The following is a 115,679-nucleotide window of genomic DNA, read 5'->3' as shown; positions in this document are numbered from 1 at the left end:
TTGCGGTCAGAGGCTGATCGTGGACGGTGGACCATGTCCCGGTCGCTCCTGGGCCCGCCAACATCAAAATTCAGCGTAATGAGTTAAAACAGTTTTCTGATTGGTATGAGTTTGTAAACTATGCATTGTGTTTGTGGGTTTAAGACTGATAATCATCACAGATAAGGAGGGTGATGAAATGTGTGAAAGTCACTCAGCCATTTCTGCAAGTTTATTGCTTAGATTCCCAGAGTGGGAAGAAACTCAGCAATAGTTAACAAGCCTGGCATTTCAGCAGCTGGTGCATAAATCTGTTTCTCTGAATAATTTTGTGATTTTGAAATACATAATGAGATTAGCAACTACAACGTCAGATAGCTGAATTTAATCTTTGAAATTCGCCACTGGATCTTGAAGCATGTACTAAACACCTGTTCTGGGTGCATGATGTGCAACACTCTCACAGCTGCAGTCAAGTGGAAGACAAAGGAGGTGGCAGCAGGAACGTTGTAGGAAGCCATTCTTCTTTCCTGAAGCCTCCTTTGATATCTACATGCATTGACGTTCTTAAGGTTCATGCATGCTTGACTGGCCAATGATTGTATGGATAATTAGTAATCTGCCAACTCAGACCAGGAACCATATGAACTCTGAAAGGAGGGGACTTAAGTGATAATTATAGCTTACACATGAAATGGCTGATGGTATCATCTTCTTAATGTGCAAAACTGGAGCATAATTCTATGAAAGTACTTAAGCATGAATATAATTAATACACATTTTATTTACTATGATAGGGTATTAAAGGAACACCATCTCTGCAAAAAGTGTTTGGAAGACATTAGGGAGGATTTTGAGTTCATCGGGAGGGCGCAGTGGGCGGGCTTGGGAGTGGCCGGGAAATAGTCCGCAACCATGATTTCGCACTGGTGGACCAACTAAGTCCAGCCCAGCATGCAACGTGGTTCCACACTGGCCGGGAAAAGGTAGGCAAGGGAGGGGGCCTGTTGGGCCGTTGGTTCGCTGTTTAAAAATGGTCCAGGCAGCCTCTGAAGGGCTGCCACAGAAGGACCTGTGTTCAGCGTTCCCAGTGGAGTCAAGTGCAGCTAGACATGGCAGGCAGGAGGACATGTCAGGTGGGCACTCGTCCCTTCACTTTTCTGATGAGTGCCTCGCCGTCCTCCTAGAGGAGGTGGCTGCCAGGAGGGACACCCTTGTCCCCAGAGTTTGGAGGAGGAGGCCACCGCATCTCAATAAGAGGGCATGGGAGGAGGTGGCAGAAATGGTGAGCAGCCGTGACATGGTGTGGCACAGATGGGTGCAGTGCTGGAAGCGCTTCAATGACCTGCTGCGTTCAGGAAGGGTGAGTGCAGTGTTGGTATGGGTCAGTGTGCAGAAGTGTTAAGGTCTAGCTGTCCCCCCACTGTGGACCTCAGGGGTGCTAAAGCCTGAGTGCCAATTGTCAATGATTCCATAGCTGGCCAAGGGGGTGAGCCCTGACCATTTGGACTAAGTGCCTTGGGGCTCAAAGGCCACAACTCCGCTGTGCTCTGGGAGGTGTTCCTCAGGTGGGGTTGGCCAGGCTGCAATGGTGCAGCAGGTAGAGAGTGGACTAATCCATGCTCCTCTGTCCTTTCAGGAAAGGACAAGCCATAACCAGAGAGAGAGGGCATGAATAGGTGGAGGGCAGCCCAACCTCCTGCTGCTCAGCAGGTTTGAGCAAGGCGCCCTGGAGCTTGAGAGCTGCACGCTTCATGTGCAGCCGGGCGTGGAGAAGCAGGGGTGCCAGACGAAGGTAAGAGCACAGTGCACAGAGGTGAGACTTTTGGCTCGTGCAACCATTCTGGTGTAGTCTCTTCATTGATGGGAGACTTGAACCTGGAGCCCCCATTGATCATTGAAAGACGGTGGCACCATGATGCAGATCTCCGTTGTTTCACCAGGGTCCCTGGCATGCACAGTGACAGTGTGGTGACTTTAACTAATGACATGTCCTTGTTCTCCCTTTTAGGTTTGACAGCAGGCCCCCAGCACCCCCCCCCACCCCGGACACCCCCCAACACCCCAGACTCCCGGGTCTTCGATCCCTCCCCACAGACCTCCAATCCCCCCACCACCCACCCTCCTAGACATCTGGCCACCGCCCCCCCACCCCTCCAATCAACACGTCCCACCGCCAACTCCCCTGCCCCCCCCACCCCACCCCCAGCTCCTGGAACACCCCACCCACCTTAGGCGCCCGATCCCCCACCCCCAAATCCTATCCACTTGCCTTAGGCACTTACCTTCCCCCTGGCCTGTCAATTTTACTGGCCCTTTAAACTTACCTGCTTTACAGCATCAAGTGCCGTAAAAAAGGGGGTGTCACCTCCTTGAATCGGCCAGAGCTACAGTTCACTGGGGCCTGTGAGAAGTCTTTCAATGCAGGCCCAAGGCAGCTTCAGTAAACAAAAGGGTCAGCCTAATTTTCAAGACCAAGTAAGTGTGCATTTATTTCTTCTAATTCCTGAAGGCCAGCACTTTCTGATGCCAAAAATAATAATAATAAAAACAAAAAAACTGTGGATGCTGGAAATCCAAAACAAAAACAAAAACAGAATTACCTGGAAAAACTCAGCAGGTCTGGCAGCATCAGCGGAGAAGAAAAGAGTTGACGTTTCGAGTCCTCATGACCCTTCGACAGAACTGGCCAGTTGGAAGTTATGGCCCAATATGACAATTGTAATAAACTGAATGAAAGAGATCATAAGGGTTACATGCATTTTTGCTAGGTCCAAGTTTTTTATTCAGTTGTCACTTTTATGTATCTTGGTCTATAATGCTTTGTTGATAGTATACATGGAATGTAGTGACCAAAAGGAAAACAAATGATGTAACAGTGTCTGAATCACTGCCTAGTGGCACTCATTCAGGAATTGTGAATATGGTGTTGCAATAACAACCTGATTTTACATTATTGCAACTGTGTCTATATGTAATCTGTTGCTTAAGATAACAAGACAAATTTGGGCAAGAAAATAGTGCAATATGCTACGCCAGTATCTCGCTGATAGGTTCAGCATTAAAATACATGTAAGGCCATTAATTTGTGGTACTTGCCCATTAGATACCCACAAAACACACCAGGTAATTTTAAGATTTGTCCATTCAAGTATAAGTGCATTGTTAATGTTGTGTTTAGTCCTAATTATAGCTAAACAACCTCTCTGGCCCTGAAAATTAACTTTTACAAGTGTGAAGACTCACTCTTTCAGATTTTAATTATTGTTAAAAATTTAAGACACCCTTTCTTATGTGTTTTCTTACTGTACCTTTTCTCTCTCTCCCCCCACCTCCCCCCAATCCCATCTTTATTTCCCTCTCTTTATTTTATTTTCTGGACACAATTTAGCTTGAATTAGTATTTATACTTCCTGGTTTGGACTTCACATCCCTCAGTAAAAACACTTCAATCTGATTATTGTTGCTTGCCCTATTCACATATGCCTCTAGGCAGGTCTAGGTCTAAATGTAATGAAATGTGAGCGCCATTCAGTCAACGTTGATCACAAAATCTGGGCCAATATATTCAAGCTATGTTTAAACTTATGTGAAAAATACAGAAATGTTGTATTGTTCTTGGGCGGTTTAAATAAGAAAATGCTTTAAAATCCCAACTTCAACATCTTGAGTCAGGCCAACTTAATTCCCTCTTGGCAGATGATACTGCAACAATCTTAAATAATTAAAGGCTAGCTTTTAGCACACATTCTTGATGTTACATCTTTCAGTGATGTTACCCTTGAAAGTGTGGCCTCAGAAGTATCACACCTCCAAAGTGAAAACATCCAAAGGACAAAAAATTGTGATTGGTTTAAATAACCATTTAACCATTAAGTCCTCAGGCAGCCATCCAATGTGAACAAAACTACATACCGAATGAGAAATGAATACCCATTGATATAAAAACCACAGGCCTGAATTTTATGGTTCAGGGGCAGGTGCACAATACTCCCGACACACTGTCAAATAGATTGTGATGATGTTGGAATGGATCCTGACGCCATGATGCAGCATCGCAATATTTTGGAAGGCAGGTGTGCCCAAAGGTTGGCAGCTCACCCGACACCAATTGAAAAGGCAATTGAAGTAATTAAAGAGGCAATGCACTGCAATTTTAAACAGTCTGTGCTGTTTTAAGGACGTTGCATGGGCTGCTCAATGAGCACTTTCTCAATCCAAGGCGGGATATAAAGCTGCAGAAGGAACAAGAAGTGTGGAGGTAGGAGTTAATATTTGTTGCTTATGTTTCTGGATTGTTTTCTGAACCATTATGTTCAATACTTTGGGAGGTAAAGAGGCTTCAGTCTTTAAAGAGCCACTAACAGACTGGCATAATATCAGTCAGTCTGCACATCAGCAATCCAATTGCTTTACTGTAAGAATTGTTCTATCAGCTGGAGGCTCTTCCTCAGGTGAGGAGGAGAGGAGAAGAAGGGGGAGGAGGCCAGGAGACAGCATCAACGTGTCTGCCCAAGAGCAAATTGGCACACCCTGAAAGACTTGAGGGCCAGCAAAGCTTGCAAAGGAGAAGGGACCAGTGGAGGCCCCGTTGGCAGAATCAACCAAGTAAGATCCAAATACCTGGACATGACCAAGGTGCAGTGCAGAAGAAAGATCCGCCTCCCAAGTGAGTCAGTACCATAGATCTGTGAATTGATAGGACCTGAAATAGCATCAATTGCAGTTGGGTGGGCAGCCTATGACTGTGGCACTCAAAATAACTGTTGCCTTATATTTTTGTGCATCAGGTTAATTCTTGGGTGCTGTAGGAACTCTCTACAGTGTGTCACGTCCTCTGCACACCACTGCACAAAACTTGTCATGGAAACACTTATCAAGAGAGTGAATACCTTTATAACTTTCAAAACAGATGAGGATAGTCAGGCAGAGCTTGCAAGAGTATTTGGGACTATTGCAGGCTTCCTAAGATTCAGGGTGACACTGATTACGCTCATGTGATGATCAAAGCATCTATAAGAGAGCTGGAGGCCTTTGTGAGTCATAAAAGGTTTCACTCATTCAGCATCCAGCAAGTGTGCAATCATCAGCAGCTGACCCTTCAGGTTTGTACAAGGTATCCTGGGAGTTGCCATGAATCTTGTATTCTCTGGCACTCACAGGTTCAAGGCTTTTCATCCACCCAAAACAACTGGATGACTGGTTGGTGGGGGAATAAAAGATACCCTCTGAAAAGATGGCTAGTAATTGTAAGTTAAACCTTTCAAACTGTTATGGGGATCATGTGACCATACAGACGAATCAGTCCTAAGCACGGGTAATTTTAGGGATGGAGTTTTCTAGCCTTGGTCTTGGTACAAGCATGTAGTTTCATTAGGAGCCCTGTAAATAAAGTTTACTGTTCCTAACAAGAAGCCTGTCTGATACCCCAAGCTTACTACAATTGGCAACAAGGACAAATAGCACTGACGCTGCACCTCCACTTGCGAATGTGAGTATTTTGATTTTTAAGGGAAGAAAGGAAAATATACTCACCAGTCATGCCACTGCATGGCAGAATTGACCCATATGACCCGTCCATTGAAGACTGGAGTCAATACATAGGTTTCTACTTCGTGGCAAACAAAATACTATGGAGGAGAAACAGAAGGCAATTCTTCTAAGTGTCTGTGGGAGCAAAATGTATAACTAATCTGTAGTCCAAAAGCCCTGAACGCGCCAAACTCCAGATCCTTCAAAGAGCTAGTAAACCTCATGAAGGCACATTTTCAGCCTAAACCATCGGTGATCATACAAAGATTCAAATGCAACTCTAGAGTAAGAGCCACCGGTGAGTCAATCTCAATGTACATAGTGAAGTTAAAACAGTTAACAGAGCACTGGGACTTCGGAGATACTCTAAATGACATGTTGCGAGATTGTTTGGTTTGCAGCATACTCGATGACGCCATTCAGCACTGTTTACATTCAGAAATTAATATAGACCTGAGGTGCGCCATGGAGTTAGTACTAGCAATGGAGAGAGCAGGCTTTGCAGAATGTGCAACATGGCACCGTTCTTCAGTGGGAATCTGCCACTGGGCATGGTGTGAAAGTCAGGGAGCTAACCGCAAAGTAGGACATGGTCCCTACCGCTTGAAAAACATAAAGGAATCCTGGAAGAAGCTCACCAGTAATTCAGAAATTAAAGTGTTACCGATGTGGGGGTAATCATGTACTGCAAGCCTGCAGATTTAAAGAGGCAAAATGCCACTGCTGTCACAAAAGGCGCATGTTATTAAACAATGCAGGGTGAAACCAGGACAGCCATTCAAGCAGCAGGTTGAAAGAAGTGCACAATATAAATGAACCAGAAGCTGCTGATACTGATATTTATTCCCTACACAATATCAAGGCCAGGAAAACTGAACCAATCACCATTAGCCTTCAAGTAAATGGGAAGCCTTTAATCATGGAGGTTGACATAGGAGCATCGGCCACAGTGGTATCTTTAAATACCTTAGCGAAGGTACCCAGCCAATTTGGAGCAAATCACAGCTCAGCTGAAAACCTACGCAGGAGAAGCAATACAGGAGAAAGGCATCACCTCAGTACCTGTATCCTACAGGCAACAAACAAGCCAGCAGCCAGTAACTATTGTAACAGGTGAAGGACCTGGCGGTCTGGACTGTATTGGTTGAAAGAAATTAAACTGAACTGGCCAGACATCTTTCAAGTCAGGACAGGAGGAATTCCTGAGTTGTTTAAAAAGTGTGACAGAGTATTCTGAGATGAGTTGAGAACAATATAAGGCCTACAAGCTAAAATATATGTGGATTCTAAAGCAATACCCTTGTTTTTTTAAAGGCAAGGCCTGTGCCTTATGCTCTAAAGGAGAAGGTGGATGCAGAATTGTGCCACTTGGATATGTTAGGAATAATCCAGCTGGTCCAATTTTCAGCACTCATAGTCCCTCTGATGAAACCAGATCAAATTACATCTGCGGACATTACAAGTTGACTGGGAGCAAGGCTGCGAAATTAGACAAATATCTACTCCCAAGGATTGAAAATCTGTATGCTAAACTTGCAAAAGGAAGATTCTACACTAAACTGGACATGAACCATGCATACCAACAGCTAAAGCTGGACAACACATCTAGAGGGTATGTTACCATAAACACACACAAGGGCCTGGACCAATATATACACCTACCCTTTGGCGTGTCATCTGCCTATGCGATTTTCCAAAGAATCATGGAAAGCCTAATACAAGGGCTTCCCAAAATTATTGTGTACCTGGATGATGTCCTAATCACAGGATCAATGGAAACCAAACATTTGGCTAACCTGGGAGAGGTTCTGAAAATATTTTTGGAGGCTGTTGTACGTTTGAAAAAAGAAAAGTGTACTTTCCAAGCAACTCAAGTCATGTATTTGGGTCATCAAGTGGTTGCCCAAGGGTTGCATCCAGTAGAGGAGAAAGTCAGGGGCAATCAAGGAAGTGCCCTTTCCTACTAGTGTCACAGTGTCAAGTCTTTTTTGGGCATGATAAATTAATATGGCCACTTCTTGCCTAATTTATCTAGAGTATTAGCCCCTTTACACTTATTATTGAAGAAGAACCACAGATGGTCCTGGAAGGCAAAACAAGAGGAAGCCTTCATAAAAGTCAAGACGCTTTTACACTCGTCATGTCTGCTAGTACACTATGACTTGTCAAAGGAATTAATGCTAACTTGTGATGTATCTCCCTACAGAGTGGGAATGGTATTGTCACTCAAGATGGAGGATGGATCTGAAAGGCCAATAGGTTATGTCTCCAGAACCCCCTCTGCAACCAAGAAAGGTTACTCACAAATTGAAAAAGAAGGTTTATTCATCATATTTGGAGTCAAGAAATTCCATCAATATTTGCATGGTCGACACTTCACCGTAGTGTCAGGTCACAAGCCACTGTTAGGTTTGTTTAGTGAAGATAAGGCAATCTCACTGATAGCCTCTGCTAGAATTCAAAGGTGGGCTTTAATTTTGTCGGCATATGTGTACACTTATATGCACCATCCGGATGTGCATATAGCAAATGCATATGCCTTCAGTTCTCTTGCTTTGCCAGTTAGCATTACACATGCTCCAGTACCTCAAGAAGTTGTACTTGTGTTGAATTTCCTGGACTCCTCGCTGGTCTGTGCAAAGCAGATAAGAATTGGACAAACCAGGATCCAATTTTATCAAGAGTCCGAGAACAGGAATTACAAGGATGGTCAAATGCACAAGTCTCTGAAGAATTAAAACCATTCCATGCCCATAAATCTGAATTAAGTTATCAAGGTGGTATCTTGTTGTGTCTTACGCAAGAAAAAGAACCACTATTGACAGAGCTTTATAGTGTGCATCCAGACATTTCAAAAATGAAGATGATCGCATTAAGATATATCTGGTGGCCAGGTATAGACAGTGATATAGGAAAAATAGTTAAACACTGTCTCTAGTGTCAGCAACAGCAGAGGTTGCCCATTTCAGCTCCATTGCAGCTGTGGGAGTGGCCTGGTCAACTCTGGGTTAGACTACATATAGATTACATAGGTCCATTTTTAGGTACCATGTTTTTAATGATCATCAACGCGCATTCAAAGTGGATGGATGTATATGAATAAGATCACCTACATCGTGTGCAACTATTGAAAAGCTGCATCAATGTTTTAGTGTACATGGCCTACCAGAAATCTTTGTTTCGGATAATGGCATTGCTTTCACTGGTACAGAATTCCAGAGATTCATGAACCTAAATGGGATTCAACATGTCAGTACAGCACCATATCATCCCTCATCCAATATGTTAGCAGAAAGAACAGTGCAAACTTATAAAACAGGCATGAAGGAACTATCTGAAGGAGCATTAGAATTATGAATTTCAAGATTTATTTTCACACGACTCCTCATATATCTATGGGCTCAACAGCGTCTGAATTGCTTATGAAGTGCTGCCTTCATACAAGATTGAGCCTAGTATTCCCTATCTTAGAGGGGATGTGGAAAAAAAACCAGAGTAGTGAACCATGGGGGAGAATTTTCGGCTCGGCGAGCGGGGGCAGGGCCCGCTTGCCGAGGTGTAAAATGACGCAGGGTGACGTCGGGTGTGCGTCCCAATGTCACTGTGCATCATTTAGATTTCCAGTTCGGCGGGTGAGCAGCCGAGTTGGCTGCACGCCTGTCGAGCTGTCAAAGGCCTGTTAGGGCCATTAATGAAGTAATTAAGGTTATTGAGAAAGCTGCCTGTCCAACTTTAAGGTTGGCCAGCGGACGAAGAGCCCAGGCGACCTTCACATTTTTCATGGAGCCTCATCCATGGGCAGGATGAGGTTTCATGAAGGATTTATAAATTAAGTAAATTTTTTTATTAAAGTTCATTGACATGTCTCTTATTAAAATTTTTAAGACTTAAAACTTATCTCCCTGAGGCAGCTCTGTGCCTCAGGGAGATTTCTGCACTCTTTCATGCACATGCGACTCAGGGAATCCACCCCAACCACCAACCCCAGGCTCGCACAGGGAGCACTGAGCACTTCCAGGCGTGCGTCACGCTGGGTGGGCATTAATTGGCCAGCCCACGTAAAATGGCGTTGTGGACCCAATCAGAGGTGCCAATTGGGTCCATGTTTGCCTGTGCCCACCCCCGCACAACCCCCCCAACGGGGGGAGAATTCTCTCCATTATGTTGACAGTAATGATCGAGAATTTACTCTGGGAGGAACAGTTTTTGTGTAAAATTTTGCACCTGGACCGGGATGGGTCCCTGGTACAACCATCTCCAAAACAGGCCCTTTATCTTATCAAGTGGAAGTGGAAAACATGATTGTTAGGAATCACGTGGATCATCTCAGTAGTCGAGACACACTCCAACAACCAGTTAATCCACCTGAAATAGAAGTCAAATCTTTGATCCCTGAGATGCCAGATCGACAACAAATAGACATACCTGATAACTCTGTTGAAGCGAATAATTTTGAACTGCCAGTGTCTAAGGATGTGCCTGATGCAGCAGTTCCTAGTCAAATCGAAATGGAAGAGTCTAAAGTCAAAGAGTTGCTGTCGCTCCACCCAAATCAGAAAACCACCTCGAAGATGAAATCTATAATTGCATAAACTATATATATTTGTATATGATATACAATATATTTTTTAAATAAGAGGGATAAAGCAAAATTAAAGAGGAGGAATGCAGTAATTGTAACTAAAACCTTTCATACTGTTGTGGGGATCATATGACTACAGATGAATCAGGCCTAAGTGCAAGTAATATTAGGGGTGGAGTTTCTAGCCTTGGTCTTGGTACAAGCATGTAGCTTCATCAGGAGCCCTGTAAATAAAGTTTGCTGCTTCTAACAAGAAACCTGTCTGGTACCCCAAGCTTATTACAATGGCTAATAACACCAATAAGACATCCTTGCATTTCTGCTGAAGAGAGGTACAACATAAACCATGCCTCCATGAGGGTCATAATTGAGAGGATGATTGGACTGCTCAAGAAAAGGTACCATTGCCTGGAGCGATCTGGAGGGTCTCTTCAATATGCTCCAGATCATGTGTCTCTCAATGTTGTGTGCTGTGCCCCTGTACAATCTGGCTCTTTCTCAGGAAGATCAGATGGAGGAAATAGATTGGGATGGACAGCCACAGATATGTGAGAACTATTCAAACACAGACTCCAAGGATGAACCTGGACAGCCACAGGGCCATTTTGAGGAGCCAGCAGGGCAGCAACCTTTGAGAGCCCAGAAGACCAGGGAAGCTTTCATTCAAAGGAGCTTCCAGAAGGCTGCCAAAGTCCTCAGGCCATGAAGGCCTCCTGACTCCCTCCTTTGGTCTATGGCTCCTCTATAAAATAACAATCATGCTCAGTTACTTTTTGGGATTGAGTTGCAGGCCTCCAAACTTCACGACACTCGTAGCACAAGATGAACATGTGATATGAAATATCAATTTAATAAGTTGATGTGGAACAACAACAAATAAGTCACACAACTAAATATATCGCCTGTGATTGCCTTTCTGTTATTACTGTGATTTCTTAAACAGTTTATGAGGGTTTTGTCTTGATGCTCCCCCGTTGCTGGCAGCTGCATTAAAGGCGGGCTGCTGATGCAGATGCCCCATTGGCCTGGATGACGTTGGCAGGCATTCTCTGGCTGCCGGAGGCTGCGAGGGCCCCAACTGGATAGGAGAGTCCTGCCCAGTGGTGGGACACTCCTCGGTCATTGCAGACTCTCCAGACAATACTGTCCCTGGCAGAGGGACAGAGGAGCTGCTGTCATCATCAGAAACACCCTGAGAGGAGCCCTCAGATGCAGAGGGCCGCCAGTCATCCACCAACATGAGAGTTGCTTGGACCTCCGGGCTCACCGTAGACGGACAAGAAGGTAGCAGAGACACCAGCTGCCTCATCCATCCCTCACACTGGCAATGCTCTGCGGTGGTCACTGTCAGTGTGTGGGCTTGCAGGCCTGAACATAACCTCAGAAACCCTTGATTGAGCTGCTGGAGCTGGCTGTCCATGAGAATCACCTGTCTCTCGATGGAGGATGCCATGCATTCAGACGAGAGGGTGACCACAGCACCCATGCCCTGCATTATACGGGCCAGGGCTCACATATCATCTGGAAGCTCCGCCAGGTCTCCAAATACCTTCCACTGGACATCCAGCATTTGGCGCCTGATGGACGACTCCAAAGGCTCGTCGTCTGCCTGGGACTTAGGCATCTTCCTGGTCTCCAACACTCCTCTGACTATCATAGTCCTTGGAACTCTCCGTTTCTAACAGCTGCTCAGGAAGTTGTGATGTGCTGTGCCCACTTTGTACTATTGGCTGTATGTGGATGTCCTCAACTCCACCAACGTGCCAGTATCTGAGGTGATGTGCATTGTGGAGCGAGGATGTGACACTACAGTATCTGAGGGTTCCTCCTCCTTAAATGTCAATGGCTGACCATCTAGGTCCTTCGTTGGTTGGGATAATGATCCACCTGTTGGATGAAAAACAACAGCGAGTATACATGATCATTAAAGAAGCAGAGTAAGGAGCTATTACAGCATCCTACACATGGGCATTGTGCTCTCACAAATATAACAGTGCAGAGGAACAAAAGACCTGTCACCTTGCATTCCCTACTGCTGAGCCCTTCATATCTCATGCGCCATCCAAGTTGAAAGTGAAACCCCTTCACTCCCACCCTCCTCATAAACCCCTGCCTCTCCATAACCATCAGATCTCACACACTGCTCGCATGCTAACTATAGAAGTCTTCCTCCACTGGCACCAGCATTGCAGATTTGGGACTCCACCACCTTTACTGTTACATTCCAGCACATTGTGTTTCCTCTTCTCCTGTGAAGACAAGAGCACATTACTGAGCCCCTATTCTATATGACTGAGGTGTACATGCTCCTCCCCAAATTCACTGGTGCATGTGCCCAATGCATTACAGGACCTTTCCCTATAGGTATGCTTGCCATCATACCTAGGCCTAAACAGCTTTGTTGGGCACAGGTCTCCTTTGGCACTAGAGCCGCTTATGTATCATCTTCTGGCCCCGTCAAATGCATGCTCACCCATATACATTCATTTAAAATGCAAAGTGCCTTTCTTGCTCACCCTTGCAGAGCGGAGAAGGTCATTCACCATCTTCCGACACTGTACCTAGTGCACTGCTCACTATCGCCGCCATCTCTGTCCAGGTTTTCTTGGTTAGGTGTGGAGGCTTCCACTCACCATCACCTGGCAGCAGGGTCTCCTGTCGATCACTGACTGGCTGCAGGAGGACCTGCAAGCAGTCATCAGAGAAACGAGGGGCTGTTTGCGTGTGGACATTTCCATTGCAACCAGCCTGGTTTTGTCCTCTGGTCATCATATCTCAAATCTCTCAACAATTTGGTTCTGCTTGTGCAGGATAGCAGAAATTGGCTGTCACCGAAGAAGCTCCTGCAACTGCACTCAATTCCACAATCATTGCTTCAATCACCCAGAGTCTTCACACACTACTAACGGTCCTTTTAAATGCCCCACAGCAATCTTGATGAAGAACCTGAATTGCTCCCACCCACCACCGCATCCCCACAACAGCTCCGGCCCTCTCAGTGAACGTTAAATGACTAGCCAGTGTGTAATTGCTGGCGGCAGCCAGTGTTAGACAGGAGCGGACAGTATGCCTGCTTCTGGTCCCACGAATCTGATACACACGCTGAGTGTAATCTTCAGGCCGTAAATTTATTTTCCAAGCTATCATTGTGAACCAGAAATGCCATGAAGTGGATCAGTTAAATTATTTGAATAATTTGCTCATGTTGATTTCAGATGCCATTTTTCTGTTTCCCAAAACCTCTAATTTAAATTTCTCACTTCTAGTTGGAATAATTTCACAGACTCACCCCTCTCCATTTTTGTAACCTCTTCCTGTCCTACAATACACATCCTCCTCCCCCAAATTTACTTCATCTCTTAATCTGGTTACACCTGCATCCCTCCTCCCTTTTTCCTTCTACTGGCAGACATGCCTTCAGCTGAAATTCTCTCCATAGACACGTCAGCCATTCCACCTCCCCTACTTCCTTTTAGACCTTCTTCAAACCTACCTCTTTAACCAAGCTTCACTAATATCCTCTCTTTGATTACATATCTACAAAGCCCTTCAGTATATTTTTCCACCTTAAAAGCAGCATATAAATGCAAGTTGTTGCTGTTTCACTCAAATAATTGTATCTTTTTTATTCATTCATGGGATGTGGCCTTCGCTGGCTAGGCAGCATTTATTGCCCATCCCTAATTGTCCTTGAGAAGGTGGTGATGAGCTGCCTTCTTGAACCGTTGCAGTCCATGTAGTGTAGGTGCACCCACAGTGCTATTAGGGAAGGAATTCCACGATTTTGACCCAGTGACAGTGAAGGAACTGTGATATAGTTTCAAGTCAGAATGGTGAGTGACTTGGAGGGGAACCTGCAGGTTGTGGTGCTGCCCTTGTCCTTCCAGGTGGTAGACATTGTGTGTTTGGAAGGTGCTTGGTGAGCTGCTACAGATTATTTTACTCTCTCTGAAAAGCACTCACAGAAAAGAAGATAACAGAGCAAAAGGCAAATGAAGGAAAAAGGTGTCATAACTTTACTGCTGAAGACCTCAACACAATCCTCAATGAAATGGAGACAAAGGGTTATTGGCTTATTAGTAACAATAAGTACATGACATCTGGAAAAGTTAGCATGCTTGCTTGGAGGTTTGGCTGCTCTCAGCAATGTTCCAATGACCATAGGGCAATGTCACAAGAAACTGAATGATTTAACACGATCTGCCAGTGTTTGTTCAGTTCTTTGAAAACTTTCTAATTAGGATTCCTTAAAATGTTACTGAAGCATGAATCTTGTTTGTGGGTGAGATGTTCAGGGTTAAATGAAATCAAGCGGTTGTAAATTCAATTGCTTTGGAGACAGGGCTCACTAAGTGCTTGCAGCAATCTATCTGTACCCCATAGAGCTGAGATGTGAAGTTGCTTTCAGTGAATCATATCCAGCCTCCAAACCACCCAATAAGCCTTACTCAAACCAACAAGGAAGCGCAAAGTAAAATTTATTTTGCATGCCTCTTTAGAGCAAGATGGCTCATAATGCCCAGGGGCTTTTGTTGACTGGGGTGGTGTGGCCTTTGTAAAAAAACTTAATAAGTATGAAGAGAAGGCCAGATAGCTGGTGAGTATCACTAATATTTCAGTGTGTGGTGCCCAATCAGACATTGAAGTGAGAAAAGATGTCACCAGCTGAATTTTTAAATCATGAATGAACATACGAGCTTCTGTGATATGCCAAATGAACACTCCTCATTGCGAAGTGCTTCTTCTGAGAGCTATACTATGGTCTCTGGACACACCAGGTAAAGCTGTTGCTGAGTGAACACAGGCAGAACATGTTGAAATGGGGCATGGAGAAGGAAAGAGAGACATTAATTGAACTGGATGAAGAGGATTGGCATCCAGATGAGCAATAAGGTGCACAGCCTGAGTGGGAGGGCAGGGGAATTGGCGTTGTCACCTCAGTCCTCACATATTGCACCACCTGTAACTAGTGTAGTGCCATGGGTATCCGTGCTGGGGCCTCAATTATTTACAATTTATATTAATGACTTATATGAGGGAAGTGAATGTACTATTGCCAAGTTTGCAGATGACACAAAGATAGGTGGAAAGGCAAGTGGTCAGGATGATACAAGGGGAAGTTGGGGGGGAAGTTGATTAGTTGGGCACATACGGGTGCCCTTCTGATTGGTGCCCCCCGATTGGAGACATGGTGCCTTTTTACGTGGGCCAGCCAATTAAGGCCCGCCCAGTGTGACATCCGCAGGGAATTGCTATGCACTCCCTGTGTGGGTGGGGGGGAATTCCCAAAATCGAGAGTGCACTCTTTCGCACATGCGCACAAAAGAGTGCACTCATCCCCCTGAGGCTAAGTGCAGCCTCAGGGACATCGCCTCTACTTGCAAAAATATTAAAACTAGAAAAATAAAATTTCCCTAACATGTCCCCTCATGTGACACTGTCACATGAGTTGGGACATGTTCATAATTTCCAAAAAAACTTTATTAAAATTTTTAAAACCCTACATGAAAACTCATCCCGCCCGCTTTTTCTAGTTTGCGCTGGAGCTCCTGGCCTGCCCGCCATCCTTAAGGTTGGACAGGTAGGTCCACTAATTACTTTAATTACTCTGTCAATGGCCTCAATTGGCCATTGACAGGTCAGCAAGCTCGCAGCTGATTTTGCTGCGCCCCCGCCTTCCTGAAAATTTAAATGGAGCGGGGTGACTTCGGGAGTTCCACCCGACATCACTGCACGTCGTTTTACATGTCAGCGAGCAGGCGCCACCCCCACTCACCGATGGTAAAATCCAGCCTAAGGAGTCTACAGAGGGATATGGACAGGTTAAGTGAGTGGGCAAAAACTTGACAGGTGGAATATAATATGGGAAAATGTACAGTTATGCACTTTGGCAGGAAGAATAGGGGAGCTGTATATTATTTACATGGTGAAAGACTGCAGAAGGCTACAGCACAGAGGGATTTGGGAGTCCTTGTGCATGAATCACAAAAAGCTAACATACAAGTTCCACAGGTAATAGAGAAGGCAAATGTAATATTGGCCTTTATTTCAAAGGGGATGGAATATAAAAATAGGGAAATCTTGCTAAAACTATACAAGGCACTAGTTAGACCACAGCTAGAGTACTGTGAACAATTTTGGTCCCCTTATCTAAGGAAAGATATAATGGCCTTGGAGGCAGTCTAGAGAAGGTTCACTAAGGTATGGAAGGATTTTCTTATGAGGAAAGGTTGAGTAGGTTTAGCTTAGAAGATTGGGAGGTGACCTTATTGAAACATATAAGTTTCTTAAGCGACTTGACAGGATAGATGCTGAGAGGTTGTTTCCCCTTGTGAGAGAGATAGGACCAGAGGGCATAGTCTCAGATTAAGGGGTTGCCCATTTAAGACAGAGATGAGGAGGAATTTCTTCTCTCAGAGGGTAATGAATCTGTGGAATTCTTTACCACAGAGGGCTGTAGAGGTGCTCACATCAAAAGTGAGCAGAACCTCATGCTGGATGGGCACAGGTGGTGCAATGAAGTTGGGTCAGTGAGTGGGCAGGGATGCATCTGAGCTGGAGAACTGAAAGGGAACCACAGCAGGCAGTATTGGATATGCTAGGGACCAGTGGGATGAGTGTGATGGACGAAGGCTCAATGTGCCTGGGAGAGCATTTGCACAAGGCTCTGAAAGGACCTGCCACAGACCCTTCTCCCTGCAGATTCAGTCATGGGGTCAACTGCATACAGGAGAACTGCCTGGGGTGGGGGCAGGGGGCACCTTGCAAAGTTGTTAGAAGGATGCTGAAAGCAAACAGTGGACATTATGCAGTGAAAGTGAAATATTTGCAGACGTTTAACTTGTGACAGTTATTATGTTCACCCATGTACCATGTTGTGATCAAAATTTCTTGATTTTTCTAGGCCTACCACTTCTTCTAGGTGCTGCATCCACAGCAGGGGTGGAGGCAGCCTGCTGACCGGTATGCCCTGTTGCCTTTGTTGACTTTAGAGGCCGTCTTTTGGAGACCCAAGGCCTGGAGGGCCCTGGCTTCCTTTGGCTGTTCCCCTGTGGGCCAGCTGCTCCCTCTGCAGTGACAAAGGACATTGAATGGGTCACAGGCAAAGAAGGTTCAGAGGTTGCGGACAACATCTGAGAATCATGAGTGGATGACCCGGGGGTGTCCAGCTGCAACTCCTCCTCCCTTTGGGTGTCCGAATGCCCTGGCCTGACTCCTTGAGGGAAAAGAGCACTTCAAGGTAGTCGAGGTGCCCCGTCCCCCTCTCGTGATGCCACTGCAGGAACTCACCCATGGCTGCCATGGTGGAGTGCAGGTCTGCAGCATCTCTGGCAGGAACTGGGCGTTCTGCTGAACCAGGATCTCCATGGCATCCGCCATCCTCCTCATGGAGACCTAAATGCTAGCACATGTGAGTAGCACTTCATCAGAGAGCAGGCGGACAGACTCCTCCAACTCGTGTTCCACTCTGTTGAGGGCTTCTAATGCCTGAAGTTGCTCATTCTCTTGCTGACTCTCTATGATGAGTTGGAAGGTCAATTCCTGAGGCTCATCATTTGACTTGGACCTCGGAGGTGCCTCTTCCCTAGCAGTCCTCCAAGTGTCGGGGAGCTCAGCTGAACCTGCCACCTCCTGCTGCGGACACATGTCCATGTGGTGACCTCCAGATTGTGATACCCTTCCTGACCTAGCACTAATACCCACTGAGTTGTGTTCCTGAGCTGGTGGAGGGTGCTAGTGTCTGCTGAGATGCCTCTATAGTTGTACAGCTCTCTTCTTCTGCTCTCTCCTGGCTCCTCTCTGGGCTATTGCTGGGGCTGGTGCTGAGGCCGGACACTGCAGATGGAGCAGCTGGCCCACAGGGGCCCAGGTCTTGGCCTCTTCCTGGAGGTACCTGTAAGTGTTAGAGGAGAGTGCAAGTAACAGTATCAGCTGCCTCCAACATGGAGGCACATTTGACCCTCAGGTTTCCATAGATGGATGAGTCCTTATTAGATGGACGCCCAAGTCTCATCTCCCCATCACCAATGGCACAGTGATTATGGAGTTGGTGTGGTGGGTATGACAAGGCATGGAGGTTAAATGGAGGTATGAGGGAGTATGGGGGAGTGAAAGGTGAAGGCAAGCGAGCCTAACAGCCATTTATAAAACTGGATTGAAAATCCAAGGCAGGCCTTCTACCCAGCCCACCTCAGCACTCGCCAGCCTCCAAACTTTCTCTGGAGGCAGCAGCCCTGGCTTGATCACATCTCCGTGCTCCCACTCCCCGATAATCATGTTTGCAGGGCCATGGAGACAGGAAATTGTGTTTGTTTCCATGGAGACAGGTCTGCCAAGTCAGGAGATTATATAACTCAAGTTTCCACCCCAAAACAAAAATTTGGCCCTTCATCTCCACCTCACTGAGAAATGTTCTGAGATCTTATTCATTAATGTTATGAGACCCATTCCTTTTATATGCCTTGTGCACTGCCATCTTCTTTTCTGAGGTAAATAAGTGCTTTTCATAAAACTGCTTTACTTAGCTCCTCTTTTTAAAAGGCTGTCAAATGCACATTCCCATTTATTTATTTTTAAAGTTTAAATGTTTTAAACGTTTATTAAATGTCAAAGTATTTTAGAATTTTTAAAAATTTGTAAAAGCTTTTGAAATTTATAGAAGTTTTTAAAGTGTTCACATATGATTTTTTAAAATTCTATAAATGTTTTCAGAAGTGTTTAAAAGTTTTTTAAATCATTATAAAACAGCCACTATCCTGTCAGCTGAAGACTGACTTTAATAGGAGTGTCTTCAGCTCATGACATCATCAGTGAGTGTGGCTTTTCCCGGAATGAGCTTCTCTACAGGGCCGCACTGTTCCTCCCGTTGGCAAACCATGCTACAGCCAGAAGTTAAAAAATTTCACGATAGCCAATGAACTATGTGAGAGCAAATTTTTCAGTGTGGTTAGCGGTGAATTCCACTGCTTTGCTGTTGACCACAAAGCCTAGGTCATATTGACATTCAGGCTCTGCAATTGGGTATGACAAACAATCGTTACATTCAATGAATGAAACCCCTTCTTGCTAATGTATATATCAAGTATATTATCCTGTATCTTCAATGAGATATATGTTCCATTGATGACTCTAAGCACTTTGGAAAAGCCAGCAACCCTATAAAATGCAATTGGACTTCTCCCTCACCTGTTCTGGGGACATGTCAAGCCCAATGAGGTCAGAAACCCTACTGAAAATGGCATCCATGACCTGGTGAATGCAGTCCCTCGCAATGCTCTGGGTGATGCTGTACGTATCACCAGTGCGTGAATGAAATGATCCACCTGTATAAAAACTCGATGCTTTGGTTACCTTCACTGCCACTGACAAGGCTATGCTGGATGTAAAATGTGGCTGGAGGTCTTCCTGTAAGATAGCACAGGAGTGGCCGATTAACCCCTTTCTAAAGCATGGAGCGGAATTTTCAATTGATGACCCCTGCCAAGCAGGGGGACCTGTAGTGGGTGAAAGGAAGGATTCCTAATTAAATAGATCCTAGTATGGGTTACAATAGCTTAATAAGACATGGATTTTTGAAGCTGTAGCAACCACAGGGATAAAGAAGATGATGTTGGGATCCTGACCTGATGTGATCTTTAGGTGATTTAACTCCCTGCATGCACCTAAATCCATCCTCCTTGTCTGTCAAAATTCCCCCCATAGTCTATTCAGATTCAATTCCTCAACTTTCAAAATACAGCCTCTCCTTAAGCACTCTCTGAGATGAGCAAAAGTATTTCCTGATCAGCCTACAGGCATGGTTCACCTTTTATTATTATTATTATTATTATTATTATGCAGAAACTATACTAAGCTAGGACCATGAGTGAAAAAAGAATATTTCTCCCACACAAGCTTAATATTTAAGATGTTGCTGTACTGTTAAAACATGGTTTATATATTTTAATACCATTTATACAATGTCATGTGCATGAAAACAAGATTTTAAAATGTCATATGAATTTAATAATTTAAAAATTCAGATAAAACTTGTTAGAAAGTCATAAATGTTTTAAAAAAAGTCTGATCATTTTTGTTAAAAAGTCAATTACATTAAAGCATTTAGAAAGTCAGATAAAACTTGTTAAAACATCATACATATTTAAACTTCTTAAAATCGAATAAATCTTGCCAAAATGTCATATATGTTTAAAGATTTTTTTAAAAGTCAGATCAATCTTGATAAAAGCATTTACATTAAAACATTTAAAATATTGGATAAATCTTGTTAAAATACATATATATTAAAACGTTTAAAATATCAGATTTACCTTGCTAAAAAGCAATTTCATTTGAAGATTTGTTTTTGAAGTCAGTTCAATCTTGTTAACAAGTCATTTACATTAATATTTAAACAGCCAGATAAACTTGTTAAATCCATTTGAACATTTAAAATCTCTGATGATAAACTATGTTAAAAAGTTATAAACAATTACCATTCAAAAATAGGTGCAATTATTTGTTTATTTACACCCAAACACAGAACAATTTATGACCCCAAAATTTCCAAAACTGTATTTCTGGATTTTACTCAGTCAGGCACAGAATTCGGATGGTTGATTTATCCTCAATTAAGCAACTTATGATTTTAATAGCTAAAAATCAGGAATGCTCAGTTTGGGGCACTTCGAGAGCTGGACTCTGCCCTAGGGATACTGCAGTTTCCTGATTTCAGGTCTTTGCTATACTGTTTCAAAACAGATGCAAAAAAGCATACCAGACATTCAAATCAGCCTTAATGTGCTTAGAGTCTCTTAAAAAATTAAGGAGCGTTGTGAATTTCACATCCCTCAGCTAATTCGAATATGATTTGGCAGAGCAATGGATATATCTACTTCTCCTAAACTATCATTATAAAGTCTCAGATAAGTTAACTCTCTTACATGATGCAGAGTAAATTTCTAGAGGAAACTTCCCTACATGGATGCTAAACATAGTTTAGATCTTGGCAACATCTTGCTGACAGTGGTAACACTGGAACAAAGGTAATGAAAAAGGAAAAACAATTAACAGAATTTCAAAATAAATTTTTACGTTAGTTTGCACATATATCCATGCTTTGAAAGTGATATTTTATCACATCTGCTAGCTCATGGTGGCTGGTGTTCAGCAGAATATGGTAAAATAGATACATTTTCCTGGACAGTAAATTACTTCCTGCATTTTCTAGTGGATTGACGTGGTAATGACTGTCTAATTTTGAATTTTAGTAATGGTTTTCCTTCTTGTACAATGCATAAATTTTGAAATTCAACATTACATATTTTTGAACATATGGTTTTCCAGTGAACATTAAATGGAAATGTTCGATTCATGCTTTATTGATAATAAAATGTGTTAATGCAGACACAGTCTCTGTCATAATTGATTTCCCTTATGATGGCAACAATAAAGGTGGTCACCATGAAGTTTCTGATCACTTCTCTCAATGACACCTATGTATCCTGTGCACCTAAATGTCTAGCCCCCTTTGTGAATACTGAGATGATGATAGAAACTTGACCAAGTATTTCTACAGAGATTTTCTTGGTCTCTTGCTGTGATTTGGCAGAAGTCCCAGAAAAATGGCATAATTAGGTCTTTAAACCCATTTTGTCAGGATTCCTGCCAATGTTCAACTAAAGTTACAGTGGAAAATCGTGGAATCCCCTGAAAGCTCTATCCCTTGAAGTCCAACCTACATCAAACTCTTTTTCCCAGTAAGAACTTGCTGTTAATCTACGTAATGAATGCATTTGCAGAGATTTTGTTTCAGTTTGGTCACATAAGTTTGTAGTCCAGACTATTTCCTTTTATTCATATTCATTCATACAGGTAGAAGAAGCAATTAAGAAGGATAGAGCATCAGAGTAAGGAAGTCTTGCTACAGTTGTATCAGGCATTGGTAAGTCCACACGTGAAATATTGGGCAGAATCTTGTGGAGGCAACGATCTCAGCTGCCTACTGAAGAGTCAGTGAAACCCCCACCTTTCCTCTTTTCAGTAAGGCCTGCCACATCTTGTGCTGCACAAGCACTCAACAGGCCACCAGCAGGCCTAACCCAGGGAACAAGGACCCCAGGGGCAGAAGTCGCACCCGCCAAGAGCTCTTGGCCAATCAGAGGCTGGCAGCACTTCTGTACTCAGCAGCAGCACCATAAAGGTGGTGGGTGCTGCCAGTACGAGACACACCAGTGGACTCATAGAGAAGAGATCCCAGCACAAGTGAATGACAGTGGTAAGGGGGTTATGGGGTGAGGTGGTCACAGGATTGATAGTGAGGAGGAGGGTTGGCAGAAAGGGCAGTGTGGTGGCTCAAGTCCCATCCCCTCCTTTTCAAAAGGATGAGCCCTTCGATCAGGCACAGAGGGCACTTGAATGAAGGACCCCTCCCTGGAGCCTGCAAGCAATCACGGCTAGGTTTACTTATCACGCTTCCCGCATGATGAGCTCCCCGCCTGCCATTGGGTTAAGACCAGCAGTGGGGGGTGAGTCCTTTAAATGACCATTACCCTCTTAAGGACTTCACTTGGAGGTGGGACAGGAAGACTGACCATGGGCCTTCCCACCATGGACTTCATTGGGGTGAAGGCAAGAAGGTGGCAGGTGCCACAGCCACCGCCATCCCGTCAAAGTAAATGCCACCCCCCCCAACCCCCCACCGGCATCAAACCCATCACAGAGGAGGGCATAAGATTCCCCACACTGTGTATTGTTTTGCTCTCCTTCCCTAAGGAAGGACATACTTGCCTTAGAGGAGAGGCAATCAAGGTTCACAAGATTGCGCTCTGGGATGAGAGGGTTGGCCTGTGAAAAGATATTGAGTAGAATTGGCCAGTTATTTTCCAGAATTTTGAAAAATAAAAGGTGATATATTGGAACATAAACAATTCTTAAAGGGCTTGACAAGGTAAATGTGGAGAAGCTGTTTCCCCTGTCTGGGGAGTCTAGAACGCTGGACATGGTTTCAGGATAATAGGCCAATCATTTAGGGCTCAGATGAAAAATATTCTTGATTCAGAGGGCTGTGAAACTTTGGAATCATCTACCCCAGAGTGCTGGGGATATTCAGCCACTGACCATATTCAATTGTTATGATATGGCAGTGGTATTTGCCAGGCTGACCAAATCCACAAGGGAAACTTGGCCACCCTATCACAACAATTTGCAATTTGTATTTATTATGAGAAGGCTTGTGCACTGAAGTCAGAAGTAATGGGCAGAATTTAGCCCTCGATGGGCAGACGGGCCTCACCGGTTTGGCAGCTGAATGGGCCCTGCCGCCATTTTGACTGGGCAGGCCAATTAAGGCCCACCCAGCGGGCCACCTGACGGGAAGCTATGCACTTCCTGTGTGGGGAAGGAGGGATTCCCCAACTTTCAAAGAGCGCACAGCTCCCTGAGACTAAGTGCTGTCTCAGGGAGAGCCCTGAAAGTTTAATAAACCTAAAAAATAGCAAAATAAAAAAATTATTAACATGTCCTCCTCATGTGACAATGTCACAAGAGATGGGACATGTTAATAAATATTACAAAAAGTTTATTAAAGTTTTTAAAAACAGACATGAATCCTTATCCTGCCAGTGGGTGAGGTTTGATGTATTATCAGAAGCCCACTGGGGCTCCTGGCCTGCCTGCCAGCCTTAAGGTTGGACGGGCAGGGCCTTTAATTGGTTTAACTACCCTGTCAATGGCCTCAGTTGGCCATTGACAGGTTGGCGGGGGGACAGCTGATCATGCTGTCCGTCTGCTTTCCTGAATATTTAAATGGGGTGGGATGATGTCGGAAGTTCCTCCTGACGTCATCCTGCATCGTTTTCACGTCGGCAAGTGGGCCCCGCCCCCAACACGCCGACGGAAAAATTCTGGCCAATGAGTCCATTACCACCATTAGAAATTTTAAAGATTAAGTTAAAGCATTTATTAACAAAAGAAGAACAAACTTAAACACACACACAAGATTACAGTAACACAGGGTAGAATTTTCGGGTCAGCGGGCGGCCATGATCGGTTGGTCCGGGAGCGTCTGGGGAATGGATCACCGACTGAGATTTCACGCTGGTTGGCCATTTAATGGCCAGCCAGCATGAAAGGTGCGATGAAAGGCTCAGTGCTGCGGGTGTGGGGGCAGGTGGAGGGTGAGCGCTGAAGCCAGTGCAGGCGTTGGGGAATGTGGAAGGAAAGATCCCTGAAGAAAGAAAGCTGCCTTGGGGATCTGACAAATTTAAAATCAATAAAGACATAATTTAAATCTAGAAAACGTGACCAGCCATCAGAATAATTCACCTCAACATATAGATGCTGAAAATTCTGTCGAAACATTTTAACCTTTTTTAAAATTAATCTCAGAAACCTCATCCCACCTTGGATGAGTTTTCTTCAAAAACGCAAAGGCCACCTGGCTGATTCGCCTGCCCACCAACTGTAACATTGGACGGGCAGCGAAAAATCGCTGTCAATTGCTACTTTAATGGCCTCTTAGTTGTCAGCAGGCACACTGACAACTCTCGCGCACACCTATTGACCAAAATATTGCATCAGTGCGCGGTGACATGGGACACTCACCCAACATCATCGCTATTTCACACTCAAGCGTGTCAGGCGCGCATCAGCACACCAAGTGAAAAATTCTGCCCGCAGTTATAACAGTTCCCAAAATGTCTACTCAATTAGACTCCCAACTACACACCCCCTTTAAGGCAACAATCCAAATAGATTCCAAATTTATAAAGTCATCCAGCAATTTTACCACAAGTACCCACTGATCAATGGACTTCTAAAGGCTTTGGTTACTGGGACAGCAAACTTCTGCAGGGTAGCTAGAGGCTTTTTCTCCAAGTCTGTTTCACACAGTGACCTTTCAAGGTCTACACAGCCACACCTAACACAGCCTCCAACCTTTTAAATGCATTTTATCCCTTTTGATTTGTAAATCCCATTGTTTCCACTTGTCTTTAGAAGTTACTTTCCCCAGAATATAAAAATCTTTCATGTTCTCATTATGGCCAACACTTTTGGGGAAAAAAATCAACCTTTCCTTAATTATCTTGCCCATTGTAAAAACCTTCCATGTGTCTTTGAAAGTCAAACATTCTCTACTTACCAAAAAATGCAAATTCCATTCACACTGTCTCTGCTGAGATTTCATCTTAGCATGACTCATCTCCATTTCAAATCCTTGTTTTACACCCCACTTCTTTAATAATTTAAACCTTGCAGACTAACCATCTCTAGATTACTTAAATTAACCACCCACGCAGAACCACACACACACAGAACCACACACACACACACACACACACCTGCTTTAAAATATCCTACAATAATATTAGGAAAATGTGATAATTCCTTGACACAACATTCAGGTTTTGGGACACTAAGGGAATCAATGGATTTAGGGGTAGCTTGGAAAAGTGGAGTTGATGAGTTAGATCAGTTCTGATCTTACCGAATACCAGAGAAGGTTTAAGGAAATGTATGGCCCAATCCTGCTCCTATTTCTTATGTTCTACATAAACATTCCAACTGATTTGCACAAACCACAACTTGCATTCATTGATGCTACATCATTAATTATGTTTCTAACAGGGAGATAAAAAAGAAATAAAGGATTTATATATTATCAACTATCAATAGCCTGGGGGGGTTACCATTGACCAGAAACTGAACTAGACAAGCCGCATAAATACTGTGACTACAAGAGCAGGTCAGAGGCTAGGAATCCTATAGTGAATAACTCACCTCCTGACTCCCAAACTTTATCCACCATCTACAAGGCACAAGTCAGGAGAATGATGGAATAGTCCCCACTTGCCTGGATGAGTGCAGCTTCAACAACACTCAAGAAGCTTGACACCATCCAGGACAAAGCAGCCTGCTTGATTGGCAGCCCATCCACAAACACTCACCCCCTGCACCACCGATGCACAGTGGCAGCAGTGTGTACCATCTACAAGGTGTACTGTAGGAACGCACCAAGCATCATTTGACAGCGCCTTCCAAACCCACAAACACGAGCATTTAGAAGGACAAGGGCAGCAGACACATGGGAACACCACCACCTGGAAGTTCCCCTCCGAGACACTTACCATTCTCACTTGGAAATATATTGTCGTTCTTTCAATATCGCTGGGTCAAAATCCTGGAACTCCCTCCCTAACAGCACTGTGGGTGTACCTACACAACATGGACAGCAATGGTTCATCAAGGAGGCAGCTCACACCACCTCTTCAAGGGCACTTGGGGATGGGCAATAAATGTTGGCCTAGCCAGCAATGCCCACATCCCATGAATGAATAAAACAAACGTTACCCTTTTTGTTAAGAAAAATCTCAAAGCCTTTAGAATGATCTACCTTAACACGTATCATCAGTTATTGTTGTATGGGTAAAGTGCCAATGTTTAGTTGCCTCTTGCATTGGCTACAAACAGCTAGATGCATAAGCTTTACTAAACCTCAGTTTCCTGTTGACTTGGGGACAGGAATGGTGTTATTTTTAAATAGTGAACTACATGTAAAATTGTCACACTTTAACTTTTTTTTTGACCGTCTAACTCAAAAATGTTTCAAAAGAAAGCTGCCCTCAACTGTGCAAGTCTTTTGCTGCATTCCTACCATAACTATGCAGAAATGCAAAGGGTTCCCTGGGAAATATGCTAGGAGCTAGAGAAGCTGGGTCCTGTTTAGTTTGCCATTTCTGGGAAACCTCATCTGGTATGGAACTTCAATATAACTTAAATATGGATCCCCCACATCAAAAGGACTAGGTTGAAGTCAAGTCAAATGGATATTTCTTATGCTGCAATGCAGATCTTATGGTGATATAATAGGAATGTTTAAAATTATGGAAGGTTGGAACAAAGTAGATAAAAGCAGACTGTTTCCAGTAGAATGAGAGACTAAGATGAAATGTAAGGCCTGAATCTTCTGGTTGGTGTGTGGGGGCAGGCCCCACCTGCCGATGCATAAAATGATGCACGGTGACGTCAGGCGTGCGTCCCAATGTCACTGTGCTTCATTCCGATCTTCAGTTCGGTGGGCGCGCACCAGAGTCGGCTGCACGCCCACTGAGCTGTCAAAGGACTGTTAAGGCCATTGAAAAACGAACTGAAACATTAGCATGGCTGCCCGTCAAACCTTAAGGTTGGTGGGCAGACAAAGAGCCCAGGCAGCCTTCGCGCTTCAAATGAAACCTCATCCACAGGCAAGATGAAGCTTCATGAAGGCTTTATAAATGAAATTTAAAAATTTATTGAAATACATAAACATATCTCAGCTCATGTGACACTGTCACATGAGGGGAAATTTGTAAATAAATTTTTTCTCTCTTTATTTCAACGTTTAAATATGGAATTAATCCGTGCCTCAGGGAGATTTCTGCGCTCTTTTGCATGCATGCGCGTGAAAGAGCACAGGTCCCGACCTTCCCTCTTCCCCCCGCCCGCACAGGGAGGCACACAGCGCTTCTGGGTGCGCGTCATGCTGGGCAGGCCATAATTGGCCTGCCCACATAAAATGGCGGCGCACAGCCGAATGCAGGTGGTGATCGGCTGCACACACGCTCATGCCCACTCTCACCCAGCCCGCACAACGGGGAGAAAATTCTCCCCTAAGTGTTTTAGAGTAGTGTGGAAGATAAACATCTTCACACAGAGTTGTGAAGCAGTGAAATTCTCACGCAGGGTCTAGTGGCTAAAGCACAAGCAGGATTTTCCCCTCAGCGATTTGGGGGTGGGGCCCACTTGCCGAGAGGAAAATGACACGGGATGACATCCCCAACGTCATCCTGGTCCCTTTAAATTTTTAGGAAGGCGGACAATGGCCAATTGAGGTCATTGACAGGCTCATTAAGATAATTAAAGACCTGCCCGTCCATGCTTAAGGCTGGTGGGTAGGCCAGGAGCCCCAGTGGGCTCCAAATTATTCATGAAACTTCATCCACTGGAGGGATGAATTTTCATGTCCATTTTTTAAATATTTAATAAATGTTATGTGTTTATTATTAACATGTTCCATCTCGTGTGACATTGTCACATGAGAGGGACATGTTTATAACTTGAATATTTATCTATTTTTAAACTTTACTTACCTGTCACTTATCTCCCTGAGACAGGACTTTGCCTCAGGGAGCAGTGTGCTCTTTCACGTGCATGCGCAAAAGAGCGCACTTTGACAGATGGGGAATCCCTCCCCCCACTGCACAGGAAGCGCATAGCACTTCCTGTCGGGCAGGCCGCTGGATGGGCCTTAATTGGCCCACCCACTAGAAATGGCAGCGGGCCCCATTTCGGTGACGGGGGTCGGCTGTCCGCCCGCCACCAAACCGGTGGGGCCCGCGCACCATCTGAGGAAGTCAATGTTCAAGATTAGATTGAATAGGTAGAATAAAAGCAAGGTGGATTTAAGAGTAATGAGAACAGGGTGGATAAAAGTCGTTGGAATGATTTTGGCACATAAAGAGTAGCCACTGACACAAACTAGTTGGGATGAATATCCTGTATTTGTGTTGTAATTTCTGAGTATTTCTATATTTTTATTTCTATTATAACATTATGAATCAACTGTTCATAGAGTTGTTACATGCCATATGGTGAATTGTAGCCTCCTAAACCAATATAACTTTCTGAACCACTGTACAGATGTGGTCAGACTTCCCTCCATAGTCATTGGCTGGGATTTAATGGGGAGGCTTTGGCCCCATCCACTGACTGGATGTTAGGGGAGAGCTACCCTCCTCCAGCCCTGGAAGCCACAATTCTATATTATGTGCTTCAGCCAATTAGTTGCGTGAAGCCATGGTCAACATCCCTCTGAAGCAAGATGTCTCAGTTCCATGAGCTTCTGGCCAATCAGAGGGCAGACAGCTCTTCATTCCCAGGCAGTGACCACTGCCAGAACTGCAGCATGGCCTGAATCAGTGACCCAGAGGAGTAGACACAAAGGAGAGGTGAGTAGGGTCAGGGTTGCCAGAGCCAATCAGGCAGGCCCATCAAGGAGGAAGGGTCTTCTCACAGGCGTGGCCTATGCTGCAGCAGAAGCCCTTCTTGGGGCACAGGGTACCTAAACAAGAGGGAACCCACTCCCCCTTCCGCCCCCCAATAAGCAGGTCACATGGTGCCCAAACAGGAGGGACTCCAACGAGCCCACAGGCATGTTGGCAGTGGAAAGGTGATGGGCACCTCACCCCCTCCATTCCACCTGATTATATGCCTTCTGCTGCTGGACAGTCTGCTCCTGGGTAAGGGTGGGAGGGGCGTTTGGGGGACCCAGGACCAAAAAAACTATAAAAACTGGAAAATACGAATATTGGTTCAAACTTTTTTTTGATTGAGGAGTGAAAAATTCTGGCCATTTATTTCACTTTACAGGGCACTTTGGACATCCTCCAATGATCTCACGAGGTTCTTGTACTCAGGGTGCTCTCAGATGTGTGGACTTTGAAAAACGCGAGGCCATGGAAGGACACAGATCATTGGAGGAAGAGGAGAAGCAGAATGTGGAAGAGGAAGTGGAGGCCTGCAGGACACCAAGGAGCTGCGACTCCACAAGGAGGTGGTCCTGACTGGTGTAGGACTAGAGGGTTTCATCAGGATACCATCAACATCAGGGATCATCTGATTTAGACTCAGATTGCAGCTGAGCCCTTCCACACCAAGAGGAATGGCATGATCAGGAATTCACTCTGAGCTGCCAGTGAGAACACCCCCGTTGAAGGCACAGCCTGGAACATGTAAATTCTTACTACCAATGAAGGCTGCGCATCTGCCCAGAGGTTTCACCATCACTGTAGACAGGTCCTTGCTCTCCTTCACTGTTTCACACCTCTTTTCTTGTCCCACTATTATTAAAAGGACACTCATTCATCTGATTTCATGTGTTAATATTTACATGGTGCTCATAAAGGAAGACATTGCACAGTTAAATGTAGAAGACATCCAATTAGTGCTCTGCCCAATGCAGTGTCCTTTGCTCTCAATTGCTTCCATGTGGTGTTCCTCTTGTGGCCTCAGATGAGGTGGAGGCAGCCTGTTCACTTGTCTCAGCCTACAGCTGAGATGCACGTGGCAGTTATCCTCATCATGGAAGTCCCCTTGGAGGCATCTTCAGATACTGTTGCACTTGAATCATTACAGGGGCAGCCGCTGTCATTGAGCCCTGCTGCACTAAGGTTTCCTCAATCAGAGGGACCAAAAAGGTCAATTATGTTGATAGTGTCCCATGAGGGGTAGCACCATCTTCCTCAGTGACTGCCAGTCCTTGGTTAGTACTCCAGATGGCTGGAGGGGTGTTCCAGCTGGTTGCAACTGGCATCCCTTCCAGACATCTCTTAACCATCAGAGCCACTGCACACACATTGCTTCACAGGTCTCAAATCTAAATTCACAGATGTACTACAACAGCAACAGGCTCCACTTACTCAGTGTCCAACCAGTGTGTGATCATTCTCATTGATGCATTGGTTTTAATTTTCCAAAATTCCCTAGATTCTGGAATGGTCCCATCAGATTGGAAAATGGCAAATATGACTCCTCTATCCAAGAAAGGAAGGAAGCTGAAAGCAAGGAACTACAGGCCAGTTAAATTAACATCTGTTGGAGGGAAATTGATGGAATCTATTATTGAGGAGTATAAAGCAGGGCACTTTGAAAATCTCAATGCAAGCGATCAATCAGAGTCAACATGGTTTTGTGAAAAGGAAATCATGTTTGACTAATTTATTACAGTCCTTTGAGGAAATAACAAGCAATGTGGATAAAGACCAGTGGGTGTGCTGTACTTAGATTTTCAGAAGGCATTTGACAAAGTGTCACATCAAAGGTTACTATGCAAAATAAGAGCCCATGGTGTAGGGGGTAACATATTAGCATGGATATAGGATTGTTTAGCTAACAGGAAGTAGAGAGTAGGGATAAATGGGTCTTTTTTGGGTTGGCAAAGTGGAGTGCCACAAGGATAATGCAGTGCTGGGGCCTCAACTATTTACAATTTATAACAATGATTGCACAGGGCATGGGTGAGATCATATCCAGAGTACTGTGTACAATTGTGGTCTCCTTATTGAAGAAAAATATAAATGTGTTAGAAACAGTTCAGAAAAGGTTCACTCAACTGTTAGCTGGGATGTGGGGTGGGGGGGCTGTGGGGGGCGGTGGGGGGGAGAGATGGTGGGGGGGGTGGGGGGGGGAGTGGTGGCGTTATCTTACAAGGAAATGTTAGACAAGCTCAGCCTGTATCCATTGGAGTTTAGAAGGCTTAGATCTTACAAACTAAGGGGGTTTGACAGAATGGATGGTAAAAGGATATTTCCCCTTATGGAGTCTAGATCTAGGAGATACAATTTAAAGATAAGTGGGTCTCCCAATTAAGACGGAGATGAGAAAAAAAATTTTCTCCCGGGGAGTCGTGAATCTCCAGAGAGCGATGGAGGCAGGATCAATTAATATTTTTAAGGCAGAGGTAGATAAATTTTTGACTAACAAGGAGGTCAAAGCTTATTGAGGCTAAGCAGAATATGGAGTTGAGTCCACAATCAGATCAGTCATTATTTCAGTGTATGGTGGAGCAAGCTGGGATGGCTGAATGTCCTATGACTGCTCCTAATTCGTAAGTTTGCATACTCAACACATGAGGCAAGTCAATGCCCAGTATCCTAGGCAGTATTAATATGCCAAGAGGCATGCTACCATGTCATTGACCAAGCCATCGGGGTGCTTAAGCAACATCTTTGCTACCTGAACCACTCTGGAGAACATGATTTGTGGTGTGCTGCATCTTGCACAACTTCACCATCAGAAGGGTCCAGCACTTGCTTAAGGGTGCACCAAGCGAGCAGCTGAAGAAGAAGTAAGAGACAGAGAAGAAGGAAAGGTGGAAGCTGCCAACACAACCCCTTTCTGGCTGGGTTTTCTGAAATAGGTTTATCCAACGATAGCACCAGTGAATGCAACCCCAATTCCCCATTCAATAACAGTCCTACACTTTACCATGCTCTATAATGGACCATCACAGCATCCTCTGAGTCATAATGATTTTTTAAAAATTTCTTTCATGTGATATGGGCGTCACTATCTATGCCAGCATTTGTTTCCCATCCCTAATTGCCCTTGAGAAGGTAGTGGTGAGCTGCCTTCTTGAACTGCAGCAGTCCCTGTGGTGTAGGTACACCCACAGTGCTGTTAGGAAAGGAGTTCCTGGAGCTTGACCCAGTAAAAACGAAGGAACGGCGATATATTTCCAAGTCAAGATGGTGAGTGGTTTGCAGTGGAACACCTAGATGTGTTCCCATCTATATGCTGCCTTTGTCCTTCTAGATGGTAGTGGTTGTGAGTTTGGAAGGTGCTGTCTAAAGAAGCCTTGGTGAGCTCCTGCAGTGCACCTTGTAGATGGTACACAGTGCTGCCAGTGTGCATTGGTGATAGAGGGAGTGAATGTTTGTGGATGGGATGCCAGTCGAGTGGGCTTCTAGGTCTTGGATAGTGTCAAGCTTCTTGAATGTTGTTGGAGCTGCACTCATCCAGGCAAGTGGAGAGTATTCCATCACATTCCTGACTTGTGGTTCACGGAGACAGTTGGTAGGTGAGTTACAGATGATGTGGCATGTTAAGCAGAGCTTGAGATTAGGGCTTCAGTTGTAAGAGTATGGTATTTGAAGATGCATTCACTGATCTTGACCACTTGTGGGAGGTCATTAAATTTCTTCTAACGCTGCATCCAGATTCTCAAAGCTACATTGTTGACATTGACTGTGGCAGCTATCTGTTCCCTTTACCTGCTCAGAGTTAGTCTTGAGGGTCTCCTAGTCTCCTGTGGAAGATCCCCTCACTCCTCTTGTCCAACTCCTGTGCCAAGACCTCCAGTGCTGACTCTGAGAAACTTGGAACGTGTTCTCTGCCCTGCTACAACATTCATCAGTAGGGTGGTCACTCACCCAATTTTTTACTAGACAATCCAGCTTTCAATGGTTCTGCCTCTGTTCAAGTAGTGGATGCTCTTATGTCCAGTATTTTGAACTTGGGAACGTCCAGTCAGAGACAGGTCCAACAGGGTCTTTATTTTTGGGCATTCACTGAGCAACATAAATAATTTTAAATGACATTGATCTTTATATTCCAAATGGCCAATCTATCAGCCAGCTGCCTGTTCACTTTGAGAACAACAAAAGCAGATTTCATTTTTCTGTCAGGGCAATGACCTAACAAGATTTTTCTGAACAGGGCTGTTTTCAGGTTTGTGTGGGTGTTTTTTCAGTGACAGTTAAGTTGCTGGCCAAGCCTTGGGGGTCCACCTGAACCTGTAAACCCCCCTCCCGGTGTGATACAACAGCCATTTGCTCAACTGCACCAGCCACAGTGCAGCTTTTACCAACACTGGCTGCTTCATATCCCCTGATGGTGAAAACCTCACCAATGAGTCTTCACTCCTCCTCTTTGTGCTCCAATCATTCAAAACACGAGCTGCACGTGCAAATCAAATGTTTGTTTGTGCATTGACAGGGGAGGCAGTAAAGTAGTGGTGTTGTCACTGGAATGGTAACCCAGAGACCCAGGGCAATGCTGTGGAGCCCTGAATTAAAATCCCACCATGGCAGATGGCGGAATTTGAATTCAATAAAATAGTCTGGACTTAGAAGCCTAAAGATGACTGTGGAAAGGGAAAAAAAACACTGTTGGAAAAACTCATCCGGTTCACTAATGTCCTTTATGGAAGGAAAATTGCTGCCTTTACCTGGTCTGACCTACATATGACTCCAGTCCCACAGCACTGTGATTGACTCTTAGATGGCCTAATAAGACACTCCTTTCAAAGGAAACTAGGGATGGCCAGCAATGTCCACATCCCATAAATGAATTAAAAAAAACAAGATGCTTTTCCCTCTTTAGAATAAATGTCTAATAGTGTAACGATTAAACAGAAACTGGCTTAAGCCCGGACCTTAAGCTCATAATCATTATTGGTTGTGCGCATACACCAGGCTTTGGGGGTGGAGGGGGTGCTGGTGGAGTAGAGTATCCTGTATTCTTGAGCTCTGTCAGTGACCATCCCATTAGTCAGTCTTCCCAAGCCATTTCTAGTGCTTATTCTAACCTGAGGACACTTTCCTTTTAAGTAGTGAAGGCTGGCTTTTTAAATGGTGCTAGCTTCACAGGAGGCTGGTTCCTCTGCTGAGGCATGCAGCCACTCAATAGCATGTTTATTGCTGGTCTGCATGCTACTGTCATTTAAATGAGCTGCCAGCATCACAAAGAAATGGTTGTGAATTAATTGCACATCATGATCCCCAAGTACATTTTTGAACCTTATTCAACTTTGCCCCAAAGAGGAACAGGCAAACCTCAAATTCTTGAAGCAGCATCACAATTAATGCATTGATAAAACTTGGAGTGCTGAACTTATGATGGTCAACTGGAACTTAGAGATAAGGCAAAACAATGTCACCACCATGTTTGCCTGTAAAAATGATTTTTTTTTAATGGTTTCCGGAACAATTGATGCTGAGAAAGCACATGTCATGTGCCAAACCAGTGAGCTGCCCACACCCACCTTAAATGTGTATATGTGCTGATGCCCTTGCCGTTGCCTGCCAGCCAGTCAGCCAGCAACTGCCCATGCCGAGTTAGTCAATCCCAAGCCAGGCCTTCTAGGCCCAGAGCTGCATTCGGGTATCCTTGAGGACCACCTGTCGTCTTTCCCAGTGAAAGTCAGTAACCTTCCATAAGCCTCACTGCAGTCTCTGGGGTAGCATTATGTGGGCAACTTTTGAGCCAACAAAGAGCTTCCAGCTCTACTGGCTGACAACCAATGTCCTTGCTGTGGGAGAGCCTATGAGGCAAAAAAAGCACCCAGAAGATAGGCACTAAAGGAATGCACAAAGGTGATTAGTCCACTCACATATGGAATATTGGATGGCTTGTTTGATAAGATTAGTTTGGAAAGGTTCTTTGTTGTATTCCTGATTGCAAGGTCATTACTTTCTTGATGACCATGCTGTGCAGGATATAGCAGGCCATGATGACTATGAAACACTCTCTGGAAAGCAATACTTTACAACCTGCCTCCCAGAAGCCAGTAAAATCCTAATCATTAATCCTGCCCAGAAGGAAAAAAACAGTAAAAACTGGGAAATAAGAATATTGGTCCGAGTTGTTTTTTTTCCTTCTGGGTGGTTTGTTTCTACACAAATGCTGCCTGACCTGCTGAGTATTTCCAGCATTTTCTGTTTTACAACCTTTAAGTTTCCTGTCATGAAGAAGTTCATGGCCACGATCACAATGCTGTCTTTGTCCTGGGAGATTTCAGAGACCTTGGCCGGGATTTCCCGGTCCAGCCCGCGGCAGGACCCATTGTCGGCGGCAACGAAAAATCTCGGCCCTTGTTTGTAAAGTAGGGATGTCGTATACATTGCTGCTTAGTGAAATTGAAGTAAGAAAAATGCTCCCAGAAGACTGCAGGTGGACAAGGCCTCCTGGAGAAAGCCCTTCTCTCTTTCCTCCTCCCTCTGTGACAGCTTGTCACTCTTCCTTTGTGTCACCTCTGCTAATTTTCCCTGTCATTCTGCAAGCTAAGGGAGGATAGAGACAATAGCAAAATAACTAGGAGCAACAGAACACTTGAAGTCAGAACCAAGGTATTCACCATGTGCAAAACTACTTTATGTCAACTTCACCAACTTTAAATAGCAATAGAAAATGCTTCAACAAGCTCAGGCAAAGCCAGAAGAAATCAATTAGCAACTAAACTGAAAGCAGATGATGATACCTTTAAATAGCGATGGTGTGGGCCCTCCCGAATGCATGTTCAGCTGTGCAGGCTTAAGAAAGGATGTTAGCTGAATTGGTGAGGTCAAGATTGGTCTGTTGATGTCAAATCAGTGTTATACACTGGCTGACATCACATTCTGCCTGCTTTGCATACCTTCAGAGTGTGCACCTTGTGCCTTCACCAAAATGGCATCCAAGTCAGCCCACTCCAGATGTGTGCACAAACCCTATGGTCACCATTTGGGCCTGAAACAATACCCATAGAGCTGAAAATTGGGTGCTGCTTATCTGTATTTAGCAGCTTTGATGTTTCATGCACCAGGAAATCATGACAAATTGCTAATTTCCTTTGCAGAACTTTCACCATGCATTCTCTTTTAATTCAGGCCTCTTGAGTATTACCAATTTCAATTGCCCCACCATTGGCAGCTGTGCCTTAAGCTGCCAAGGCTCTCAGCTCTGGAATTCCCTGCCTAAACCGCTCCAGCTCTCTACCTCGCTTTCGTCCTTTAAGGTTCACCTTAAAAACTAGCACTTTGACTAAATTTTTGGTCATCTGCCACAATATCTCTTTATGTGTTCTATGTCAAATTTTGTTTGATAATGTTTCTGTGAAACACCTTGGGAATTTTCACATTGTTATAGATGTGGTTGTGCATGCTGTTGTTGACACTGTTGACATCATCATCATCTGAGTTTATGGTCCAGAATTGGTCCAGATAATCATGAGCACCAAATGAACTGACCTGTGCCCATGTTGATCCCTCAGCCTTGACCAGCACAAAGCACCATTGATCATCAGAGAACATACAATTAATCACCATAACGAGATTATGAACAACTGAAACAGCCACTCTCATCATGACTTGTAGGTGTAGAAGTTTTAAGTGAGGTTATCGATATAATCCTTCCACAATTTCTTGTGTTCATTATCACCAAAATATCTATTCTTTTGATCAGAAACATTTCATGTCATTTTTGAACCTGAAGCACTAATCTCTCATCCACATGGACAGACTTGAACACATCTGGCACACAAATTACTTCATCATCCAGCATCAGATATTGCTGAACCACACCAAGCACTATAGGCCCCACACTTCTCTGCCATAATTGTTCAGTACTCAAACTTCGCCCTGCAAAGATAGCTGCTGGCTTCTTTTCTCCAGGACCTACTGTACCCTTAACCCCTCTCGCTGATTTCTCCACCAACAACTCAGCCCTCCCGATCCGTCCCTATATAGACTTACAAACATGCCACAATCACTCCCTTTCTCTGCACATTCCCATCTACTCCCAATAACCTTTGACTCCCTTGCCTAACAAGAATCTATCTATCTCTGCCTTAAAAATGTTCAATGACCCCACCATCTTCTGAGGCAGAGAGTTCCAAAGTCATACAACTGCGTGAGAGAAAAAAAATTATCCTCATCCCTGTCCTAATTTTATAACAGAGGCCCCTAGTTCTTGACTTGCCCACAAGAGCGGACATTCTTTCCACGTCCACCTTGTCAAGGCCATTCAGTATCTTGTATACTTCAATCAAATCGCCCCTCAGTCTTCTAAACTCCAGTAGAAACAAGCCAAGTCTGTCCAACCTTTCCTCATAAGGCAACCCACTCATTCCAGGTATCAATCTAGTAAACCTCCTCTGAACCATCTCCAATACATTTACATCCTTCCTTAAATATAGAGACGAAAACTGCAGACAGTATTCGAGTCCTCACCAATGCCCTTACTTTTATACTTAATTTCTCTCATAACAAAGGATAGTATTCCATTAGCCTTCTTAATTATTTACTGTACTAGCCTTTTGTGACTCATGTATTAAAACACCTAGATCCCACTGCACCTCAGAATTCTGCAGCCGTTCTCCATTTAAGTAATGCTCTGCTTTTTTGTTCTTCCTGCCAAAGTGAACATTTTCCCAGATTATACTCCATCTGCCAGAGTTTTGACCACTCACTCAATTTATCTATATCTGTCTGCAACCTCCTTGTGTCCTTTTCACAAAACACTTTCCTACCTACCTTTGTGTCATCTGCAAATTTAGCTACTATGCCTACACTCCCCTCACCTAAGTCATTGATGTAAATTGGAAGAAGTTGAGTCATCAATACAGATCCCTGTGGGACTCCACTCGTCACATCCTGCCAACCTGAAAAAACCCATTTATGCATACTCTCTGCTTTCTGCCAGCCAGCCAATCTTCTGTTCATGCTAATATGTTGCCCACTACACTATGCACTTTTATTTTACATAATAATTTTTGATGTGGCACTTTATCAAATGCCTTCTGGAAATCCAAGTATAGCAAGTCACAGCACGTTACTCTTTCAAAAAACTCCAATAAATGGGTTAAACTTGATTTTCCTTTCACAAAACCATGCTGACTTTTCCCAATTGCTTGAATTCTTCTAAATGCCCAGCTATAACCTCCTTAATGATCAATTCTAAAAACTTCTCCACAACAGGTGTCAAGCTAACTAGCCTATAGTTTCCTGTTTTCTGTCTCTCTCCCTTCTTGAATAGAGGGGTTATATTTGCTACTTTCCAGTCTGATGGGACCTTTCCAGAATCTAGCGAATTTTGGAAAATTAACACCAGCTCATTGACTACCTCCTTAGCCACCTCTTTTAAGGCCCTGGGATGTAGTCCATCAGGACCTGGAGACTTGCCAGCCTGCAGCTCCATTAATTTGTTCTGTATCATTTCTCTAGTGATTTCAATTTCACCAAGTTCCTCTCTCCCTTTCACCTCCTGATTTACAGCTATTACAGGAATGTTTTTTGTATCCTCTGTGGAGAATTCTGAAGCAAAATATTTGTTAATTTCTTCTGCCATTTCCTTATTATCTACTATTAGCTCTCCATTGTTACTCTCTAACAGACCAACACTCTATTTACTCCTTCCCTTTTTAAATACCTGTAGAAGCTCTTGCTATCTGTTTTTACATTTCTAGCTAGCTTCCTCTCATACTCTAATTTCTTTCTCCTGGTTAACCTTTTAGCCATTCTTAGCCATTCCTTATATTCTGACAATCATCTGTCCTGCCACTCAACTGTGCAGAGTTGTATGCTTTTCCTTAAGTTTGATGTTTTCCTTAACTTCTTTAGTTACCCACGGATGGTGGGTCCTCCCATTAGAATTTTTCTTTATAATAGGAATGTACTTATTCTGAATACTCTGAAATATCTCCTTAAATGTCTGCCACTGCTTCTCTATTGATCTAACCTTTAGCCTAGTTTCCCAGTTCACTTCTGCTAGCTGGCTAGTCTGCTAGCTAACTCTCTCTCTCTTTTTAAGATCTCCTTTAAACCCATCTCTTGGACTGAGCTTTTGGTCATCCCTCTTAATTTCCATCTATAGATTGGTGTCTTTTTATTTCTAAATATAGCTTTGTGGACTAATTTGAGATATTTTTCTACCTATTTGTATATGCACAGGGCCTAACACCTGTTTGAGGCATGGACCCTGCAAAGCTTTGTTGGCTACACCAATATGTTGGACAGTGCATTTCTGGCTCATAATGAACACAAGCTTCCTAACTGCCTTATTGGAGGCTTAGGCACTCATCAGCAACTGAAAAGCACGAGTGGCTGCAATGATTTTTTTCCAATGTATGTGACCACATGGCCCTTTAAATATGAAAGACTGTTGACCTGAAATTTCCCTGCTTTCTATTTGGTGAACTTCTAGCATCTGGCCCCAATCTTGCTAGTTCATTTGTATACAAATTGGGTCTGACCCAAGAACAAGAAGGATCAGATATGAGTCCAGCATGTGTGACCAAGACTGGCTCTGCATTGCCTGCAACCTCAGCAGTTAACCTCAATGCTTTACTTACTCTGCTACACAGTTTCCCTAAACAGTTAAGCTTTGCCCGTGAAGGTTGTGGTTTGTCTCTATGTCATACTGTGGATACGGTAACTTCCTGGTTCTGTCATTGCTAAGCTGTTGGATAGCTGTTGAAATAAATTTTTGCTAAAAGTAGTTTTTGCTATGGTGTTTCGGTTAATAGCTGTGATGAAGATGTTGAATGCCTTTGCCATTTACATGCTGTTTGTGTCTGGTAAGTGTTTAGAGCAAATAGTTTTCCTTAACTTCTTTAGTTACCCATGGATGGTGGGTCCTCCCATTAGAATTTTTCTTTATAATAGGAATGTACTTATTCTGATTACTCTGAAATATCTCCTTAAATGTCTGCCACTGCTTCTGTATTGATCTAACCTTTAGCCTAGTTTCCCAGTTCACTTCTGCTAGCTAGCTAGTCTGCTAGCTAACCCTCTCTCTCTTTTTAAGATCCCCTTTAAACCCACCTCTTGGACTGTGGAGTATGCTCCACTTGCTGTAGCATTATTCAGTATGAAGAAAAGAAATGCATTGCTAGATTAATTGCTTATTTGACATTTTAAATGCAGAAATAAATATTTTGTAACTATGCATAGTTTATAATAAGTATAATTGTTTAAATAATTGTTTCAAGCCCTCATTTAAATAATATGTACTGTGAAGTTTTTAAAGTTTGTTAGCAAAAGATCCATTGTTCAATAAGAAAACTAAACACTTTGTACCTGAAGTAAAAAAAGAATCGCTTTAACATTATACATTACATAGTATAATGTATTACTTCTTCAGTTTCTACAAATTAGTTCACAAAATTCTGTGTGTTCATCCACCTTCTGATCTTAAATTTGATTATAATTTTCTTAATTTGCATGTTCTATGTCTTATTTTCTGGAGTTTGTCGTTCTGATTAATCACTCCTTGTGTCTCTTTTCATTTCTTGTTTCCTAGTGTAGAATAGTACAAATGCTCAAATAAATGAGATAAAAATACTTGTTTTTGCAGAGGAATAAAGTGTAAGTGGAACATAAGAATAGCTTTTTAAGCCTGTCCCACTTTTCAATGAGAACATGGTTGACCTGCATCCTAACTCTGTCCACCTGATTGGCTGTATATTTTTTAATACCCTTGGCTAACAAAAATCTCTGACTTAAAATTTAAATTTGAAAATGTATCAATTGCTGTTTATGGGAGAGAGTTCCACACTTCTACCACCATCTGTGTGAAGAAATATTTCCTAACTTCTCTCATGAATGGCCTGCCTCTTGTTCTAGACTCCCCAGCCAGTGAGAAAAGTTTCTCTCAATCCACTGTTATGACCAGGATAGGAGGAATGTGTGAATTATTAAGCCCCAATACTCCACAGGCTGTATCATTATTGTTAATGTTTAATTTTATCTCAAAGCGGCCAATTGGATACCTATATCCTCGAAGAAAAGAGACTATGACCAGACTTCTTTCAAGAATGCAGAATGATTAATTTATTCATTAAACAAAACTTCTTTTAACAAGTTGCAAGTACTAGTTAATAAACAATTGCAATCAGGGAGTATAGCTATTGATAAAAACAAAAAACTGCGGATGCTGGAAATCCAAAACAAAAACAGAATTACCTGGACAAACTCAGCAGGTCTGGCAGCATCAGCGGAGAAGAAAAGAGTTGACATTTCGAGTCCTCATGACCCTTCAACAGAACTGATCCTCCTTTACAAGGAGAGGGAAATATAAGCTGGTTTAAGGTGGGGGGGGGGGGTGTTAGGTTAGGAGCAGATCATCAAAAGATGTCACAGACAAAAGAACAAAAGCACACAGAGGTGTTGAAGTTGGTGATATTATCTAAACGAATGTGCTAATTAAGAATGGATGCTAGGGCACTCCAGGTATTGCTCTAGTGGGGGTGGGGGGAACATAAGAGATTTAAAAATAATGGAAATAGGTGGGAAAAGAAAAATCTATATAAATTATTGGAGAAAAAAAAAAACAAAAGGAAGGGGGAAGAAACAGAAAGGGGGTGGGGATGGAGGAGGGAGCTATTACAACATGCTACCTTTACAAGTAATTAATATTAGCAGAAACAACAAGATCAAAGTTTCATAATTAAACTTGTAATTCTAAATTTGACTAATCATAATGTAACATGACAGGATCAAACTGCTGTAGTCACAGTGGTAAGGCATTAAGTTGATAAAATATCCATGTATAGAAACAGCTCAAGCGTGCTTCTGTCCTTTTCTCCGTTGATGAAACAATCGATTCAGTCAGTTGTTCAGTGCGCAGACAAATGTCTCAAGTGTCTTTGCAGCTACCATTGCACAGCTAAAATTGCTTCCATTTTACGTTGCTATCGCATGTATCAATACAAGATATTCAGTGAAAGGAACCGGATAGAAACCATGTTCTAAATTCTGTTGTCCAAGATGTCCTAAGCAGTTCAAAAATATAAAATCAGTAGGTGAGTGCATCCCAGTGTTAAGTGCCAGAATATACCCAACCAGCAGTTCAGCTGCTCACTGCACTAAATTCTTTGGGGTTATGTAAAAGTTCTTTAATTAAATTGCCACTGGTGGGCATTTGCAATACTAAGGGTGCACCTAGGAAACCCATCAGTCAAAGAAGTGTCAAGAAGATATAAGAATGTCAATAATGTTAATGGAAATTATTCTAAAATCGAGTTCCAGTGGTGTCTGTTTCTATGTGTGTGTGTGTTGTGTCTTAACTGGATTCAAGCCAGCTGGTCCAGACGCTTTGATGTATAGATGAGAAGTAGGTTTGAAATGTTAATTAGGTAAATTATAAGGTGAAGTGTAAAGGGGGCAATTTGCATTTTAAGTAAACCATTCAAAATAATGGGTGAAATATTGCACCTAGCCAGAAGAAGCCAAACTATGTATTGACTTTTTCCAAAGTTTACTAATAAACTTGGTGTTATGAAAGGATTTTATAGTTAGAAAAGGTAAAGTTCAAAAAACCTAGAGATACAATGAGAATTTCCATTCAAAGAGGAAATATGTATAAAGGAAGATAAGGCTGTATTAAGTAGAGGGATTCTAAGATCTAAAGCCTCCAGCTTGTCAGCCTCAAGCCACTGTCTGCAAGACCCAGAGCTGAATGAAACTCATTTTGAATATGACTGATCAGTGTGTGCTTTGCCAGGGATCTATTTAAATTTATGTGTTTTACTGTTGCCTTAACGGAGGTGGAACTGAGGGTCAAATTAATTAGGGGATTTTTGTAGTTATTATAGTAGTAATTTTGTAGACATATGTATGTGCCTACAATTTTTCTTGAAATAATAAATGTTTAATTTAGTTTTATAAAAAAAACCTCTTGAGACTCAGCATTCTTATTACTGCTGAATTCAAAGCTTATATCTCAAAACGTACAAATTGCAAAAAATGGGTTATGTCAGATGTTTAAAATTTCCCTCTTGGATTTGAATAACTCAACATTTACCATTGGTTGTGTCATAACAGAAGCTTCATCTGTGCCTGGTCCATAGCGTTATCGGGATCACTCCATAGAAAGATTAAGAAACTACCCTTTGTAAACGTGCCACTTTAAAGATAAAAAAAAACCCTTGTGACAAATTTTAAAGGCCCAGGCCATAGTACTTAGTCTGAAGTTCCAGATGGGGTCCACCTCTGTATTTTTGCAGGTTTGTGATGATAAGTTAAGTAAGTGTGAAACATTGAAAGCATTTGTCATGCCTGTTTTACGTGGTAATGTTCTTGTAAGGTTAGACAGAATCTTCACCCTTTACAAGGCCAGGAGCCAAATTTTCAGCCTCTCAGTTGCACCTGAGCTACAGTGCGAGGATGCCAAAAAGGCTAAAAATTCCAATCCCATTGCTTCCTTGTTTTGCATTATTCAACTGCCCAATTACCAATCATTACAGTAAGGATATCTGGTCACTATAATAAAATGCTTTAGCCTTTAGCTTTCAGAGCTGTCAAATTAATCAGAGAGGGCACTGGGAACCCACTGTGGGAGGATGGAAGTGTGTACTCGGAAGTATCCTCACATGGCTGCAGATCCTAAAGACATGAGCAAAATGCCCACAGAGATGGGTAGTGGGCCCTAACTGGACCCTTAAGTGGTTCTGTTGGCCACTTGGTGGGTGGCTGAGCCATTGAGGTGCCAGCCACTGTCCATATGCCATGGCAGTGGGAAATCTTCCAGCTGTCCTCCCAATGCCTTAACTCCTACCATATTGCCAGCTCTCCCACATATCAGCCTGACACCAATGAACCTGGAAAATTCATCCCAATATTATAAGAGTGGTGTGATAGCCAATCTAGAGTGTTCCTGCTGAATATATTCAAAAGCTTTAGGATACTTAGACACAATTTACACCATTTTCTTAGGGTTTTGATGCTCAGCCTCATAGACCAGCAGGAGAACCCTTGTAGAAAATCATTATATTATGGGTAATAACAAGCCAAAGCCAAGTTGTACAACTCCCCTCCAGGAGAACACCTGTGATTCTGTTGTTAAATAAAGCAGTCCATCAACATTGAGTTACAGGGAATCAATTGGATAAAAAGCTGATCAACACCAATGCATGTTATACACATTGAATCCTGGGCTATTTTTTCTCAGGGCTGAGGGTTGAGCGGGGCACAGAGGAAAGTGGAGTTCAGGTCAAAATCAGGTCAAAATCAATCAGCCATGATATACTGAATGACACAGCAGGTTTAGTGGGGTGAATGGAATTGGAAGGCAGGAGTAAAGAAGTCGTGCTACAATTGTACAGGGTTTTAGTGAAACCACATCTAGATAATGTGTGCAGCTTTGGTCTCCACATTTAAGAAAGGATACACTTACATTGGAGGCAGTACAGCAAGGTTCACTAAATTGGTCCCTGAGATGAAGGAGTCATACTATGATGAGAGGTTGAGTAAATTGGGCCTATATTCTCTGGAGTTTGGATGAATGAGAGGCGATCTCATTGAAACATACAAGATTCTGAAGGGGCTTGATAGGGTGGATGCTGACAAATTGTTTCCGCTGGTCAGGGGATATGAAACATGGGGCCACAGTCTCAGGATAAGCAGCCAATCATTTAGAACTGAGATGAAGAGAAATTACTTTCCACAAAGGCTGGTGAACCTTTGGAATTCTCTACCCTGAGGGTTGTAGATGCTCCATTGTTAAATACATTTAAGCCTGGGATAGACATTTTTAGTCTCTCAAGGAATGAAGGGACATTGTGAGCCAGCAGGAAAATGAAACTGAAACCCAAGATCAGCCATGATCGCATTGAATGGTGGAGCAGGCTCGAAGGGCCATGTTTGTCTACTCTTGCTTTTATTTCTTGTGAATGGCTTACTCCTGTTCCTATTATGATATGATCTTATTCTGTTAAAGAGGCAGCTACTGTAAGAGTTATATTTTCATAAGTCTCAGAACATCAGGTAAGCTTAAAAGTGGAGAAATCAGTTATAAAGTGATAAGCATTTCAAAGATTTAAATAAATTAAGGTCAAAGGGAGATAATGGAGAAAAACTACATCAAAATGAAGTATCTGTGATAATTATGTTAAAGAAGACTACCTGAGTTCAAAGGGAACTAAGATTGAAGGAAATTTATTAAAAGAGCTTTTAAATTAAGTTAATCTCTAAGAGGGCTAACAAAAAGAGCATAAGAAACAAATGGCCCTGTGAGAACTTAAAACAAAATGAATCAACCATAAGAAAGAAATTGTAAAAGGTAACAAAAGACATGTAACAATCTGATGGCAGGCATGAGGTGTGTTTGCTATAGGATGTTTAAGGTAAAAGTAAGGAGATTTTTAAGGGTAAAAAAATGGCCTTGAACTCAGCAAATGAGTCTGTAAGAGGTCAGTGAGATTTTCAAATTAACATCAAATCCCAAGAGCAAGCCATCAGCGATCAAATGTTGGAACAGTATAATCAGGGGAGTTGGTACCAAGAAAGCAAGGCATGTGCTGAAAGAAGCAAATAAGGTGGGAATAATGAATGGATTAAACTTGATAAAAGTAGGGCAAAAGGAATGAAACCTTCTTAAACTACCAATAAAGCATTTGCAAAGGATTATAGACAGGTTAAGTGAGTGGGAAAAATATTGGCAGATGGAGCATAATGTGGGAAAAGGTGAACTTGTCCACTTTGGCAGAAAGAATAGAAGCAGCATATTGTTTAAATGGAGAGAGATTGCAGAACTTTGTGGTACAGAGGGATTTGGGTATCCTGGTACATGAATAAAGTTAGTGTACAAGTAGAGCAAATGATTAGAAAGGCTAATAGAATGTTGTCGTTTATTACAAAAAGAATGGAGTATAAAAGTAGGGAAGTTTTGCTACAGTTTTGTGGGGTTTTGGTGAGGCCACATCCAGAGTACTGAGTATAGTCTATTTGGTCTCCTTACTTAAGGAAGGATATAATTGCTTAGAAGCATTTCAGGAAAGGTTCACTTAACTGATTCCTGGAATGAAAGGGTTATCTTATGGGGAAAGGTTAGACAGCTTGAGTCTGTATCCATTGAAGTTTAGAAGAATGAGAGGTGATCTTATTGAAACATGTAAGATTCTGAGGGGACTTGACATGGTGGATGCTGAAAGGATGTTTCCCCTGGTGGGAGAGACTATGAGTAGGGGAAACAGTTTAAAAATAAGGGGTGTCCCAGATAGGACTGAGATGGGGAGAAAACCTTTCTCTCAGTGGATTGTTAGTCTGTGGACTTCTCTTCCCCAGAGAGCAGTGGAGCCAGGGTCTTGAATACTTTTGAGGCAGAGTTAGACAGATTCTTGCTTGACAAGGGAGTCAAAGGTTATAGGCGGTGAACAGGAAAGTAATGTTGATGCCAGTGTCAGATCAGCCATGATCTTATCAAATGGCAGAGCAGGCTCAAAGGAATGAATGGCTTACTCCTATTCCTAATTCATATGTTTGTATGTATAATGTAATCACAACAAAAAGATTCCAAGAGGAATCAGCTGTAAGGAGCAAACTTGAAGATTGTCTGCATATTAAAACTTAGTACACAGCAGTTAACCCAATTGGACTGTGGAAAATCCTATAAAGTTGCATACCTAGACTACCAAAAGATAGTTGAGATAGTTCCACACAAGAGACTATTAATTAAACTCAAAGTTATAGAGGTTCAAAGTAAACCTGAGAATCGATCTTTTAAAAATTGCTGAAGGATGGAAAACCTTAACTGGAGGTGTTGTGTTGAGGTGGGCAGTGCTGAGTGCTGTGTCCAGGCCTAGCCCAAACCACTAATAAGGTGTAACTGGATTCTAACAGTGCACTATGTTCATAATTACTGCTGAACCTCCTCACTTGTGATGAAAATCTAATTTCATATTTGTATAATATCACAATTCTCTATATGATAACAAAAGCATATTTTAATTTTATTTTAGAAGTTTATTGTACCATAGCTTCTACCTTAATTCAATGTGTATGTCACTTTCTGTAAAATTTTGATTAAAAATGAAGAAATCAGTGCTTTTCACTTCCTGTGAAAATGCAACAATGTAATTGCTTACTTACCATGCCTAATGACACCACTGTTGCTGGATGCATGGGGATCCCCTTGATGTGGTATCAGATTTAAACTGACGTCAGGAAAAGGGGAAATCCATGCCAGAGAGATTACTAGATCTTTTTTCACTCACTTTTCCAGAACCACTTCATCAATGTCACAGGGAGTCAGAGCCTATCCTGACAGGCAATGGGCATTAGGTAGGGTACACCCAGGACAGGATGCCAGTCCATTATAGGACACACACACACTGGGGGACAATTTTCTGTAGCCAATCCACCTAACCAGCACACCTTTGAGTGGTGGGAAGAAACCAGAGCACCTGGCAGAAACTCACAGACACAGGGAGAATATGCAAACTCCACACAGACAGATCCTCAAGGTCAGGATTGAACCTAGGTCCCTGGAGCTGTGAGGCAGCAGCATTAACCATTGCACCACCATGCCACCAGATCACTAGGTCTTTATGGACAATTTCTTCAAAGTCACTGGTGAGTGCCATTGCTTTGCTGCTGACTGCAAAATATGGGTAATTGTATTCAGGTTTAAGGTTTCAGAATCTAAAGCATTTATTTAATGGCTACTAATCAATTAGGCAGGCTAGTGAAGCTGTTCAGCAGTAATGATGAACTTAATACATTGGCATTGTTAGATCTCAATTACATCATTCAACAAGTTGTAAATTTTAAATAGTTTTTACAGTGAGACAAATAGTATAAAATTGTAAATTCTAGTCAGTTCAGTGATTTCTACTTGATGGCAGGCATGGGGGGGGTGGTGGGCGGAGACTTCAACAACACATCTTGTGGGGAAGTGTAGAATCACTGACAACAATTTCTGGCTGTCTGCATTTAACAGTACTTGTACAGCCTCCAGAACCATGGTCATTTTCAGAGGAGAGGCGAGTAATAAGTGTGCATGCTGACAGTTTTGGTATCATGACTACCATAAAATCCAGGCCATTAGAAAACCAGGGGTGCCAATGGAGTTAAAGGAGGCAGTTCATCAATTACAAAATGAGTTGGATCAAATTTGTAAGTGGGCAAGAGAATCAGCAGATGAAATAAAATGCAAAAAATGGAAATAAGGAAAACAAATAAAAATATGCACTCTATGAATGATGGTGATATACCCATAGACCCATGAAAGAGGCCTAGAAATCGTACTAGATTTATCTTTCAACACTTCCAATGAATGCAATGAAAACAGCAATTAACAAAATCAATTGAATATTAAACCAATGAGCCAAAATAGTTAAAGAAGACATGGCCAAACTGTACAGTGCCCCAGACAGATCACATATTAGGTACATCAGCCAATTAGGGCTGTTGATGCAAAATGCTGACCTTCAATCATTAAAAGGCAGTGCAAAATAGGGCCATGTGGTTGACCACAATTGTTAAAGGACTGACATATATGAAAAGAGCAAATGGCTTTTCAGACTAAAAAGGGACTTATAATAGATGATCCGAAAGTGATATCTTGGACAATTAAAAAATAAAGAAGGTAAATCATGACTATCACTTTAAATAAAATTAAGGAAGTACAGCAGGGAGACACATTCAAACTAACAAAAGTTCAATTTGGAACTGGTGTCAAGGAATACATTTTCATACAGATAAATGTATCAAGTAGTAAGAATAGTAAAGGGGGAAACCCTAGAATCTTTTAAGAAACAATTGGAAACTGAAATGGGACCATTCTTCTGATTTCGATGGATGGATGAATTAAAATGGGATAAATATCTTCCTCATCTGTAATTACATTGTGCTGCAGAGAGAATATTAAGATGGGATCTTGAATGGTCCACATGCTTTCTGGTTGCCAGTCAACAGTAACCTGGCAACCTGCTATCAGGCCTGCCCTGTTAGACAATGAGGGATATATTGAGGGTCACATTGTGCATTCTAAATAAAATTTTACAGGGATATTAAACAGATGGAATTTTGGCAAATGAAAGAAGAGACCCCACCCAAAAGGTAAATTTTAAATTTTTGATTTTCCTTATGGGGAGAAGGGGAGCAAGAAAGCTTCTTTGGGCTCCACAAGAAAAGTTTAGTCTGCCCTTGTGGTAATTATGGTTTTATGTAATGTGTATTATATGTTTAAGAAGAATGTTATAATGCAAGATAATATGATCTTATGTAACCAAGAGAGGAGTAGCATGGGCTACCTCTATAGTCAGTAGTCTGAGTTAGTAAGGAGAAGTATGGAGACAGGGTTTGAGTTGAAAGCACACAAGCGTAACTGCTGAGCACCTTTGTAAATAAACAGAATGTGTTCCACCTAAGAACTGTCTGCTAATCTATTGTACCAACTCAGCCATCCCAAATCAAGCATGCAACCCAGATCCATAAGTCCCAACAAACTGGAGGCCAGGATCCAACAAATTGGCGATGAGGAAAAAGCAGCAAAAAAGCTAGGAAAAAGTGAGGATAAAGCGAAGATACAATAAATTGGCTTTGAGAATAAAACAAGTTAATGAAAGAAATCAAGGGAAACTAAATTGGGCTGTACCTTGCACGTTGATTGTAAATAGGATTTCAGTCCTAATCATTGAAGCAATCCCCTCACAGAATGCTGCACTTCAGAGGAATTGATCCTTTTGATCCAGCCACAGATGATTGGTCTCATTATATTGAATGCCTCACGTCTTTTTTTCCAAGAGAATGACATTGTGGGGGAAGAGAAGAGGCGAGCAATCCTCTTACCCATGTGTGGGAGTAAAGCCTATGGCTTGATTTAAAGTTTGACGGCTCCCAGTGCTTCAAATTCAAAAAGTTTTGATGATTTGGTGGACCTCATAAAAGGTCATTACCAGCCAATGGTTGGTGCAACAGTTCAAATTTAACTGAAGAAACAGAGCACCGAGGGAGACAGTTGCTTGTTATGTGACAAATTTGAAACAATTAACAGAACATTGTGAGTTTGGTACATTTTTAAATGACATGCTCAGAGATCATTTAGTGTGCAGTGTGAATGAGGACACAATTCAGAAAAGATTACTTTCTGAAACAAATTTGGATTTTAAGAAGGCGCTAGAGATAGCACTGGTCATGGAAAGTGCAGTAAGGGATTCGAAAGCCATACAGGGTATGCAAAATGGCGCCATCCTCCATGTTGGGCAGGAAGGCCCAGCCAAAAAGAGCACAAAAATTCAACACTCTCCTGAGAAGCGGGAAACAGCCACCGCTAGCAGACAAATAAAAATAAATGACTTAGCAGTGAAAACAAGGAATAATGGCAACAGACAACCTTATGCTAATTGACAGTTTTAAAAAATCGATGCTTTTATTGTCAATGAAATGGACACCTAATGAGACAGTTAAAGGAAACAATCAGGCAGACTTTTAATCAAAAGAAAAACCCAATGAGATCTACAATGTAGAAGAGCCTGAAGCAGCAAATTCAGATATTTATTCATTATTTAATTTGAAAGTTGGAAAAACAGAACTAATGTATGTAACAAGAAGGTAAATGACAGATCTATTAGAATGGAAATGGATACAGGAGCTTACACTACAGTGATTGGTGAACACAATTTCAAATATCTGAATTATGGTATATATAAATTAAATTTGGAAGAAACTGATGCAAATTAAAAACTTATACGGGTTAAACATCCAAGTCAAAGGCATTAACAGAGTTACTGTCCATTATGGAAGCCAATTGGTAAAACTACCCTTGATGCTGGCAGCAGGTGAGAGGCCAAGTCTCCTTAGACAAAACTGGTTTAAAGAAATTAGGTTAGAATGGACTGAAATTTTCTAGCTGAGAGCAAGTGGGTTACCAGAACTACTACAAAAATATGCCTTAGACTTTGAGGACAAACTTGGGAAGATCCAAGGCTGCAAGCAAAAATTCATGTGGATCCAGAGTCAGCCCACCAATTCATGAATGCAAGATCAGTACCTTATGCACTTGGGGAGATTGTCAACACCAAACTGGACGGATTAAAGAAACAGGGCCTTATACAACCTGTACAGTTCTCAGAATGGGTAGCACCAATAGTGCCCATCCTTAAACCTGACCAAGGCATTTGAATTTGTGGAGACTGCAAATGGATGGTTAATAAAGTGGTTAGGCTAGACAGACATCCCATACTGAAAATTGAAGACCTAGATGCTAAGCTGGCAGGTGGAACCGCCTACACAAAGCTTGACATGAGTCATGCCTATCAACAATTAGTGTTAGAGAAGGCCTCCCAGAAATTTGTCATAATTAATACACATAAAGGGTTGTACCAATAAACCCGTTTGCCTTTTGGAATCTCGTCAGCTTGCACCATATTCCAGAGAACAATGGAAAGTTTACTACAGGGACTGTCCCACGTTATAGTTTAGTTAGATGACGTTCTCGTGACAGGACTACTGAAAAGGAGCATTTGACAAACTAAGAAGAAGTCTTAAAATGTTTCTAGCAGGCTGGAGTGCATTAAAAAAAAAGTGCACGTTCCAAGCAAGGGAGGTGATCTATTTGGTTCACCATGTAGATTCACAGGGCCTCCACCTGGTTGAGGAAAAGGTGAGAGCCATAAAAGAGGCACCTGCACCAAAGAACAACTCTGAGCTCAAATTATTTTTGGGAATGATCGATTATTATGGGTGTTTCTTACCCAGTTTGTCCACAAAACTGGCACCCCTGTATTACCTATTCAAGAAGAACCATTGTTGTTTTTGGGAGACACCATAGAAAGAAGCTTTCATAAAAGTAAAAAAATTGTTGCACTCATCTAACCAATAGTACATTATGATCAGAGGAAAGATGTTGACATGTGACGCATTTCCCTATGGAGTGGGAGCAGTAGTCTCTCATTGAATGGACGATGGCAGGAAACAGCCTATAGGATATGTCTCAAGAGCGTTAACCATAGCGGAAAAGGGATACTCACAGGTAGAAAATGAAGGCCTCCTGTCAATCATTTTGGTGTCAAGAAATTTCACCAGTACGTACATGGCCGTCATTTTACTACTGTTTCAGGCCACAAGGCATTGCTAGGATTGTTCAGCAAGGATAAGGCTATACCACACATTGCCTCAGCAAGAATACTACGATGGGTGTTGATCCTGGCTGCATATGAGTATGCTTTCACTCATAGGCCTGGAAATCAAATTGCAAACAATGATGCACTGAGTCATTTGTCCTTACAAGGAAAAAGTGAGGGTGTCCCAGTTCCGCAAGAATTCATTTGGCTGTCGGATTTCTTAGATTCATCTCTGGTATGTGCTAGACAGATCAGATACTGGACAAGTCGAGACCCAATCTTATCCAACGTACAAGAAAAAATGCTTCATGTTTGGTCACAAGAGCCTGTATCTGACAAAATAAAACTGCACTTCAACAGAAGACAAGAAATAACCAGCCAGGATGGTATCCTATTGTGGGATGTGGTAATTATGGTTTTATGTAACGTGTAGTATACGTTTAAGAAGGATAATATAAAGGAAGATGACATTGTCTTATGTAACCAAGGGAGGAATAGTGCGGGCTACCCGTGGTCAGTAGTCTGAGCTAGTAAGGAAAAGCATGGAGACAAGGTTTGAGTTGAAAGCACACAAGTGTAGCTGCTGAGTACCTTTGTAAATAAACAGAATATGTTCCACCTAAGAACTGTCTGCTGATCAACTCTGTCTTTTGTACCAACTCTGGATCCAAAAGCCCCAACAAACTGGGGATCAGGATCCAACAGCCCTGCCCTGTCTTTCCTTGGCTAAAGGCTAAACCCTCCAAAATCCGGTTGTGATGAGGAGTGGGGGCCATTTCTCTGCTCCATGGGGGCAACCTCCTGCCACATAATATTGTGTCCCTGCCCATTATCAGATTGAAGCCTGGAATTAAGTTCTCCCAAGCTTCGTTACCAATATTGGAACAGTTGGTCACCTATCTCATCTTTCACCCATAGAACTGCTGCCTCTAGTTAAAAATCAGGGCTTATATATAAGAATTGAAATTACTTTGGCTCAGGCTTTGCCAGGGAGACTAACAATGTGGACATGAAATTAGAGGAAGAAATCAAAAATGTTATCAAGAAATTTAAGATAGATGAGAAGATTATTGATACATTAGACAAACTTAGTGAAGATAAAGCCTGGCCTGGGTGAATACTTATGTGTGTAAGTATTTACATTTTATAGAAAAGAGAATTGTGCCAGAGGGTTACAGGACAGCTAATGTTATTTTATGTTCAAAAAGGAGATTGAATAAATCTAGGGAATACAAGTTTAATGTCAATGGTAGCAAAAATACTAGAGTCTTTACTAAAGATGTAATTTTAAAAATCCAGAAATCAAAATTGTCAGCACAGATTTCAGAAGGGTAGGTCATGTTTGATCAATCTTACAAAATTCTTTGAAGTAGTAACAGAATGGGAAACAATGTTTGCAATGCACACAGCCTTTCAAAGACCCTTCAGTGAGGTACCATATATTGGACACATGACTAAGGAAAGAGCATGTGGAGTCAGGGAACAAGTAACAGAATGGGCAGAATTTTACAGCCCCGTTTCGGCGGGGATGGGGCCATAAAATGCGGCGAGACATTCTAAACCTCATTGGCTTCGGCGGGGACCGTAAAATCCCACTGCCATAAAATTTCACCCAATGAATTTCAAACTGGCTACAAACAGAGGACTGAGATTACAGAATATTAGCAAAAACAGGTAATTTTATGAAAAATAAGGATTCAATAATTATTTGTTTAAGAATGGAGTCAAAACTTACAAGAATAGACATGAATAATCAAATATTGTATGAAACACAACGGCCCCAAGTTGCTACATGGTGAGTAACCATAAAACTTATGCAACAATGTTGAGTTTAGACCTCTGTTTTAGTACACAGAGAAGAATATATTTTGTACAATTTGAGCATGTGCAGTGTATCTATGTTCTGAGGATACACCTGGTGACAATTTTTCTTTGCTTTCTACTGTTATCTCTGTGGTCTCTCAAGAATCTATCCTTCCCATTTCTTAATTAGTTGACTTCCCTGTTCTTTTTTTCATATTATTTGAACAAACAATAAATTAGGAATTATCTTTCAGATCTACTTCTGAGTCCAGTCTCTCTCTCCCTCTGCTTATTAATTTTCTAAATTTCCAGCAACACATAAGGAAGCAACAATTGTGTAATCAGAACTCTGAGCAGAATTTTACAGACCCCTGACAGCATGTTTAAAGGCAAGGGGCTCATAAGATGCAACACAAGGTCTACCCACTGACTACCTTCCACCTGATCTGTCTCTCATGCAGCGGGGGCAGGAGGCTTGCCCATCCTTGGGCTTATTGAGGCCCTTAAATAGTCAATTAATGGCCATTTAAGAGCCCCATCTTGCCCCCGCGGCTATTTTACCTACACAGGGGAGGCCCACCAGGTGGTAGACCACCAGCTTCTTTTTTTATTCATTCATGGGGTGTGGGCTTCGCTAGCTGGGCCAGTATTTATTGCCCATCCCTAGTTGCCCTTGAGAAGGTGGTGGTGAGCTGCATTCTTGAACTGCTGCAGTCCACGTGGTGTAAGTACACCCAGAGTGCTGTTCGGAATGGAGTTCCAGGATTTTGACCCAGCGACAGTGAAAGAATGGTGATATATTTTCAAGTCAGGATGGTGGGTGACTTGGAGGGGGAGTTCCAGGTGGTGGTGTTCTCATTTATCTGCCCTTGTCCTTCTAGATGGTAGTGGTCGTGGGTTTGGAAAGTGCTGTCGAAGGAGGCTTGGTGAATTCCTGCAGTGTATCTTGTAGATGATACACACTGCTGCTACTGTGCATCGGTGGTGGAGGGAATGAATATTTGTGGATGTGGTGTCAATCAAGCAGACTGCTTTGTACTGGACAGTGTTCAGCTTCTTCAGTGTTGTAGGAGCTGCACTCATCCAGGCAAGTGAGGAGTATCCATCACATTCCTAAATTGTGCCTTGTAGATGGTGGATAGGCTTTGAGGAGTCAGGAGTTGAGTTACTCTTCGCACGATTCCTAACCTCTGACCTGCTCTTATAGCCATAGTATTTATATGGCTGGTCCAGTTCTGGTCAATGGTAATCCCCCAGATGTTGATAGTGGGGGATTCAGTGATGTTAATGCCATTAAACATTATGAATATTACTTGCCACTTGTCAGCCTAAACCTGGATATTGTCCAGGTCTTGCTGCATTTGGACATAGGCTGCTTCAGTATCTGAGGAGTCGCGAATGGTGCTAAACATTGTATAATCGTCAGCGAACATCCCCACTTCCGACCTTATGATGGAAGGAAGGTCATTGATGAAGCAGCTGAAGATGGTTGGGCCTAGGGACACTACCCTGAGGAACTCCTGCAGTGATGTCCTGGAGCTGAGATGACTGACCTCCAACAACCACAACCATCTTCCTTTGTGCTAGGTATGACTCCAACAAGTGGAGAGTTTTCCCTCTGATTCCATTGACTCCAGTTTTGCTAGGGCTCCTTGATGCTACACTCGGTCAAATGCTGCCTTGATGTCAAGGGCAGTCACTCTCACATCACCTCGGGAATACAGCTCTTTTGTCCATGTTTGAACCAAGGCTGTAATAAGGTCAGAGTTAAATGACCCTGGCGGAACCCAAAATGGGCATCAGTGAGCAGGTTATTGCTAAGCAAGTACCGCTTGATAGCACTGCTGATGGCCCATTCCGTTACTTTACTGATGATGGAGAATAGACTGATGGAGTGGTAATTGGCCGGGTTGGATTTATCCTGCTTTTTGTGTACAGGACATACCTGGGCAATTTTCCACCTAGCCGGGTAGATATCTGTGCTGTAGCTATACTGGAACAGCTTGGCTAGGGGTGCGGCAAGTTCTGGGGCACAAGTCTTCAGTACTATTGACGGAATATTGTCAGGGCCCATAGTCTTTGCAGTATCCAGTGCCTTCAGCCGTTTCTTGGTATCACATGAAGTGAATCAAATTTGCTGAAGATTGGCACCTGTAGTGCTGGGCACCTCCGGAGGAAGCTGAGATGGATCATCCACTTGGCAGTTCTGACTGAAGATTGTTGTGAATGCTTCAACCTTATCTTTTGCACCTCCATTTTTGAACCTTTTGGGCTCCTCCATCATTGAGTGTGGGGATATTTGTGGAGCCTCCTCCTTCTGTGAGCTGTTTAATTGTCCACCACCATTCACGACTGGGTGTGACAGGACTCCAGAGCTTAGATCTGATCCGTTGGTTGTAGGATCACTTAGCTCTGTCTATCATTTACTGCTTATGCTGTGTGGCACACAAGTAGTCCTGTTTTACAGCTTCACCCCGTTGACACCTCATTTTTAGGTGTGCCTGGTGCTGCTCCTGGCATGCCTTCCTGCACTCTTCATTGAACCAGGGTTGATCCCCTGGCTTGATGGTAATGGTAGAGTGGGGGATATGCTGGGCCATGAGGTTACAGATTGTGTTCGAGTACAATCCTGCTGCTGCTGATGGTCCACAGTGTCTCATGGATCCCCAGCCTTGTGGTGCTAGATCTGTTCGAAATTTATCCCATTTAGCACAGTGGTAGTGCTACACAACATGATGGAGGGTATCCTCAATGTGAAGGTTTGACTTTGTTTCCACAATGACTGTACGGTGGTCTCTCCTACCGATACCGTCATGGATAGATGTATGTGCAGCAGGCAGGATGAGGATGTTTTTCCCTCACCACCTGCCACAGACCCAGTCTAACAGCTACGTCATTTAGGACATGTCCAGCTCGGTCGGTAGTGGTTAAGAGCCACTCTTGGTGATGGACATTGACATCCCCCATCCAGAGTACAGTCTACGCCCTTGCTACCCTCATTGCTTCCTCCAAGTGATGGTCAACATGGAGGAGCACTGAGGGAGGGCAGTATGTGGTAGTCAGCAGGAGGTTTCCTTGCCCATGTTTGACCTGATGCCATGAGACTTCATGGGGTCCGGAGTTAATGTTGAGGACTCCCAGGGCAACTCCCTCCCGACGATACACCACTGTGCCACCCCCTCTGCTGGGTCTGTCATAAGGGATGGTGATTGTGGTGTCCGTTATTCTGATTCCATGAGGGTTACTATGTCAGGCTGTTGCTTGACTGGTCTGTGAGACAGCTTTCCCAATTTTGGCACTAGCCCCCAGACGTAAGTGAGGAGGATTTTGCAGGTCCAACAGGGAGAGATTGCCTTTATCATTTCCGGTGCCTAGGTCGATGATGCCGAGTTGTCCATCCGGTTCCATTCCTTTTTTGTGTCTTTTAGCAGTTTGTTACAACTGAGTTGCTTGCTAGGCCATTTCAGAGGGCATTTGTGAGTCAGACGACAGACTTCCTTCCCTAAAGCAAACAACAGGTGGATTTTTACAACAATCGACAATGATTTCACGGTCATCATTGGACTTTTAATTCCAGGTTTTTTACTGAATTCAAATTCCCCAAACTGCCATGGCAGGATTTGAACCCAGGCCCCCAGAGAATTACCCTGGGTTTCTGGATTATTAGACAATACCACTACACCATTGCCTGCCCTGGCTGAACTGGTCTGAAGAAAGGGGGGAAAGGGGTAGGTCCTCCTTTTGGGTCCCCTGTGTCCATTGGAGGTACCCCCTCCACAAGGTTATATGCAGCCTCCTCCTTTAGCACTCCCCTCCCGGCCTCTCAAACCCAGCCCCCATACCCCCCTCACTAGGGCCTGCCAGCAAGACCCCACTGATACCTTGGACTTACCTCAAGTCTGGTCTCCGTTTGCTCCTCTTCTTCAGGGATTTCCTGTGGTCCCAGCAGTAGCCACTGCTTGAATTTGGCACTGCTGGGACTACAGACGGACCGGACAATCGGATTGGTTTGCAGCTCCCTAAGGCAGATGGGGGCAGGAAGCACTGCTATCTGAAAAATGTTGTCCACTACCATTTTTACTTCACTTTCTCTCTCATGCACAACATTGCACAGCTTCTGTTAATGCAAAAAAGCAAATTAAATTTTTACTGTAATAAACTTCTGAAATGTATTATCTTGTCTTTTAAAATTATTTAAAGAAAAACTATTGAGCAGAAAGTGGTAAAACAATATATACATTTACGTAGTGCCTTTAACATAGAAAAAAAACATCTCAAGGCACTCTACAGGGACATAATTCAAAGAAAAGGAAACCACCAAATGGAGATACTAAGTGCGCTGACCAAGAGTTATAAGGTTAGTGGTTAGGACACATGTTCCCAATATCAGCTTACGAACAAAACGTGCCTCACAACTGTTTTTAGATTAGATTTTTGTCAGTCACTTTTCAAAAGCTATTAGTATCACAGATATATCAAAAAGGTTTATGCAAAAAAAAATTCATGATGATATGGCAAGGTTGAGATACATATACACATACATATATATACATATATATATATATATATGTCGGCCATCCCTAACTGCCCTGAGAAAATGTTGATGGACCTTCTCTTTAAACTGCTTCAGGCCTTATGGGCATGGTGCTCCCTCAATCATATTAGGTAACAGATTACACAGTATTGATTCAGCAATTCTGATGGAACACATATGTATTGCTGCTCTTGTCCTTCTCAAAAGTAGAGTTTTCAGCGGAGGGAGACATTGTCAAATTAAGCCTGACAAGCTGCTGCAGTGCATGTTGTAGGTTGTACATACTGCAGCTGTAGTGCACTGAGGTGTGGGAGGGTAAAGACTGAGAAGTGGCAGGCAGGCTTGATCGAGCAAACTTTTCAGTCCTGGGTCTTAGCCCAGTCAAGTGGTCTAATATGGCAAAGCAGAAAATGCTTTTGATAGGCTGCAAAAAGACTATGTGCAAACAACCTGACTTTGTCCTAAGTTTCCACAGTATAGATCAATGCAGCAGACAGAAGCATTGGATGTATACCTAGCCAGATAAACTACCTTGGTGTGCAACATGCAGAATCTGCAGTTCTTTTCAAATTGACATTGGTTGTTTCTTCAGATTTCAAGAACTTCCTTTATGTCAGGATTTTCTGACTGCTTCCTTCATTCAAACAGATTAACCTCTTTCCACAGAATCATTGGTGAGAATTTTCTGAACGTCGGGCGGGCCGGTCGGGAGTGGGTGTGGGCTGGCACAGAGCTGATCGCTGCAAGTGATTGGCACCGCCATTTTATGTGGGCGGACCAATTAAGGCCCGTCCAGCATGACACAGATCCAATAACGCTTAGTGCTACCTGTGCGGTTGGGGGGAAGAAGGAGCGTCAGAGCCTGCGCTCTTTTGCCCATGCACGCGAAAGAGTGCAGAAATATCCCCGAGCCACGGAGCTGTCTCAAGAAGATTAAGTACATGTTGAAATTTTTTAATGAAGATAAAAGATATTTGCATTTGTCCCCTCATACGACAGTGTCACATGAGCTGGGACATGTTTATGAATTGTGCAGAAATTATTTATTTGTTTAATAAAACCTTCAGGGGGGCATGAGGTTTCCTGAAAAACGTGAAGGCTGCTTGGGCTCTTCGCCTGCCCACCAACTTTAAGGTTGGACAGACAGTGTTGATAGCTACTTTAATTGTTTTTTAATGGTTTTAATAGGCCGTTGACAGTTCGGCGGATATGCAGCTGCCTCCGGCGCATGCCTGCCAAATGTAATGTCTAAATGACACACACTGACATCGGAATGCACGCCTGACCTACCCCCACAAGCCAACCTCAAAATTCTGGCCATAGAGTCACAGAATCTTAACGGCATAGAAGGAGGCAATTCGGCCCATCATGTCTGCACTGGCTCTCCAAATGAGCATTATGACCTAGTGCCATTGCCCTGCCTTTTCCTTGTACTCTTACACATTGTTTACATTCAGATAATCATCTATTGTTCTCTTGAATGCCTCAATTTGACCTGCCTCCACCACACTTCCAGGCTTTGCATTCCAGACTCGAACCACTCGTTGTGTCAAAAGGTTTTTTCTCATGTCACATTTGCTTATTTTGCAAATCACTTTAAAGCTGTGCTCTCTCGTTCTTGATCCTTTTATGAGTGGGAACAGTTTCTCCCTATCTACTCTGTCCAGCCCCCTCATGATTTTGAACATCTCTATCAAATCTCCTCTCAGCCTTTTCTCTCCAAGGAGAACAGTCCCAACCTTTCCAATCTATCCTCATAGTTGAATTTTCTCATCCCTTGTAAACCTCTTCTGCACTCTCTCCAATGTGTTCACATCCTTCCTATAATATAGTCCCCAGAACTGTACACAATATTCCAGCTGAGGTCTAATGAGTGTCTTATATAAATTCAGCACAACCTCCTTGCTCTTGTACTCTATGCCCCTACTAATAAAGCCCAGGGCACTATATGCTCTATTAACTGCTCTCCCCACCTGTCCTGCCACCTTCAATAACCTATGCACGTATACACCCAAGACTTTCTGGTCCTGCACACCCTTCAGAATTTCACCCCTTATTTTCTATTGTCTCCCCAAGTTCTTCCTACTGAAATGCGTCACCGCACACTTCTCCACATTGAACTTCATCTGCCACCCATCTGCCCACTTCACCAACTTGTCTATGTCCTCTTGAAGTTCCACACCATGTTCCTCGTAGTTCAAACATTCCCAAATTTCATATAATCTGCAAACTTTGAAATTGTGCCCCGCACACCAAGATCTAGATCATTAATATATATCAGGAAAGCAAGCATTCCAATACTGATCCCTGGGGAACTCCACTACAAACTTTCCTCCAGCCCAAAAAATATCCATTGACCATTACTCTCTGCTTCCTATTTATCAGCCAATTTTGTATCCAGGTTGCTACTGTCCCTTTTATTTCAGGAGCAATAACTTTTCTCACAAGTCAGTTGTGTGGTACTGTGTCAAATGCTTTTTCAAAGTCTGTGTGCACCACATCAACAGCATTTGTATCATGGAAACTAGGTATCTGAACATCCTAACTTTTTAACACGAATCCCACATTTGAAATGTGACTGCCAAAAAATACAAACTAAACCAATCACATCAACATTGAACTTAGTTTCAGTTACATCTTTCACAACTTTTCTCAGCCCTGTAAATGATGACATTTGCAACTTTATTTGAACATAGGCTTTATACAAGATCTCCAGTTCAAGTAAAATACTGAGGGCTGGCTGCACTGTCAAATAAATCATCTTCCTCTGTCTCGTCAGACTGATATCAAAACTCCAGGGGTAGTTTTTCAAAGTTTTTCAGATGCTACTGGTATCCTAACCAACCTTCATTACACAACCAAAACAATTAAAGGGGCTTTTCATTCCATTACTATTTGTGGAAATTGTTGGTGTGAAATTTGCTGGTGCTTTTACCCTAGGCCACAAAGTTCCTCAGAGCAGGACCTGTTCCACTGTAGGGACTTTGCTGGATGTACAGCAGAAACCCATTTACACAAAGTGAATTTATAATATCTCAATTTTCTTTCTTTTCTACCTAGGTGTCCAGCCAAAGCTTATAACTAAAGGGAATGTAACTGTTGCAGAGGACAATTCAGTTACCTTACAATGTGGCTTTTCTGATGAAGGTGTCCAGTTGGTATTAGTTGAATGGAATAAATCCAGAAACAGAACAAAACTTGCTGTGTACCGTCCAAACAATACACATCATTACAATCAGCGAATAACAATGGAAGTCAAAAATCAACATTCCACAATCACAATCAAAGAAGTTCTCAAATCAGACAAAGGCTGGTATTCCTGCATATTTCATACCTTTCCAAATGGAAAACAAGAGGAAAAAATGTATTTGGATGTCAAAGGTAGAGTCTTAGAAAATATCCTACATTTTTAATTGCTCTGAATGGCAAAAACTAACACAATGCTTAAGCTTATAGTATTTTTTAATGTGATGAACAAAAAGATGTATGATTGGTCAGTTATTCACACAAAAGATAAGTTTTTTGTGATAATTAAAAACACTACTTGTTCTGAGTTTTTCTCAGACATTCTCATGTGCTCAGTGCCAAAGACTGTTCCTGTAAACAAGCGCCACTCCCTAAGAATCATGGCATACATTTATATGCCAAATATTTGATACAGCAGCAAGCCCAGGTATTGAACTGAAGCCCTTGGTATAAAGCATTCAGCTCACTTTGAAACAGCACAGGTATCAACACATCTGGTTCACTAATGTCCCTTTAGGGAAGGAAATCTGTTGTCCTTACCTGGCCTATCCTACAGGTGACTCTAGACCACAGCAATGTGGTTGACTCTTAACAAGGACAATTAGGGTTGGGCAATAAACACTGGCCTGGTCAATGATGCCCACAACCCATGAATAAATTTTTAAAAAACATGAGCTGAAACAGGGCCACTGCAGGACATCCATCACTGACCTCACCAAAGTCCACAGGAGCTGGAAGAGGTACCATGCTTTAAATTGCTGTCTGTGTATCCATGATGTCTAGGCTATGTCTAAAGTGCCAACAAGGTTAGGGGGCCCACAGAATCCAATGCAAGCAGCCATTTCCAGCAAGGGTGTTGGGTCCCTACTGAGAAATTTTTGTTCTTCTCCAAATAGTGCCACATGAAGTTTTTACATCCAACTGAACAGGTAGACAAGCCTCAGGTAAAGTGCAAAGGGAATGCTGGAAGTGCCAACTGTACGAAGAAACCAGCTGGGCAGAAAGACTCATGGCACTATTCAAAGAAGAAATGTTCTATTGTACTAGTCAAGATCCGTCCTTCGATCAGCATCACAGAAACAAATCAAATTAACTAGCCATTCATCTCTTACTGCTTTTGGGATCTTGCAGTGCTCCATTTGATTGCTATGTTTGTTAAAATAACAACATGACTGTCACTAGAACTTCCAGTCCTTGAAATGTGTAAAATGGGTGAAATCAAATTGACCTACCATTATACTCAGTGGCAGAATTTACACTGAAGTCAATAGGGACATAAATTGGATTGAATGTTTGATCACACTTAGGGTACTGTGCACAGTTCTGGTCTCCTTATTATAGAAAGGTTGTGGAAATATTTGAGAAGGTGTAAAAGCAAAAAAGAATCCCAAGGATGATTCTGGAACTAAGAGGTTATATTTATCAGGAAAGACTGACCGGACTGGGCTGTTTTCTTTAGAAAAGAGAAGAATGAAGGGTGACCTGATAAGGGTTTGTAAGGTTATCCAAGTGCTTGGTTTTATGGATGTAGGGAAATGGTTTCCACTTGTGGAAAAAACTAGAGCCCATAAGTATGAGCTCGTTACCAATAATTCCAATAGGAAATTCAGGAGGAATTTCTTTATCCAGAGAATCATTCGAATGTGGAACTCACTACCACATTGAGTAATTGTGGCAAATAGAATAAATGCATTTAAACTAAAGCTGAACACCTGGGAGAGAAATTTTAAAAAAGTGTTACATTGATAGGGATTTATTAATGTGGATGGAGAATTAAAATCCGCCTGGGCCAGTTGGACCAAGTGGCTGTTTCTGTGCAGTATGTTCTATGTAGTTCGATGCAATTCTATGATGAGCAGTGTTGTAGGGTGGCCAAGTTGTACTGCTAGTGATAGAGTTGATCTGCAGACACAACGTGGGTGGAAACTTTGGATAGAATTTTGCCCTTGATGGGCTGGCGGGCCTGACTGACTTGGCGGTGGGCAAGCAGCCGATTGCCACCGCCGAAACAGACCCCGCCACTATTTTACGTGGGTGGGCTAATTAAGGCCCGACGGGAAGCGCTTCCCGTGCGGGGGGGGGGGGGGGGGGGGGGGGGGGGGGGGGGGGGGGGGGGGGGACGGGGGGGATTCGCCAACTGCCAGAGTGTGCTCACTTTTTCCCCAACTGCTAGAGTGCTCTCTTTGGCGAATGCACACGAAAGAGCACACATCTCCCTGAGGCTAAGTGCTGCCTCAGGGAGATCGCTGAAAGTCTGTGAGACATTAAAAATAGAAAAATAAAAAAATCATTAACATGTCTCCCTCATGTGAAAATGTCACAAGAGTTGGGAAATATTAATGAAGTACACAAACACTTTAGTAAACTTTTTAAAAACAGAAATCAAACCTCATCCCGCCACTGAATGAGGTTTGTGGAAAAAATCACTTACCCGCCTGCCCTTTGGGCCCATGCACTGACCCGAAGTTCATTTGGGCTCCTCAAACTCCTGGTCGATTGGTCACTTAATGGCCTTAACGAGACCTCTAATTAATGGCAGGGACGCGTCGTGCTACATAGCGTGCCCACTGACCGAAACATGGCGATGCCGTGTGCTGACGTCGGGACACAGGCGTGACATTTTAAGTGCTGACGTGTGGGCTCCGCCATCCGCACATCAGCCAGAAGATTCAGCCCATTAAGTTTGTTTACAATATACTCAGCAGCAACTACACGTGTGCTTTCAACTCCAACTCTACCACTACACTGACTGCTGAGGTAGCCCACACTACTCTCCTATTGGTTACTACAGATTATGTGATTTTCCTTAACAAGTATTATTCTTTAAGGTACATTACACACTAAATAAAACCACCATTACTACGTTCCTCCCCCTTTAGCTCAGCTATACATATTATATTTACAAGTACATATTTTTCAAGACAACATAATAGTTACACTGGGTAAGGAATTTACAAGTTCAGTCTTTCAGGTGGTTTCCTGGTACGTGTGGAATGTCACAGCTCCACAACTTCAGATTCTTTGTCAGGAATCTCCTTTTCCGGAGTTGCCTGAACATCAGGTGCTTCGATGGGCACTTGTAGTTCTGTATCCTCAACTCTTACAGGAACACCAGACATGTCAGTCCTGGGCTGAATATCCTCAACAGGAAACGCAGGCCTGGTCATGGTCACTGGTGGGACCAAATCTTGGTGATTTGTCTCCCTGTTCCTTAAATGGTCTACATGTTTACAGATGATCCGGCCTTCCTCCTCCAGGTGGTAAGATAGAGGTTCAGACACCTCACTTATTTCACCCAGTAACCACTTTGGTCTTTCCCCGAAGTTTTTCACGTATACCAGCTTTCCCATGATAAATTTCCTCTTGCGACCAAGCCAGTCTTGTCTAGTTTTCTGGCTTCCCTGACTCCTTTCCACCTTCCCCTCTAAATTCGGCATTATTAAGCTCAATCTCGTCTTGAAACGGCATTTCAACAATAACTCCGCAGGTGTAACACTTGTTGTTGTGTGAGGGATAGTCCTGTAATGAAAAAGAAAGCATGCTAGCTTGGTTGCCAAGGAATCACCGGTTAGCTTTCTCATGCCTGCCATGAATGTTTGAACCGCCCTTTCAGCCAGTCCATTTGAGGAAGGGTAGTACAGTGCAGTTTTCACATGAGTAGTACCATTGAGGCTGAGAAACCATTGGAACTCAGCACTTGTAAATGCCGTGTTGTTATCAGAAATAACCGCTTCTGGTAGTCCGAGAATGGCAAAACTCTGACATGGTTCCTCAATTGTTGCAGCCGACATTGGTGACTTCACCTCACGTATGTCCAACCATTTTGAATGGGTATCGACAATGAGCAGAAATATTGTTCCCAGAAAAGGTCCAATGTAGTCAATGTGTAATCACACCCAGGGTCTACCTGGCCATTCCCATGGGTGTGATGGAGCTGTCACTGGCAATTTTTGCAGTTGCTGACATTGCACACAGTGCTTTAATAAACTCCCTATTTCACCATCCATCCCTGGCCACCATAGCTAGCTGAGTGCTATGGTCTTCATTGGGAAATTCCTGGATGGACACTATGTAGCTCAATTAAAAGCGGCTCTCTTCCCTTTGGAGGAGCTATCGGCCTTGCACCCCACAATAAGATGCCATCCAGGCTGGTTATTTAATGTCTTCTGTTGAAGTATGGTTTCATTTTGTCTGATACATGCTCCTGAGACCAACCATGTAGCAATTGTTCTCATACTTGAAATCGGGCTGGGTCCCAAATTGTCCAGTCTCTGGTCTGTCGAGCGCAAACCGGCAAGGATTCTAAGAAACTTAACAATAAAACAAGTTTGTGTGGAACTGGGACATGCTCATTAATTTCTTGTAAAAGCAAATGACTAAGGGCATGGCATTTGCGATTTGATTGCCAGGCCAGTGTACAGAAGTGTATATGTATGCTGTCAGAGTTAAAGCTCTATTAGTATTTCTGTGTCTTCTTTCTACATGCCTTCTTCTTTCTAGCACAGACTTTAATCTCGGCCTTCTTTTTCACTTCACTATTGGCCAGACTTCTCTCAGATGCCAGCACGACTTGTCTGAGCTCAGTGGCTGAGTCTCCCAAAACTTCATTATCTGTCTGTTTCTTGGAAAATTCTGCGACTTTCGCTTCCAAAGCCTCTTTGGCTTCATTTAGCTGATTCTCCAGCTCTTCCATCTCCTTTTTGTATTTGTTTGCTGCCTCCTGGAAAATTGAACATTGTTGTGTTTTCTCCGCCAACTCATTCTTCAGTTCGTTCAGAGAGGTGTTGAATTCTTTTTGTTTCTCTTCATACTTTCCAGAGGTACAGCTTTGACCTGAGGGAATCTTGTCATGTGTGAAGCTCTTTCAACAGTTTTTCTTTTTCCTTTCGAAGGTTGCTGAACTCATCTCAAACTCTGTCATCAAGCAGAGTCCCTTTGAGTTTCTTCTGCTGTTCTTCCAGAGTTTGGCCTAAGACAGCCTGCATTTCTTCAAGTTGTTGAGTCCTTACATACTGCCTTTTCAAAACAGAAACACTTCCAGCTTCCTTTTGGAATCTCAGTGGCCAATGAAGGTTGATTTCCCATAGCCAATTTTGCCCTAGAAAGCTTGGTCCTCTGCCTCTTAATACCAACACTGGTGGCTTTGCCGATTGGCTTCCAGAATGAACAGTTACTCTGCTTATACCTTTTACTTGAATGTCTTCACCTGTGTAAGTTTTTAACTTGGCCGCTGTTCATTCCAAACTTAATTGATGTCCACCATTATTAAATATCTGAAGGCATGTTCCTAATTACTGTGTTGGAAGCTCCCGTGTCCACTTTCATTCTAACAGGTTTACCATTTACTTTTACTGTGACAAATATTCATTCTGTCTTTCCAACTTTGAGATGAAGCAATCAGTAAATGTCAGAATTTGTTGTTTCAGGCTCTTCTACATTGTAGATTTAATTGGGCTTCTGATTTTGTTTACAAGCCTGTTTGAATCTTTCCTGGCGCTGCCTCATTATGTGTCCATTTCTGTAACACTAGTCGAATTCGATTTTTTAAACTGCCAATTGTTAAAAGAATGATTGTTTCTGCCTCCATTAAAATTATTCTTCGATTTCACTGCTAAATTATTTTTCTTCATTCTTTGGCTTGCTGCTTCTCAGCAGAGTCTTGCTTTTTTGCGCCACTTTCAACTGAGGTTTCTCACCCGACATGGAAGGCAGGACCATTTTGTGTACCCTGTATTGCTTTTGAATCTCTTACAGTGCTTTCCACGGCCAGCACTGTCTCTAGTGCCTTCTTGAGATCCAGATCCACTTTGAACAATAATTTCTGAATAGCAGTCCCTTTCACACCACACACTAAACAATCTCTGAGTATGTAATTTAGAGTCATGCCAAACTCACAATGTTCCATTAGCTGTTTCAAATTTGCCACATAGCATAAAATTGGCTCACTAGAGCGCTATCTCTTGAACTAAACCTGAACGGTTGAAAATGACCCTTCACTAGGTCTACTAAATAATCAAACTTCTTCAAGTCTAGGGCTCTGGGTGCAGTCAAACTTCAAATAAAACCATAGGTTTTGCTCCCACAAGTACGCAAGAGGATTGCTCGCCTCTTCTCTTTCCCCGTAATCTTGTTCGCTTGAAAATAGAATGTGAGACGTCTATTGACACCAATCATCTGAGGCTGGTTCAAAATGATCAATTCTCTCAAATTGTGGCATTTTGAGAGTGGATAATTTCTTCAGTTCAGAGTTTGCTGTTTACAATCACTGGGTGAGGTCCAGTGCCCTATTTCTTTTTAACTTGATTTCTTCTGTTCAATCCTGTTTTATCCTCATTGCCAGTCTGTTGTAGGGTGGCCAAGTTGTATTGTTAGTGATAGAGTTGATCTGCAGACACTTCTTGGGTAGAAACATTAAGTTTATTTACAATATACTCAGCAGCAACTACACATATGCTTTCAACTTCAGCTCTAACTCTATACTGACTGCTGAGGTAGCCCACACTATTGTCCTATTGGTTAATACTGATTATGTGATCTTCCTTAACAAGTATTATTCTTAAAGGTGCATTACACACTAAATAAAACCATCATTACTACAAGCAGCCAACCAACTCAATTGAAATTTTCAAGACTGAGGTTGATAGGTTTCTGTTAAGAAGGGTATCAAGGGCTATGGATGAAAGACTGATAAGTGTAATTGAGGTACAGATCAGGCATGATCTAATGAAATGGCAGAACAGGCTGGAGGGGTTTATGGTCTACTCCAATCCCTATGTTTCTAGATTGATTTCCCACTGATTTATAACTTGTTGTCAGGAATTCCACACAAAATTAAGACATCTGATTAGAATCAGGGCTTTATTTTTTGGTGTATTGGTTAATGATCAATAATTGATTACAGTAGTCAATTTAAACAAATGATTAAGCTGTTTTGTCATTAACAGGTGTTAACATGTTTGGGATGAAACATCGTTTGAGAAATTTATCAACCTACATTTCAGGTGATAATACTAACCAAATCTTCTTTCTATATAATTTGTTTGTTATCTTCTAAATTTTCATAAATAATCCTTAATCATCCTTTACACAAAATGAATGTTTTAATATGGAAGAATATGATATATAGTCTGTAAAACTGAAGTGTAGAAAATTTTGCTAGAGGATATGTAAAAGAGAATATGAGTATACTGAGTATTTTTGAATTTACCTCTTTTGATGCAATGTTAATTATTTCTGTGTGGGAGCTCATGTGGTGCAACGGTAGCATCCCTATCTCTGGGCTAGAAGATCTGGGTTCAAGTCCTGCCAGGACTTGTTGGCATGAAAAGAGCATTTATGACATGGTTCAAACAGGCTGATAATCAGCCCATAAATCTTTCCCCAGTATTCACCAAATGGGGACAAAGTGTGTGTGAAGAAATTTGTTATCATAGAGGTCTTATGCCATTTATTAATCTAGATTTATAAGATTTTAAATTCTACACTGGCCTGTCTTAATTTTATCATTTCCCTACACTTTTAGTATTTTAATCAATTTAATGATTATTGAGCTATCATGGGTGCATCACCATCTACTGTTAGGTGGTAGTTATTTTCAACCTGACTGTGAAAATGCCACTTTGATTTTATTTCCACTTAATGCAGCTTTTGATTGAGAATTCTATGATTGCTGTACTCATGTAAAGACTATCAATGGTTGAGTATTCCCTTGTATAATTTTGAAAGGAAAATTGACACTTTTCAAGCGATGAGTAAATAATTAACAGCAGTATCAGTTTACAAAGATTTTGTGTTACAATTTTTAACCATTATTTCAAACAGCATCAGTTGTTGGAGCAACAGTTGTGATTTTGATCATTGCATTGGTGTTATGGAAAATGAAGAGAAAACTATCAACTTCAGGTGAGTTAACTGCTGTAATGTGACTGTGACAAAATTCATTTCTATTTAATTTTCTTTAATTTCTTGTCAGGCGTAATAACTCACAAACCATATATTTGCAACCACCAACAGGAAACCTCACTTGCCAGAACTTGCAAGATCACTTATGAGATCTCAGAAATTGCCCCTATAGACCTGGCTCTTCCAATAACAACAGAAGCGAATGTTGAGACATTCCGTACTGATGCGCCTCAGGATCCTAAGGAAGCCCAACCCACACACCTGCACGTGTTTATCCATGAAGTTTAAACTTCAAATAGGCAGAATTACACTGCCCAGGCCCCTCAGAGAATGTCTCCAACACCTACCTTAATATCAGAGATGTGCTTGATGCACAGGGTATACACAGAAATACAGAAATTTACCCCTGGATACTCCTGCTGTAAATCACAAGAGTAGGACCTGGGTTGACAGTGGGACCTGTATTGGGAAGGTCTAAAAATTTGACTAAACCTGAACAATTAATAGACTAACCCCATTCTATATCATGGAAAGGTGAGATTTGAGTATTCCATAGTAGGGTATTGTGAGACTGGATCATTCTATGCCAGGGAAAGATTAGATTAGATCATTCTAAATGAGGGAAAGGTGAGATTTGATCATTCTAGACCAGGGAAAAGTAGGTATGGGTCCATTTTGTACAATGAAGCGATGAGATAGAGAATCAAATTGTACCATAGGAAGGTTGCACAGACAGTAATATTGCACTATGAAGAGGTCAGACCTAGGGCCAAATTTTCTCTAAACAGCCCCACATTCGGCAGGGAGGCCAGCAGCAGATTTACATCAAAGCGGGCTTTGCTGTGGCTCCTTAACTCACTCATGCTTCTGGGTTTTCTGACAAATCGGAGAGAGTGAGTGGGGGTTGTGGTGGCATAGTGGTATTGTCACTGTACTGGTATTCCAGAAACCCAGGGTAATAGTCTGGGGACCCCAGTTCAAATCCCATCACTAGCCTGAGGTAAGGAGTCTGTAGGGCAGGCAGACAGGAACAGAAACACAGTCAAGTTTGAAGCTGCCACTCACCTTCCTGGCTCAGCTGCATGGCCTTCCAGTTTTTCCTGTTCTCAGGCAGTGACTGAGTTACGCTTGCGGGTCTCTAGCTGCATTAAGTTGGTGCATAAACATCCTGGGTCCACTTGGCACTTGTCTTTAAAAGTGCTTTCTGAAGTTGAAGGGCACTTCCTGCTGTTTACCTCCTGCTGCTTGGTGGAACTGATTCTTTGGGTCCAACACTGTCCAACCAATGCCTCCAGAGTGGGCAGTCTCTTCTTCACAGTCACCGTTGCTGCTCAGAGGAGGGGCAGCTCGCAACCCCAAATGTGACCTCTGTGACCCCATGTGGGATTGTACCCCACAGCTTGGGAATGCCTGGAGTAGAGAATTGCTGAGCAATGGGAGGATTATTTACAGATAATGTCCCAGACACCACCATCACCATACCTGGGTATGTCCTGTTCCACTAGCAGGACAGAACCAGCAGAGTTGGTGGCACAGTGGTATACAATCAGAAGGGAGGTGCCCTGGGAGTCCTCAACATTTACGCGGAACCCCATGAAGTCTCATGGCACCAGGTCAAACATGGGCAAAGAAACCTCCTGCTGATTACCACATACCGCCCTCCCACAGCTGATAAATCAGTGATCCTCCATATTGAACATCACTTGGAGGAAGCACTGAGTGTGGCAAGGGTGCAGAATGTACTCTGGCTGGGGGACTTCAATGTCCACCACCAAGAGCGGCTTGGTAGCACCACTACTGACCGAACTGGCTGAGTCCTAAAGGACATAACTGCTAGACTAGGTCTGCGGCAGCTGGTGAGGTAACCAACAAGAGGGAAAAACATATCTGACCTCATCCTCACCAACATACCTGCTGCAGATGCATCTGTCCATGACAGTATTGGTAGGAGTGACCACCGCACAGTCATTGTGGAGACAAAGTCCCGGCTTCACTTTGAGGATACCCTCCAACTTGTTGTGTGGCTCTACCACCGTGCTGATGGGATAGGTTTTGAGCAGATCTAGCAACACAAGACTGGGCATCCATGAGGCGCTGTGGGCCATCAGTAGCAGCAGAATTCTACTCGAACACAATCTGTAACCTCATGGCCCAGCAGATCCCCTACTCTACCATTACCATCAAGCCAGGGGATCAACCCTGGTTCAATGAAGAGTGCCGGAGGGGATACCAGGAGCAGCACCAGGTATACCTAAAAATAAGGTGTCAACCTAGTAAAGCTATAACTTAGGACTACTTAAGCAGCAAGTAATAGACAGGATTAAGCGATCCCACAACCAACGGATCAGATCTAAGCTCTGCAGTACTGCCATATTCAGTTGTGAATGGTGGTGGTCAATTAAACAACTCTAGAGTCTTGGTGACTCCACCTCTTGAGGAGGAGGCTCCACAAATATCTCCATCCTCCACGATAGAGGAGCCCAGCTCAGCAGTGCAAAAGATAAGGCTGATGCATCTGCTACAATCTTCAGCCAGAAGTGCCAACTTGATGATCCATCTCGGCCTCTTCCGGAGGTCCCCAGCATCATAGTTACCAGTCTTCAACCAATTCAATTCACTCCACATGATATCAAGAAATAACTGAAGGCACTGCATACTGCAAAGGCTATGGGTCCTGACAATATTCTAGCAATAGTACTGAAGGCTTGTGCTCCAGAACTTGCCGCACTGTTAGCCAAGCTGTTCTAGTACAGCTACAACACTGTCATCTACATGGGTTTGTGGAAAATTGCCCAGGTATGTCCTGTACAAAAAAAGCAGGACAAATCCAACCCAGCCATTTATTGCCCCATCTGTCTACTCGCCATCATCAGTAAAGTAATGGAAGGGGTCATCAACAGTGCTAACACGCGGCGCTTGCTTAGCAATAACCTGCTCACTGACACCCAGTTTGGGTTCTGCCAGGGCCACTCAGCTCCTGAACTCATTACAGCCTTGATTCAAACATGGACAAAAGAGCTGAATTCCCGAGGTGAGGTGAGTGACTGCCCTTAACATCAGGGCAGCATTTGACAATGTGACATCAAGGAGCCCTAGCAGAACTGGAGTCAATGCGAATCAGGGGGAAAACTCTCTGCTGGTTGGAGTCATACCTAGCACAAAGGAAGATGGTTGTGGTTGTTGGAGGTCAGTCATCGCAGCTCCAGGACGTCACTACAGGAGTTCCTCAGGGTAGTGTCCTAGGCCCAACCATCTTCAGCTGCTTCATCAATGACCTTCCTTCCATCATAAGGTCAGAAGTGGGGATGTTTGCTGATGATTGCACAAGGTTCAGCACCATTCACGACTCCTCAGATACTGAAGCAGTCAATGTCCAAATGCAGCAAGACCTGGACAATATCCAGGCTTGGGCTGACAAGTGGCAAGTAACATTCGCACCACACAAGTGTCAGGCAATGACCATCTTCAATAAGATGGAATCTAACCATTGCCTTGTTTACAATTTACAACTTAATGTAGGTCATTATCTTTTCTCTTTTTTAAAGTATATGAGTGGCACTTTGTGAGACATATTGGGAGAATTTAAACTGCTGATGATTTGATTGCTTCCCCTTTCATTTTGAAAAAGCATGTTTTGGTTCTTCACACACAACTTTCTGACGTCTGTCGAGAGAAATTCCCACTGTCAAAATTACTTTGTAATTTGAAAACATAAGAGCAAGCAGTCAACTGAATCATTTCTATTAATAGATAAAAACATATGAAATCAACAGAGTTCTAGTCTGGCAAGCCTGGCCCACACAAACATGATGCATGGAGCACCACAATTAGACACCCATCTCTACAGTACACATATACCCACCTGCCCATCATCACTCGTATAATCTCCTGGGAGAGACAAACAAAGGGAAACAGAAACAAAACCAATGGGGCAGAAAAAAAATCTGGGAAATTGCTCTATCCCCATTGGTAATCTAACTTAATCCGAGAGACAACATAAATCACGTGTACACCACTTGGTATATTAGCAAGCTTTTATAAGACGTGATTTTCTCCCTAATCTAGAACTGGTCCAGCACCCTTCAGAGGGCAGGTAGAGAGTCTGCATTCACAATATGAACTGGTGATTTGTTCCACAGTTGTGGTAACTCAATGTGTAGTCCCTCCTGCTGTCTTCTCATGGCTCACGTGAGGTTCTGTGGGAGCTTCAACCAGTGAGCCCTTTGCATGGGCAATCCATGTACAGTGCCTCAGATTTTATTTCGTAGTGAATAAGATAACTGCGGAGGAGAAGCAGAAAGTGATCCTCTTAAATATATGTGGCAGTAAAACATACAACATCATTCATAACCTGACGGCCCCGAGCACGCCCAATTCCAAGTCCTACAATTAATTAGTGGATCTCGTGAAAACACACTTCCAGCCGAGCCATCCAGCATTTTATATTTAATTAAATTTAATTATTTAGGGTTCCAGGAGAATCCATCGCGACCTCAAGCAGTTAACAGAACACTGCAACTTTGGGGACACATTAAACAATATGCTCCGGAATCGATTAGTTTGTGGAGTTAAGGACGACGCCACTCAGTGCCGTTTACTCACTGAGGTCAACATCGACTTTAAGTGCGCCCCAGAAATCTCCCTTCCTATGGAAAGTGCTGCAAGAGCCTCGCAGGCTTTGTAACACATGGAAAATGGCGCCATACTTCATGTTGGGTGGGAACCTGCCAACAAGCGTGGCGCAAAAGCCAGACCTGCAGGATCAAAGCACGATTCAATGCCTGCTGTGAGAAACATTAAAAAGTCTAATAGAAACGGTTCAGCAGTGACTTCAAGGCAAAGTTGTTATAAATGTGGGGGTGACCACAGAGTGGATACCAGTAAATTCAAAGAGGCAGAATGAAATTACTGTTATCAGAAGGGTCATATGGTTAGGCAATGCCGGACAAAGTTAAAGCAACATGCAAAACAGCAAACAAACATGATAGAACAATGGCTGAAGTTTCTGCTCCTGACATTTACTCCTTACATAATGTGACTGCTGTGAAGACTGAGCCTATTACTGTAAAACTACAAGATAATGAGAAGCCGCTGAAAATGGAAGTGGATACAGGTGCCTTGCCCACAGTGGTGGGAGAGCACACTTACAGGTACCTTAACGAATTAAGGCAGCCAATAAACCTGGAGTGGACAACTGCTAAATTAAGGACATACATGGGAGAATCCATTCAGGTAAAGAGCATTGTCACAGTCCCAGTCTCTCTCAGGCAACAGGCAGCCCAGCTGCCTGTAATAATTGGGAAAGGAGAAGGATCCAGTCTTTTAGGCCGAGACTGGCTACAGAAGATCAAATTCAACTGGTCACCTAAAATCAGATGGAGTTCCAGGACTTCTAAAATACAACATGATTTTTTGGGATGAACTAGGGAAGTTAAAAGGCATGCAGACCAAGATACATGTGGAGCCACAGGCGACACCTCACTTCTTTAAGGCAAGGCCTGTGCCTTTGTTATGACGTGGCAGATGATGTGTGCCAGGCAGATCAAATCCATGAGGGAAACTTGGTCACATGGTCACAACAATTTTGCAACTTGTATTTTATTTCGAGATGCATGTCTTGAATTCAGAAGTAGTAAATCCACCAAGACTCTAGAGATTTTTTACAAAGCTACATTAAACATTAACAAAAGAAAAGATTTCAAGCACATATGTAGGTCTACAAATAACACCTAAAACCGCTAATTAATCTGGCTTCCAGTTACACCTCCCATTAAGGCAACATTAAACAAAAATATAGATTTTAAATAGATTCCAGCCAGTTAATATCAACATCCTGGACAGCAAAATTCAAAGTGGCTTTTCCCACCTTTAGTTTCTGTAGACAGCAGCTTAATGCACAACCACTGGAGGCTTTTCACACTTCTGGCAGATGTTGTAATGCCTTCCCAACACACAACCGCAATCTCCCTTATACATGTTTTCCCCTTATCATGCAAATTCCATTGTTCCCATATGTGTTTGGAACTTTATTTTTCTCATAATATAAATCTATTCATGGTGCTAATTCTATCAGTAACCTTTGGGAAAAATAAACACACTGCTTAGCCTAGCTTCTCTGACTAGGTGTAACATTCCACCCTCTCTTTGAAATTCAAAGTATCCTGATTTATCTAAAAATGCAAACTCTCCTCCCCTCATGTTCTAAAACTTCAGCCATGTTTACGTATTTAGCATTTCAAACTTAGCTTCTTTTTACAAGTCAAAGCCTCCAGACCAGCTGTCTCCAATTCAATTAATTCCTACACAGACACACAGGGCAGAATTTTGCCCTAGGCTGGAGGGTGAGCCCCACTGGCTCAGCGGCTGGTGGGCAGCTGAACTCTGCCGTCATTTTAAGTGGGCGGGCCTTATGGCCTGCTCGATGGGAAGCACTATGTGCTTCCTGTGTGGGGTGGGAAGGGATTCCCCCTCTGTCTAAGTGCTGTCTCAGGGAGATCATTGAAAGTTTTACAAACTTAAAAAATAGAAAAATATTAAAATTATTAACATGGCGGACAGCTGATTTTGCTGGGGGCCCACCTTCCTCAATATTTAAATGGACTGGGATGCCATCAGTGGTTCCTCCCAACGTCATCTTCCCGTCGGCAAGCGGGCCCCGCCCCCAACTTGCTGTCAGGGAAATTCAGGCCACAGAGGAACCATCCAAACCCTACTATTAAGCTACTTTTACAATAAGTCACAATAATATTATGAGAATTATTATATTTTCATGACAGCTTTATACATTGAAAGAGAAACTTTCCATCAAGCAACTGATCCAGCTGTGATTAATGACAAACCGTCAATTCCTGAGGTGACTGATTGACCTAGAATAGACATGCCCAATGCCTCTGTAGAGTTGCCAGACCCAGAATGAGCACGTTCTGATGATCTGTCTCCTGCTGCAGTTCCAGATCCTGTCAGTCCTGTTGAGGACCCTCAACTGTTAGAGTTACACCACTCTAGCCAAATAAGAAGAGCACCTCAGAGACTTGATCTTTAATCACCTGAAATTGTATATATGTATATATTGTTGGATGTTCAAATGTTTCCCTGTAAATAGAAATTGTAAAACACTAAAGGGGGAGGAAAAGTGGCAACTGAGGGTATAGCCCTTCCTGTGTTTATCAAGGGGTCACATGAGGTTCTGTTGTGGCACCAATCAGTGAGCCCTTTGCACGGACAATCCGGGGGTGGGGTGGAGCTCCCTGATGAGAGTCCTGGTCAAGTTAAAAGCATTCGTAAATCTCTCTGTAATAAAATTAACTGCTTCCTGATTAAACCTGTTTGTTCCGTTGAGTCATCACAATAGGCCTACTATTCTCTTGAAAAAGAATCATTTAACATCTAGCTTAGCTCTACTGTTACCTAATTTATATGTTGATATATGGTCTTTACAAATATATCTAATGGAAATAGCCTCTCAAGGAAAACACAATCAAGCCCTTTAACATTTTTCTATAGTGCTATCAAATCAATGCAAAGTCTAAGCAGTTCAAAGGGGAATAGACCCAGGCTTTCTGGATAATACTGTCTTTTAAGCTCAGGATGATTCCTGTGGCCCTCCTTAGGACTTTTTCTGATGTTTCTATATCAGCCACCATGAGAGCGGAATATCATCTCAGCTCCAGGATATCATGCAGGAGTCCCTCAGGGTAGCATCCTCAGCCCAACCATCTTGAGCAGCTTCATCAATGACCTTCCTTATATCATAACGTCAGAAATTGGATTGTTGATGATTGCAAAATGTTCAGCACCATTCACAACTCTTCAGAAACTGAAGGAGTCTGTGTCCATATGTAGCAAAACCTGGACAATATCCAGACTTGGTCTGATAAGTGGTATGTAACATTTGCACCACACAAGTGCCAGGCAATGATCATCTCCAACAAGAGAGAATCTAACCATCTCCCCTTGACATTCAATAGCATTATCATTGTTGATCACCCACTATCAGCATCCTGGGGTTACCACCGACCAAAATCTGAACTGGATCAGCCATATAAATACTGTGGCTACAAGAACAGGTCATAGGCTGGGAATTCAGAGGAAAGTAACTCATCTCCTGACTCCCCAAAGCCTGTCCGCCATCCACAAGGCACAAGTCAGGAATGCGATGGAATACTCTCCACTTGCCTGGATGAATGCAGCTCCAACAATGCTCAAAAAGTTTAACTTCATCCAGGACAAAGCTACCTGCTTGATTGGCACCCCATTCACCACCCCATTCCCTCCATCATCAACGCACATAGTCAGCAATGTGAACCATCTACAGGATGCACTGCAGCAACTCACCAAGGCTCCTTTGACGGCACCTTCTAAACCCTCGATCTCTACACCTAGATGAAAAAGGATAGCAGATACATGGGAACACCACCACCCGCAAGCTCTGCTCCAAGTCACACACTCTCCTGACTTGGAATTATATCATTGTTCCTTCACTGTTGCTGGGTCAAAATCCTGGAATCCCTCCCTAACACCACTTCAGTGTACCTATACCACATGGACTACAGTGATTCAAGAATGTAGCTCATTACCACCATCTCAAGGGCAACTAGGGATTGCCAATAAATGCTGGCCAAGCCATAGATACTCAAATCCCATGGATGAATAAAACAAATGGATGCAATATTCCAAATGCAGTTTAACCAAGATCTTGTACAAAGACAAGCTGGAGTGCTTAGTTTTTATATTGACTAGTTCTAAACATGTAACTTAATAACTCAGTTTTCTGTGGTTTCTTGGTATTGGTGATGAACCTTTGAGAGAGGAGCAATGACAATCAGATCCCTTTCTCTTTACACTGATTTTAATATAGTACCGGGTAGCAGATGTCCTGGTGCAGGCTTGTCCAATCTTTTTGAGTGGAAGGGCTATATCTCAAAATTTTTCTCACTCATGAGGCCGATGTACAAATTTCAGAAAGATAAACTTTGCCACAACATTAAACATGAATTTCCAAAATAAACTGAGGTATGAAATGAAATCATTTGTTGAGCAAAAAAAATAAAGTCAAAGCAATAAATTGATAAAGAAATGAGTACTAAATAAATATGAGTATTAGAATGTGATAGGCTGAGTGTGTGTGTGTCTGGCTCACTCCCGGTCTCAGGGTGTTCACTCACTCACCTACGCCCACTGTGAGAGTGGATAAGAGTGCATGTTGGTGTTGGGAGGGATGGGGATGAGGTTGAATGAGAACCCTAAAACTGGAAGCGAGCCAGACTTATACAAAAAGTCTCCCCCATCACACACTCACGCTCTATTTCTCCCCTTCCCCCCTCACACACTCCTCTTCACTCACTCACAGTCTCCACTCACTCATTCAGACACTGGTGGGCCGCAATCGAGCTCGCCTGGGCCCCGCTCTGGCTTCTTCATGCCCTGCTGCAGCTCCCTTGCACCCTGGTCCTGGCTTATCTGGACCTGTCTCCAACTCCCTCACACCTGCTCTGGCTGACCCTGAGCCCCCTCCAACTCCCTCACTCTTGCTCTGGCTCACCCTGAGCCCCTCTCCAACTCCCTCACACCTGCTCCGGCTCAGCTGGGCCCCGCTCCGGCTCACTCGCATCCCGCTGCAGCTCACCTGGCCCCTGCTCCAACTCCTTCCCACCCTCCCTCACCTGGCCCCTGCTCCATCTCCCCTGTGGCCCACTCCCTGCCCCTGCTCTCCAAGCCTTGGAACTTACGTTAAAAACTTATCTTCCCACTGTTTGCCGCTTGTCCAATTACAAGCTGCTTTCTCTCTGCATTTGCTGCTGATAGGCTCACTGCAAATGCAGGGAGGAACCAACCTGTGATTGGCTGAGCAGCTTTACAGCATTTTTCAAATATAAGTGAGTTGAATGTCCAATAAGTTTGGCAGGCTGAATTCAGAGGCCTCGGGGGCCGCAATCCACCGGCTGTAAGTTGGACATGCCTGTCCAAGTGCAATATACTTATTTAAGTTAACGGAGTTTGGTCCATTCCCCCAGCACATATGGATCCAATTACAAAAATCTCTTTTTCCCCGCACACTTGACATTCACACAAATTCTAGTGTCATCTGCAAATTGTGGACCATTCCTTCCAAACCTGCATCTAGGTAATTCAAGAGTGATCCCTGTGGGACATTACTGGTAAACAGCCTCCTAACAGATCAATAACCATTCACCACAACTTCCTACCTATGGGAATATAGTTACTTCACAAGCTATTGGAACAACTCCTCATCAATACTATAAGATTTTATCTTATCAAGTAACCTGTTACAGGGTTCTCGTAAAAGACTTTTTGGAAGTCTACCAGGATGCCATCATCTACTAACCATGTAAGTTCTTCAAAAAATTATAATGAATTAGATAGACGCAGCTTCCTTTTCCAGATTCTGTGTTCGGTAACAAAAACAGAATTACCTGGAAAAACTCAGCAGGTCTGGCAGCATCGGCGGAGAAGAAAAGAGTTGACGTTTCGAGTCCTCATGACCCTTCGACAGAACTTGAGTTCGAGTCCAGGAAAGAGCTGAAATATAAGCTGGTTTAAGGTGTGTGTGTGGGGGGCGGAGAGATAGAGAGACAGAGAGGTGGAGGGGGTTGGTGTGGTTGTAGCGACAAACAAGCAGTGATAGAAGCAGATCATCAAAAGATGTCAACAACAATACTACAATAGAACACATAGGTGTTAAAGTTAAAGTTGGTGATATTATCTAAACGAATGTGCTAATTAAGAATGGATGGTAGGGCACTCAAGGTATAGCTCTAGTGGGTTTTTTTTTTTATTTATTTTTTTTTTTATTTTTTTTTTATTTTTTTATTTTATATAATGGAAATAGGTGGGAAAAGGAAAATCTTTATAATTTATTGGGAAAAAAAAAGAAGGGGGAAACAGAAAGGGGGTGGGGATGGGGGAGGGGACTCACGACCTAAAGTTGTTGAATTCAATATTCAGTCCGGAAGGCTGTAAAGTCCCTAGTCGGAAGATGAGGTGTTGTTCCTCCAGTTTGCGTTGGGCTTCACTGGAACAATGCAGCAAGCCAAGGACAGACATGTGGGCAAGAGAGCAGGGTGGAGTGTTAAAATGGCAAGCGACAGGGAGGTTTGGGTCATTCTTGCGGACAGACCGCAGGTGTTCTGCAAAGCGGTCGCCCAGTTTACGTTTGGTCTCTCCAATGTAGAGGAGACCACATTGGGAGCAACGAATGCAGTAGACTAAGTTGGGGGAAATGCAAGTGAAATGCTGCTTCACTTGAAAGGAGTGTTTGGGTCCTTGGACGGTGAGGAGAGAGGAAGTGAAGGGGCAGGTGTTGCATCTTTTGCGTGGGCAAGGGGTTGTGCCATAGGAGGGGGTTGAGGAGTAGGGGGTGATGGAGGAGTGGACCAGGGTGTCCCGGAGGGAGCGATCCCTACGGAATGCCGATAAGGGGGGTGAAGGGAAGATGTGTTTGGTAGTGGCACCATGCTGGAGTTGGCGGAAATGGCGGAGGATGATCCTTTGAATGCGGAGGCTGGTGGGGTGATAAGTGAGGACAAGGGGGACCCTATCATGTTTCTAGATGCTGCCAGACCTGCTGAGTTTTTCCAGGTAATTCTGTTTTTGTTTTGGATTTCCAGCATCCGCAGTTTTTTTGTTTTTATTTCTGTGTTCGGTATCTTGTTATTCATCGAGACATCTCTCTCAATCTCTTCCAGCATCGTATCTGTGGAGGGGAAGTCTTGTCAATCTAATTTAATGGCTTTCTTTGAACATATGACAAAGAAGCTTCAGAGTTAAGGCAGTGGATGTGTGGTATTTGGATTTTCGTAAGGCCTTTGATATAGTTACTCTGGAAAGGTGATACGGGAAATAAAGTAGAAATATTTTACAGTGGAAAAGTAATTGGTTGACTTATATGGTGCAGCTGTGCAATTTTCACAATCTGCTTCACCACAATTAAATACCAGGGCTTATTTAGATATTGAGGATAGTCTATGACCAGAAATGAAATTATGATTCATAAATGGCTGTGATTGTGCAGGTGTGTACATGTGCAACTGTTCATCTGTTCCTATTAGTGCTCTGGAATTCAACCCATAATGTAAATGAAGTAGATTCCACTGGATTGACAGCCCAGACAAAGAGAGTTGCATCAACTTCAAGCAGTTCAAGATTATCTCAAAGTAGCATAAGACAGATGCCTGTAGATATTCCCAATTCCATGAGTATTGTTGTGTGATAATGCCCATTGCTGGCTGCTGTACGAAGTGGGATTCCAGTGCCATAATATTTGGAATTTCCCATGGTATGCACATCATTATTGGAATACTTTACAAGATCTATTCCTTCATCAATAGATTATCACTGTTAATATATTCATTTTATTTTAACTACAGAACTTGGTCGAAAACCACACAAGAAGATGCCATTTTATGAAAATGTGGATAACATACTAAACACCCGTATGTATCATGGCTTACAACAATACAATTATATGTTATGTAATGGTTTCATTCAACAGGAAGTAATGTACTTTAGTTAGTATTGCATGTAAATCATATGGGTCATTACTTATTGATGAACAATTTAGTTCCTGATGCATCAGTAGCCAACAGTCCAGTCTCATCCCGCTAAAGCACACTTCAGCTAAATGTGGATCCTGTTTCCCAGGTGGAATCTTACCAGTCATACCAAGGTGACTTTCATGGCAGGGCCCAAAGGAAAGTAAGATGGAAGAGTGTGTTGACAAGTTCCTGCTTCCAGTTGATCTTTCCGTAAGCGGGGTGAGAGTGGGACAGCAGCATGTAGCCAATTTGAATATGTAAGTGCGCAGTTCTGGGTAGCTAAGGGGCCTGCAAAGCCTCCTGTACTTAACCCACACAGGAACTGTAGGGATCAGCAGGACAGAGTCATAAGCCATTCCATTGAGGGATTTTCACCCCGCATTAGTGACCTAGCAACTATGGCTGCAATTTGTTTTAAGAAAATGGAAACAGCTACATTCCCCATCCTTCTGCAAAAGTGCCCTCCTCTCCTGGTGGGACTGCCATCCTTCCAAGACTGCAGGCCCTCTAATTGGGCCTGCAGTCTCAGGGACCTACCCACCATCCTTATTTAGACAGTAGATTTGGAGGCAGCCAGTTAGGAGGCCACCTCCCATAAGACTGAGCTGGTGGGTGTGCAACGCAACTGAGGGATGGAACCCGGAAATGGTATCAATCAAGAATTATTTTTAAAGTAGGTAATATTCCACCCTCAGTAAGTTGGAAAACTACAAATGTACTGAGGAGACAAAATGCATTCTCAATTATATAGAAAAATCTGACTCAGGCTGAGACTGTGTCCCAAACCGTTAACATATGTGGGGTCAAACACTTACACCTGATCTTTCTTTGTCGGCATAGGTACCCCTGGCAATACCAATGCATGTCTCTCAGAATTCTCAGTGTAACCTGGAAATATAAAATCATAAAAAAATTACAGTACAAAAGAAGGCCTTTCAGACCACCATTTCTGTGCTGGCGTTTTGAAGGAACAGTCAGACTTAATCCCACCTCTTTGCTTCTTCTCCATAACCCTGTAAATTCCTTATACTCATGTACCTGTCCAAACCTGCTTTACAATTTTTTTAATTGAACCTACTGTCAACTTCCTTTCAGGTAGGATGTTCCAGGTCCCAACAACCCTCTGAGTGAAAACATTTCTCCTCATTCCCCCTCTAGATCTTTTGCCAATGAATTTGAATCCATAACCTCTAATTATTGACCCACTCACCAGAGGCAATACTTTTTTCTTCTATTTATACCATCAAAACTTCTCATCTTGAAAACTTCCATTAGATCACCACTTAACCTTTTTGGGTCCAAAGAGAACAATCTTAAATTCTCTAACATCCCACAATAACTGAAATCCCTTGTCCCTGGTAACATCCTGGTGAACTTCTGTATCCTTTCTAAGACAAATAACCTTTCCAGAAGTGTGATTCCCAGAACTCTCCACAATACTCGAGCTGAGGCCTAACCTATAATTTATAAAATTCTAGCATGATCTCTTTGCATTCATAATTCCATTTATTTATAACTCCAAGTAACCAATATGATTTTTAACCACCTTATCAACTTGCCCTGCCATCTTTAAGGAATTGTATATATGGACACCAATGTCTCCCTGCTCATCTACATTTCAAAATCATACCAATTATAATATTTTGTCTTTATGTAAAAGTTCTCCCAAAGGTGCATCACTTTACACATCTCCACATTTGACTTCATCTACCATGCTTCTACCCATTTCACCAACATGTCATCCTGAAGCCTGTGACTGTTCTCATCACTATCTATACTTTGCCATGTTTCATATCACCTATACACTTTATAAAGTTTCTCCCTACATCCAAGTCTAGGTCATTTATAAAATTTGACATAAGCAGTATATTCAAAACTGACCCCTGGGGAACACCACTACAAACCATCTCCCAGTCTGAGAATCTTTCCTCCATCACCACCATCATGCTTTGTTTCAAGTCACAGCCAACTTTGTATTCATGTCTCCACTTTCCTCTTAATTCCATTGGCTTTCATCTTCTTAAGTTTCCTATCTGGCACTTTGTCAAAGGCCTTTTGGAAGTCCATATATGCAACATCTGCTGCAGTACCTTGAATTTCAATGTTACCTCATCAAAGAATTCAATCAAGTCACAAGTCACGCCCCAAACTCAAATTGAGACATGGATAGAAGGCATAAGAGTGCCTGATTCCCTCCCTTTTCCCCCAATCTCCCCATTCCCACCCTCTCCCCTCTTCCCTGTCTCTCCCTACAGCACACTCATGCTTCCTCCCTCTCTCCTCCCCCTTTACCCTGCACAAACTCAGGTGGATTCAGGTCCCATCAAACCTCTGGTCCATCTAACAATCCACCAAATGAATTCCATCTCAAGATGAAGCAGGTTTCAGATTTCTCTGTTTTCAAAGATGAAATTACTGTTAGCTATTATATTGGACAATGCTTAGTGTATTTGGCATTCCTCTGGCTGCAGTTTGAATGGAGAACCTGGTTTCATCATTAGCCATAATGTATTGTTCTGTTGATACTATGAAAGAGAACATCTTATACTGGGTACAAAAATCATGAAAACATGGATTGCAGGAACAGGCAAACAGAGCTGCATTTTATGCTCTTGTGTGTACACTTTGGAAGGAGTAATTTGACAAGGAAGTATTCAATGAACCTGCATGACACTGAGGAACAAAGGGACCTTGGCATGTGTGTCCATAGATCTCTGAAGGCAGAGGGGCATGTTAGTGGGGTGGTGAAAAAGACATATGGGACACTTGCCTTTATCAATTAAGGCATAGATTACAAAAGTAGGGAGATCATGTTGGAGTTGTATAGAATCTTGGTGAGGCCACAGCTGGAGTACTGTGTGCAGTCGGGTTGCCACATTATAGGAAGTGCTTGCACTGGAGGGGGTGCAGAGGAGATTCACCAGGATGTTGCCTGGGGTGAAACATTTAAGTTTTGAAGAGAGGTTGGATAGACTTGGGTTGTTTTCGTTGGAGCAGAGAAGTCTGAGGAACGACCTGATTGAGGTGTACAAGATTATGAGGGGCATGGACAGGGTGGATAGGGAGCAGCTGTATTGCTTCTGCTATGTTCCTTAACTGTTTTCAGTTTGTTTATGTGTTTGTGTTTGAGATTCCTTTGTTACTGTGTGATAAATGAGGAGACAGCTTGCACTGTCTGTAGTAAAGCAGTTCCCATCCATAAGGATATTTGAGTATTGTCATCAATTATTAGTAAGAGTATAATAGATTTCAAATTCCAGGGTCAGCCATGAGGGTACATAGGTTCAAGGTGAGGGGCAGGAGGTTCGGGGGGATGTGCGGAAAAACACTTTTACCCAGAGGGTGGTGACGGTCTGGAATGCGCTGCCTAGGAGGGTGTGTAGGCGGGTTGCCTCACATCCTTTAAGAAGTACCTGGATGAGCACTAGGCACGTCATAACATTCAAGGCTATGGGCCAAGTGCTGGTAAATGGGATTCTGTGATTCTGTGTGGGCCTGACTGGCCCTTCAGGTCTGGAATTTGAAATCTATTATACTCTTACTAATAATTGATGACAATACTCAAATATCCTTATGGATGGGAACTGCTTTACTACAGACAGTGCAAGCTGTCTCCTCATTTATCACACAGTGACAAAGGATTCTAAAACACAAACACATAAACAAACTGAAAACAGTTAAGGAACATAGCAGAAGCAATACATTCACAAACATTTCAACAACCCACAACACATAACCCTGCAGTTCACATCAACATGTTGTGTGCTTTCACCACTGGACTCTCGCTGTTTATAAATTGTACTTCTTTCTCAACAGAATGTAATCAAAACTCAGACACAAGTATGTCAGTGTACGAAAATGTGGATAACATAACAAACACCAGTAAGTAACCAGCAATTTGTTAGCAAAATAGAAGCCCAATGGATTAAAGGGCTTTGGCTGCATGGATATTTGATTGGTTAAGGGTCAGAAAGCAGCACGTAGTGGTGAATGGTTATTTTTCAGATTGGAGGCATGAATACAGTGGTGTTACTTAAGAGTCAGTATGTGATCACTGCAATTTCTGATATGTACCGATGATCTAGACATGTGTAATCAAAGTTTACAGGTAACACAAAACTTGGAAATGTATAATCAGTGAGGAATATCGTAACAGACTTTGGGAGGATTTAGACAGATTGGTGAAATTTGGAAACAAATGACAGATGAAATTTAATACAAAGAAATGTGAAGTGACTACATTTGTTAGGAAGAATGAGTAGAGGCAATATAAACTAAATGGTACAAATTTAAAGGGGGTGCAAAAATAGAGAGACTGAGGGACGTAAATCAACAGACCTTTGGAGGTAGTAGAACAAGTTGAGAAGGCTATTAAAAAGACACACATGGACCTTGGCTTTATAGAAAAGGCATAAGAGCACAAAAGCAAAGAAGATATGGTAAACCACACTTTAGGATTGGAAGGCCTAGGAAAGGATGCATAGGAGATTTATTCAAATGGCACCAGAAATGTGCGACGTCAGTTATGTGGACTGAAGAAGGGATTATTTCCATTAGAGTGAAAAAGGTTAAGGGAAGATTTAACAGAGATGACCAAAAGTATAAAAGGTTTTGATAGAGTAAATAAGGGGAATCTGTTTCTAGAGAAAAAGGGTTGGTGACCAAGGGACACAGTAAAGTAATTGGTAGATGAATTAGAAGCAATATGAGAAAGACTTGTTTTTTATAGTGAATTGGTATAGTCTGGAATACAGTCCCTGAAAGGATGAGAGAAACAGATATGGAGAAAGATTAGAGGAGTGGAACTGATTGGAAAGCTCTCTCAAAGAGCTAGCACAAATACAATGAGTTGAATGGCCTCCTTCTCTGCTGGATCATTCAATGGATGGAATTTAATTCCCCAACCCCACTGCCCCGGGAGCGGGCTGGGAAGCAGCGGCCTATATAATTGCCTCAGAAGGTGCATCATGGAGAGCCTGTTGCCTGCCCAACTATAGACCCACCACCCACCACCCGACTCCCCAACCTGATTCAGTCAGAGGCAGGAGAATTCAAGAAGTGCCTTTCATACAGATGGCAGCTGAGGCCTTTAAATGGACAATTAAAAGCCAGTGGGAGGGAGGGGGGGAGGGCCGACACACCAGGTGGGGAGTACACCCTAGTGGCCTCCCTGTGAGCTCAAATGGGGGTGGGGGGGTCTCATAATTGTGCACCCTGTCTCCCAAGTAGTGTCTCCCCATCCCTGGGCACAAGGCCCACCTGCTGAAAAAGCCCCCTCTAACTTCCCCCAGCTGGCATCTGTTTGACTGGCCCCAGCAAGCCTGCCCAACTCACCTCTCCTCTGGAGCTTCCATCAATGTTGTTGCTCTGGGTCTCCTGCAGCACCAGCAGAGGTCACCAGTCTTGGTGGTGCTGCTGGGGCTGAAGAGCTGCTGGCCATCCAAATGACTGGCAGCTCTTGGAGGTTGGCTCTTTGCCTCGAAAGCCCCAGAAAACCTGACGGCCAGCAGTTAGCTGTCTGCTGGGCATTTTATCTCCCGGAAATGGCCCCAGCTGGGCTGCCACAAATTTCCAGCAGGGGACAGAGCTACTGCCCCAACCATTAAATTCAGCCCATTGTTTCTATGATTCTTTGTTGTTGTATAAGATTACTGCATTGTTGATAGTGAATATCTATGTAATTCCATTGTCATGAAAATTACAATGTAGCAAACAGAAGAATAACAAGAAAACAAATGAAGAGGGCACTCAGTAGAGTGCATATCTTTGTCATGCTGCAATAACTCAACATTATTACAATAATGCAGGTCCTCCTTGGGGTTGTTCCTGCCTGGTTGATGCTCTGTAACTACAAAGCAGAAAAAAAGAAACAGTGTTAAGAGCCTCTGTCTCACTGAGGAGGCTTCAGGTCAATCCACATCCAACAACTTAAATACTTAAAAGTATTAAAAGATGAGCAGTTGAAATGCCGTAGCATACAGGGCTAAGGGATAAGTGTTGGAAAATGGGATTAGAATAGATTGATGCTTGTTGGCTGGCACAGACACGATGGGCTGAAGGGCCTGTTTCTGTGTGTATAACTCTATGACTCTAACCTGCCATGAAAACTCTGCTTGCATTTTGACAGCTGTGACAAAATGCAGCACAGCAGCTGGGACAATCCACAACATTTCAAAACAATCAACGATATTCTAAATCAAACCTCCAACAGGCTGGAAGAAAAAGTCAATTTGCACTACCTCCCAATATTAACAGATAGATGTTTTAAAAAAATTCTAGGATCCGAATAAGAATGGCATGTTTGCCAAAAACTAATCAGTTATTTCTTGGATGAAATCCTATCTGTGTACCAATTTTTATTGTAATCTGTCCATTAGTTTTACGGAAATATTGTTTACAATTTAACAGGCAAAAATATTGCCTCTGCTCACTGTCAGTGGCAGAGTTAATCAAATAACCCATCACATTCTCGAAGGAAATATTCTATTCATCCTACTTCCCAACATTAATGGATGGATCCTTGAAAAACTTCCAGGATCTGCATCCAGGTCTTCACCAAAACTTAGTTTTGGTTGGGCCATACCCTATCAGTGTACCAAGTCTTGTTGAAATCTGTGCATTATTTTGTGAAACATATTGTTTACAAACAAACAGAATAATGGGCTGTAAACATTACCTCTGCCCACTTTCAATTGCAAACGTGAGCAGCTTCCCATCCATGCAATATCCAATTTGATGCTAATCACCATCATGGAAGACATTGCAGAGCGTGGTTGAGAAAAGCATACTGAAGAGGGTTGGTGCTAGCATGCAGCACTGTTAAACTCCATTAGTGACGGGGAATGGGTCAGAAGACTCATCATCATCCAGGACACGCATGAGCATACGCTCAAGAAATTGTCAAACCATTGTGATGAATTACTCAGGGCAGCTGAATTTCTTCATTACTTTCCAAAGGCCATGGTCAGATTAACGAACATATGTAGAGGCCCATGATCTATTCTTGGCATTTCTCCTGGAATATCTAACTGCAACAACCAGATCAGTGGTTCCATGACCTTTTTTGAAACCGCACTGACTCTCTGGCAGTAGAGCCTGATCCAGAAGATGTACTAAGCTGTTCAGAAGGATTCTGGCAAAGATTCTGCCAGCGATGCAGAGGAGTGAGATTCTTCTAAGAAAGCTGTAGGTTTGGTGAGTGCCTTTCCATTTGTACAGGTGGACAATGTAGATATCTTTGGATTCTTGCAGGATGGATCTTTGCTCCCACATAGACTGACAGAGCTCAGTGACCTTCTTGACCAAGCATTAACCTCCAGTCTAGTAGGCCTCGGCTGGGAGAGCATCAACTTGTGGAGCTTTGTCTCTATAGAGGAGTTTGATTGCTTTTGTTGCTTCTAATAGCATGGGAGGATCATCAAGAGAGCAATTGATGGCAACCTGTGGCTGCCTGTTAATTGCTTCTTTATTGATGAACGAAGGCCATTTAAGGATGTGGTTTAAGTGAGAAGCTGCTCAATCTGAGATGACTCCAGGCATAAACCAAGGTCTCTAAAATAGTTTGTCATTTCCTGTTTGCCTATGACTGTGTATTAGCTGCCAATTCAGAGCTAGACATCCAATGTAGTAGAGGCTTGTTCTACAGTGCATGTGACAACTTCAACCTTACGATCAACATGAAGAAAACTGAAGTTATGTACCAACCTGCTCCAGGAAAGACCTATCTCCTGAGCTCAAAGTTTCACTTCATGACCAGAAACTGTCAGCCTAGAGTATGTTCACTTATCACGGTTGTATTCTCTCCCGAGCTGTCTATAGTGATGACGAGACAATCCCCAAAGAAAGTGTAGCTTTTGACAGACTTTGAACTTCAGTCTGGGAATGAAGAGGAGTAAATCTACCTATCAAACTGAAAGTCTTTAGAGTAATAGTTCTGCCCACTTTGCTCTCTGCTTGTGAAACTTGGAACGGTGTTATAGCTTCCCTCTAGCCACGAAGAACAGCCACTTTCATTTGATTCTGGCTTCAGAAGCTTCTGAAGATCAAAAGGACAAAATACCAGATACTGAGGTGCTCATCCAAGCTGCCATGCCAAGCATCCACACCATATTGAAACTGCCACAATTGAGTTGGGCTGGTCATGTAGCCAGAATTCCAGACTCTAGTTTACCATAGTGAATCTTCTATGGAGATCTTCATAGATGAAGGTTGAGCTTGAGTCTGAGATGTGCTCTCATAGCAGTCAAAGGAAATGCTTCGAGGACACTCTGAAGGCTTCACTTAGGAGTTTTGATATTGACTTCGAGTCCTGGGAGAAGTTTGCCAAGGATCGCTGTATCTGGTGCAACCAAATAAAAAGGTATGGCATCCTTTGAAAGTAAGCAGATATCAGAGGCAGAGAGAAAACACGAGAGGAAATCCCGAGCCGACAAATTGTCCAAAACTCAATCAACTGCGGTATCCTGTCCTATTTACAGCAGAATCTTCCAGGCGCAGGTTGACTTAAGCATCTATGTACCCATCAGAACTCTACCAAACACCTCAGATGATGAACATGGTCATCTTCACCTTGAAGAATAAACAAGATGGGGGTAATAACAGGAAGATAATTTTGTGAATGAGCAGTTTGAGGTGAGCCTGCAATTCTCTGATATGCAAGGTTGCCAAGGGATACTATCCACTGGTAAAATTAACCCAAGGAATCTTGGACTGATGATGTTTCAATTTAGTAGAAAAAGTGAAACATAACACTCTAGTGACAATGTGCTAAAGATACACTGTGTTCTTGAGAAAATGCCTGGTTAATCTTCTTTCATTTATAAATATCCAATGCTATGAGGTGTAACACATCACTCTCATCACTTGTGCATGTTACCATTATGAAAAAGTAGCCATGGTTCTTGTTCATTCTCAAGTAAAAAGATTTGTTAGTTGTGCTTCAATAAGTTAATGGGGCTGATAATGTGTCCGTGACACGGTAACACCAGGACCATGTCACATTGGGCCTCAAGATGCTCATGTAATCTGATAATATGAAGTCAGCTTATTAAAATAATTTGCTGACACTCCAATGTGCATCTTACTTGAGGCACATGGAATACACTAAAGTCAAAGTGGCATTTCTCCTTTTTAGACCGCATAGGTTGAATGACCAACACCTTCAACTGGAAGGTCTGCAATGAAGGATGGCTCAGTTTTGAGGAGAGAACTGTTCAGCAATGAAGGGTACAGCCAGAGCACTCTTGGATGGAAGTGATGGAGCACATCAGTGTAGCATCAGTCCACAAACTGACCTCAGATGAAGATGATGATTTTTGATTCATGTCAAGTTAACAAAATGTGCAAACACGTGACAACAGCAAACCAAGCTCTTTTATTGCTCTTCACTGTAAGCGTGGTACAGCATTAGAGAGAAGGAATGACAATTTGGCAATTATCAATCTTTGTAAATGCATAGTCTTGCTCATTTTCCTCTGTTTGACTGTGCCCTGCAGCCAGGTCATAATGCTTATAACTTGGCTATTAAATAGTTTAATCAAACAGTAATAATTTATGTGTCAGCACAAGGTTCCTTACAACTGCAGGTTTAGAATCTCAAGTAATCTTAGCACTTAGCACTTAGGTAGCTGAAGGCCTTCCAAAGTTCATCACAGATATAGTTTGTTGAACATTGTTTAACTCCTAAATTATGTATTTGCTCCCTCACAGACAGATCCATAGAGAAGTGATTCAGTGTAATACACAGCAATCTCCCACCATGTGCAACTATATTTTGATGAGTGTTAATAGATTGGATAGATAGGTATCGGATAAAATATGAAATCAGAGAAATGTGAGATCATAAATTTTGAGAGGAAGATTAAAGGAAGGAAGTACATACAAAATGGTAAATATTTAAAAAAAAAACAGAAGAACATAGAGACTTGGAGGTTCAGGTGAGCATTTTTCTAAAAAAAAGAGCAAGTTGATAAAACTTTTTTAAAAACCAGACGGGATTCTAGGTTTACTAAAGACAGCATGGTGTCCAACAATAAAGAGATCGTGCTAAACCTAAACAAAACTTACATGGAAAACAGCATATTTTTGCCAATTTCCTTTGCTTTTCACCCAGAATATTTATTTGCCAGATGTAAAGCAGAGGAATAATGGTGGATACTGTAACCCTGGATTTTTCTGGATCACAGTCACATTCATGCTAGTTTCTCCAGTGATCTAGCCAATGAGAATTTATGCATAAATTTCCTACGGAGCTTATTTAGCTATATAGTGAATGAATCTCAAAGCAATGTAAATGATTGAAGAAATTTGCATATGGCAATATTTAGGCATAGCAATAGTGTAAATCAATTATATTTATATCTTCTCAAAAAAGTGCAACTTTGCTCTTATGCCGGAAAGTTGCAGGAAATTCCAGGTCAATGCCCTATTTTAACAAAGCAGTATTTAGGAGGTCGTGTTGGAACAAGCATCAATTGCATACCCAGTCCCTCAAGCTGACCTTGACATCAAGAGGACTGGACAATTTTTAGCTGCCAGCCCTCATCTGCATTCCACTGGGCAGCTGCTAGCTGGAAATGTATGGGAAGCAGCAGCTGGATAGCAGGCAGGAGCAGAAGTTCAGGCATCAGAAGGGCACTGGCAAGTAGATAAGACTAAGGGAGGGTTTGTCAGGAGGGTCTCACAGGAGGGAAGTGAGGATGCCCAGAGCAAGAAAGGCCTAAACTTTCCTTGTGGGGCCCAGCGGAGCATTCCTATTGATTGATGCAGTTCATATTTATAAGTATGCGGTATGGCAGTTTGGTAGGAAAAATAAGGAACAGAAGTACACACTCAATGGACAGATGCTCAAAGGCATGGATTAACAGAGGGACCTAAGGATCCAAATAGGTAATTACCTGAATGTGTGAGTACAGGCAAGTAAAAATAAGGACACTAACATTTTAGATTTATCAATAAGAGACGTCAGTATAGAAATTCATTTGTATTTTTCCCATTTTTTGGGTGTCAAGCGCACACCTAATATTGCAATGGGATATCCCATGCTAAGAATGCATTGTCCATTATCTTAGTATAGGTGCTCCGTAGGTGTCCATGGCACTCACCTGAAATAAATGTGGGATACCAGTATTCTATCAGCTAATTTTCAAAACTGAATTCAAATTCTTAAAATGTCAAATTGGGATCTGAGTTCACGTTCCCAGGATTATTAGTCACATGTTTCCCACCATCCCTAGCATGGTTGACAGGGCTCCCCAGCATGTCCATTTTATTTCCTGTACTTCTGCTGTCATCCCTTCCCCTCCCTCCCTTGTCTCACCTTCCACCGCATCAGCCTTCATTTTCATGCAATCATCCCTCAACTTTACTGCCCCCTCTAGTGTGATGTCACCACCGAATACATCTTCCCCTGCTCTCCTCTCTCAGCATTCTGAAGGGACCGTTCCCAGCTGCGATATCCGGTCCACTCTTCAGTCGCCCTTAACACTCTCTCCCTTTCCTATGACACCTTTCCATGCAAGTGCAGGAGATACAACACCTGTCCTTTTACCTCATCCTTGCACCATCCTAAGCCCCAAACACTCCTTCCAAGTGAAACAGCAATTTACTTGTATTTATTTTAAATTACTGTATTCACAGCTCACAACAGGGTCTCCTCTATATTGGGAAGACCAAACCCAGCCTGGGCGTTAATGAACACCTCTATTTGGTCCACAAGCTTACCCCTGAGCTTCCTGTCATTTGTCATTTCTCCACCTTCCACCTCGCTGACCTTTTGGCCCTTGGCCTTCGACAGTGAAGCTCAATGAAAGCTCAAGGAACAGCACCTCATTTTCAATTTGGCACTCTACAACCTTCTGGACTCCACACTTCTCTTTCTCCATTTTGTTTCTAGTCTTTTTACTGGTTTGGTTTTCTCCTTTCTTTATTCCTTTGCATTGCATTCAAATGGCCAAAATGCAGCCACTTTCACACCTCATTCCAACACATTTTTTGTTCTTTTACGATATCCATTGCCATTGCCTTTTGCTTTTGTACCATGAAACTTTTTGTCATTAATTCTTTCCTGCCCACCCTATCACAGAGCTTCCCTTTTATTCTTCCTCCCCCTCCCCCTTCCATGTGTTCAAAATGTATTACATTTCTAACTTTCCTCAGTTCTGATGAAGGGTCATTGATTTAAGACATTAACTCTGTTGCTCTCCATAGATTCTGCCTGACCTGCTGAGTATGTCAGCATTTTCAGTTTTTTCAGCTTTCCAGTATCTGCAATATTTTGCTTTTTTATTTGTTCAGGGCTCTGGTTTACTATTTCAATAACATAACTACTATTGTTGTTTGGTAGTACAGAACTTGAAAATTGCTGAACAAAGAGACATGTCTTGCACTCATACTTTGCAAGAATGCCAATATAAGGGGAAAACAACAATTTATACTGCATGTGAAAAGAGTGCTGATTGGTTGGCAAGTGGATTTGGATTGGTAGTGGCATTGCCATGGAGAATGCCCCAATGATGGTGTCTAACAGTTAATTGCCATGGTTGTTTGACTCAGCTTGACTCAGGCATTGCCCTGAGGAATGAGTCAGTGAATGGCTGTAACTTATTTTGTTTAGCTGAAACAGGCACAATGTTCTTTCTGTCTGCAAAGAACAGGGCCCTGTGGATTAATATATGTAGCTTCCAATGCATGCAAATGTGCCACACAACGAGCCCAACTGACAACCTTAAATTAGTTGTCAGTGTAATTCTTAGCACACTGAGAATTATTTACCAAATGTTGTCCAATCGTGAAATCACATCTAATGTTGGACACTGTGTTTTGAGTTTTGCAAGCACAGGCTGGTTGAGTACAATCTGTACCTTGCTCATTGCAAACAGCAGCTGAGACATGCTGTTTGATATGATCCTCCAGTCTTTGGAACGTATGGCCTACCTACCTAGCATCGCAATGGCACTGAAATTCATTTACCACATTATTCATTTGTGTAATAGGCAGAATGTCTTTTTGGCTTTAGTTGTTCTATACTTATTTCATGGTCAGATGTTCATGCTGTTCAGATATTTGTCAAGTGGTAGAATTTCCTATTTTGAAATTGGGGATGTGGTGCAAATTATATGGGCCAAAAGGGTCAAATTTCCTGGAAACAATGAAATGCGACATCTCTTTTCAACCGAAAACAAGTCAATGCATCTTCCCATTCACACAATAGTCCACTGCACGTTGTTTATTTTTTATATTGTATTTATGTAACGTGTTAAAAGCAGCTCCTAGGTAGTATTAGGTTAGAATGTTATTTTAGCACTTCTACCCATTCCCAGCATTGTAGCTTCTAACATTGGTGTTAACAGGGAGGTGAAAAATAATTAACACTGCAGCAGACAGTAAAAACTTTGCTCAGTGAGTCTGCCACTGAGATCATCAACAATCTTAGGGTTTGTGATCATCCATCATCTGTTTCTTGTACGATTCTGATAAAGCCCTAAATTTCCGGGGTTGGAGTCTTTGGCATTTGCAATAGTCTAAAAATTCATTCTATTTATGTACGTATGTTTTGACCAATTTCAAGTTCATTAATAAAGTTGTTGTGCAGTTTTTGGTTTCAAGTACCTTACATACTGCTCTATCAACATAAACATACTAATAATTAAATGCTGTTGACTTTAATTGGCATAATTATAAACCAGAATATGACAAAATCTTTTCTTAACTGTTTAATTCCCATATTTGGAAAAAATATATAAACAAATTGTCTATTCTTTACTCCTAGTATATGATCACCAGTGATGAGCTTTCACTGTTTTAGTCAAGAGTCAGGCATTCAACATGAGAAATATTATTTATTTTAGCTTTAAGCACAGACCATATTCTGCAAACCCTGAGCATCCACAAAGAGAAGAGATGTGTTAAAGTGTCAGAGGTAGACCCTTTGTTGGAACTGTTCTAATGAAGAGTCTACGCCCAAAATGTTAACCCACATTTCTTTTTATAGGTGGTTTTGGACCTGCAGAATTTCTCCAACATGTTCTATTTTGTATCTAGATTTATTTATTTGTGTTCTGAAAAATAACTGTGTTGCACTCTGATTTAAATCTATCTCAATTCTCCCTTCACATTGTGGTATGACTAAACTTGACATCATTCTGAACATTAATATTTCTGGTCTTGAAATATATTCACCATACACACAATGTTTGCTCTTGTATATAGAAGTACAAAGGAAACATTGACTGGAATTACGTCATAGGATACTGTCAGAAGAGTACTTAATGGACTTGTCTCAAATGCTTTTTTCTGGCATTTTAATGGAGGCATTAACCTACTTATTTTATTGCATCAAGTAAGGACCATTGATTATCTCATCATTCTGCCACACACTGAAATTGATGAAACTCAGAAGTAAGATAAGATATTAGATTTTAAAAATTTGGAATATATTAGCTATTACTTTCCGTAACAGGCTTCGGGTAATTGCACAAATTTTGCTGTGAGTGGTGAAGGAACAGCTTTCATCATTAACTTCATGTATAGTTGCTAAGAGACTTTTCATGGGCTTGTCAGAGGAGATTTCCAGTTTCCGAGCATCTGATTCACTGTGCGACCCACAAGAGGGGATCTGTGGCATCTATGACCAAAGCAGGCAAAGGGGAGGTTCTTCAACCAATCAGAAAAAAATCCTTACTGAGTCACACAGACTGCAATGCAGCAAATAAAAAACAAGAAACATAAATTGCATTTAAATCATTTTACAGGAAGCAAAATAAGGATTGGGACAGAAACATAGAATTAAAGGGTGGGGAGGGGGAGATATATAAGAGAAAGCAGACAAACTATTTAAAAATTTTTTTAAATCTGCAACATTGATTTTCTTCTGAGGAAGTGTAACTTAAAACTTATAAAAATGTTTATTCAAAGCCCGGGAGGTTGTTCAGCTATAATTTTCATAATTTTCACTTGAAGAACCTCCCCTTTGCCTGCTTTGGTCATAGATGCCACAGATCCCCTCTTGTGGGTCGCACAGTGAATCAGATGCTCGGAAACTGGAAATCTCCTCTGACAAGCCCATGAAAAGTCTCTTAGCAACTATGCATGAAGTTAATGATGAAAACTGTTCCTTCACCACTCACAGCAAAATTTGTGCAATTACACGAAGCCTGTTACGGAAAGTAATAGCTAATATTTTCCAAATTTTTATAATTTTCACTTAAGAACTCAGGTACTCTTGATTGTACAATTGAGCAAGAATAGTGGGAATTAGTCAAAGTTTGTGCTATTATGGTGATTTCATTGGTGAAGACTACAACAGCATTACCTTTGGAGGAGCAGGGTATCACCAACAGTAACACTCAGATTTCCACATTAAACTGTGCATGTTCAGAGCCAGGGGTTGCTGTCAGTCTAACCCAGTAATAACAGTGAGCACTGGCAGCCTCACCATTATTAGTAAAGTAAAATCTGGACCATTGTGTGCAACTTAATTGTTCAGTTACAATGCTAATGATATAGTGAAGCACATACTATATGAATGTACACAATTAATATTTCTCTTTGTTTTACAGAAATGGAGATTAGACATGCCCAATGACACAGCTGGTGATTTAGTTTTGTCATCTCAGACAGGACGATATTTTGTACACTCAATCAAACAGAACTACTGCAATAATGTCAGAACCTTCCCCTTCAGGCACAGTGCTGTTCACTTTCTTGCCCCCATTCCTGCACTTCTGGCTTGTCACTATTTATACAGTTTGCTACTTAACAGACATCTTCAGAAAGACCTACAAATATCTATTCTGACTTTCCAGTTATAGGATTGTGCCTGGGATAATACTGGCCCTACCAACTTACCTCTCTCGTTTTAATGTTTTCTTTCTTTCTCTCCATTTGCCTCCCTTTCTCTCCTCTCTTTCCTGAAGGCGTGATGCTTTATGTGCAAGTTTACATAGTTAATGTCAGAAGGATAGTCAAAGATCAAGCACCACATTTGGGCATGATCATGTGTTACCCTCACACAAAAGCACTCTCCAACAGATAAAACCAGATAGTAGCAATCAGAAATGAGAAGTTTGTCACTTTTCTTCTCTCTACCTCAGGGGAGCAAGTGTAAGCGTCTCTACCATGGCAACAGCTGAGTTCAGCTAACTCAGAGATTGAATCTGGGGCTGTGTATGAATACAGGTTTGCCTAAATCTTGATTTCCTTGAGAAATGATCTGAAAAGTTGGAATCATTGCAATGATCAGAGGCCAAATCTTGCTGTCAAATTAACAGTGAGATTAATGGCACCCACCATTATTTACATATAAATGCTACTGAAACTTCAGTGTGGAGCAGATGCCAATATCCAGAAGTTACTGCCTGAACAGCAATGTTCCATCACAAAATTACATCTCACCACTTGCCTCATATTGAAATGCATTGGATGGTGTGAAGATGCTGTGCTTGCAAGATAGATACAATGTAAACTGGCCACCGAAAGTTAAGTTTGCGAATTCAAGCCGAAGTATCCTTTTAACAGGGTGTTAAGTGTCAATTATTGCAAAACAATCTCTCTGGCACTGAGAATTAACTACTAGAATTGTGGAGTTGCATTCCTCCAATTATTATTTTTTTAGAAGTCCATTCTGTTTCTTTTCTCCCTCTCATAATCCAATCTTTCTTTCCCTCATTTTCTGTATCTGAATTGACATTGAATCCACTCACTAACATGGTGGCCATGACAATAGGAAAAAGGTCAAAAAAGCTATAAAGATAGGGGGAAATTATTGATAAACAAATTAAACCTAGAGAAGTTGAAACCTCTGGTGTGGGCGGATTGAGTCGCACCTATTAAAAGAAGCTAGGGAAAAGAAAGCAGAAGCACTATTACACATTTAAAGCAACTTATAGAAAAGGGAATTGTGACAGAGGACTGGAGGACAGCTAGTATTATTCTTATATTAAAAGGCAGTTAGAATAAGTCCAGAGATATATAGACCAGTTAGTTTAACATTAGTTAGGAAAGATAATGGAATCTTTATTCAAAGATGTAATAAAGAAACATTTAGAAACTGAAAATATAGTAGAGAAGTCAGAATGTATTTCAAAAGAGAAGGTCGTGCTTGATTAACTTTATTGAATTCTTTGGACACATAACAGGAAAAATGGACAAAGGTAATGAAATGGATGTAATGGCCCAAATCTTTTCGGAATGTCCATGGGGAGCAGGGGATTGCCCATCAGAAGTTAAAATTTCCCAGGCAGTTCCCATGGAGTCAGTGCGTTGGAACTTAAGAGAGGTCCCGTAGCACATCTTTGGGGTATGTCAGGCCTCCAACAATCCGGAGAATGGGAGATCTGGGCCAATCTGTTTGGACTTTCAAAAGCATTTGATAAGGAGATGCTTCTCCAAGGCTATATCATGTGAGGTTAGAAGAAGGAGGCTCATTTACAACACAAACTCTAGCATGTTGGCCTGAAAGTACATTAGAATATATACATACATTAAGATTTGCAGCACAGAAGTAGGCCAATGTGATATTCTAATTTATACCTGCTTCTCAATAATCCATGGATTCTCTTAATTCTTCAACCTGATTGGACATGCAAAGTTGGCTATACTTTCCATTCAGGTCTGATATGCCCAGTCTCCCATACTGCGATGCTATTATCCCACACTTACAGAAATTTAGAGTGCAAAATTATTTTGAACTAAAAGATGCGGTGTCAAATCTAACTAATGGCAGGCACTGTTAAATGCCCTGCTACAGAAAAATTTTTCCTACATTTTAGCGTGAAGATTGTATCCCATTGTATAACCAGACTTGAGGCCTTGAATCGCAATATCACATAATACAATTTTCTCAATAAAGTTTAATTTTTGACTCACAAATGTGTCCAGTGCTCGATCTGATTCAGCAACAAAGAGGAAAAAATGCCCTAATTACAGCCAATTGTACAACAATACATTATCATAAATACTCTATATGAACAATCTAGAATTAAAATGACAACACCTTCACTACTGTAAAGGGGTATTATTGCAACTTTGTTTTTGAGAAATAGACCAAGAACCAAACAAACGACAGTTGTTTATTACAAATCAGTTATCTGGAGCTCAGAGCTGAAGATAATTGATAGAGATGAATGAATCTCCACTGGTTGGTTACAGTGTGTTGGGGAATGCTCTTTCAGAATGTTCATTTGTTTCTTTCTTATTTTCTTCAGTAGGCTGCCAAATATTCACTGGTAAAGAAGATGCAGGAAGAGCTCAAGCAAATACACTTTGTGATTTACCAGATGCCAATATAAATTAAGGACAAAGAGCGTGAATTATGTGAAAAAAACTCTTATAACCAGGGAGAAAATGTTTGTTGGGATATTCAGGCTTTGCAATTATTTTAAATGGAATTTGTAAGGCGCGCACAATTTTCCCAGGGATCCTGATTAAAAGTAAGGAATGGGTTGCCATTTTAATGGAGATGCTGAGCCCTGGTCATACACCAAGACAGTACTTGTGGGGCAACAGCAGGAAATGTGTACGTTGGAATTTCCCGAGGCAGTACACAGCCTTGGACAGAAAATGGAGGAATCCTTCTCTAGAATGAGTACCATGATGTCTCAGGCATTTGCGCAGATGACCACCTTCACTGAGAGAATGGCTAACCTCATGGAGAGTGAGCTCAGCAGGCCACTGTGCATGCTTGCCCACAACAATGGCCCACACACTTTGGCAGCCAGTTTACACAACATTGATCAAAGACTTACCTTGGTAGCTGGACACCTCACTTGCATGAAGCTAAGTGCTCTCCTGCTCCTTGTTAATAGAGAAGTGCAGCAGGACCCTGAGAGGGAAGATGGGGACTTTCGTTGTGGTCCTTGCCTTCCCTATCTCTGAGAGAACTATACATGCTGTGTCATGCCCCAATGACAGAATTTACCCCTTCACAGATGCAGGTTGGGGGTAGTCTTTCATGCTGTCCCCGCAGGCTCCAAAGCCTAGAGGACATCTGCCATGGGCATCTCATGTCAGGATGGGACTGAGCAGCTTGTCTCTAGCTCTGCTGAAGCCACAGGGGTAGCACTGCATGGAGACTATATGAGGGAAACATCTTAGTTGCACAAAGGGAATCACATGGGTGTTTTGCATATTGTTATTATTCCATTGATACTCTTCATTTGAATGAAAGAATGAAATTGTGCAAACTATGCATCATCATGGCCTCTACTTTGTTGGATTTCCCGATTAACCCTGGTCAGTCTTATCCTGGTCAATGAGTGAGTCCCTTAATGAAGTGGTTTGCTGGTGTTGGGGCGGCAGGGGATTTGCACAGATATCATGATGAAAAGCTTTTAATGCTGTAAACATGATCCTCAAGAGAATCATACCTGGATAAGGCTGCCCTGGCTTCTTTGGTTGGCAGGTCTGCAGCTGCAGGGACCAGCAGCACATCAGGGTATTCTTTTTTAATTATTTGGTGAGATGTGGGTGTTGCTGGCAAGGGTGGTACTTGTTGGCCAAGCTAATTGCCTTTGAACTTAGTGGATTGCTGTGCCATTTCAGAGGGCAGTTAAGAGCCAACCACATTGTTGTGGGTCTGGAAACATGTGTAGGCCAGACCGGGTAAGGATGGCAAATTTCCTTCCTTAAATGACATTAGTGAACCAGATGGGTTTTTACAACAATCAATGATAGTTTCACAGTCACCGTTCCCGAGACAAGCTTTATATTCCAAATTTATTAATTGAATTCAAATTCCACCAGCTGCCATGGTGGGATTTGAATCCATATCGCCAGAGCATTGGCATGGGTATCTGGATTACTAGTATGTATCATGACTTCCATCTGTCAGAGGATCAGCCCTGAGATCAACTCCGACTGTGTGGGTGGACACCCCATGCCAGTGACGCTCAGGTGGCCCTCAGCTTCTAAGCCTCCAGCTCTTTCCAGGGGTTCAGTAGGGGATCTTTGTGGAGTCTCCCAATCAGCTGTCCACAGTTGCATCAAATTAGTCACAGGCACTCTGTTCAGGCATGCATTGACTTTCATTCATTACTGTACGGACGAGGCCAGATGGGGTGAGAAAGCCAGAGACTTCGCAATGAGACTGGCAGAGGGGCTGAAGAGCTGCTGCCATCATCTGGAGCATCCTGAGAGGAGCCTGCAGAGATGACAGGCAGGTCGTGCGCCAATATCAGGTCGCTTTGGACCTTCCTGCTCACCATAAATGGATGGGCAGCTAGCTGGGATGCTGGGTGCTCAATCCATCTCCCACACTGACACTGACCATCCGAGGTCATTGCTAGTGTGAGGGCTTGCAGGTCCAAACGCATCCCCAGGAGCCTCTCCATGAGAGTTGCCACTCTCTCCCTGGAGGAGGCATTGCGCTCAGCAATGAGGGTCAATGCAGTGCTTATGCTCCACAGGGACTGCTCCACAACAGACACCATGGCACGTATTCCCTCACGTATCTCCTCCAGATCCTCCCACACACCCTGCTGGACAGCCAACATCTGCTGCCTCAGGAACGACTCCAGAGGCTCATCATCAGCCTTCAACTGAGCATTGTCCTGATCCCGAGCAGTCCTCCGACTGCCAGTGCCCTGGGCATTCTCTGCCTCCCCCTGCACCTCAAGTGAGTGTGAAGTGCCCTCACCAATGTGCACCAATAGACTACATGGCAACGTTATGCCCACCGGGGTGCTGGTATCTGCACTTGTACCTGCTTGACAGAGAAGGTGTGACGCAGGTGCATGGTGAGCATGGTGGTCCTCAGGGGTCAGAGGTGGGCCTTCAGGCTCCTCATAACGATTGGCTGCTGGTGAACTTAAAAGAGAGAATGAGGACATGTCAGTTTAAGGCATGAAACTGTCACTGTGCATGCCAGGCACCCTGATGAGACAGAGATATGCATCATGGTGCCCTCGTCTTTCGATTATCAATGGGTATTCCAGGTTTGTGGCTCACGTCATAATACAGACTACACTGGAATGGTAGCAAAATCTGACATTCTCACCTCAGTGCACTGTTACCTTCCTCTGGCACCTTAACCTCACCGCGGCTGCTTGACCGAGGTACATGGCACCTCGCCAGCTCCAGGGCCTCCTGCTCATAGCGCATGAGGATGAGGAGGTGTGGGGGTCCCCCGCCAGTCCGCAACCTCTCAGCATTGTTATGGGATGTTTTCTCCTGAAAGGGCAGAGAAGCATTGATTAGTCCAGTCTCTATCTGCAGTGCCATTGCAGTCTGGCCAACCCCAGGCTCAGCAATTCATAACCCTGGAGGTACATGGCACTCAATCCAAGCAGCTAGGGCTCACCCCCTAGGCCAGCTCCTGCCTCATTGATATTTGCCATTCACACTCTAACGCCCTTCAGGTCCACAGTGGGGTGGGCAGCTCTTAACTGTTCTGCAAAGTGACCCATGCCAACACGGTACTCACCATTCCCGATTGCAGGAGATCGTTGAAGCGCTCCCGGCACTGCACCCACTGCGCCTCACCGCATCATGGCTACTGACCCTGGTTGCCTCCTCCTCACAGGCCTTTTTGGTGAGATGGGGGGGGCCTCCTCCTTCCATTCCTGGGGATAATGGTTTCTCTCCTCGCTACCACCTCCTCCAGGAGGGCTGCTAGGCACTCATCCGAAAAACATGGGGCCGACTGCCCTGCTGGCCTGCCCTCCCACCTGCTGTGTCCACCCTTCCACCTTTCACGTCCTTCCATGTCCTTCAGTGCCAATTCAGGAGTTTGATGGAATACTTGCCTGGATTAGTGCAGTACCAACAACATTCAAAAAGCTCAACTCCATCCACAACAAAACCGTTCACCTTCTCAGCGCACAATTGAGCATCTTAATGTTCATTTCCTTCATAGCTGTAGTGCGTCCCATCTACAATATGCACTGGAGGAATATTATGGCGGCACCAGCCAAAGTTGCAACTCCTACAGCCAACAAGGACAAGGGTATTAGGCTCATGGGAACATCACCACCTTCAGTTTATCTCTAAGTCACACACTATCCTGACTTGGCAATATATCACTGTTCCTTCATCATTACTGTGTCAAAATCCTGGAGCTCCCTCCATAACAGCATTGTGGATACACAAGGATTGCTTTCAGCAGTTCAAGGAGATGGCTCACCACTTTCTGTAAAGATAATTAGGTGCGGACATTAAATGCTGGCCTTGACAGTGACACACACATCCCATGAAAGAGTGGAAAAGAACCCACTGATGTGTCTACTCGAATGTGAGGTAAATCCTCTTTTATTCTAAACTACATTTTCATTGTCAAGCAGGAAGGATGCAATCACAGTAACAGATCTCAGTCTTCCAGTAACCAAATTAAGAAAACAATGCTTTATAAACCTTTAAATTATTTTAAAACTAGGCCACACATCTCTAAACTGTACAAAGCCATTGAAGACATTCAAATTGATTTACAACCAGGCACCATCTTGCAGCTGTAACTTGCAAACTTTCAAAGCTACCTCTTGCTTTTCTTTTCTTAAAGAAAAAACACTATGTGTTTTAATCTACTCAAGCATTTTTAACTTAAAATTAACACCATCATGCAGCTTAATAATATTGATTCCTGTACTAGGTCATGAACTCAGAAAGTGAAAAATTTAATGTTAGATTCCAGGTCATGAGCCCAAGAAACATTCACATAGTTTAAATCAAAAACAACAGAACCCAAAGTATCTTTAAAATGATACATATATGTATTCATACACAAAGAAAACATGACATCATGGCAGCATTTGACCTAGTGTGGCATCAAAGAGGCCAAGCAAAAGTGAAGTCAATAGTAATCAGAGGAAAATCTTCACAGACTGGAGTCACAACTAGCAGATAGGAAGATGGTTGTGGTTGTTGGAGGACAATCACCTCAGTCCCAGGACAACACAGCAGGAGATCCTTAGGATATTGTCATAGCCTCAACCACCTTCAGCAGTTTCATCACTGACCTTCCCTGCATCATAAGGTCAGAAGTGGGGATGTTTGCTGTTGATTGTGCAATCTTCAGTACTAGTCACAATTCTGAATTGATACTGAAACAGTCTGTGCTGAGATTCACCTGGACAATATTCAGGCTTGTGGCCACCAATGACTGAGCTGGTTGAGTCCAAAAGGACCCAGCTGCTGCACTGGGTCTCTGGCAGGTGGTGACAGAACCAACAAGAGGGAAAAACATACTTGACCTCATCCTCACCAACCTACCTGCCACAGATGTATCTGTCCATGACAGTACTGGTAGGAGTGACCACTGCATGTCTTTGAGGAGACAAAGTCCCATCTTCACACTGAGGATATCATCCATCATGTTGTGTGGTTCTGCCACTGTCCTAAATGGAAAAGGTTTCGAACAGATCTAGCAACTCAAGGCTGGGCAACCATGAGGCACTGTGGTCATCACCAGCAGCAGAATTGTGCTCAAACACAGTCTGTAACCTCATGGCCTGGCATATCTCCCACTTTATCATTACCACCAAGCCAGGGGATCAACACTGGTTCAATGAAAAGTGCAGGAGGGCATGCCAGGAGCAGCACCAGATATACCTAACAATGAGGTGTCAACCTGGTGAAGCTAAAGACAGAACTACTTGCATGCCAAACTGCATAAGAAGCAAGTGATAGACAGGGCTAAGTGATTCCACAAACAACGGATCAGATCTAAACTCTACAGTCCTGCAACATTCAGCCTTGAATGGTGGTGCACAATTAAAAAACTCACAGGAGAAGGAGACTCCAAAAATATCCCATCCTCAATGATGGGGGAGCCCAGCATGTCAGTGCAAAAAATAAGGCTGAAGAAATTGCTACAATCTTCAACCAGAAATACCGGGTGGATGATTCATCTTGGCCTCCTCCGAAGGCCCCGAGCATCACAGATGCCAGTCTTCAGCTAATTCAATTCACTCCACGTGATATCAAGAAATGGCTGAAGGCACTGGATACTGCAAAGGCAATGGGCTCTGACAATATTCCGGTAATGGTACTGAAAACATGTGCTCCACAACTTGCTGCGCCCCTAGCCAAGCTGTTCCAATACAACGGCAACGCTGGCATCTACCCAGCAATGTGGAAAATTGCACAGGTATGTCCTGCACACAAAACGCAGGACAAATCCAACTTGGCCAATTTCTGCCCCTTCAGTCTACTCTGAATAATCAGTAAAGTGATGAAAGGGGTTATCAACAGTGCTATCAACCGGAATTTATTTAGCAATAACCTGCTCACTAATGCCCAGTTTGAGTTCCACCAGGGCCACTCAGCTCCTGACCTCATTACAGCTTTGGACAAATATGGACAAAGGAGCTGAACTCAAGAGGTGAGATGAGGGTGACTGCCCTTGACAACAAGGCCACATTTGACTGAGTGTCGCATCAAGGAGCCCTAACAAAACTGGAATCAATGACAATCAGGGGGGAATCTCTCTGCTGGTTGGAGTCATACCTAGCACAATGGAAGATGGTTGAGGGTGTTGGAGGTCAATCATCACAGCTCCAGGACATCATTGCAGAAGTTCCTCAGGGTAGTGTCCTCGGCCCAGTCGTCTTCAGCTGCTTCATCAATGACCTTTCCTCAATCATTTGGTCAGAAGTGGGGATGTTCACTGATGATTACACAATGTTCAACACCATTTGCGACTCCTCAGATTTTGAAGCAGTCCATGTCCAAATGCAGCAAGACCTGGACAATATCCAGACTTGGGCTGACAAGTGGCAACTAATATTCGTACCACACAAGTGTCAGGCAATGACCATCTCCAACAATAGAAATTCTAACCATCACCCTTGACATTCAATGGCATTACAATTGCTGAATCCCCCACTATCAACATCCCTGGGGGTTACCATTGACCAGAAACTGAACTGGACTAGCCATATAAATACTGTGACTACAAGAGCAGGTCAGAGACTAGGAATCCCACACCAAATAACTCACCTCCTGACTCCCCGGGGCCTGTCCTCAATCTACAAGGCACAAATCAGGAGTGTGATGGAATACTCTCCATTTGCCTGGATGAGTGCAGATTCAACAACACTCAAGAAGCTTGAAACCATCTAGGACAATGTAGCCCGCTTGATTGGCACCCCATCCACAAACATTCACTCTCTCCACCACTGTCGCACAATAACAGCAGTGTGTACCATCTACAAGATACATGCAGGAACTCACCAAGACTCCATATACAGTACTTTCCAAACCATTCCCACCACTACCATCTAGAAAGACTTCCAGTTGGTGGTGTTCCCTGTACCTGCCTTCTTAAACCGCTGCAGTACATGTGATGTAGGTACACCCACAGTGCTGTTTGGGAGGGAGTTCCACGATTTTGACCAAGTGACATTGAAGGAACAGTGATATATTGCCAAGTCAGGATGGTGAGCGGCTTGGAGGGGAACATCCAGGTGGTGGTGTTCCCATGTATCATGAATCAACAAGAGAGATTCTAACAGTCTGCCCTTGACATTCAGTGAATTACCATGGCTGAATCCCCCATTATCTTTGTGGGTTACCATTGATCCATGACTTAACTAGACCAACCAGATAAATACTGTGGCTACAAGAGTAGGTCAGAGGTTTGGAATTCAGCAGCAAGTAACTCACATCCTGATTCCCCAAAGCTGATACACTATCAACAAGGCACAAGCCAAAAGTATAAAGGACTAATTTCCTCTTGCCTGGATGAGTGCAACTCCAGCAATACTCAAGAACCTCGACAAAACAGCTTGCTTGATCAGCAACCCATCCAGCACCTTAAACATTCACTCCCTCCATCACCAACACACAGTGGTAGCAGTTTATGCTATGTGGAAGTGCAGTACAGCATCCCACCAAGCCCCTTTCAAAAGCAACTTCCAAACCGTGACATCTACCACCTAGAAAGACTAGGGCAGGGGACACATGGGAACACCACCACCTGCAAATGTTCGTTCAAGTCACACAAGAGACTGCATTGAACTATGTTGCTATCCCTGCACTGTCGGCGAATCAAAATCCTGAAACTCCCTTCTGACCAGCACTGTGGGTGTTCCTAGACCACATGGATTGCAGCGGCTCAAGAATTCAGCTCATCACATTTTCAAGGGCAGTTAGGGATGGGTAATAAATTCTGGCCTTGCAGGGATGCCCACATGAAATGGAAGAATAAAAAAATAAAATCCTTGCCATCCCATCACTGAGCTTTCAATACTTAACTTCACCCCTACAGGATTGCCTCATCTCATGCACATGGTTACACCACTAACCAGGTCCCACCAACAATACCATCCACCACATACGAAGTAAAGGGACAAAAATATTTAATCATTCACAAACATACACTGTGATCTTATGTTACAATACCCTTTTGACTTTTGTGCAAATGCAAGGTCTTATGTTTACTCTTACAGACATTACAATGTGGTGCAACCGCACAGCTGAGGTGCAGGCAGGCTGCTGATTGCAATGCCCTGTTGCCTCAGTTGATGTTGGCAGCCAAACTTGGTTCCCTGAGGCAGGAGGGCCCTGGTATGCTGAGGGGTCCTATCCTGGGGTCACTGGCGGAGAGGCTAAGGAGTGACTGCTGGTCCATGGAGCATCCTGAGAGGAAGTCCCTGGAGAGGCCAGTTGGGGTTCCACAACCCTCTCAATGTGAAATGGCACCTTCCTGACTACATGAGGAGGAGGAGCGCCAGGATGAAGATCCAAGCACCTTGTCCTCCCTTGGCTGCCCACCGGTGCTTACAGCCCATGATGTGAGCAATAGTATGCAGGTCTGAGCACATATCTAGCAGCTGTTCTGCTGAACTTAGCCCTCTAGGACAGTCACCAAACCCTCCATGGAGGAAACAGGAAGAAATATTGGGTGCTTGTGAGAAAGGGGCAGCAATAATCATGGGTGACTTTAATCTATATAAAAAGTGGAAAAATCAGATTGGTAGTAGTAGCGTGGATGAGGAGTTCAGAGAATGCTTTCAAGATAGTTTCTTAGAGCAGCACTGTCTGGAACCAATCAGAGAGATTATATTGGACTTGGAATTGTATAATGTGACAGGATTAATTAATGACCACAGGGTAAAGTAACCCATAGGTAGCAGAGACCACAATATGATTGAATTTTACATCCAGTATGAAAGAGAGAAGAGTGGGTCTAAGACTAGTATTTTAAACTTAAATAAGGGCAACTATGTGGGCATGAAAGCTGAGCTAGTTGAAGTGAACAGGGATGCTAGGCTAGGGGATGTATCAATAGAGAATCAGTGGCAGACATTTAAGGGGATATTTCAGGATACTAAGAATAAGCATATTCCAACTATAAAGAAAAACTTTAAAAGGTGGACCCACCATCCGTGGTTAACTCAAGTAATTAGGGAAAGCATTAAACTTGAGGAAAAAGCATATAACAATACAAAGATGAGTGGCAGGTCAGATGATTGGTCAGAGTATAAAGAATGGCAGAGAATGACTCAAAGGTTAATCAGGAGAAAGAAATTGGATTATGAGAGGAAGCTAGCTAGTAAAGTAAAAATGAATAGCAAGAGTTTCTACAGCTATTTAAGCAGGAAAAGAGTAAGTAAAGTGAGTGTTGGTCCTCTAGAGAGAGACAGTGGGGAGTTGATAGTAGATAATAAGAATATGGCAGATGAAATGAACAAATATTTTGTTTCTGTCTTCACTACAGAGGATACAAAAAACATTCCAGTTAAAACTGTAAAGCGGGAGGTGGAAGGGAGAGAGGAACTTGGTGAAATCACAATCAATAGGGAAGGGATACTGAGCAAACTGATGGAGCTGTGGCTGACAGGTCTCTGGGTCCTGATGGACTTCATCCTAGCGTCTTAAAAGAGGTGGCTAATGAGGTAGCAGGTGTGTTGGTGTTAATTTTCCAAAATTCCCTAGATTCTGGAAATGTTCCATCAGACTGGAAAGTGGCAAATATAACCCCTCTATTCAAGAAGGGAGGGAGGCAGAAAACAGGAAACTATAGGCCAGTTAACTCGACGTCTGTCATGGGGAAGGTGTTAGAGTCGATCATTAAAGAGGTTAAAGCTGAGCAATTCAAAAAACACAAGGTAATCAGGAAGAGTCACCATGGTTTTGTGAAAGGGAAATCATGGTTAACCAATTTATTAGAGTTCTTTGAAGGAATAACATATGCTGTTTCTAAAGGGGAGCCTGTGGATATGCTGTACTTGGATTTCCAGAAGGCATTTGATAAGGTGCCGCATCAAAGGCTGTTGCGGAAAATAAAAGCTCAAGGTATATGGGAAAATGCATTAGCCTGGATAGAGGTTTGGCTGGCTGGCAGAAAACAGAGTATGCATAAATGGGTCTATGTCTGATTGGCAGGATGTGACTAGTGCCTAGTGATGTGACTAGTGGAGTCCCGCAGAGGTCTGCATTGGGGCCTCAACTTATTACAATTTATATCAATAACTTAGATGAGGGGAGCGAAGGCATGGCAGCAAAATTTGCAGACACAATGATAGGTAAGAAAGTATGTTGTGAAGAAGACGTAAGGAGTTTTCAGGTGGATATGGATAAGTCCAATGCGTGGGCAAAAATCTGACAGGTGGAGTATAATGTGGGAAAATGTGAAGTTGTCCATTTTGGCGGGAAGAATAAAAAAGCAGAGTATTTCTTAATCAGAGAATGACTGCAGGGTTTTGAGGTACAGAGTGATCTAGATGTTCTCATCCATGAGTCACAAAAAGTTAGTATGTAGGTGCAGCATGCAATCAAGAAGTCTAATGGAATGCTATCCTTTATTATGAGAGGGATTGAACATAAGAGTAAGGAAGCTATCCTATAGGGCAATGGTAAGTCTGCACCTCCTTATTTAAGGAAGAATGTAAATGCGTTGGATGCAGTTCAGGGGAGGTTTACTACATTGATACCTGGAATGAGCGATTGTCTTATGAGGGTAGGCTATGATGATAGGTTGGACAGGCTGGGCTTGCTTCCAGTAGAGTTTAGAAGAGTGAGGAGTGACTTGATTGCAGTTTATAAGATCCTGAATGCTCTTGACAAGGTGGACATGAAAGGGATGTTTCCATATGTGGGTGAGTCCAGAACTAGGGGGACACTGTTTTAAAATTATGGATTGCTCTATAGGACAGAGATGATGAGAATTTTTTTTCTCTCAGAATGGCTGTGCGACTTTGGAACTCTGCCTCAGAAGGTAGTGGAAGCGGGGTCACTGATTATTTTAAGGCACAGATGCATAGATTCTTGTTAGGCAAGGGAATTAGAGGTTATTGGGGTTAGATGGGAATGTAGAACTCGAAACCACAGACAGATCAGCCATCTTATTGAATGGCAGACCAGGCTCAGAGGGCTGAATGACCTACTTCTGCTCCTATCTTGTATGCTCATATGTTCATATGAAATCAAGTGCTCGCTCACCTGAGACATAGCAGAATACATTGGCTGGGTGTACTCCTCCATTTGTCATGCATGTCAATACAATGGGCAGAATGTTGCCCTCGTCGGGCAGGCCGGCCCAGGTACGATCACGAAGCCGACCACCACCCACAATCAGGCCCGACTGTGATTTCACACAGGCTGGCCAATTACCAGCCATCCAGCGTGAAACACACACTTCAACGTTCAGTGCTGCCAGGGTGGGGACAGGAGGAGGGCGAGCGCGGAAGTGAGTGCAGCAAAAGCTCCCAGAGGCACAGAGTGGCCTCAGGGAGCTGAACGTTTTTAACAATAAGATAAAGATACTTAAAATAATGAAAACATGTCCCTTCATGTGACTCATGTAACATGAGCTGTGACATGTTAGTTAGGAGTGTTAACCAAATGGTTGGACTGGCAGCAAAAAATTCCAATCAATTAACTGATTAATGGTGTTAATAGACAGCTTAATTGTCAGCAGGCGCGCAGTCAACTCCTGTGCACACCCACCGACCGAAATATCGCACAAATGCTCTCAATCTATGTCCCACTGAGGTGTGTGTCTCTGTGGCTGGTAGAGGGTGTGGGTAAGTACCGCGATAGGTCTTCCAGACAGCTTAATTCCAGCTCTTCAATGGAAGAGGTATCCTCTTGGCTGGAAGTGAGGACCTGGATGGAGCTGAGGAACTGGCTGGCTGAAGGTGTCGGTCGCTTGGCAGAGCTCCCTGTGAACCAAAGTAGAGATAATTAGTGCCTGGCAGCAGAGTCAAAAGCAGGAGAGAGAGCACTCACATTTGCTTTGAGAGAGGGATGATGTGGTGCAGGATCCTCATGTGGGTGTTTGACCTCACCGTCACCGCAGGCACAGTCCACGTCCTCACCAGTCAGCGCGATGGCACATTCCTCAAAATGAGTGAGGCCCTGAATGTGGGCCACTCCACCCCCCAGTCTGAGACCTCTCTCTGCTGCTGTGAGCCAGCTTCTCCTGCATGAAAACAGATGGAGAGAATATGAGCAGGACACATGGCTCTGCGTGGGATGTTTGTGTGGTGAGCTGAGCCATGAAGAGGATGTGGACACAAGCTCCAGAGGATATGAGCCTGATGGAGATGTGAGGGCGTGTGTAAGAGTTAGTGGTGTTGTCCCTTGAGGTGTGAGATCCTTGTGGATGAGTGATGGGTTTGTGGGTTGAAAGTGATGAGAAGAGTGACTTACCGTGGAAGAATGGAAAAGATCATTCATCCTCTTTCTGCGCTGGGTGGCTGTCCACTTTTGCAGGGCTTTGGCGCTGACCACCGCTGCCACCGCCTCCCATGCAGGATTGGTGACCATGTTTATTGGCCTTTGCCCAGAGTGGGGATAGAGAACATCGCGGCGGGTCTCCACTGTGTCCAGTAGGTGTTTAATGGAGGCATCACTAAACCTGGGAGCTGCACATTTCCTCCCTTTGGCAGCCATCAATTCCCAGCAGCTTCCTATCCCTTGAAGAATACTAGCTCTGTGCAGGGGCAGCCTTTAAATATGGCGCCCAGTTTCCCAAAGGCCTGAGGTGAAGGCGGGACGGGCAAATAAGAGAACACCCGGCTAGCGACCTGGCATGTTTCCCAAGAATGAATGATTAATGAGGTGTGATTGGGACATGCGGCGCGAAAACCCGCCATTGCGGCCAATGGTAAAACATCCTTTATCCCGCCCACTACACACTTAGCGCAAATTTGGGACAATTCTACCCACTGTCATTCATGCAACATTCTTCAACATTTTATGTTGAAGCAGTGGGACTTGAGCCTTCAGAATCTGAGGAAGTTAATACAATTAGCAGCAAGCTCCTTTCTTTCTCAGAGACACCATTCACTAGACCCCAGGCGGAGATTGAAGTTATGAATCTCTTAGTTCTTCATGAAGTAAAGTCTAGGTGGCAGATACAGAAGGCACTGCAGGAGACCGTGACCATCCCAATGAAGACCTGTTGGACCTGAATTGGCTTTTCCTAGAAAGTGGTGAGGAAGAAACCTGAGTGATCTGTTGGAGATTTAGGCCCCAGAGGATGATCCATCTTTCCAGTTGATGGATGCATCTTATGAAGCCTCTGTTGTCTTTTTAGAAGAGTCAGCTGTGTTTTCATTGGTGAAGCAGCATTCAGACCTTCGTTCCTCTGAACCTACCAATGTGTTGCCTAGCCTATTTCCTGTTGTCCATGAAGAATCTTCCACAGAGAATGCCTTGCCTGAGTCCATGTCAGAGTCCACAGAGGATCATACTGCTGAACAGCTGGCACCTTCCATGGGTGAAAGTCAATTGACACTCATACTTCAGTCTTAGCTGAAAGCCTTCTGCTCTCCAGAGATGGACATCAGCATAGAAGCCGCAGTAGAATCTTTAGCATCTCTGAACCTGCGGATTCCTGTACAGTAATCTTGGCCCCAAGTGAATTGTCTACAGGAAATTCATCTCATTACCGAAGATGAGGCAGTCTTGTTTCTATATCCTCAGCAATTCTTCACATTGACCATAGTGGAGCAACCTCACACTGAGACAATTGTGGGTCTCTTACCACTTCCTATAGAAAGTAAACAGTCCTCCCAAAATATAATTGGGAAATTATCACTTCTTCATTCCCTGACAGTCTTACAGGAATTTGGTTGATTTTTCCTTTGCCACCTAAGTTCATTTAAATCTCGTATCTTCATTGCCTTTTCATTCATCGATACAACGGTGAATGACACAGCTGTGATCGTCTTCCCTGGAGTTTAAGATCATTCCTCTTCTGAAGCTAGGTGCTTCAAGGGAGCAACAAGTTCCTCAGTGTCCTGAGTTCTTCTCTTCTAGTCCCAGAAAGCCCAAAGGGTGATGCTGTTCAGTCTTTTCTCTTGGATCAGTCTTTCATTGAAAAGTCTTTGTTGTCCTTATAGCTCACAGCAGCCTACACTCTGCTTCCCAGCAATGCTGCTAAAGTGTTGTCCTATTCTGCAGATGATGATGATGCCCTACCAGATGCAAAAGAAAGCTCTCATGTCTCCAATACGTCTTCCCTAAGGAATGCTGAGGGAGGTTGAATCTCCCAGCTCTGTGACTCGGGGAGGGGAAGAGTAGGAGTTGGAGTTGGTAGAATCTGTTCTTGGAAAAAGGGAACTACAAAAATGTAACTTAAATAGCCAAAGACATAGTTTCATATTATTAAAAAGTATGACAGAACGTAATGTGGCAAGACATTCAAAAGTCCAGTGACTTCAGCAGGACCATAAAACCCCACTGGCTTAAAATTCCACCCATAGTATACTTGGGGGTAGATGTAGTATAAAGGGTTAACAAATAGGATAGGCTAATGTATGATGTGGATGATGATGTTCCACTGACTTCAGTCAGTCACGTGTTAGACTCCCTTTTTCTCGGAACATCAAGCCCAGGAGCAACGTGCCTACTATGTAAACTTTTTATAAGTAGTACTAGTAAACAAGTGTTAAACAAATATCAGGGTATGTCTACAGTCTGTCGATTAACCAAGGTCCACGCCTAGAGTCCAAGATAGAAGTACCATCTCAAAACAGTCTCCAACAGTCCTCTGGCTGTCAGGGTCCTCAGCTTTCATAGCCTCCATCAGCTGTTCTGGCATTTCTGCGGTGTGCTCACCAGATTGTTACCTCAATTCTAAACGCAATCACATAGCCACTGTGGTGAATGTATCTGTGCTGGTGGAGGGTGCAGGGGAAAGACATAACTGTGCACTCTCTGAGGCTTTGACACATCCTCTTCCCGAGGGTCCTGGACGATGGAGCAGGCCGCCCCTCTGAAATGCGAAGACCTGCATTGGAGGACACAAAGGATTAGCTCACATTATTCACAATCCCTCTTCTCGTCCCTCTCTGAAGTGTGTCTCCTTTCTGCCCAGTGGTCAGCACCCAGCTCAAGGCCTCCTCACTCTCTTCTCTCTGCACTCCTGCTTCACTGTCCTCTATTTTCAGCTGCCCTGCTCTCTGGCCTAGCTCCACTGCCTCCTCCTCTGCAGGTGTGAGTGTCCTTACAGTAGTCACTCCTCTACTCGTCTTTGCCATTCCATCCTGC

The 115,679-nt window shown here is 42.9% G+C and overlaps 1 protein-coding gene across 3 annotated transcripts; it reads left to right on the top strand.

Moving 5' to 3' along the window:
• The first annotated feature begins 39,817 nt into the window (after positions 1-39,817).
• Positions 39,818-100,109, top strand: LOC121290350 (T-cell immunoreceptor with Ig and ITIM domains-like). Of its 3 annotated transcripts, XM_041210700.1 has the most exons (7): positions 39,818-39,941; positions 61,606-61,926; positions 68,736-68,792; positions 69,613-69,693; positions 82,080-82,145; positions 86,064-86,129; positions 97,805-100,109. In XM_041210700.1, exons 1-7 carry the CDS (start codon positions 39,872-39,874, stop codon positions 97,828-97,830), a joined length of 687 nt encoding a protein of 228 aa, XP_041066634.1. In that variant the 5' UTR covers positions 39,818-39,871; the 3' UTR covers positions 97,831-100,109. The 3 variants fall into 3 exon arrangements, with proteins under 3 accessions (XP_041066634.1, XP_041066637.1, XP_041066635.1); XM_041210703.1 differs by lacking the exon at positions 69,613-69,693; XM_041210701.1 differs by lacking the exon at positions 86,064-86,129.
• The last annotated feature ends 15,570 nt before the right edge of the window (positions 100,110-115,679 follow it).

This window comes from Carcharodon carcharias, chromosome 18, assembly GCF_017639515.1.
Source record: "Carcharodon carcharias isolate sCarCar2 chromosome 18, sCarCar2.pri, whole genome shotgun sequence".
NCBI lineage: Eukaryota > Metazoa > Chordata > Chondrichthyes > Lamniformes > Lamnidae > Carcharodon > Carcharodon carcharias.
The sequence above is the reverse complement of the archived record's forward strand: the minus strand, read 5'-3'. Positions and strand labels throughout refer to the sequence as shown.

Coding starts and splice junctions, on each gene's coding strand:
- LOC121290350 (XM_041210700.1), top strand. CDS start 39,872: ATGGTGTTTCGGTTAATAGCTGTGATGAAGATGTTGAATGCCTTTGCC. Junction 39,942..61,605: donor TTACATGCTGTTTGTGTCTG/GTAAGTGTTTAG, acceptor TTTTCTACCTAG/GTGTCCAGCCAAAGCTTATA. Junction 69,694..82,079: donor GAGAAAACTATCAACTTCAG/GTGAGTTAACTG, acceptor TTTTAACTACAG/AACTTGGTCGAAAACCACAC.